The sequence below is a fragment of the Pleurodeles waltl genome, chromosome 5, assembly GCF_031143425.1.
Source record: "Pleurodeles waltl isolate 20211129_DDA chromosome 5, aPleWal1.hap1.20221129, whole genome shotgun sequence".
NCBI classification, from domain to species: Eukaryota; Metazoa; Chordata; class Amphibia; order Caudata; family Salamandridae; genus Pleurodeles; species Pleurodeles waltl.
In genome coordinates this window covers 1,727,479,543-1,727,623,721 of record NC_090444.1, presented here as the reverse complement: position 1 = coordinate 1,727,623,721, position 144,179 = coordinate 1,727,479,543, and the positions used below count along the sequence as shown (strand labels likewise).

General features: G+C 45.3%; 1 protein-coding gene across 1 annotated transcript; it reads left to right on the top strand.

Moving 5' to 3' along the window:
• Positions 1-48,419: 48,419 nt before the first annotated feature.
• LOC138297150 (uncharacterized) lies at positions 48,420-136,418 on the top strand. Its single transcript, XM_069236641.1, has 3 exons — positions 48,420-48,560; positions 125,851-126,303; positions 135,844-136,418. Exons 1-3 carry the CDS (start codon positions 48,521-48,523, stop codon positions 136,416-136,418), a joined length of 1,068 nt encoding a protein of 355 aa, XP_069092742.1. The 5' UTR covers positions 48,420-48,520.
• Positions 136,419-144,179: the final 7,761 nt, after the last annotated feature.

Sequence of the window (144,179 nt, the reverse complement as noted above, 5' to 3'; positions counted from 1 at the left end):
GACCCAATACAGTGTGAATAGGTATTTGGGTATGGTGTTGTCCCTAAAGGTTGGAGGATGTCTAACAGTTGTCCCTTGATATTTGCAGGTGACTCTGGTTACCCCAACCTGTCATGGCTACTGACCCCAGTGAGGAATCCCAGGACAAGGGCAGAGGAAAACTACAATGAGGCACATGGGCGAACTAGGAGGGTGATCGAACGCACCTTTGGCCTCCTGAAGGCCAGATTCTGGTGCCTCCATATGACAGGTGGTTCCCTATACTACTCACCAAAGAAGGTGTGCCAGATCATTGTGGCCTGCTGTATGCTGCACAACCTGGCTTTGCGACAGCAGGTGCCTTTTCTGCATGAGGATGGGCCAGATGGTGGTCTTGTGGCAGCTGTTTTTGCCTGTGGACAGTGAAGAAGAGGAGGCAGAAGAAGAGGATATCGACAACCGAAACAACATAATCATGCAATACTTCCAGTGAGACACAGGTAAGAAGATGTCACTGCCTCTCACATCTCATACTATTGTTGGAGCTAGCAAAAGTCTGTCATTTTCACTCAGTGTATGGACCCTGACTTGTCACTTTGCCTTTCCATTTCACAGATGTGGGTCCCACTTTGTGCCTTCTGCTATGTTTTCTCCTGGCCTACAGCTGTGTTACATTGGCATGTGCACAAGTAAATTGACATTGCTATATTCCATTGTTATTACAATTACACATTTGTGAAAGCACAGACTGACTCCAGATTGTTTTGTGATTGAAGTGTGTTTATTTCTGTGCAAATAAGTGGAGGGGGTTGTAAAATGGGCTGGGGGGATGGTGGAGAAATGTCCATGGCAGAGTCCAGTCTACTTGTTTCACAGGTGCATTGTCCAAAGGGGCATAGGAAGTGGAGCAATGGCAGTTTAAGGATGGACAGGGTAACTGAGTGGGACAGAAGGGTGACATTCAGGGGGGTCTCATTTCCTGGCAGGGGTCTTGGCAATGTTCTCTGTCTTGTTCCTGGATCTCAGGGACCGTTTGCGGGGTGGTTCTCCATCTGCAGGGGTGGGGTGCTGGTGTCGTGTTCCTGTAGCGGTGCCTCCTGTCCACTAGCGTCGGAAGAGGTGGAGGGCTGTTCATCGTCCAGGCTAGTGCCAGGGGCCCCTTGTTGTGCCACTGTGTCCCTCCTGGTGTTGACAAGGTCTTGCAGCACCCCTGCAATGGTGACCAGGGTGTTGTTAATGGACTTCAAGTCCTCCCTGATCCCAAGGTAGTGTTCCTCCTGCAGCCGCTGGGTCTCCTGAAACTTGGCCAGTACCGTTGCCATCGTCTCCTGGGAATGATGGTAAGCTCCCATGATGTTGGAGAGGGCCTCGTGGAGAGTGGGTTCCCTGGGCCTGTCCTCCCCCTGTCACACAGCAGTCCTCCCAGCTTCCCTGTTGTCCTGTGCCTCTGTCCCCGGAACCGTGTGCCCACTGCCACTGCCCCCAGGTCCCTGATCGTCCTGTGTTAGTGGGGTTGCCTGGGTTCCCTGTAGTGGTGGACACACTGCTGATTGACGTGTCCTGGGGACAGAGGGATGGGCCCGCTGGGTGGGTGCTGTGCTGGTGTTTCCTGAGGGAGGTGGCTCTGTGGTGGCTTGTGACAGTGTCAGGGGAACCGACTGTCCCGAGGTCCCTGATGGGCAGGGCTGGTCATCTTGATCCAGTTGTGCAGAGCTGCTGTCATCACTGTGGGTCTCTTCTGTGGGGGGACTGGATATGTCTGGCACCTCCTGTCCGGTGACGTTGGGTAGGGGTCCTGTAGGGGTGTAAAAGCATAATTATTGCATCTGTGTGTGCCATTGTGTGCAATGGGTGAGTGACCCTCTACTCCAGTGCTTGAATTCTTGGCTTGGTCCTTGTGTGATAGTTGGTTTGGGGTCTCTGTGGGTATCTGTAGTGGACATTGGTTTGGTTATGGGTGTCCATGCATTGGTGTTACATGAAGGGCTTGGTTGTGGGATGTGTGGGTTGGGTTGGTGGGGTATCTGCGGGTTGTTGGGGTGATGGGTGTGAGGGTAAGGGTGGGGTATGTGATGCCATGCAGGTAGGGTGGGGGATATAGTAGTAAAGATATGACTTACCAGAGTCCAGTCCTCCTGCTACTCCTGCGAGGCCCTCAAGATGCAGTATTGCCAAGACTTGCTCCTCCCATGTTGTTAGTTGTGGGGGAGGAGGTGGGGGTCCACCGCCAGTCCTCTGTACTGCAATCTGGTGTCTGGAGACCACGGAACCCACCTTCCCCCGTAGGTCGTTCCACCTCTTCCTGATGTCATCCCGTGTTCTTGGATGCTGTCCCACTGCGTTGACCCTGTCGACAATTCTGCGCTATAGCTCCATCTTCCTTGCAATGGAGGTGTGCTGCACCTGTGATCCGAATAGTTATGGCTCTACCTGGACGATTTCCTCCACCATGGCCCTGAGCTCCTCCTCAGAGAACCTGGGGTGTCGTTGAGGTGCCATGATGTGGTGTGGGTGATGTGTGGGTGGTGTGTGGTGTGAAGTGTGAGGGGATGTGTTTGTGTGTGTTGTTTGAGGTGCGTGGATGTTTTGTAAGTTGTGGTGTTGTGTGTCTAAGGTGGTGTATCTCTCTGGCCTGCTTTAAATTTCTGGTAGTAAGGGTTTGTGGGTGATGTGGGTGTGTGTTTTATATTGGATTGGGTGTGTGGGTGTGGTGTGTGTATGTGTATCAGGTGTGTGTATTTCGAATTGTCCAAATGTGGTGGTGTTTTGTATATGTGTGTGTATTTTGAGCACGGCGGTGTGTACCGCCAATGGATTACCATGGTTGAAAGACCGCCGCGTTGATTCGTGGGTCGTGATAGTGTGGGCGTATTCTTGTTGGCGTGACGGTGTCGGTTTTGTTTTCACCAGTTTATCACTAACCTTTGGTGTGGCGGACTTGTGTGGGTGTCTGTATTGTGGCAGATTCCGAGCTGTGGGTTGTAATACCTGTAGCGGATTCCCGCGGGCGCAGCGGTATGTTGGCAGTCTTCTGCACGGCGGTAAGCGGGATTTACCGCCAGGGTTGTAATGAGGGCCACTGTCTACATTTCATTAATAAGGGATAACTGGACCTGGTATAAGGTGTTAGTACCTTAGGTACCCACTACAAACCAGGCCAGCCTCCTACATAAAGTTAAAACACAACACAAGAAAACTTCCAAACCAATTTTAGAAGAAAAAAAGAAAATCTTTTAGCAAATAAAATGGCACCAAAGCAACAAAAAAAAATCAATTGAGTAGAACTGAAGGTATGATTTTTTAAATTAAAAATTATGCAAAAAAGCAACAAGCTGCCAAGCACGGTTATCTGGTCGCACTAGACCAGGTCAAAGCCAAAAGTTAAGGCCGAAGGTGATGGAGCATGGGTCAAAGACAAAGACCAGGTTAGGATCTTCGGACTTAGGTTCTGGAATGGAAGTCAAAAATCCTCAATGGGGCACGGCAGTAGGCAGTGGCTGAAGAGTTCTCCATGTCATTACTGGATGACGTCTCGGTGAAGCAACTGACTTTTGATGGGAAAGCTCCGAGTAGGAGAAAGTTGAATTTAATGACTAGACAAGGTTACTCACCAGTGACGATTTCTACCTTCTGACTTTTTTGGAGGCTGAATTCTTCTGAAGGCGGTGGTGAAAAGTGGGGACACAGGTTGCAGGCTGTAGCCGAAGAGGGCTCCACAAGGCTGGACACCTACTCTGTAAGGCCCTGCGAATTCAGATTTGTTGCTGAACCTGAATCTTTGGGCCAGCAGTGAAGCACCTTCTTTGGATCGGCTTGCAAGGTTGATCCCGATCCCACTAACAGTAGGAAAAACAAAAGTAGGCAAAACATTTCTAACTGATAGGTTTCAGTAAACAACAAGAGGAGTACACTTTAACACCACCCAAGGGACCAGGACCTTGGGGACAGCACTTGTGCGTCAGGACTCACTCCAGTTGAGGCCAGCAGCAGGGTCCTAGGGCAGCTCTAGTTGCCCAGCTGGGAATGTAGGAAAACATTTGTAGAGCTTATTGTGTCCCTATAGGCAAAACAGGAGAGTAGCCAACTGACACAATGAGTCACCTCTGGAGTCTAGGGTTCAAGAAAAGGTGATCCAGTCTTCCTTCGGGTTCTACACACAGCAGGGAAGTCCTTCTTCTGTTTCTTGAAAGATTAGGTCTGTGTAGGAAAAGCTGTTGTTTGTTTTGCTGTTGGAACCTAGGGTAAGTGACCCTGTTGGCATTTGGTTTGTCTTTTAGGTGACGTGCAGGATGGGTGTCCTGGAGATCAGGGTGATGTCCTGAGAGTTGAAGAGGCGGGAAGATTCCCAGGAAGGCAGCGGAGAGCACCCCCAAGGAACTGCGTTGGAGGTAAGTTGGGTTTTCTGAGATGGGTGTGAGGTGCAGGTCTTCTCAGGCAAATGAACTCAAAGCCAAGCATGGCTTTGGGTGAAGGCGCAGTATTTATACAATACCATGCCAAAGGTGGCTGCCAAGTCTTGGGCAATTGCTAATTCTCATGAGATTTCAGCAGTCACATGCAAGACTTAGGGAAACAACCACATCAAAAAGAAGGAGGTTGGAAGTGGGAAGAGAAGGCCAGAATCCAAACTGTGGCTATGAATGGGCATGGCCATGGCTGCTTAAGGACACGGATATAATCCTGAAACTACTGACGGAAGGCCTAGGGGGTCATGTTTACGGAACCTATCATGAATGTGGGAGAGGTGGGTTAAGGCCTGGGGGGGTCAACTTTAAGGAATCAATGAGTCAATCACAATGAACCAATCATGAATTCTGGAACTCACACCCCAAGACATCGGCTGGCCATGAGCCATACAGTGCCCAGTTGGTGTGAGGTGCAACAGGTGCTATAATGTTACATGTCTCAGTCATTAACACATTTTATTTCAGCAGGTTTCTCCCCTGACACTTATCTGCTCACCTCCAGTACCGGGAAGATGTTAACAGACAGTTCCTTAATAGCCACGGGGAGGTTACCTGCCCCTTATTTGACCAATCCAATGGCCTTGCCAGAATAATATGTGGGAAACCCATTAATGTTTTAATAATTTCTTGCATAATGCCAGTTACATTTCCTCTCTTGCCTGTGGCACAGCGAAAGTATCTCTTGTTTTACATTATCTTGCCAAATACAATTTAGTTTAAGCAACACCACTCATTGGCAATAAAAGTCCAGGGCTAAAGGTTATATTGGCATAAGAGAAGATACACAGATGACTCATTACTTACATTAAGTCAGGGTTCAAGGAAAAGCTACCTCCTAGACAAGTCATTTCTAGCAATAGGTGGCTGAAACTGGTTGGGCTAATGAAGCAGCTGCAATAGATTTCTTAAACGTTTTGTGAAGAGTTGTAGGATGTGTTAGCCCTAATATTAATCACTACATGATGAGAGTGCCCTCATAGATCTTTAGTGGCAAACTAAAGGCCAACAGAAAGCATTATGGCCTGTTTCATTGGTACTATTACCCCATTAACCAACTTCTTCCTCAAATGAAGAAACCATGCAGGTAAGAGGGGTGAACAAACATGTAACTAAAGAAAATAAGGAATAATATCTGAAGACAGTTCTTTCTGGCATACCTAGTAACACTATTTAGACTGTGTATCTTTTGAGACCTATTCAACATTTTCCTAGCAGTGTACTTGGGTGACATTTTGCTATTTTCTGACATTCTTCAACAGCATCAAGTTCATATGTGTGAAGTCTTTGCTCACCTCGAACACGATTCTCACCAGACCAAGATGGAAAAGTGTCACTTTGAGGTATGCTAAACAACATTTTCAGTTTTCAGATTTCTGAAGAGAACCTCAGCATGGACACTACCAAGCTTAAAGTAATCATTGAGTTTTGTTGCATAATATTAAAGAAATACAAAGATTCATTGAACTTGCCAACTTTTTAAACCATTTCATCCCAGATTTGTGAAGACTTGCGGTCCCATAACTCAGCTCACCAAGAAAGAACATTCATTTTGAGGAGGTGAGAAAAAGAATCAAGTTTTTCAAACCCTGAAACAGCAATTACTTGAGCACCACACCCTGGAGGTTACCTACCACTTATAGTGAGATTGGATAATTCCTCATACCCCACTAGAGCTGTTCTGTCTAATAGACATGCAGAAAGCAATGCTCTTCACCATGATGCATTTCATTCTGGAACACTGACCAGCAAAGAAATACATTATACTGTGTATGACAATGAAACACCTGGCAATAAAGTGTTCCTTTGCACAGTGGGAGCATCATCACAAGTGGGCCCTTCATGAAATCATTGTATGAACTGATCACAAGAATTTGTTATACGTGACATCTAAGAAGTGTGTCAATGCACAACATGTCCATAATGTTTTCACATTTCATCTGTCAAATCACTATAAACCAGGAAATCATCAGAGAGAGATGGATGTCCTATTCCAACCTGTAGAGAAGGGTTATTTGATCTTGAATCCTTCTGCCATCCTGACCATAGTGGTAAAGCACTCTTTAATACTGGAGGGTTCTATATACAGAAACCTAACAACGATTTTAATGTGCCATAAGAATGCTGTGTGTATACCTGAGAAAAGCCTTAAAGGACAGATTCTTAGTTAGTTCATACCTCTCCAGCTATGGGACAACAAAAAATGAAAGGTATGGTATGTTGTTGCTTTTGGCGACCATTGTCCTCTCATTCTATAAATACTTTTACTTCCAATTGTTCCTTTTTTTCTCATAAGACCAAAGAGATTGTTACAACTCCCCCTTCTCTGTAAGAGCACTAGGCCATGATATCCAAGGACTTCATTTTGGATCTCTCTATTGATTATGGCTGCACCATTTTATAAGTAGTGGTGGATTACTTCACCCAGTTGTGACATTTCATATGTTCGTGAAATTGCCTACAGCAGTGGAGCTGGCGTACATCTTTCTTCAGCAAATGTTTTGACTTCATGGGGTTTCTGTTACCATCATCACAAACTGATGCTCTCAGTTTGAGGCTAGTTTCTGGGAACAATTAATGAAACAAGTTGGTACTGTATATTTTAGATCTACCACTTACCACCCACAGAGGGTCGTACAGAGAGAATAAATCAGACCACAGAACATTATTGTAGGTGTTTTCTAACAAACCATCCTACATAATGGAAAAAGTAGAACCATTTGGGTGAATCTGTCTAGATTAATTCATTACACAAGTCAATGGGCTCCTCCTCTTCTACTGCATCTTCAGTTTCCATCCATGTATGTTATTAGATAGCACCGCCTCTTCCAAAGTACTTTCAGTCTCTCATCTGTTGCAGCACATTTGAGGTATTAGATGCTCAGTGACACATGTAGTGGCAGCCAAACCAGCTTACAAAAAGTCAGCTAATACCCACAGACAACCTGTCCCTCATTACAAGAAGGATGATAGATTTAGGATTTGTCTTCGTTATTGTTAATACAAGGGTCACACCTAAAATAAATCCCCATATTTGTAGGTTCTTTTGAGATCTTAGCAATTGTGTGGCTCTAGGAGGTAGACTTCAGTTGCCTGACAAATGGCATATTTATCCAGCGCCACATCATGCAAAACCCACTGGATTTGCTGGAAATGATATTCCTCCTTCCAAAGTGAAACATGGTTCAAAGGGTATGAGGTAGAATCTCCGCTTGATTCCACAGTACAACTTGGGAAATTAAAATATCTTTTTGCTTGAAAGCATTTAAATATATCTGAGAAATCTCGCCACCTTTGTACATGCCCTATACTTGATCAGAAGAGTTCCACATTTGATATCCAAATAAGCCTAAGCATCCAGCAGCCTCTCAAAGGAGGGGGTTCTAGGGAGGGGTGGTACTGTCATGACTCAGAGACATCAGAATGTCACTATTGGTGCATGCTAGACTTTTCAGCCTTAGGGTGGTCTACCCCAAACATTTTGCCTGTTTCCCTCTATTTTTCGCTCAAATTTTTTATGTTGGCCTTAGAACTCTGTGCACTTCTAACCAGTGCTAAAGAGCTTGTTTTCACTCCCATAAACATTGTACAATTAGCTTACACTTGGTGGCATATTTAATTTACTTATTTGTCCTTGCAGAATGGTATACCATATGCCCAGGGCCTGTAAATTAAATGCTACTACAAGGCCTGCAGTACATATTGTGCAACCCACTGACGTAGCCCTTAAAACATGTTCTAGGACTGCATTGCAGCCAGAATGCAGTTTTAAACTGTTAATTCGACTTGGCAACATAATCCCCTTGCCGAGCCTTAAGCTCCCTTTTTATTGCATATAAGTCACCCTCAAGGTAGGCACTATATAGCTCACAGGGCAGGGTGCATTGCAATTAAAAGATTGGACATGTACTTTTAAGGTTTCCTCCTAAAGTCATTTTTTACTACTGTGAGGGCTACCGGACCAAAAGGATAACATTGGTTGCCTTATTACATTTAATAAGTGCTAACCTTTGATTGGGGACAGATAAACATTTAGGGGGTCATTACAACCTCGGCGGTCTTTTTACAAGACCGCCGAGGGACCGCCGTGCGGAAGACCGCCAGTAGTGGCGGTTTGCCGCTCGGCGTATTATGACCGTTGGCTGCTCTCCATCCTTGTTCTGACGGAGTGCCGCCAACAGCCATACTGGCGGGCGGTGGGGAAGTGGAGGTTGCTCCACCTTCACCGCCACGCCAACAGAACACCGCCCACCGAATCACGTCCTGTGATTCGCCGTAGCGGTGTTCTGTAGGCGGTGTGGTGTCCGCGGAGCTGCCCCCATGGCTCCCGTCCCCTCCCGGAGGATCGTCGGACCAGGTAAGTCGATTGTCCGTGAGGGGAGGGGGTTGGGGGGTGTTGTGTGGGTGCATGGGGGTTTGCATGTGTGAATGTAGAGGGGGTGTGTGAGTGCGTGTATGCCTGCGGGGGTGTTGTGTGTATGGGAATGAGTGCGTGTATGTCTGTGGGTATGTCTGTATGGATGTGTGCGTGTATGTTTGAATGTGGGTGTGCGTGTATGACTGTGTGTGTGGATGTAGGCATGTATGTCGGCATGTGTGCGTGTAAGTATGTAGGTGGTGCCTGCGTGCGTGTCGTGTGGGTATGGGTGAAGAGATGTTGGGGGTCGGGTGGGGAGGGGGGCCCTGCCACCTTTGGGGGGTGGCAGGGGTGGTGGGAGGGGCAGGGGAGGAAGTCAGGGTGGGGGGTGGGGGAGACCCCTATCAGTGCCAGGGAAAGAATTCCCTGGCACTGATAGTGCTTACCGCCATGGATTTCATGGCGGTTCAAACCGCTGGAAATCCACGGCGGTAAGCCGGGTCCAAATACCGCCGGCGGTATAGTGACGGCCGCTGGGCTGGAGACACAGGTCTCCAGGCCGGCGGTCGTCTCCACCCTGGTGAGCGGAACGGAGAACCGGCGGATGACCATGGCAGTAACCGCCATGGTCATAATTCCACAAAGTAAGACCGCCAGCCTGTTGGCGGTCTTACCGCCGGTTCTCCGCCTTCCGCCAGGGTTGTAATGACACCCTTAATGTTTGGTATTTATGAAATTGTAATTAAAAATACTCTTTAATGGCAAAGTAGGATTTTTAATTACAATTTTGAAAATGCCACTGATGGCATTTTCAGTTGGTGCCTGCGGAATGTCCTAGGTCACACAATTGGGTATAGCTGGCAGTTAGAATTTGCAAATTCTTCCCAGAGAGTCACACAATAGAGGGAATGAGTGTGCCTGAATGGGCCATCTGCTGTCAAGATGGAGGGGCAGAGATGGACACAGCCCCACTTGCAAAGGAATAGGCTGTGCTCTGCCTTCACACAAAAGTGTTGTCACCACTGCACTATATCTGCAGCCAGCCTGGAGCCAGGACGTATGTCAGGAAATTCCAAGCTCTTCACAGAGAAACCTCTAGAAACTCTTATTTCAAAGAAGGCACCATGTATAAAAATAGGGCCTTCAGACCCACACTTCAGTTCACTTTCTGGACCTGCGGAACAATTCTCAGAGGACTGCCTGCTGCCGCAGCCTGCTGTGTAGTCCATAAGACTGCGTTGCTGCCTAGAACCTGCCTTGAAGCCTCATAGGCCTGCCAGAGTGACACTAAAGGGTAGTCTACTGTCCTCCGGTTGAGAGCTACAGGGACATACCAGGTTCCCACCATCTTAAACCTGTACCTTGACGCAACCTGGGCGAGTCCTAACACCCAAAGTGGTGCCCTCCAGTCTTGGACCCTTGGTGGTGCTGCTAAATGGGCCCGGAAAGCCAAAATACAAACCTTGAGACAGAGAACATTTTTGGCTTAGAATTGCTCTAAGAATCGAGGGAAGACTGGAACCAACCTGCTCATCGGTCCACCTGATGTGCATCACCTGTCAGCCTGTCTTCACGATGGCGCCCACAACATTCTTCTCTGCAGCAGCAAATCATGTTCAGAGGTCATTCACCAAAGGGGTATCAGGCCTCCTGGAACTCTCCTGCCTCTTCTTGCTGGAGATTCTCGACCTCTAAAAAAGTGACGAAGGTAGAAATCTTCACAACAGCGTTGTCCAGGGGATCCTTGATGACAACGCTCACTCCTTGTACACCGCCTACAGCGTTGCCCCACTGAACTTTACCTTTCTCAGACCTTTTTCACCAGAATTTCTCCTAAGTCCAAAGGTAAGCGCCAACCAGATCCAATCCGTGCTCTAACACGGTCGGCCATATTTTTCAACCTTGACCTGGTCTCTTGCGAATAGATGTCCGTAGCTGGTGCTTTGATCTTCTGGTGCTCGTTTTTAGTTAAAAAATTCAATAATTCATAACTCCGGTTCTATTGATTGGGTTTTTGTTGTTTTGGTGTCAAATAATTTATTAACATTTACTCTATGTTTCTAGATTGTGTGGGATTGTTTTTTGTGTTTTGTTTTCACTTTATTACTGTTTGTGTGCTGCATAAATACTTTACACAGCACCTCTAAGTTAAGCCTGACTGCATTTGTACCAAGCTACACAGGGTTAATGTCATGGTCCCAGCTGTGAGCAGAGCTTGTCATGCCTTATTCTTCCCTTATAAGTGATATCGGAGAAGTTGTTATTTTGTTTTCATCACAGTACCAGTTTGAATCATGTTATGCCTTTGGAACCTTGTGTATTTTGGCAACTCAGTTATTAACATAATGTCAGTGTTTAAAGCAGATATAGACCAATGCTTGTTGTTCAGATAACACAGGTAATCCAGGAAGCAAATGTCAACTGTCTACAATCACCTGGGCCTCCCCCAGGTAATCCAGAAAGCACATGTCAACTATCGACAACTGCTGGTTTTTTAATTGATCCTCCTTATGGAAAAAAGACAGTCGAGAAACGTGCAATTACAATAATGACTAATGGGTTTTTCCCCATGTGTTTTCTTGCACCTGGTTCGGGCCGGCTATAAAAGCCAGCGTTTCAGACTAAATCCTGCTTAGCCTCATATAACTTGGAAGTGACACCTGTCTCTTCTTCCTTCTGCAGCCTTCCCTTCGCAGTGGCAGTCCTCTCCCTGGAGTGGCATCCGTACCTTCACAGTGACAGGCTTCTCCTTGCAGTGACGTGCTTCCTGAGTTCCGATCTAGTATTTCTGATCTTCCCCGCAGTTACCACAGTACCTGTAAAAGACGGGCAGCTTGCAATTAATCTCTCACATCACACTTTCTTCCACTGGCAAAAAGACACGAGTCATCCCAAACAAGGTTACACAGGTTTTTCTGTTTAATTTGGGATCTTGATCCGAGCTGAGTAATCAAACTTATCTAAAGCCAGCAATAATATTTGGATCAATCTTGTGACTGAAAAGACATTAGAGAAAAGTCATATTTCTTGTAATAGCTGCGCCTTCCCAAATACTGTGGTCATAATTTGTTTTAAATCCATGTTTTCTCGATCAGAATCTGATGTTGGTGTTCTAAAGAATTTTGGGGCAATTGAGAACTATTGTCTGATTGCCCCAGCTTATTTGCATATATATCTTGTACTCTTGAGACTCTTGAACTACTGAAGAATTTGAAGTAGCTTTCTTGTGAGTAACACAGTTATTTTGCCTTAGTGGAAATCCTTGTACATGATAATTCCAGTTCATGATAATTCCTGGATAATTCTTGAATCACACTGGGGAATGTTTCTAGTGTGAATTATTGGTATGTTGACTTGACGTTAGTTAATGCCAAAGATCTGTTTAGTTTTTCTTGTTTTAAAGTGTGGTTTCATTACAGGGAAATCAGAGTACAGTCCCTTGTCACTGAATAATCCTGATTGCCAGTATCCTGAATCCAGAGCCAGAATCCAAATATCCTTGAGCCCAGCAGTGCCCTGAGTAGAAAAATCAGAAAATGCAGATGTCCTGGTATTTCTCTCCCTTTGTCTCTCATCCCAAACCTCCTTCCCCATGGAAACTCCTAGGTTTGAAGTGAGTCCTTCATTGCTGCCCTGTCAGTTCTCATTGAAATTCGGGGATTATAACTGCCCCATTTGAACCACCTGGAGTTCAGGTGAGTGGCTTTCAACAGTTATGCATAGGCTAATTTAGTGACTTTTCTGGTTCACCCTGACAGGGACAGTGGCTGTTGCATGGAAAGGGGTCACCCCTCCATTCAACCAACAAACCAATTTCTCACAATATGAATCGTAAAGCTATGAAGATGAAGACGCAGAGAAAATGAGTGAAGAGACACTTACATGTACCAATAGAATTGGCTGTAATTTTCAGTGGAAGCTATGAAAAACAGAGCATGGTAACATTAGCAAATAATTGACTGTTACCCTACTAGTGTCATCTCTCCAAGGGCAAAGATTCATTTCTGGGGCACTTTAGGCAGCTTGAGCATTTGAGTCTGTTACAAACATGCTGAAGCTGCCTGGTAACATTACGTTGAGTTGGATGGCTTTTCACTAAATTTTTAGCACCCAAATACCATTCTTTCACTTTTCACGTTTTCTCCCTATTGGTTCTGAGAAAGCAGAATCATATATTTAAAACTCCAGCACCAGCACTTTATAATGAACACGGCATGGCACATGTATGTTTAACTTTCACTGATATTTTACATGACCAGATTTTGTTTTAAGATGAATCCGAAGCACATATTAACCTTAACCCCTTAGCTGCTGGGCTCCCTGCCTTGCCCCCCCCACCCACCTCCCAGTGCTGAGCCCTTTCTTGGCTATTTGGGGTAGTTCACGCTTAGGCCTTCATAACTTTTTGTCCACATAAGCTATCCACGCACAATTTGCATCCTTTTTTTCCAACATCCTAGGAATTCTAAAGGTACCCAGCGTTTGTGGGTTCCCCTAGAGGTCACCAAGAAATTAGCCAAAATACAGCTAAAGTGTTTTTTTCAGAAAAATGGGAAAAAGGGGCTGCAGAAGAAAGCATGTGTTTTTTCCCCTAAAAATAACATCAACAAAGTGTTTACGGTACTAGAATCACCACCTTCCCAGCTTTCAGGAACAGGCCGACTTGAATCAGAAAACCACATTTTTTTCAACACGATTTTGGCATTTTACTGGGACATATCCCATTTTCATTATTTTTTGTGCTTTTAGCCTCTCTCCAGTTAGTGACAGAAATGGGTGTGAAACCAATGCTGGATCCTGGACAGCTAAACATTTCTGGAAAGTAGACAACATTCTGAATTCAGCAAGGGGTCATTTGTGTAGATCCTTCAAGGTTTTCCTACAGAAAGTAACAGATAAAATAAAACAAAAATGAAATTGAGGTGAAAAAAGGGCCATTTCTGTCCACGTTTTCTTCTATAACGTTTTCCAGCTATGGCATATTTTTGGAAGCAATATACCATTACGTCTGCTGGACTCTGGTTGCAGGGATATATAGGGCTTGTAGGTTCATCAAAAACCCTAAGTACCCAGAGCCAATAAATGAGCTGGACTGTGCAATGGGTTTTCATTGTATACCGGGTATACAGCAATTTAATTGGTAAAATATAAAAAGTCAAAAATAGGTATAAAGTAAACTTTTGAATTTCCAAAACAGGCACAAGTTAAGGTGTTGCGAAGCAGTGGTTATTTGCACATCTCAGAATTCGGGGTCCCTATATTAGCATGTGAATTACAGGGCATTTCTCAAATACACTTCTTTATTACACACTGTCTTACATTTGGAAGGAGAAAGTGTAGAAAAAGACAATGGGTAACATTTGTTCTTCTATTCTGTGTTCCCCCATGTCTCCCGATACAAATGGTACCTCACTTGTGTGGGTAGGCCTAGTGCCCGCGACAGGAAATACCCCAAAAAAACAATGTGGACACATCACATTTTCCTAAAGAAAAATGACCAGTTTTTTTGCAAAGTGCCTAGTTGCAGATTTTGGCCTCTGGCTCGGCGGGCTCTTCGGGAAACCTAGCAACCCCACACATTTTTCAAAACAAGACACCCAGGGGAACCCAAGATGGGGTGACTTGTGGGGCTCTCACCAGATTCTGTTACCCAGAATCCTTTACAAACCTCAATATTTGGAAAAAAAACACTTTTTCCTAATATCTCGGTGATGGAACGTTCTGAAATCTGAGGAGAGCCACAAACTTCCTTCCACCCAGCATTCCCCAAAGTCTCCCAATAGAAATTGTACCTCACTTGTGTGGGTAGGCCTAGTGCTCACAACAGGAAATGCCCCTTAACGCAACATGGACACATCACATTTTTATACTGAAAACTGCTGCGTTTTTTGGAAAGTGCCTAGATGTGGATTTTGGGCTGTAGCTCAGCAGGCACTTAGGGAAACCTACCAAACCCACACATTTTTTAAAACTAGGCACCTAGGGAAACCCAAGATGGGGTGACTTGTGGGGCTCTCACCAGGTTCTGTTACCCAGAATCCTTTGCAAACCTCAACATTTGGCAAAAAAACACTTTTTCCTCATATTTCGGTGATGGAACGTTCTAAAATCTGAGGGGAGCCACAAACTTTCTTCCACCCAGCATTTCCCAAAGTCTCCATTATAGAAATGATACCTCACTTGTGTGGGTAGGACTAGTGCTCACAACAGGAAATGCCCCTAAACGTTACATGGACACATCACATTTTCGCACTGAAAACTGATGCGTTGTTTGGAAAGTGCCTAGTTGTGGATTTTGGGCAGTAGCTCAGCAGGCACTTAGGGAAACCTACCAAACCCACACATTTTTTTAAACTAGACACCTAGGGGAACCCAAGATGGGGTGACTTGTGGGGCTCTCACCAGGTTCTGTTACCCAGAATCATTTGCAAACCTCAAAATATGGCCAAAAGACACTTTTCCCTTACATTTCGGTGATTGAAAGTTCTGGAATTTGAGGAGTGCCACAAACTTCCTTCCACCCAGCATTCCCCCAAGTCTCTATAAAAATGGTACCTCACTTGTGTGGGTAGGCTAGTGCCCGCGACAGGAATGGATAACACAAGGGTCAATGGTAGTCCTTGCATGAGGGCTACTGTTAACACTGTGATCCAGTCCTCACGCAGGTACTGGGCACAGGCACACAAGTTGGGTTGTATTTTTATCAGTGCAAGTGGAGAAATACGGGATGGTAGGAATTTTGTCGATCCCTGCACATTCCTGTAGTTTCTGTGATGAAAAAGCAAGGACAAATAGGGTTTTTAAGCCACGTTTCACTTTTGCAGGGTATTCTGGGTAAGAAAACTTTGTGAAATCCAAACACGCCTCACTTCTGTGGACTACCCCAGGTGTCTAGTTGTCAGAAATGTCTGGGTTTGGAAGGTTTCCCTATATGGCCACTGAGCCTAGGACCAAATACTCAGGTGACTGTCTTACAAAACCAGGCTGTTTTGTGGTAGGTAATTTTGATGTGTCCACAATCCGTTTTGGGTACTTCCCTGTTCCGGTCAGTTGCCCACCCACTAAAGTGAGGCAATGCTTTTCTCTGGAGACTTAGTGGAACGCTGGGTAGTAGAAAATTAGTGGCTGCATGCAGATTCCAGGACTACCCCTCACTGAAATGCAAGGCAAAAGTGTTTTTTATGCAAAGTTTGTGATTTCAAGGTGATTCTGGGCAAAGGAAAATCAGTGAGAGCCACACAAGTCCTGCACCCTTGGGCTCCCCTGGTACTAGTATGTTAAAGTTAATCCACCACTTACACTGGTTGGTTTTAGCACCTCCAGAAATTATGGTTTCAAAGCATGAATACTTATCAAAGTATCTGAATATTGAAACCAAGCCTTCTGAAGGTGGGCCATAAAGCCGCGTCCAGACACCAACCTCTTTATGGTCCATTCACACGCCATTCACGCACAACAAACAACCCTTTCATACCGCCGGCCACAGGTCCAATCCAACCAATCACTTCACTTACATTAACTTAACACTGCCAGACAAAAGCCCATCACATTCTTACGCCACAGGACGGAATAAGTTTGACTACATTTTACCACCTGTCAAGTAACCGCCTCCTTCTTCCTGAACATTACCGAAGGCATGCGTAACAAACCTTTACTAATGATTCCCATGACAGCCACTGAGGCTTAGGAAGAGGTGCTTCATGCGCCTTTTGCGCATTCACTGTGCTAAATCCAACTCCTTCCAGTTTGTGAATGCAAGTTGGGGGTGTCCGAGTATGCTGTACAAAGCGATTCCTCGAAACGAGCAAGCATATCTACCTTTGAAACTAAGGCAGACATGCTTGGGAATTCTCGCAATCTTCCCTAAAGAGAAGGTCATAGGCTATGAAAAAGGGTACTGTTTGGCACACAGGGTAGTCCGTGAGAATGTAGCATAGATCCCAGCCAACATTATGTGCAGTGCTGTGACTGTAATGCACTTATCATACAGAAATTTGAACATCTACTAAGTTCTGATGGAGGATGAACATCAAAAGCAGGTCAAACACTGACTCATCTGTGTCATTGTCCTTCAGTGCTGGGATGGCACCAATGGGTTTGATTCAATAGGTGGAGATGATGTACATCTGTACTACCTTCACTATCTGCCTTCTACTTGTGCAATATACCTGTGAAGGCACACCTACCGTAAGCTTTCCTTACCCATTCATGTCTCTGTCCTTATCAGAGTCCTGACTAATCCTGAATAATTGCCAAGAGAACCTATACTAGTTTGTGGATTCAAGTTGGGGGTGTCCGAGTATGCCTTGGGAGGCCTATTCTTCGAATTTAGCGAGCATATTTACAGTTGAAACTAAGGCAGACATGCTGGTGAAGAAAGTCTAAGGTCTCTAAGGTAAAAAGTCAAACAAATATCCTGTGGGACTCATTCACCAACACTTCTACTTTTGCTTTGAAAGTGAAGCTACAAATTGAGTTTGCACACTTTCAAACAAGTAGAAATGTTGGTGAATACATCCAACAGGACATTTGTTTCATTTATTACACTTACTCTGGTTCTAGTTGGCAATCATGCTGGTCCTTGTGTAGCATACATAAGTTTCCTAACAAGCACTTCAGTCATGTCTTTAACATTTTGCCACACAAGGTACTCCGTGACAATGTGGCATAGGTTCTGTCCACTAGTATTTGCAGTATGGGGACTATAATGCACGTTAATTGAACAGAACAACTACCACGTTCTGCTGGTGGATATAGGTGTCAAGCAGGCCAAAAAGGAAGTCTATGATTTCCTGAAGTAGAGAAAGTAAAATTCTGTGGCTGTTTGCCTAATGAAGCAGTGGCCCATGGACGTTCAGTATCCATGCACAGCCACTGAAAGGATTACCCAATGGCAGCTCCACCTCAGTCGATTTCCCAGAACTTTGCTTTAGTATGATACAATGTAAGGCAAGTAGGGACACATAGGCCTGGTTGAGATGGGCACTGGGGACAGTAATACTGGCTCTCCTGCCGCTTTCCATGCTTTGAGCACACTTTACAGCGATGACATGGACGATCCTATTTGGGTGTTTTAGGAATGCGATCAGCAAAGTGTCACTCCTGCAGCCTTGCCACATCCTCCAGAACATATGAAGTGGAGGCTGTTGCTTCTGTTTCAATAGTGAGTCTTTCAATCACAGACAACTGAAAGTCAAGAAAAGACATGTGTCCTCCTGTCATTGCCCAATGGTAAACAACGTATTCATTGTATGTTGCCATCTGGATCAGGTGGGTAAACAGTTTCTTGTACCAAGTGCGGGTTTTACGACAACCATTGTATGTTTGATTGACCTGGTCGTTCTAGTCCACTCTGCCCATGTACTTATTGTAATCAAGTATACAGATGGGATTGTGCACTGACCATCTGACCCCAAACTGTGATGGGGGCAGTGCTCTCATCATGAATTGTAGTTAGCACATATACATCACGCCTGTCCAAGAACTTGACTGCGAGCAGTTTGTTGGAACGCAACGCAGTACTCTGGAATTTCTGGAGCTTCTTGCAAACAAACTCCTACGGGAATCCTTTGCAGTTACAACAAACTGTACCACAGGCCACAGTGCCAGCTTTGTAGGGCTCAATGAACAGCTCTACTCCTATATAGAAATTGCCCACATAAAGGTTATAACCTTTGAGAAGGAGTGGCTAGACAAGTTCCCATCCAATCCTACCTGTGACCCCCAAAGCGGGAAGGCAACCTACAGGGTTTAGGGTAGAGTCCTTCCCTGTATACACTCTCAAGCAGTACACAGAGCCAGAAGAGCTCTCACACAGCATGTACAGCTTTATGCCATAGCAAGCTCTCTTGCTTGTAATGTACTGTCTGAACAGCAGCCGTCTTTGTACAAGAACAAGGATTCATCAACTGCTATATTCATTCCAGGAGTATAGATCTCTGGAAACCTGGCAGACAAATTTTCCACGACAGGCCACATTTTTAACAACCTGTCAGGGTCTGGATGGGCCTGGGGCAATGCAGCAGAATTGTCACTGAAATGCAGCATGCGCTGCAGTAGCAAAAAACGATCTCTGCTCATGTATGGTGCGAAGAAGGGGGTTACCCAAACCATGCAAGTCGTCCAGTAGGATTGCAAGGTGGGTTTCTGCACTAACCCAATTTTGAACGTAAGGCCCAAAAATATCTGCAACTCCGCCAGCGAAGGGGGAGTTCAGTGGCGTGCCCTAGAACGGGGCCCTAGAGTGCCTATATGCTCTCTCAGAAATTGGTCTGCACGCAAATTTGTTGGCTGCACAATTTCCTGAAGGAAGTCAACATATCAACTTTACATCCAGCACCACCAGTAAAAGGTGGAATTTGGGGCTGAACTAAATCGGGGTGCTGCCAAGAGAGCACTCTCTCTGTGCTTGCCACCGCACGCACCTGCTCTCTGGGTTGGGCTAACCCGTTGTTGTCCCGCTGCAGAGGCTGTGCTTGCGAAGGGACAGCACGACTGTTGCCATTATCTCCCTCAGAATCACTGGAAGAGGTGTCATCGGATGGGACTCCACCGACTGAAAAATCCCTCTTAGATTCGGCCCCATTGTCCTCTCCCACAGATGCTGTCTCAGTCTCTGATCCTGCCTCAGAGCTATCCTCCATAACCTGAGTTAGGGCTTGGGCAGCAGTCATCCAACGAGACGCCATCTCTGCTACTGGCTAAATTGTCCCTCTAAAGTACTAGCCTACGTGGAAGGCAGATAGAGTCACAAAATTGCTTGTGGGTGTGTGTGATGTGTCCAATAGTAAATGTAATCGCCTTACCTTCGCTTCTTCTCTGATTCAGCAAATTCTCTGAAAACACAAAAAAAAAACTAAAAAGACACTATTACTTCACCTTACCACATACCCATCATCACAGCCTTTAGCGCTAGTGGCACCCAGTGCGACAGTCATTTTTGGTGCTCTGCCTCCGATGACCTCCTCTTCTAATTCTCTCAGTACCACCCAGCAAAAGTGCCCCTCATATCTCCATAGCCCCCCTCCACATACATTTCATTTGTTTTTGGTTTAAAGCGCAGGTAACGCCTGGCTTTACTAATCCACTCAGCTAAATACATGTATATCCTTTGCAGCAGGCATATAAACCATCTGTGCTACTTTATGGCATCAAAACTGCCACTAGATGAAAGTCAGATCTATTTCTCTCTCTCTCTATATATATATACAGTATATATATATATATATAGGGAGAGAGAGAGAGAGAAAGAGAGATATATCTATACTTATGGGTCAGTTCAGTGGCTCCAGAGAGTATAGACAAATAAGCCTCACTGAGCTCAGAAAGGCGTAGAACTGGCAAGTGCCCCTGCAGTAGTGGGCCATTGTCCATGTTCTATCGCCTTAAGCAGGGAAGTCCATCACAATGTTGATTAGTCTACCCTGGCTTTAGGCTGGAAGGGGGATATGCTGGAAATGGTCTTTCTGCAGGGTCATCCCCAGACTTTTTGCCTTCCTCCTTCTCTTTTTCTGACCTCATTTTTGCTGGCTTTAGGACTCTGCGCACTTTCCCACTGCTAATCAGTGATAAAGTGCAAATGCTCTCTCCCTTTAAACATGGTAACATTGGATCATACCCAATTGGACTATTTAATTTACTTATAAGTCCCTAGTAAAGTGCACTATATGCCTAGGGCCTGTAGATTAAATGCTACTAGTGGGCCTGCAGCACAGATTGTGTCACCCACTTAAGTAGCACCTTAACCTTGTCTCAGGCCTGCCACTGCAAAGCCTGTGTGTGCAGTTTCACTGCCAACTTGGCATTTAAAAGTACTTGCCAAGCCTAAAACTCCCCCTTTTCTACAAATAAGACAACCCTAAGGTATGCCCTAGGTAACCCATAGGGCAAGGTGCTGTGTAGGCAAAAGGCAGGACATGTACCTGTGTAATTTACATGTACTGGTAGTGTAAAGCTCCTAAATTCGTTTTTACACTGCTGTGAGGCCGGCTCCCTTCATAGGCTAACATTGGGGCTGCCCTCATACACTGTTTGAGGGGTAGCTGCTGATCTGAAAGGAGTAGGAAGGTCAGAATGCTGATACAAAATCCTGATGACTGGTGATGTTGGATTTAGTATTACTATTTTAGAAATGCCACTTCTAGAAAGTGAGAATTTCTCTGCACTTAAATCTTTCTGTGCCTCACAATCCACCTCTGACTGGGTTTAGTTGGCAGCTCTCTTGTGCATTCACTCAGACACACCCCAAACACAGGATACTCAGCCTCACTTGCATACATCTGCATTTGTAATGGGTCTTCCTGGGCTGGGAGGGTGGAGGGCCTGACACTTGCATGTCAAAGGACTGTAGCTTGCCCTCTCACAAAGGACTGCCACACCCCCTACTGGGACCCTGGCAGACAGGATTGAACTGGAAGGGGGCCTGGTGCACTTCTAAGCCACTCTTTGAAGTCTCCCTCACTTCAAAGGCACATTTGGGTATTTAAACAGGGGCTCTGCCCCTACCAGCTCAGACACTTCCTAGAGAAGAAACTGGAACCAGAACCTGCATCCTGCCAAGAAGAACTGCCTGGCTGCCCAAAGGACTCACCTGTCTGCTTTCTGTGAAGGACTGCTGCCTTGCTGTTGCCCTGCTGCCTTGCTGCTCTCTGGCTGTGGTGAAGAAGTGCTCTCCAAGGGCTTGGATAGACCTTGCCTCCTATTCCCTGAAGTCTTAGGACCAAAAAGACTTCGGCCCTCATTACAACCCTGGCGGTCAGCGGAGAAGCGGCGGTCTTACCGCCAACAGGCTGGCGGTAACATTTTTGGAATTATGACCATGGCGGTTACCGCCATGGTCTTCCGCCACTTCTCCGATCCGACCGCTGGGCTGGAGACCTGGGTCTCCAGCCCAGCAGTCATCACAATACCGCCGGCGGTATCATGACCCGGCTGACCGCCACGGATTTCATGGGGTTTGGAACCACCATGAAATCCATGGCAGTGAGCACTATCAGTGGCAGGGAATTCCTTCCCTGGCACTGATAGGGGTCTCCCCCACCCCCCACCCCGAGTCCTTCCCCTACACCCCCCACCTCCCCTGCCACCCCCAAAGGTGGCAGGACCCCCCTCCCCACCCCTACCCCCAACATTACATTACACATTCACACCCGACACGCACGCAGGCACCACCAACACACATACCCGCACACACACCAACATACATGCCAATAGCCACACACTCAGTCATACGCACACACCCACATTCAGACATACATGCACACATCCATACAGACATACAGACAGACAGACACGCACTAATTTCCAAACACACAACACCCCCGCATGCATACACGCACTCACACACCCCCTCTAGATACACACACGCACACCCCATGCACGCACACAACACCCCCCCACCCCCTCCCCTAATGGATGATCAACTTACCTGGTCAGTTGATCCTCCGGGAGGGGACGGGATCCATGGGGGTTGCTCCGCCGCCACCACACCGTCAATAGAACACCGCGACGCCGAATCACAGAACGTGATTCAGTGGGCGGTGTTCTGTTGACGTGGCGGTGGAGGTGGAGCAACCTCCACTTCCCCACCGCCCGCCAATATGGCTGCTGGCGGCTCTCCGTCTGAAAAAGGACAGAGGGCTGCCAGCAGTCATAATACGCTGAGCGGAAAACCGCCACCACTGGCGGTCTTCAACACGGCGGTCCCTCTGCAGTCTTGTCAAAAGACTGCCGAGGTCGAAATGACCCCCTTAATCTTTAGAAGAAGGCCTACTTGTGCGGCAAAATGTGACGCACAGCCTGCCAGAAACAAAGCACAACCTGCACCTCAGTGAAAATATCACTGAACGCCGAACCGGAACGACGCAGCCCGACTTCGCAACGAGAAGACAGACGCAGCGTAGCGACCGGAAATTCGACGCACGGCCCAATGGATCGACGCACAGCTGAGCAGGAACGATGCAGCCCGATTTCCAGAGAGGAATCGACGCAGCACCTGCCGTGTGGTAGAAAATTTGACGCAACGCCTACCGGATCGAAGCAGCTCCTGTGACTTCGTCCTGCCAGCACAGGAAATCCACTCATCATCCTCAGGTGTCTGAAAACCCCGCAACCCGAAGAGGATCCACGACCGAGCACCAGAACTCGACGCACAGCCGTCCCTGCGTGAAAACTAAACGAAGCATCGCCGTGTGCGGCCCGAGAAATCGACGCACACTCCTTTGTTTCCACGCATCTCCTCTTCTGCCGTTCTTTGCAGAGATTTTTTACGCGAACCAAGTACTTGAAAGAGACTTTGTTTGCTTTTAAAAGACTGGCTCTCTACATCAATCTCTTCTTTTTTTATACATGTGTGCTTTCCCTGGGGCCGATCGTGACACAATGACAAAGCACACATGTATACAAAAAAATGCCCCATAGGGGGTCAGCCGAAAGCCTGACCCCAACATTTTCTTTTTTTTGACGTATAGACTGACTCTCTACATCACTTCTTGTTTTTAATACATATATGCTTTCACTGGGGCCAATCGTGACCCCATGGCAAAGCACACATGTATAAAAAAAAATGCCCCTATAGGGGGGCAGCCCGAGGGCTGACCCAAAAATGTTCTGTTTTTAAAAAAATAATATTCCCTGGGCTGGCATGATCGCCCCCCCAGGGAAAACCATTTGCTAAATATTTCCCCCCAGGGTTCGGCCCATGTAGGAAGGGCCGACCCACAATTTTGTTTTTAAGAAATATATATATTTCATCATCTGGGGCTTCTTTTTTTGTTTGTTTGTGCCCCTACGGGGGGCCGGCCCACTTACATGGGGGCTGACCCCCCCAAACAAGATCCCTGGTGCCTAGGGGCATTTCCTGGCCATGGATCGCAGTCGTCCTGCGATCCATGGCCAGGAAATGGTATGAGAAAGACATTGATGGAAAAGAAAGACTCTCCCCTCTCCATCGATGGCTCACTGGCATCCGGGGGGGGGGGGCGTTATGGCCCTTATCCACCACCGGAGTGGGGAGAGGACACTCATCTGCTCCTCGATCCTCCGGCAGGAAACAAGTGTGAGGTCGGCGGATGGGGGAAGATGCGGAAATTCTTCTACGTCTCCCAGGGTAATAAAATAAAATAACAAATCCTCCGGTGCATTGCACCGGAGGATTTCTAAACCCCCTCCCTGGTGTCGGCCACTGGTCGTGACCCGCACAAATGGGGTTAATAAGTCTGCAAAGTTTCATGTATTTCTGAAGCCTAGAAGTGATTTTATCCAGTGTTATGCTTATATTTGGCACTATGTAGTAAGCAAAGCCTCATTATAAAGATTGACCATAAGAAGCATGAAGTTCAAATGATAGCAAACTCAGTTTTTGTTTATGTAGATCCCTCCTTCATAATCTACTTGCATTTCTTCTTGTAACAGGATTCCGTCTCTTGCTCATTAGTTATTTTTGTTGAAGTAAAAGTGTGTGGACAATGAATGATGGATTTTAACATTATGTGCTCAAACTGGATTTTGAGTGGATGCCCTGGCTCATTGAGAAGACAATCGCTGCATAATATTCGGCTTGCATTTTGATTATTTTTGCATTCAATGGATGTTAGGCTTTTGTTTTATTTTACAGTTCCCATGAGTGAGGCATGTAATGAAGTACCATTTTCTACATGTATGTTTGTAATTCCTGGTCAGAAACCCCCCACTAAGAGCTCCTTGGCTTCCTGGGGTTCTGCGCACATTTTCAGGCAACAGCTTAATCCACCAGAAAACACTAGCAAATAGTTATTCTGGTTTATTATTTTACATGTGTTATGTGTTGAAAAATGGATTATTATGTGAGGTGGCTGTGAGACCTCACCATGTAACAATGTCAAAATCCTTATCAAGTCTAGTTAGGTTTCTTTAATACAACCCTAATCTTAGTCCTGGGTATCTGAGGCACAGAGCAGTCAGGCATAATCAAAGGCATGTGTAAAGCATTTGAAAGTACCACAGCAAGTATATTTTGAGCTTTCAATAGACACCAAAACAACAAAAATCTATTGAGGAAAACCGGAAATATGAATAAAAAAAAATAACTTGGTCTTTTAATTGCAATAAATTGTTGCAAGGGGTTGGTAGCCAACGGGCTAAAATGCCTATTAGGACTCCCTTGAATTAACCATGATGGGTTGGGGCACAGTCACGAGGACCACTACGGGCCTGGGGGACTGTTATCTGTAACTTTCAGGGTTTTCAGTGCTCTTTTATCCTTATCCTTTTGCTGCAATCCAGCGAGGAGGTGGGCATGATGCAGGATGCTGAGAAGCTGCAGAGATTGTTGTGAGTGTTCCTGGGGTCACTCTGATATCAACAAGTGCCAGGGGTCACCTCTGGCCTCAGATTGTGGTCTCCAATGGTACAGAGGGGCAGTCCAGTGCAGGTCCAGTTACCACTGGTTTACTCATCTCCCAGTTCCAGTGGTTACTCAGAGGTAGGTTTTTCCTTCTTGTAGGGTGACCAGAGTCCACTTCAATGTTGGCTATCAATACCTCAGGCATGGGGACAACTTGAGCATTCAGGACTGGGTCTCCTAGCAGGCACATCCAGTGGAGGGCATGCATTTCTTTGCAACTTACACTTGTGAGTGCCGGCGTCCTCCAGTTTTTGTGTCCTGGTGCTGGACAGGATGATAACCAACTTTCCCTTGGAGTCACTTCTTCTGTCCTGGCACCAGTGGAGCTCTTTTCCACAGGTGGGCAGAGCAAGCACTGTCCCCTTTGCTTTTTCCTCAGGTTCAGCAGGTCCAATCCTGCCCTCTGGTGCAGGCTCCCTTTGCTGGGTTCCAAGGAGCAGCAGTACTGTCCATTTTCTGTCTTTTTTCCAGTCCAGCAGTGATCTGAGGACGATGGGCCTGGATTGCCACATTTATGTAATCTTCTCGTTTGTGGGAGGGGAAAGCTTACGAGCCAATGGGGCAATAGCTCTCATGAGGCAGCCTCTCCTACATTACATCATTTTCTGGGAGGTTCACCACCTTGATAACCCTCTCTACCCAAATCCAAGAGGTTGGGACCCTTCGTCTCTGAGACAGAGGTCTGGGCACACCCCTGTATAATGGGCCATTCCACTTGGAAAACTGGCTCTGCCTTGGGGTTTCCTCCTCTGGAGGAGATGCCAGTTGTCTGCCCACACAAAGAGCTGGAAGGAAAAGGTGTGATCACCATTTGTTTCACTGGGGCGGTACCCTCTTTCAAACTGGACCATCTGTGGCTACTGACCAATAATAATCCTGCTGGAGGTGGTCACATGTCCTCCCACCAGTAATTCTTGCAGTACCCTGCACTAGGAGCACTTCACACTTCCTAGAAGTGTGGTAGCATATTGTCTCAGGTGGCAACAGCTGCAGACAGAACAAAAGGTTACCAGAGGTTTGGGCAACAAACTGGTGACTCTCTAAAGTCACCTTTCCACTAAAACGTACCTTAAATCCAAGTTCAGCAATGAGTCGGGTTTAATGTATCGATTAATTTGATACCTTGGAGTGATATCTGTGGTGGTCCCAAATGCAAGTTAGCGCTTAGCGGGGTGGCTAATGAAAGAAACTCAATTTTAGCCAATGAGACCACCGGCCTTGCTCTGTGGCTTATTCATATTATAAAGGAAAGTCTGACCTGGTGAAATGGTTTATTTTCCCATGTCGAGTTTTTATGCTGCCTGACTAGGCTACAGTGGGAGGCTTAAAGTCAAGTTTTCTTCTTGTCACTGCAGTGGTGGCACAACTAAGTGCTGCGGTCTACTAATGACATTTAAGTAATAGGTAAGTTAAATAAGCCAATTGCATGAATACTTTGTGGCTCAGAGCACACGTGCTGTGGTCTGGACAGCAGGGCCCAGTGCACAACAGAGTAAAAAAACCACAAGCATCAGTCAGCACTGTCAGGTTTCTCGGTTCCATGTGTGATGTGCTAGACCAGTTATGGTTTTTTGTTTGAGTTCTGGGACTTGTAGTCTTGTTTACAGCATTATAAAACATCACTACAAGTCCCACATTTCAAAGAAAAAAAACGTGTACTGGGGCCGCTTATCAGACATGGACCTCAGAAACTTGCCAGCTATGCATCAGTCCCAAAACTTGGTGGTGGGGGGCGTGATTATACAATATAATATATTAATTTGCACTTACCAAACTTAGTGGCAAGAGTTGAAAGGTAAGCAGTGAGAGGAACTGGTTAAGGAAAGTAGGTGTATTGTCAGACGTTGGACAAAACATTGGGAGAATGACAGTACGCTAGTGAATTATATAAAATTGTGGTCCGTGCAGTCAGAAGAGTGGCCAATATGTTGTTTGTTCTCAACGGATTTAGGAACAGACGCAATATGTTTATTGCACAAAGGTAATGGAGGTATGTCAGCAATAAAAAGAAAAGCTGCACCTGGTTTCTGGTGGGCAAAAATGAATTGAGAAATTGAAGAATTTGTCGCATGGCATTTTCAATGAGTGATAGGTTACGTATTAGAGAGAAACAGATCACACCTCTTGAGTTCCTGCAATAGGAATGGCAGAGGGTTGGAATTGATTTTAGAGGTACATACTTTTAGAGGACAAAAGTTTGACCCATTTTGTATATAATGATATTCTAAGTGGCGGAAGATGAATTTTGGGGCACACGTGCGAAAGGAGGATGTGGTGTGTTTCTAGAAGGAAGTATTTTTAGGGATCACTGTCTGGAAGAGAGAGTGTGAAACATAATAGATCAGAATCGGTTTCTGAAGAGTTAATTTCTTTCCTATAAAGTACAAAGCGTGTGGTAGTATCCTATAGAAAATGGTTTGGTGGAAATTTTCTATCATGTTGTGGGAGAATGCAGTGCAGAATGTATTGATAATGAAGGAGGAGGTTAAAAAAATGTTATTAAGTGACCATACCACGCCACAATTGCCTACAGAAAAGTCATCAAGTTATTTATTATGGTGAAGAATCCCATGCACTATGGTGTGTCCAGCATGGATGGAACTTTATGTGTGAAGAGTGTCCTAAAAAGATGAAATTGCACTTAAGGTGAAAAAGAGTTAAGCAAGATACAAAGACACACATCTGCAGAGAATTAGTGTTGTGAATGATGTTAATAGTGGGGCATGTGCTACAAATCAAATGTTGGGTGAGACATATATCAAGTCAAAGTATTCTGATTCCAGGAAAGTTTGAAACTCCTATGAAAATACTGTAATATGGATAGAGGTGAAGGGTGGAATGTAAAAAGATGATAGATGTCATGAATATTGCATGGTGAAGCAAAAAATACAATAAATTTGACACTTCAAGTTTAAGGATTATGCAAGGTGAATTGACTTTTATTATGTTATTAACTTTATCTTGATTAATTGTGCTTGTATAAAGTTTTGGGCTTCAAATGAGTAATATGGGTGAGTAAAAGGGGCTAGATGAATTCTGTTTATGTCTATTTAGAATGGCCTGTAAGTGGATATGTTATTACATCTGGAAGTGATTACTTCTCCAGGTGCACTCAAGAGACACACTAGCTGCAGGACCTGATATATGTTACGAACAGCTTGCTGAGTTCTGGCAAAGGATCCATTTTCCCAGACCAATAGATCATTGTTTCATCATACACTGGGAATCTTGTTTGGTTATCCAAGTGTTCCTATATACTTTTTTCTATTGTGATAGTTGGCAATTGATCCTCTGGATGCTAGCATTTGCACTTTTAAGTTATGGAATTCCTAAAGACCAACCCAGAGCAGAGGATGTTCTACGGATAATCCTATGGTTAACATTTTAGTAGCACATGAAACTTGGAAGGGTCATGTTGTTATCAGCCTTGAGTACTTGTGTTATGGTGTACCTATGCCCATGCAGTGTGAGGTTGGCCACAGGGCTTGGTCTGCGGCCTGGTCCTGGAACCAAACCCAATGGGCAGCCAAGCCCGTGCTGTGCACGGCCTTTGGCCAAGTGCAGCGTGGAGTTGGCTGCAGGGCCTGGTGTCACTGGTGCAGCCTCCCTCCCCAAGCCAGTTCAGGCTGCAGGGGCCCCATCCGCAGGACCAAAAGATATTTATGCAGGGGTGGGGGAGCATGGCCCCCTTCCATGAGCCACAAGGGGACCCACACTTTAAAAACTTTGAAATGATCCTGCTGGGTGGGAGCAGACATATGTTCCTCTTCCCTTGCTAATGCAGGGAAAATACTGTGTCCCAGGGCTACCTGGGACATAATAATTAAGCTGGCCTGTGGATAGTGTTCCCAGGGCCTATAAAGTCTCAGGGAGTGGGGTTGCGCACCACCCTCCACATTTCAATAGCATTCGGTCCTAGGGGTGGGGTCCCCGAGACCTATAAAGTCCTATTGTGACTATTGAGGATCGAGGAGAAGGAGCTGCACACCCCCTCCCCTTATTTGACAGTATGGCCTTGGGGAATGGGGTCCAGGGCATCCTCAAAGCTCGGGGGGCCTCATGCCCCCTCCACAAAAGGAACATTTTGCTACGCACATCCCCCAGGCCGTGGCCCACCCCAGGGAGGGATAGTGGGGTTTATTGATAGCACGGTCTCCAAGCTTTTTTTTTTAAAACTTAACTGCAATTTTTATTTTTTTAACATTTGACATCATGCGAGGTCTCTCTTAGACCCCACCACCAGGCTTAAGGGGTCAGGTTATTCCTATCCTGCCCCCTTACATCTTTTTTTTATTTTTTTCTTAGGACGCAGGACTGAGACCTGAGACATGAGATGGTTGCTGCCACATCTTTGTTGATGTGGTGGCAGCCAATCACATCTCACCATGTGATCTATCGGCCTGCGGATCCTCTGCACTGGAATATATACAATTTTTTTGGAGTCTTAATTTCTCAAAATCACTAAACAGAGTTACACTAGATCACCAAAAGCAATCTTTCTGAACCAACATCTAGCTTTCTGTCAAATTTGATCCAAATCTGTTCTGGCATTTGGGCTGCAGTTGGGTCTTAAGTTCTTGTGGAAAAATTAATGGTGAAAACTCTTTTTAGGACCCCCCCCCCTTTTCTCACCTATCAGGAGATCATCCTGAAACTTTCCATGCACAATCTAGGCTGAAAAGAGAACAACGCCAAAGTTATTAGCCAACACAATCCTAAACTATAAATATCAAGTGGCAATAGCCACTGGGTAATACATATATATATATATATATATATATATATATATATATATATATATATATATATATATATCGAGAGAGAGCTCCAAACAAGAAGCTGAAGAAATCACCGCACACCAGTCTTTCCAACAAATAGCACAATTTTATTCCACAGTCAGCAAACACCAACGCATTTCAACCCACAAAGGTCTTGTTCACGATCCATGCTAATAACTTGGAAGGGGATGGATGGTTCCACCGAATGCTCTGAGGGTTAATCTCGACCGCATTGTGTGTATATATATATATATAAGTAAACCTGAACTAGCCTATATACTTACCTTCCCAATATTCGTGAAATTGAAATTCTAGCTGCGATATTATTGTGCCACAATATTTGAAACTCAATATTCTGGTAGTATACATCTCTCAAGAGTTTGGTGAGTAGAGCACGAGTCCTTTCATCTTCATGTTCAGACACATTTTGGATGAGCCATTTCTAATAGAGACATCCCGAGCTGAACAGGGATTGAAACCATCTATCGACCAGAAAATTACTGACCTGAATGAATTTACTATGCTGCAAGACAATTTTGACACTGCCAGCGCAGCTAAAAAGATAAAGAATTTGCCAAAGGCTCTACAAAGTCTCCTGTGGGATCCAACTGCCAGTTCCAGGTTGACTTGTACCTGTTCGGCATGCCTGTGCCCAAGCTCCCTAGATGAAATTAGATGCTTCCTTCAAAATGACCTGGTATTTGCCAACACCCACTGAAATTCACCAGGGCATCAATGCTAATAACCATACTGTCACCAAAGGGTGCAGAAGATCTTTTGGGACCCCCCAGAATCTGAAGACATAGAGAGAAAGGGATCGGAGAGCCCTAAGAAAGTTTTCATAGGAAACAGAAGCAATGCTTGAGACGTCCAACTTGGTGTCACCAAAATGAGGTTCACTGCCTGCCTGCACGCTTGCATCACTATCCTTACAATCATTGCAAAAAGTAGGAATATGTACTGCTATTCTCAGTCCACTCACGCAAAAATTTGTCTATCTCCATGACTTCCGGAATCAGCACAAGCTGTGTGTTCAGATGAACTGGAAATAACAAACTTGCCCTGCTCTCATCTGTCCACCTGGAACCTGATCCCTGTGGATCCAGCCTCCAATCCCAGTAACCACACTGCAGCCCTGTAATTTACCAGGTGCCCTGAACTGCGAGAACAAAAATGGAAAGTAAAACTTGTGATTCCAATATGCAGAAAAGACAGGTGAAATAGATAAAGAGAAAAATACTCAGCCGGCTGCTGAGCAGCTAAGGGGCAGAGACAGGAGATAATAGACGTTACACTGATATTATTTTATAAGTTGTTAGTTTACATAGATACATGTATACCGGACTGTGGGAATTCCCATGACAAACTTCACACTGTGCGTCAGCAATCAGTAGACACCTTCTCACGGCCCTCTTGCAAAACACTACAAATAGGATCCCATGATCTGTCTGACTCAGACAAGCATAAATCGTTTCACCCATGGAGTTGCTGCTCCGAGCACACACTGCAGATAATCCAGTTAGGCTTCCATAGACTGGGCTGTGAGCTGAGGAAGGCCCAGCCTTGGCAAACAGATATGTTATGCTGTAGCCCCCTTCTCACCTCTCAGGTGTCCTCCTTGCTTATCAGGCCTTGAAGTGCATTGGCCCCACAGTGCAACACGATTTGGCATTGTCAGACTGGCACCACAGGGCCACAGTGAGCATGCCAGAAGAGCAACTCTCATTTGAAAGAAAAATATTCTTAGCTCCAGTGTAAGTAAATTGGCAAACATGTTTCCTTCTGTGCCAAAATCATGTTGGCATGTAGGTCCACTTCCTTCTCTCAAACATACCAACAATCCTCATACAGGAGGGTGAGTGTACTCAAAAGTTGACATACATGTCATCCTATGTTCAACCACCACATAATTCTCTCCTCAGCCACCAGCCCCTCTGCTAAGCCTGCATGCTTCCCAATCTCACTAATTTAAGCAGAAGGCTACTGCGTTAGCTGATGTCCCACTGCCTATGGATTTAAGCTTCCAATTTAGCTTTTATAAGGTTTGGGTGAGATGTGCCCATATGTAGCAAACAATATAAAAATAGGTTCCTAGTGCAGCCTAACAAGGACCCTGAGACTGATAGCACTGTTGCCGGCCTAGCAAATGGGAGATGGTAACAACGGGTCTGGACGTGTGGCACCGCTTTTCTAGCTCCGGAGCTCTGTGACTTGGTGTTTGGGCCTAGTACGGCCACACAAGCACATAAAAAAGGCGGAACAGGGAACAAGCTGTAGGCAGTGGCTGGATTCAAGAGAGAGAAGAGGAGCACTAGGCCTGTGCGTAGAAGCCGGAGGACACAGCACAGGGGAGAAGGGAAAGGTTGCAAACAGGGGAGAGAGATGCAGAAGGAAGCAAAAAGGAAATGAGCACATCTCTATCACTGGGGCCTTTAGGGTGGGCCTGGTGGGGCCCAGCTCTGTTTATCCTGCCCCCTTCCCTTGTTCCCCACCACCACCACCACCACAGCTACTGAATGCTGCACCTTGACCTTGCCCACATATGAATCTGTCCAAATATCTTTCACAGCAAAGCAGTGTTGTGTGCTTAAAATGTTTAAATCTGACTATGGTGGTCATTACAACCCTGGCGGTCGGTGTTAAAGCGGCGGTAAGACCGCCAACTTGCCGGCGGTAAAAAAATTGCAATTACGACTGTGGCGGAAACCGCCAACAAAGACAGCCACTTTAACACTCCGACCGCCACGGCAGTACAAACAAACAGCTTGGCGGTCACCGCCAACAGACAGGCGGAGGACAATGTACCGCCCACAGTATCACAACCTACCAATCCGCCACCTTTTCCGGGGCGGATTCACCGCGGACAAAAACACAGCGGAAACAGGACTACAAAGGGAAAACGCTCACGTCTTCACACCCCACGAGGAATCTGAACGCCATGAAACTCGAGCTCCAGATCCTGCCAGCCCTCATCTTCTTGCTCCTCTACCAGGAGCACGAACGCCGGCGGCGAAGACAACGGTGAGTACTGCACCTACGACACAGGGGAGGGGGAGGGAAAAAACAGGGACACACACACGCAACACCCCCACCCTCACCCACTACAACACACACACTAATACAGCATGACACATTACAGTTACACCCCCCAAACCCCCCAGAAGAATGCAAAGACAAAAGCAAATGAGTGTAACCATTGAAATCTATTAAAATCCAGGACGCAAAAATATATATATACTATAAACAAATATATACACCAAGAATAGTAGTCCAGGTAGTGCTCCATTGAAGTCCGTGGAACACTGGGCCCACACGGCATGGGCGAGGCCCACACTCAATCCCCGAACATGACGAAGAGAACACTGCAGGGGCATTAGATAGCAATAAAACAGGCACCTCAGGGGGAAGGGAAAGGGGTGGGCACCTCAGCCGGTTGAGTGCACGATGCCAAATCCACGAGGGGGGCCATGCCCACTGTTCAATCATGGGGATTGCAAAGCCACAGTTCCTCAAGTCTCTACAGTGGGTGGTTTGCCCACTGTTCAATCCTGGGGAGTGCAAAGCCACAGTCTCTCAAGTCTCTACAGTGGGTGGTTTGCCCACTTTTCAATCCTGGGGAGTGCAAAGCCACAGTCTCTCCAGTGGGTGGGTTGCCCACTGCTTTGTCCTGGGGAGTGCAAAGCCACAGTCTCTTAAGTCTCTCCAGTGGGTGGGTTGTCCACTGCATTATCCTGGGGAGTGCAAAGCCACAGTCTCTCAAGTCTCTCCAGTGGGTGGTTGCCCACTGCTTTATCCTGGGGAGTGCAAAGCCACAGTCTCACAAGTCTCTCCAGTGGGTGGGTTGCCCACTGTTCAATCCTGGGGAGTGCAAAGCCACAGTCTCTCAAGTCTCTCCAGTGGGTGGGTTGCCCACTGCTTTATCCTGGGGAGTGTAAAGCCACAGTCTCTCAAGTCTCTCCAGTGGGCGGGTTGCCCACTGCTTCATCCTGGGGAGTGCAAAGCCACGGTCTCTCAGGTGGATGCCTTTCTCCACTGGTTCTGGAGGGGGCCTTGTGCCCAGAGTGCTTCATCCTGCCAAGGACAGTGGTAGTGGATGTATCTCTCCACTGGTCCTGGAGGGGGCCTTGTGCCCAGAGTGCTTCATGCTGCCAATGACAGAGGTAGTGGATGTATCTCTCCACTGGTTCTGGAGGGGGCCTTGTGCCCAGAGTGCTTCATCCTGCTCGTGATGGACTCAGGGGCCAGCGCTGCTTGTTGTGGCAGTGTCCTTGGCAGCGGTGCTTGTGGCGGCGGTGCCCTGTTCAGCGGTGCTTGTGGCTGCGGTGTCCTGTTCAGCAGTGCCTGTGGCGGTGGGGTCCTTGGCAGTGACTCAGCTGCTGGCGGTCTTGTCTGGCCCAGCGGGGCTGGTGCTGGCGGACCTGTCTGGCTAAGCGGGGCTGGTGCTGGAGGTCCTGTCTGGCCCAGCGGGGCTGGTGCTGGCGATCCTGTCCTGGGCAGCTGGGCTGGTGCTGGCGGAGGCCTCCTGGGCAGCTGGGCTGGTGCTGGCGGTGGCCTCCTGGGCAGCTGGGCTGGTGCTGGCGGTGGCTTCCTGGGCAGCCCGGGGCAGCAGGACTGGTGCTGGTGGTGGCCTCCTGGGCAGCAGGGCTGGTGGCGGTGGCCTCCTGGGCAGCAGGGCTGGTGGTGGTGGCCTCCTGGGCAGCAGGGCTGGTGGCGGTGGCCTCCTGGGGAGCGGGGATGATGGCGGTGGCCTCCTGGGCAGCGGGGATAATGGCGGTGGCCTCCTGGGCAGCAGGGATGATGGCGGTGGCCTCCTGGGCAGCAGGGCTGGTGCTGGCGGTGGCCTCCTGGGCAGCGGGGATGATTGCGGTGGCCTCCTGGGCAGCGTGGATGATGGCGGTGGCCTCCTGGACAGAATGGCTGGTGCTGGCGGTGGCCTCCTGGGCAGCAGGGCTGGTGCTGGTGGTGGCCTCCTGGGCAGCAGGGATGATGGCGGTGGCCTCCTGGGCAGCGGGGATGATGGCGGTCTTGTCCGCCGTGCTGCTCTTCCCAGACTTGCTGACTTTCTTGTGGCCCTTCCCCACCTTGGAAGGTGTCGCAGCTGACTCCACACTCCCAGCTGTACCCCTGGGAGTGGCTTTGGTGGCTGTAGTCTTCCCCCTCTCCCGCCGGGCACTGGCCAACTTTTGATGCTTGACAGGTGGGGGACTGTCCGTGCTGCGGTTCCGTGCCACACTGGCTGCCCTGGTGGCCGGTGCACTCCAGATTCCGGTGACTACAGGCACCACTGGTCCCGGAGACGTTGTGGCTGAGGTGCTAGGTTGGGACCTGGAGAGTCGGGCCCTAGGAGACTGACGGGGTGGGGGAGGTGAGGGAAAGAGGTCAAGGTTGGACAGGAAAAGTTTCTTGGGAACACTGGGACGGGTAGCTGGAGGGGGTTTGGGAGTGAAGGAAGAGGTTGTAGGAGGTGTTCGTTTGGTGACTTTGGGTGAAGGTGCATGCGCTGGAGGCTGTCGTGAGGTGGATGGCTGTTGGGTGGGTGTGTGCCTGCGTTTGTGTATCTTGGGAGGTGGCGTCACAGACACACTGGGAGAGGACACAGGGGATGTGTGAATGGCCGTGGGGGTGGTGACTGCACGTGAGCGGGGTGTGGTGGTGTGTGTGCTGGTGATGGAAGTAGTGGCTGTAGATGTAGTGCATGCAGGTGTGAGTGTAGACGAGACTGGGAGGGAGGAGGGAGACGAGGAGGAGGGGGACACAGTGGAGGCAGTGGATGTTGGTGTGTCTGCATGTGTGTGATGCTTGCGTGAGTGCCTGTCGGATGTGTGGTGCTTATGTTTGCCTGAGCTTCCCTTGTGTGTTGATGTGTGTGCATGCTGGTCTGAAGGTGTGCTTGGGATTGGCTGAGGTAGAGGGGATTGGGTCTGGGTGGAGGAAGTTGGAGGGGGGAGGCTAGAGACAGGGACAATGTCTGCCATCAGTGCTGAGGCCAGAGTCTGAAAAGCTCACTGAAGGGCCGCCTGACCAGAATGAATGCCCTCCAGGAATGCATTTGTTTGTTGCAACTGCCTTTCTACACCCTGGATGGCATTCAAAATGGTAGACTGCCCAACAGTGAGAGACCTGAGGAGGTCAATGGCCTCCTCACTGAGGGCAGCAGGGGTGACTGGGACAGGAGCTGAGGTGCCTGGGGTGAAGGTGATGCCCACCCTCCTGGGTGAGTGGGCACGAGGCAAAGGCTGAGGGGCTGCTGGGAGGGCGGTGCTGGTAGGGGGGGTGGCGGCTGTACCTGTAGATGCGGGGGCACAGATGTTGCCGCCACCAAAGGGAGCTCCCACCAGAGGACAAGTCCGTATCACTGGTGTCAGCTCCTGTCCCCGTCGTGGAGCTCCCCTCACCCTCCGTCCCACTGGTGTACTCCGACTCCATTGTCTCGCCCTCCAGGGCCATGTGGGATGCAGCTCCCTCCTGCTCCGGTGCCACTGCTCCTCAGCCTGATGATGCTAATGCACACAAGAACAGGGAAACCACAAAAAGGGGGGGAGGGAACGACAGAAGAAAGACATGTTGAGTGCATGCATTACCGCTACAGTTGGCAGACACGACAGACACAGAAGCCCCCTGCACTACGCCGCGCACTTGGGCTCCACTGTTCAATCCCTGGGACATGGCCTACAAGGCTATGGCTGCCATCTGCACACATGGATGACAGAGGAGCCTGACTAGGTGTACTTGGCACTGTACACAGGTGGGGTGGGGTGCCACAGGCTCTGCCAGCAGAAGGGGACCTTGCCTCCTAAACTCGCCCTGGCCTAGGGAAACCCACAGCCCACCTCCCCCACCCAGACACCTCCACTGCGTGCAAAATCAGCAGAATGAGAGTGTACTCACCCCCTTGTGGCTGCTGTGATGCCCTCAAGCGCCCATCCAACTTCGGGTACGCCACCGCCAGGATCCTGATCATCAGGGGGGTCATGGTGCAACAGGCACCCCTCCCACATTGGGAGGCCATCCCCAGCTGGGCCTCCGCAGTCTTCTTGCTCCAGCAGCGAATGTCCTCCCATCTCTTACGGCAGTGGGTGCTCCGTCTGTGGTAGACCCCCAGGGTCTGGACGTCCTTGGCGATGGCATGCCAAATATCCTTTTTCTGGTGGGCGCTGACCTACATGAATTGTACAGGGGGAAAAGAAAAGTTATTACCAACTGCACCGTCACAGTCATTGGCCCCCATCCCTACCCTTGCCACGTGGCAAATGCACTCACCGTCGTTTCATGCACGCCTCAATCTCCCCCCCCCATCTTTCATCCACCCCACTCCACAAAGGCATAGCCCATACAGCATGCTCCCAGTGTACTTACCTGTTTGTCTGGAGGACCGTAGAGTAGCGTGTACTGGGGGAGGACCCCATCCACGAGTTTCTCGAACTCCTCCGATGTGAAGGCAGGGGCCCTTTCCGCAGATGCACGAGCCATTGTCTCTTCCAAACCGAGGTCACAGCAGCACTTGCAGTGTAGGTCCTCTCCTGTCGAAGATCAGGTATCGAGTGATTGAACAGATCGAAAATGGCGGTCACGTCCGCGGCGGTGCGTACCGCCACCGCCGGCGTACATCGTCATTGGCTCCTGGGACCCATAGGGTCCAATGTTAACCAATGCAGAATTGCACCGCGGTCTTTGACCGCCTACCGCGACGGTGTACAACACCAGCGCAGTTACCTCACATCCCATTGTCACACTTTACAGGTCAGGCAGCCGCCATTTCAGGGGCCCACATGGCTTCATTTTTAACTGCATCACACATACCTAGTCCTTGCCTCAACACTCATACAGGCCAAATTTCGGATTATGATCAGTGTTCTGTGTAAGCTGTGGGTACGTACCTCTGAGTTGGTTGACTCTGTGCTCGTTGGTGTCCTTCATAGGCACCGTCCGCTGGGACATGTGAGGAGATGGCAGCATCCTCCGGTGTACAGACCGCTGGTGGACCTGTCGACGATGGAGGCCTACAGGCTTGATCGTGCCACAATCCTGGTACTGTGTGCCCAGCTGGAGCCAGACCTGATGTCAGCTATCAGCCATCCCACAGGAATCCCCCCTCAAGTGCTGGTGCTGTTAGTACTCCATTTCCTTGCAAGTGGGTCATTTCAAACAACAGTGGCCATAGCATCAGGGATGTCCCAGCCTATGTTTTCCAACGAGTTGTCCAGAGTGTTGTCTGCCCTGCTGAAACACATGCGGAGCTAAATCGTTTTCCCTCAGGTGGAGGATTTACCTACAGTGAAAGGTGACTTCTATGCCCTGGGACATATCCCCAACATCATAGGTGCCATTGATGGGACACATGTGGCTTTGGTACCCTCCCGCAGGAGTGAACAGGTGTACAGAAACCGGAAGAGATATCATTCCATGAATGTGCAGATGGTGTGTTTGGCACACAAGTACATCTCCCATGTTAATGCCAAATTCCCTGGCTCAGTGCATGACGCTTACATCCTGCAGAATAGCAGCATCTCTTATGTGATCGGGCAACTCCAGAGGCACCGTGTGTAGCTATTAGGTGAGCACCTGGAAGCAAGTCAGTGGGAAAGATTGTGTGGCTCTGGGGATATCCCTGTAGGTTAGTGTGTGTCTAACAGTTGTCCCTCGCCATTTGCAGGTGACTCTGGTTACCCCAACCGGTCATGGCTACTGAACCCAGTGAGGAATCCCAGGACAAGGGCAGAGGAACGCTACAATGAGGCCCATGGGTGAACTTGGCGGATTATAGAGCGAACCTTAGGCCTCCTGAAGGCCAAGTTCAGGTGCCTCCATATGACAGGTGGATCCCTATTCTACTCACCAAAGAAGGTGTGCCAGATCATCGTGGCCTGCTGTATGCTTCACAACTTAGCTTTGCGACTACAGGTGCCTTTTCTGCAGGAGGATGGTCCAGATGGCGGTGTTGTTGCAGCTGTGGAGCCTGTGGACAGTGAAGACGAGGAAGCAGAAGAAGAGGACAGCGACACCAGGAACTCGGTGATCCTGCAATATTTCCAGTGAGACACAGGTAAGAATACAAACCTGCTTACTACATGTACTTTAACACTACTACCTCTCAACTGTCTGTCGTTTTCACCCAGTGTATGGTCACTGAGTTGTCACTTTCCCATACGATTTCACAGATGTGGGTCCCACTGTGTGACATCTGCTTTGTTTCCTCATGGACTAGAGCTGTGTGACATAGGTATGTTGACATTACATTTGAAAGAGCATTTTGACACTAATTGCTAATACACTATTTCAAAATCACAGACTGACTCCAGATTGTTTTGTGCTTCAAGGGTGTTTATTTAAGTGCTAAATATTGGAGGGGGTTGTAAAATGGTGAGGGGTGATGGTGGAGGAATGTCCATGGCAGAGTCCAGTCTATTAGTCTCACAGATGCATTGCCCAAATGGGCATAGGAAGTGGAGCTGGGGCAGTTTGAGGATGGACAGGGTGACAAAGTGGGGCAGAAGGATGACATTCAGGGTGGTCTCAATTCTTGGCGGGGGTCTTGGCATTGTTCTCTGTCTTTGTCCTGGATCTCAGGGACCATTTGCTGGGTGGTTCACCCTCTGCAGGGGGTGGGGTGCTGGTGTGGTGGTCCTGTGGCAGTGCCTCCTGTCCACTAACGCCGGCGGATGTGGTGGGCAGTTCATCGTCCAGGCTAGTGTCAGGGGCCCCTTGTTGTGCCACTGTGTCCCTCCTGGTGTTGAGGACTTCCTTCAGCACCCCTACGATGGTGCCCAGGGTGGAATTGATGGATCTGAGTTCCTCCCTGAAGCCAAAATACTGTTCCTCCTGCAGGTGCTGGGTCTCCTGAACCTTGGCCAGTACTGTTGCCATTGTCTCCTTGGAATGGTGGTAGGCTCCCAAGATGTTGGAGAGGGCCTCGTGGAGAGTGGGTTCCCTTGGCCTGTCCTCCCCCTGTCGCACAGCAGCCCTCCAGGTTCCCCTGTGTTCCTGGGCCTCTGTCCCCTGGACCGTGTGCCCACTGCCACTGCCCCCAGGTCCCTGTTGTTGTTGGGGTGGTGGGTTAGCCCGGGTTCCCTGTAGTGGTGGACACACTGCTGATTGATGTGTCCTGGGGACAGAGGTATGGGCCCGCTGGGTGGGTGCTGTGCTGGTGTTTCCAGAGGGGGGAAGCTCTGTGGTAGCCTGTGACTGTGTCAGGGGAACGGACTGTCCAGAGGTCCCCGATGGGCCGGGCTGGTCATCTAGATCCAGTTGGATAGAGCTGCTGTCATCACTGTGGGCCTCTTCTGTTGGTGGTGTTGGAGTGATGGGGGTGAGGGTGGAGGTATGTGATAGCATGCAAGTAGGGTGGGGGATGTAATAGTTAAGATTTGACTTACCAGAATCCATTCCTCCATCTACTCCTGCGAAGCCCTCAGGATGCAGAATCGCCAAGACCTGCTCCTCCCATGTTGTTAGTTGTGGGGGAGGAGGTGGGGGTCCGCCGCCAGTCCGCTGAACCGCCTGGTGGTGTCTTGAGACCACAGAACGCACCTTCCTCCGTAGGTCGTTCCACCTCTTCCTGATGTCATCACTATTTCTTGGATGCTGTCCCACTGCGTTGACCCTGTCCACTATTCTTCGCCATAGCTCCATCTTCCTAGCTATGGAGGTGTGCTGCACCTGTGATCCGAATAGCTGTGGCTCTACCCGGATGATTTCCTCCACCATGACCCTGAGCTCCTCCTCAGAGAACCTGGGGTGTCTTTGCCGTGCCATGGGGGGGTGTGGGTGATGTGTGGGGTGGATTGTGTAGTGATAAGTGGGGTGATATGTAGTGGTGTGTTGTGTGAGGTGCCTGGAAGTTATGTGGGTGATGGTATTGTGTGTCTGTGGATGCTTGGTAGTTGTTTGTAGTGTCTCTCTCTGGCCTTCTCTCTGTAATTTTGTCGTAGGGGTTTGTGGGTTTGTGGGTGATGTGGGTGTGTGTTTTATATTGGATTGGGTGTGTGGGAGTGGTGTGTGTGTATGTGTATCAGGTGTGTGTATTTCAAATTGTCCAATGTGGTAGTGTTTTGTAAATGTGTGTGTATTTTGAGCGCAGTTGTGTGTACCGCCAATGGAATACCACAGTTGAAAGACCACCACGTGGATTTGTGTGTTGTGATAGTGTGGGCGTATTTCTGTTGGCGTGCCGGTGGAGGTTTTGTTTTCGCCAGTTTATCACTGACCTTTGGTGTGGCGGACTTCTGTGGGTGTCTGAATTTTTGCGGATTCTGAGCAGTGGGCCCTAATGACAGTGGCGGAATTCCGCTGCCGCAGCGGTGTGTTGGTGGTCTTCTGCACGGCGGTAAGCGGCTTTTACCACCAATGTTGTAATGAGGGCCTATATGTGCATGAGTTTGTATATCTCTGTACACATATTGACATATATGCACACCAAGTCAGTTTCAAACATTTTAAGCAAGCATGTACACACACACACATATATATATTTTACTGAAAAAAACAAGGGTTGAAGTGACGTAATAGGAGTTTAACCAAAATAAGAACTAACATTAAAAAAATGAAAAATAACAGAAATTCGCCATTTATAGAGTAGTAAGGTAACAATAACTTACGCCCTGTCATGCACCACTTCTGACCTCACACATTACATCACTCATGTCACGTTAAATGGCATCAATAGTGATATCACTGATAACTCCATCCAGCCATTGTGACAGTGTTCTATAGGGTTTGTGGACTTGAAATAAGCTATACCTGTGCCCACTTTTGTGGCACAAAAGAAGAGATAATGGACATCAGCTCTGACCAGTCACTCACATTTGGTAGATGGTATCCTCTTTTTACTGGTGTTCATCCACCTAACAAACAAAATGCCTCCATACAACCACAGTGTGCATTAAACCATCTCTATGTGGGTTACCCCTACGTTCTACATTATTCAGCCATCTGCAACGCCTCAAAACTTTCAATGATGTTCTAAAAACAAACATCCACACTGTAGAAATGCCCTTATTAATTGGAATTTGTCAATAGCTCTGTATTACAACTATTAACATGGACACCTCCCCAAGCATGCACTGGGGAATATATTAATATGAACAGACGTTTTAGCTTTTCACCCAGATGTTATGCACTAGGCTTTGACTTTGAGCCACAACCTGCTTTGAAACATGTTTCTGCAATGCACATCAGGTGTGCTCTGCCTTTTCCTTGTTTAACATGTTTTACTGCTGTACCCTAAAACTTTCTGATTTGTAAATGGTGCACCATATAACTTTGAACATGCACAACTACACTTACTTCCAAGGCTTACACTATTTCCATTCTATACACCCTCTCGAGTACACAGGGAGCTTATGCTCTGTAAGACGATAGGACCTTCACTAAAAAAACATAACTTTTTTAGAATGATGTAAGGGCTTACAGAGTAATGAGAATAGCAGCATCAAGGATAAAGCCATTTGAGATTACATCAGTGATGCCATCAATAATGTCAGTTATCACGTCATGAGTGATGTAAAATGCAAAGTCATTAGCAGTGCATGATGGGGTTGCTATTTATGGCTAGTTCACTGATCTATATCTGGAAAATTGCATTGTTTTTCTGGATTTTTAAATGTTAATTATTATCTCATTCCAACACCTAACTATAATGCTAATTTAACCCCTGGTATTTTCATTGAATTTCTGTGGGTTTTTTCTTAATGTAAACATAGATCTTATTATCATACTGAACTATGTCACCTTGACTTATTTTTTTTCAGTAAGTTCCTGTGGTTTATGCATCATATTCAAAGTTGAGCATATGCCCAACCCCCCAGGGCAACACAAGGTCAATCCCCAGCTGCACATGGCCTTGGGCTGTGTGCAGCGGGGTCAGGGTCTGCACCCAAGCCCTCATAGATGGCCAACCCCCAATGGTGCCCAACCTCCAACCAGACCCGGCCCCATACATCAACTGGCATCCAAATCCCCACTGGGCCAAGACCTGTGCCCATCCACTCCACAGGGTCTGACCATGGCTGCACATGGCAGATGGCTGTGTGCAGCGTAAGGTTGGGCGCTGTCTGACAAGAGTACTGCAGGCCCGCAAACATCAGCTGCACAGGCATTCACCACAGGAACCAAACCCCCAATGAGTAGCCAGCCACTACGGCGCACGCCCATTCCTGTGTCCTGCGAGGGGATGACTTCAATTATTTAACTTGTCATGAGTTATGTAATATGTGAGGTTGTAGCAGTGCATGGCAGAGGTGCAAGCTACATTTAGCTCATTGAACTATAAGTGGCAAATGTAACTGTTTTTTTAGTTTTTAACTCATTTCAACAACTTACTATAGCATTACTTTAACCTTTGTTCTTTTCTGTGAATTTCTAGGTTTTTTTTTAACATACACTAAGATCTTAGTATCAAAGCTAACAAGAATATCTCTTTAAACTTCGTTTTTTTCAGTGAGTTCAGCATACACACCCACTTTATTCCTATTCAGGCTACACACCTACTGCGCACAGATGATGGGGTAGGTTCCTTCCCCTCTGCAGGTGGCCAACGCACCACAACTTAAACTTCGTAGTCAGCCTGCTGTCCCTGCAGCTTTCCCTGTCCCATATACCCTCTGTTCTCCTTCTGCATGCCCCTGGCTCCTCCCTTTTGTTTTTTATCTCTTCATATTAGGAGAATTAGTCAAGGGTCTCTTGCCTTGTGGTCGCAGGTGATGAGGAACAAATATTCATCCCTTTCTTGCAAATATGGGACCTAGAGCTGCTGCAGAGAATGTGGGTGAATTATTACCTCCTTGACCTCGTCCTGCTGTGTGTATGACTGCTATCATCTTTAATGGCTCTTGTGTGTTGTCTCTTGGGCTAATTATTTGGTTTTTGTGTGTTCCAAGTTGAGTGTCTTTACAGGCTTTCTCAAAGTGGTTGGCTTTGTCAAATTAGTCATATTCATGTCCCATGACAGGGCATGTGACTTTGTGTAGATGTGTGTGTCCACAGCAAAAGCACTCTCTTCTTGTGTGGGCTGTGATTTTTGTCTTTGCCTTTGTGTCTATGATAGTCTTTTTTATCAGGATCGTCACGTATGGTTCTTTGTTGGTATCCTGTGGGTTTATTTCTGTAACTAGAAGGCTTGTCCTCTTTTCTGGCTGCCCCATTTCTATCTGTTTTGCTTTGACTTCTGCTAGTCGTTGATGCAAGTTAGTTTGTGTCTTCCCGGATGTAACTCTTTCTCAGTCACATTAACAGTGCTTGACTAGGCGGCGCAGTCTTGTGATGAAGTTTCTGATTGACTCTCCCTTTTCTTGAGAGTCTAGGCTGAACGTGTGTTATTTGTAGTGCACATTCTTCTAAGATAAGAATCTGGCATCTAGAGCTTTGCATACTGTATGGTACATTGTGTGTTGGCTCAGCATCATGTCATTGATGATCTAACACACACCTCCCTGCTGATTAGGTTCTTCATTGTTCATAGGATTGCTCTTAACTTTTTCTCCTGATGCCTTAATGACATTTGTAGAAATCATCTGGCCATTCCTGCTATCTTAGCCCCATTCTGCTTGAAGATGTTAAGGTCAGCTAATCCAGCAGCTGGAGGTATGGCACTGATCCACTTCCTATTTTTGTCTATGTTGACTTGTGGGAGGCAAGGATAATTGGCTCAGTGGTGTTTTCTTTCTTTTTTCATAGGGATACTCACTCTTAATGTAGTGTCTGCATTTTCTCTTGTTGTAAGAAGGCCGCCTGTCCTCAAAATGGCAATTTCCTGATTTTTCCTCTGAAGGTGCCTGATTTTAAAATGTCATTCAAGTGGTTTCTTTCGATATTAGTCAATTGTACTTGATCTTAAGATGGCCTGTGCATGCTGGCTCCTTTCCTGTCCTTTGTTTTCTCTCATCTTATGTTCTGCTTTGATTTGGGTATCCGGCAGTGAGCGTTGTACTCTGTTTTGCCACGTTGGTTATTGGGTGGGTGGGGTCTCCTTATGTGTAGAGCGATCATGGCAGTTAAAGGGCTGTAGGTGCTTCTCTCTGATCATCAGGTGGGAGGGGCCTCCATACATTTAACATGGTCACTGAAGGGAAAGACCCCCCCACTCTGCTCTCCCAACTTGTGAGCTGGTGGGTAGAGCCTTGTAGCATGAGACGTGGTCAGCTATGCAGCACCTTATTCCACTTGCCTCTTCAGGCGGATGCTTCTCAAGCTCCACACTCTGTCTAGTTCTGCTGAAGGTGGAGCATCGCAGTGTAGCTGCAGCAGTCTGGGATTGGCAAGGCGGGCCTGTGGCTGAAGCCAGATAATAGGGTGGTTTTTTGATCTATTAAACAGTGCAACCTGCTTTGGTTGTCTCCGACGCCACCAAGTGCACAACATGAAAGGCTGTTATAACAGCTGTTGCATACATATACTGAGCCTGTCCCCATGCAAATGAAGTCAGGCCAGTCGGCTAATTGTCAGAGGCAGAATGACAATGGGCTGCTCCGGCTGTCACAGCAAGCCTCCTCAATCCCCCTGGGTGTGACAGAGCTGCTGATGGGAAGCAGTTACCACTTGCTTTGCAGAAGACTGGGACAGGGGAGAGGACCTGAGATTTGGGTGGTGCTGAGATTGGTGAGAGGCAGAGAAAGAACTCCTCTGTTTTTTTTTGTCCCCCTCCCCTCCATGGGACAGGATGGGATAAATTAGTCTCTTTGCCTGCCCCATATCAGTTCCTGCAGTCAACAGGGAGTGGTTGTGGCCTTAGCGGACTTTGAAACTGGGAAACCAGGATTGAGTCCCAGCGTCAGCTCAACCATCCTGTGATCTTAGGCAAATCACCAAATCCACCAAAGCCTAAAAAGAAATTATTCTGACCTTCTGTAATGTTATCTGGTGCTCTTGTAAAGCGCTCCAACACCTGTGTCAAGTTTGCGCTATTTAAAACTGCATGTATGTGAGGAAAGTGACACTATGTATATTTATTTACACACTAGCATCATTCCATTTGTTTGAACTTACGCATGATACTACCAGCAAGTAAAACTAAAATAACAATGCCCCTGTATCCAGTCTCTGAGCACTGGAGGGCCTCTCTTAAGTACTGTAAAAGTATTTTGCATATCTAAAAAGCTCTGAGTGAGTGTGAAAGGTCTAAGCTTGAAGAGGGCTCTCCAGGGACTGTAGGATGAGAAATATTCCAAGAGCTCCTAAGTAAACAGTGTTTTGCGAAAGGTTACGATCTGCGAATGTGGGTCACTTTTTTTTGGACTGTCCGGACCTAATTGTTGCCCCAATCCAACCCTGAGCTGCAGTGTAGCACTTGTAGTTCATATGGCTCCGGGATGCATGTACCAGGATGTGTGTGCCCTTTTCTTGCTGTTCCCGGTCTGGTTCATGCTTCTTACTTCGCTGCTAGTAGGCTGGTGCTGTTCTCCCACATCTTTCCCCTAGTCCTTGAGGCCTCTCCCCTGGAAAGTTCCCAACCTCTTCTGGGCTGATGCCCTGGAAGCTAGAAGCGCCCGTCTTTTAGACTGTCAGCTGCCCATCAGCTCCCTTTCCTTTGTGTTGCTGTCCCACAACAAGACACACCCCTCCATGGTTGCTTGCTGCCCCTGCCCCCTCCTACCTGTCCTTCTTCATTCTCTGCATGCCACTGCTTCCTTCCACCTGCCCTCCGTGGGTTGGTGTGCTGCCACTGCCCTCCCTTACCAGTTTACTGCATTTGCTCCATCCCTCCTCATTCTACCTATGTTCTCCCCTTTTCCCTTCCTCCCTTGTCCATAGTGCTGCACTGTCCTCCATTGCTACCTCTGCTCCCTCCCCCCACAGTTGTCCACTTAGGTGTTCCTGTCCTCCCTAATTTGTTGTGCTGCCACTGTCCCTCTGCTTCAATGACCTCTGTTCCTGCCCATGCCCCCCCCACACATGTGTGCTTCATGTGCATGCCCCTGAACCCTTCCAGCCTGGTCAACTGTGCTGCCACTGCCCCTGCCACATGCGTTCTGTTGCTACAAATTACTACCCCTTCCCCTCATTCTCTGTGTGAATGCCTGCGCCCCCCCTCCCTGGTCCGTTGCTGCCCCTGCTCCTGTTCTCAGTGTGTGTGCCCCTGCTCCTTCCTGCCCTGTTGTGCTGCCAGTGCCCCTGCGCTGCCACTGCCGTCCTTTGCTGCCCCTGCCCTCCTTCCCCCTGCTCCCTCATTCTCCGTGCGTGTGGCAGTGTCTCCTCACTCCATGGCCTGATGTGATCCCACTGCATTCCTAGGAAAATCTACCTGGGGCCGTGGCACTGCTGGCTAGCAGTCCAGTCGGCAGGCTGGGTCCACCAGCATGGCTGCTGTTGTGTGTGAGCTCTGCCAGACTCAGCATCAGAGACTGGAGTTATGAACAGAGCCCAGCACGCCTCCAACATGCAGGGCCTCGTGTCACATGGCTGAGCACCGGCCCCGATAGCAACATCAACTCTCAAGAGCAAGCATGCTGCTCAGAGCTGTGTGTCTCAGGAGTAACACGTTGATCGTTGTTACCAGCATGTCCCAGAACATATAAATTGTAGCAATATGGGCCTAGAAGATGTTTCCATCACAACAATAGTCACCTCTTTTCTGGACTCAGCTAAAAACTCTGTACAATTTATCGTTGGCGTAGCTGAAAGGAAAGCGCCTCGAGCAATTTTAAATATGTGAGAAATAATTTTAGTGCAGGAATGAGGGGACACACATTAAAACGTGTATTTGGCAGCACTGCCCCTGTTCTTGGAAAAACCAAAATAGGTATTTTGCAACCAGAAGCTGCGCTGTCTCGTAGGCTCGACTTAAAAACAAGACTAGCCTAACTGTTCACCGATGATCTTGAACAATACCTATCAGGGCAGCCCCCAACGCTGCTCCAGTTTAGGAAAGAGCCAAAAATACACATTTTTAAAAGACAGTGCACCATCATACAGCAACGATTCATTATCTAGGTGAGTCCATCCTTCCTATCATTTGTTGACTGTCTCCGTGAGTCTGTAGCGTTCTCTGCTTCCACCAAATCCTCCCCCCCCCTCTATCTGGAAACAATTCGTTAACTTTTTAGTGCTATAAAATGTGAAGACAACTGAGACAGGCTTTTTTACGCCATATGACTCGTATGACATATTTCTGCTTGACAGTATTTTGAAATGTATGTACTCAGTTTAGTTAGGTTAAAATGTACGTCTTTACCGTTTTAATATTTGCAGGTTTATCAGGGAGGTCAAATTATTACATATTAACATCTGACGTCGCCTTCTATTATTTTCTGTCTATTGCAAATTGGAGAGGATACGCACCTAACACGTTTACCCGGGCCCCAAAACTCCTACACTAGGCCCTGTCTCCTAACCTAGGTCCCCAGCTCCCCATTCCTGGGCAATGACCCCGGATGAGTCATGATGCGCGGCCCAGCGCCTCGACGCGGGGCGGAGAGACGCACCTGGACGCCCGGACGTGCCGTCTCGCGGGATCTCCTCCAAGCCCGGGTCTGCAAAGACTATGATAGCGCCTAACTTCGGCTCTTCTCTGGAACCGGGTTGTGGTGGTTCTTCTCGGTGACAAGTGGCTGTACTTTTACAAGATCGCATCATGTCCCACCAAGAGAGCGAAGAGCAGGAGGCGTGTCACGGTGAGCACCCTTACCGGACGGAATACTTTAAATGCACTTCTGCGCCGAGCAACAGCTTCACGGAGCTGGAGCCCCGCGGTCAACTTTGACTATGTATATATGGCTGGCGACTTCATGTTCCTGAGACTTCCCTTGGCGCGAGTTTGGCCCGTGTGCTACCAGTGGGTGGGGACTGGTTGTGGGATAACGTTGTCACCATTTATCCCCTTCGCTGCCAGGCCCTTTCTCCCTCCTGTGCCGAGCCTTTTTTTGGCTATTTGGGGCAGTTCGCGCTTAGGCCCTCATAACGTTTTGTTCACATAAGCTACCCACGCCAAATTTGCGTCCTTTTTTTCCAACATCCTAGGGATTATAGAGGTACCCAGACTTTGTGGGTTCCCCTGAAGGAGACCAAGAAATTAGCCAAAATACAGTGACATTTTTTTTTTTTTAAATGGGAAAAAAGGGCCGCAGAAGGCAGCTCGTGTTTTTTCCCCTGAAAATGGCACCAACAAAGGGTTTGCGGTGGCAAGATCACCATCTTCCCAGCTTTCAGGAACAGGCAGACTTGAATTGGAAAACCCAATTTTTCAATACAATTTTGACATTTTACTGGGACATATCCCATTTTTACGATTTTTTGTGTGCTTTTAGCCTCCTTCCAGTCATTGACGGAAATGGGCGTGAAACCAATGCTGGATCCCAGAAAGCTAAACATTTCTGTAAAGTAGACAAAATTCTGAATTCAGCAAGGGGTCATTTGTGTAGATCCTACAAGTTTTTCCTACAGAAAATAACAGCTGAAATAAAAAAATATTGAAATTGAGGTGAAAAAAACAGCAATTTTTCTCCACGTTTTACTCTGTAACTTTTTCCTGCGATGTCAGATTTTTGAAAGCAATATACCGTTACGTCAGCTGGACTCTTCTGGTTGCGGGGATATATAGGTTCATCAAGAACTCTAGGTACCCAGAGCCAATAAATGAGCTGCACCTTGCAATGGGATTTTATTCTATACCGGGTATACAGCAATTCGTATCAAGAAAACCTTTGTATTTCCAAAATGGCCACAAGATAAGGTGTTGAGAAGCAGTGGTATTTGCACATCTATGAATTCCGGGGTGCCCATACTAGCATGTGAATTACAGGGCATTTCTCAAATAGACGTCTTTTTTTAAACACTGCCTTACATTTGGAAGGAAAAAATGTAGAGAAAGACAAGGGGCAATAACACTTGTTTTGATATTCTGTGTTTCCACAAGTCTCCCAATAAAAATGGTACCTCACTTGTGTGGGTAGGCCTAGCGCCCACAAAAGGAAATGGCTCAAAACACAACGTGGACACATCACATTTTTTCACAGAAAACAGAGGTGTTTTTTGCAAAGTGCCTACCTGTGGATTTTGGCCTCTAGCTCAGCCGGCACCTGGGGAAACCTAGCAAACCAGCGCATTTTTGAAAACTAGACACCTAGGGGGAATCCAAGATGGGGTGACTTGTGGGGCTCTGACCAGGTTCTGTTACCCAGAATCCTTTGCAAACCTCAAAATTTGACCAAAAAAACACTTTGTCCTCTCATTTCGGTGACAGAAAGTTCTGGAATCTGAGAGGAGCCACAAATTTCCTTCCACTCAGCGTTTCCCCAAGTCTCCCAATGAAAATGGTACCTCACTTGTGTGGGTAGGCCTAGCGCCCATGAAGGGAAATGGCCCAAAACACAACGTGGACACATCACATTTTTTCACAGAAAACAGTGCCTACCTGTGGATTTTGGCCTCTAGCTCAGCCGGCACTTGGGGAAATCTAGCAAACCAGCGCATTTTTGAAAACTAGAAACCTAGGGGAATCCAAGATGGAGTGACTTGTGGGGCTCTGGCCAGGTTCTGTTACCCAGAATCCTTTGCAAACCTCAAAATTTGACCAAAAAAAACACGTTTTCCTCTCATTTCGGTGACAGAAAGTTCTGGAATCTGAGAGGAGCCGTCAATTTCCTTCTACCCAGCGTTTCCCCAAGTCTCCCAATAAAAATGGTACCTCACTTGTGGGGGTAGGCCTAGCTCCCACGAAAGGAAATGGCCCAAAACACAACGTGGACACATCACTTTTTTTCACAGAAAACAGGTGTTTTTTGCAAAGTGCCTACCTATGGATTTTGGCCTCTAGCTCAGCTGGCCCTGGGGGGGGGTGGGGGTGGGGGGGGGCAGAAATGGCCTAAAAAAATTTGCCCCCCCACACCCCCTGGGGAGCGACCCTTGCCTACGGGGTCGCTCCCCCTGCGTGACGGCGAAAAAAAAAGATCCCCGGTGCCTAGTGGTTTCTCCCCCCTTTGGGGGCAGATTGACCTGAAATCGGCCGATCTACCCCCGAGGGGGGCAGAAATGGTCTAAATACAATTTGCCACCCAGGGGAGCGACCCTTGCCTAATGGGTCGCTCCCCATCTCTAAAAAAACAAACAAACCAAAAAAAAAACACACAAAGAAAATTTGCCCTGGCGCCTAGAGGTTTCTGCTCCCCTTGGGGGCAGATTAACCTAAAATCGGCCGATCTGCCCCCAAAGCGGGCAGAAATGGCCTAAATATAATTTGCCCCTCCAGGGGGGCAACCCTTGCCTAAGGGGTCGCTCCCCATCTGTAAAACAACAACAACAAAAAAAATCCCTGGTGCCTAGTGGTTTCTGCCCCCCTTGGGGGCAGATCGGCCTAATTAAAATAGGCTGATCTGCCCCCGAAGGGGGCAGAAATGGCCTAAAATAATTTTTCCCCCCAGGGGAACGACCCTTGCCTAAGGGGTTGCTCCCCTTGCGTGAAATTCACGGAAAAAACAACAACTCCCTGGTGTCTAGTGGTTTCTGTCCCCCTTGGGGGCAGATTAGCCTCATAAAAATAAGCCAATCTGCCCCCGGGGGGGCCAGAAAAGCCCTTAAAAAAAAATGCCCCCCCTGGGAGCGACCCTTGCCCAAGGGGTCGCTCCCCTCATGCCAGTTTCATTAAAAAAATAAATCCCTGGTGTCTAGTGGGCGTTTCAAAAGCCGGATTGCTTTACAATCCGGCTTTTGAAACGCAGAGAGAGACTTCAAAGGGAAGGAAATTCCTTTCCTTCCCTTTGAAGCCTCTCTGGCCTCCCCCACGTGATCGGAAGAGAAATGCTTTGCATTTCTCTTCCGATCGCGCTAGAAGCTGTGCTTCCAACGCCATGGGAGGAGGCCTCTGTGACTATCAGCGCGCGATCGTGCGCTGACGTCACGGGGGGGGCGGGGGTGGAAGGGGAAAGTCTTCCCCTTCCATCCCTGCTATGGGGGGAACCCCACAGAGGGAGCTCTAGCACTCCCTATGGGCTCTGTGCACAGGACGTAATGGTTACGTCCTGGGCACTCGACACTGTGCCTCAGGACGTAACCATTACGTCCTGGGCACAGAAGGGGTTAAATTGTGATTACGGTAATCACGAACACATAAGAATAATAACAACACGTCACGTAACTGTTGGCCGTCTCAGGGGGGTGAAATCAGCTGTTGATGACAGTAGCCCGTTGTATGCAATGAAATTGCCCCAACGTGATTGAAGTCGGTGCTGGTGGAGGGCAGGGAGGGGTATAGAGGTATGCTCCTTTTACATTGGCATGGGCAGGTAGGGGGCGATATCATTTATGATTTTACACACATGCCAAGATCGGGAATGCTTAAGTGTAGATTGAGAAACTAACACTGGGATAAATACATGTTCACGTTAACTTGCATTGGAATCTACCAATTTCTAAACAGATTAAATGCCATTTCCGTTGCTGATAAATCGTCTCCCACTTAAATGGCCAGTTTTGGCATGAATGCGTTAACAATTAACAAAGCAGTAGCTAATCTTTTCATTAAACAAAGACTGATACAAGCCTATACATATATATAATAATATAATAATAATGTCAGCGGGGCTGGCTTTTTGCCAACAAGCACAATAGACTGCTGCATTCCAATGCCCCTGCATCTTTCTCTGCTCCCATTCCCACTTTAATATGTGTGAAATAGGACACAAACACTGGTTCAAAGATGTCCATAATCTTCCAGTTGCATACCGGCTGGGATCATGTCCATTGTGTGGAGTTGGTCCAATCTGCTGATGCTCCAAATGACTTGTAGTATGTGTCAATAGTTCAAAAATAGGGTGCATCAGGAACATTGTTGGAATCCATCGCAAAGCTTGTATTGGTGTTGTTGCTTGACTCCCTGAAGACAGTCTTAGCATGCTACAGTCTGTTGAAGTCTCCTCTGCAAAGCCTTGTCAATTCCTTGTGGAGGCCTCATGGATGGTTCCTACGGGACTGCATGTGGTCTGCCCTGGGGCTGCATGTGCACTGCGTCTGGGCTGCTGCAACACCACCAAGGAGCCACTGCCTAGTCTGTTCTGAAACCACAGGGGTATATGGTTCCTGGTCAAGACTCACTCTCACCACTGAGCTCATGATGAGCAGGAAGTCACTGGTTGATTGACTCTTCAGAATGTCACTGGCACTTCTTGCCTGTAGCTATGATGATGGTGTTGGACTCCGCTCTGGTTGTTCCGTGCTCCATGGTTGGTAGTGATGATGCACAAGACAGGGGCTAGCTAACATGATGTGTTTGCCGAGCATATGGTGAACCTGAATGACAGGTGGCGACAACTTGCCTTGATGGTCGCAGGTGTTTTTTTTCTTTTTTTTTCTTTTTTTTTTCTTTGTGAAGGCATCTGCATCCTTTTGCCTGGATGTTTTAGGTTGCTGAGCTGTCAGTGACTGTGTCTGAATAAATATGCTGGGAAGCATATGGCAGACTCTGTTTGTGCGTACTTGCGGCTTTCTCTTGTTTCTCCCTCTGTGCTGTCCGCAGGTCATCCTCGTGTCACCTCAGTGGCTTGCTGCTTGTGTGTCTAGATGCGCTCCGTCAGCAGCTCTCATTTTTCCCTCCTGGGCTTGGTTGATCGTATGTATTCCCAAGGTGAACTCAGCAGGTCACACTTCCTTCTTGGTGCTTCCTCTTGCATCTTCTTTCGACTTATGCTGGCAAGACGTTTAATTGCTCAAGTCTCTCCTTCTGGATGCCACAGTGTGTACCTTCTTTGGGACTGGCCAACAGGGCCTCTGACTGGTTGATTGTCTCTGTATCCCACCCACTGGCCTCCGGTGTTGGGTTCTGGCTTCGTGATGATCAGGGCAGCTGCTGATCCATTTCTCCTCGTCTCCATTGGTGCTATGTGATGTCTTGCTGCTTGTCCCCTCTTCCAGGACCTTCTTGGAACTCCCACTCTCGGGGTAGATGTGTGTGTGGCTGGCCCATTTCCTTGAGAGCCTTCTGCTGCTTCACACTCTTCTTTTTTGGTTCATGGAGTGTCATGCCATGTGTCACACATTCCTTCCTCAAGAACCTTCTTAGAGCTCCTGCCGCATGATGTTCCTTCTTCCGTGGGCAGTAGAGAGCTGTGTTTCTGCCTCCTTTCTCTGGGTGGCAGAGGATTGCACCTTGCGGCATCTCTGCCATCGAGCATGGTTGATTGGGTATGGCACAGTGTGCCTTGAGAGTGCGGGAGGATGTGATCCTAGTGTTTGGACCACCGTCGCAGGGTTGTGTGCTTCTGCCCACCGTGTCTGGCCTAATTTTCCTTGGACCTTCGGCTGCTTGGGGCTCAGTCAGTCTTGCAAACTTTGGACAACCAAGTGGCATCTCTGGAGTTGTAAGTCTCTTTAGTGGATGGTATTGGGCAGGTTGAGCCTTATGATCTGGTTTCCTTCCTCTGATGCTTCCCGTTATCTGTTATGCGGAAGTACAGTCAGAGCGCTCTCCTCCCTTTCACTACTTGGCTCCTCTAATCCCCTCCTCAGCTCGTGAGTAATGGGCTTCGGGCAGGTTTGTGGCAGCAGCGTCATTGTCCCTCTGGTGCTGTGATGCCTCTATGGGAGAGCATCCATGGCAGCAGCAAAACAATGTCTGTGCACACTGTGGCTGTGCCACTGATCGGTATTAGTAGAAGAATTAGATAATGCAGCTGTTCGGCTTGGAGTATCTACTGTAGTCAGTTTGTGGTCTTTAGGCTGTTGACAATCTGACTTTTGCTGGGTGTGACTTTCGCTGCTCTGTTTGGTGCCTAGTGCCCCTTGTGTCCTTTTATGTTCCTGTGAGGTTATCGTAAAGCACACGGGCATTAGGACGAGGGATGCACGGCACTCTCCACTCCCACCATGGCTTTAGTTGCCGTCAATGATACGGAGGACTAGGGGGCTGCTCATGCTATCTCGTGTACTTGGGTTACATTGAGTGGAGTAAGCATGGCTTCTTATTTCCTTAATAGACCATGCCCAAGAGACAGGGGCACTGTAATTCCTTGATTTTGTGGGTTGGTGCTGCCTGTTTGTCATAGGGGTCACACAGTCTTCTCCTCCCTGCTGCTATTCCAGGCTTCCACTTGGATAGATCTAGGGTAGCAGAAATATTTGTATTTAGGGTACTTGTCCCTGCTGTGTTTGATACTATATTTAGAGGAATCTGAGGCTGACATTCACTGTTGTCCTGGTGGTGTTGCTGGCTTTCCCTGATTACATTATAGACCTCTGGGCCTAGTTGTGCTTACACCTCTGTCTGCCTGGGTGTAGGCCTTGGTGTCTCTGTTAAGGTTTTATTTGGCGTGCTGGTTGTTCTCCGAGCATGTATAGCACAGATGTTGTGGTAGTCCCCTTAATTATAAGAATACCTGCTGTAGGCCTGGTGGGTGTGCCAGTATTACCATGCGGCAGAGCCTGACTTTTGTTGTGTGTTTTGCTTTACTTCATTTAATTGTCTAGCACTTCCCTGTATTGGCAGTTTGTGAGCACTTCCGGCTTCTGGGGTTGCAGTTTACTACTTGGTGTCAGAGGGGCGTGGCTCTTTTCTGTTTTATCTTTTTGTTTTTAAATAACTTTTACCACTTTGGCCCTGCTGTGGATGAAGCTCTTGAAGTTTTTATTATTGAGGTAGGTCGCATTTTGCAGTCCACTAGGGATCACAGCGGTAATAGGGATGGTGGCTTGCTGAGGTCAGCAGACCTTCATATCTGTGATTGCTTTTAAATAAAGCATTTTTAAAAATGAAGCCTGTTTTCCCTTAATGGAAAACGAAATGTGTTTAAACAAATAAATAAACATGTTACTAACATTTTTAGATTTCGCCTGCACAGCGCTTGCGTGTCCTTGCGAAATCTCTTGTAAACAAAACAAAAAAATCTTAAACATGTTTAGAGCCCTCTCTTCACTTACCGTTGGTTGGCTCCAACGTCACTTTAATTTCCTTGCTTCTTATTGGTCAGAGTCTGTTCCTCGCCTCTGCTTCTGTCTGGGGCTTAATGAGTGTCCTTGCTGTGGAGCATTTACCACATACAGCTTTTTATCAGCGGCTAGTATCCTTCTAATGGCAGCAGGCTCCTACAGGTGTTTCTCCGGCTACTCTGGAATGAAGACAAGCAAGTCCAATCTTCCTTCACAGACAGCAAAGCAGTCCTTCAAGCAAAAGGGATGTCTTCTGGTAGCAGGACAGTTCTTCCCTAATTTCCACAGGTTCAGGAGTGTTCTGATTTGGGGGTCTGAGTGTGCCCCCTTTTATCCCCAATGCCAGCCTTTGTGTCAGGGGGGCAACCCTTGCCCCACTCCCAAACTTGCTGTGTCTAGTTCCATGTCCTTCCTGGGTATGGCTCCCAAATGTCTGGGGCAGAGTTCTCTAACAAGTAGCTTGTGAGCTTCTTATAGCTCTCCAGCTACCCATAAGTAGCTGTTCTGTGTGCAGCATAGTCAACTCCATTCGGAAGCTTTAGCTTGGTTGAATTGCATTTGTATATTGAGATTAAAAAACATGTATTTAAAACAAAATGAGTATATTTACAGATCAAAGTGGTTGAATTTGCCAAAGTATATTTAAAGCTGATATTGGAGAGAAAAATGTAACCGTGTTGTAGAGACATATTACTAATAATATTAACTGAGTGCCAAGGACATTGCAGCTTGTGGCTGCTTAGTATTACCCATGTAGAGGCATTGACAAAACATTTTTACATCACTGCTAGCGACTGTGCATGATGCTCTGAACTGATCACTGATGGTAATCTTTGCATATGGTGGCCATAGATATAATCTTGTCTGATGTAACTATTAGATCTCTAATAATTTTAGTAGCTTTTTATCAAACATAAGTAGCCCTTATTACAGAAAAGGTTGGAGACCCATAGTCTAGGGCAGTGGGTTTCAGACCTTTTAATGCCATGCCCTGCCAGTGGGGGAAACAAATCATCGCCCTCCTCAGAATTTTTCACAATTATTCTATTAAGTTGGCAATGTTTAAATCTGTCTAGACTTATTAACGTTGCAGTTAAGTTCTGTTACCTTTTTAAAAATGCAATAAATATTGTTTTGCTTAAAACAAAGCACTGTTATCTGCTTAATACTTCTTTTGCTCCCTCCCCTCCAACCAGGATCACTTGAGACCCGCCCCCCCAGTTTGAAGATCCCAGGTCTAGGGTGACAAAAGGCTGATGTCAGGTCCCTATGTGTGAGCTGTAGGCAAAGCCTTTTGAAATGTAATCAGGGCTGGGTACCATTCCTCCCCCACCCATCCTGCTGCATCTAGGCCCCTTTGTCCCCATGTCTGGAAGGAATTAACAGCCTGCTACAGGAGAGATAGACTGTTGTGTAATCCTGGCTACTGCCAGAGAGACACTGTTGATTTGAGCACAGAAATGCCAACTTTTAAAAGTGGCATTTCTATTATTGAGACATAAAATCAAACTTTACTGTTGGACCTGGCTTTTTGACAGGGACATCCCCAAACTTTTTGCCTCCTTCCTCCTATTTTTTCTGACCTGTTGTTGTTGGCTTTTGACCTCTGAGCACTTTACCACTGCTAACCAGTGCTAAAGTGCATATGCTCTCTGTGTAAATTGTACTATTGATTGGTTTATCCATGATTGACTATTTAATTTACCTGTAAGTCCCTATTAGAGTGCACTACATGTGCCTAGGGCATGTAGATTAAATGCTACTAGTGGGCCTGCAGCACTGGTCGTGCCACCCACCTCAGTAGCCCCTTAACCTTGTCTCAGGCCTGCCATTGCCAGGCCTGTGTGTGCAGTTTCACTGCCACTTCGACTTGGCATTTAAAAGTACTTGCCAAGCCTAGAACTCCCCTTTTTCTACATATAAGTCATCCCTAATGTGTGCCCTAGGTAACCCCTGGAGCAGGGTGCTGTGTAGGTAAAAGGCAGGACATGTACCTGTGTAGTTATATGTCCTGGTAGTGTAAAACTCCTAAATTCGTTTTTACACTACTGTGAGGCCTGCTCCCTTCATAGGCTAACATTGGGGCTGCCCTCATACACTGTTGAAGTGGCAGCTGCTGATCTGAAAGGAGCAGGAAGGTCATATTTAGTATGGCCAGAATGGTAATACAAAATCCTGCTGACTGGTGAAGTCGGATTTAATATTACTATTCTAGAAATGCCACTTTTAGAAAGTGAGCATTTCTTTGCACTAAAATCTTGTTGTGCCCTTCAATCCACGTCTGGCTAGGTTTAGTTGACAGCTCCTTGTGCATTCACTCAGACACACCCCAAACACAGGGTACTCAGCCTCACTTGCATACATCTGCATTTTGAATGGGTCTTCCTGGGCTGGGAGGGTGGAGGGCCTGCCCTCACACAAAGGACTGCCACACCCCCTACTGGGACTCTGGCAGACAGGATTGAGCTGAAAGGGAACTTGGTGCATTTCTTAGAGACTCTTTGAAATCACCCCCACTTCAAAGGCACAACTTAGTATAAAACAGGGCCTCTGCCCTACCTCATCAGACACTTGCTGGAGAAGAAACCTGAACCAGAAACTACATCCTGCCAAGAAGAACTGCCTGGCTGCTCAAAGGACTCACCTGTCTGCTTTCTCCAAAGGACTGCTGTCTTGCTGTTGCCCTGCTGCCTTGCTGAACTCTTGTCTGGCTGTGAAAGTGCTCTCCAAGGGCTTGGATAGAGCTTGCCTCCTGTTCCTTGAAGTCTCAGGACCAAAAAGACTTCTTCCTTTCACGTGGACGCTCCGTGCGCCGAAAATTTCGACGCACAGCTTGTTTCGCGGCGAGAAAAACGCCGCACACCGACGCTGATCAACGCGACGCCCTCGGGACGATCGAGACTTCGACGCACAACCTCGCAAGGACAAAGCCGCCCGACTTCCAAGGAGAAATCGACGCGACGCCTACCGTGAGTGCGAAACTTTGACGCACGGCCTCGCAAGGACAACGCCGCCCGACTTCCAAGGAGAAATCGACGCGACGCCTGCCGTGAGACCAAAATTTCGACGCACGGCCTCGCAAGGTCAACGCCGCCCGACTTCCAAGGAGAAATCGACGCGACGCCTACCGTGAGATCGAAACTTCGACGCGCAGCCCCGCAGAACGACGCGCAGCCGGAAAATAAGCAGGAGAATCCACGCACAGACCCGGGACATCTGGTAATCTCCGCGATCCACAAAAAGAGACTGTCTGCGCGCCGGAAAACGACGCCCGACTTCCCCGCGTGGAAAAGAACGACGCAAGTCTGTGTGTGCTGAGCGGAAAACGACGCACACACCCCTTTTTCCACGCATCTCTTCTCCTGTGGCCCTCTGAGGAGATTTCCCACCAGAAACCAGGTACTCTGTGCTTCAAAGACACTTTATTGCTTTTTAAAGACTTAAAGACTCTTAATATCACTTTTCAGTGATATCTTTACAAATTCGTATTGCAACTTTGATCGTTTTGACCTACAATTATCCAGATAAATATTCTATATTTTTCTAAACACTGTGTGGTGTATTTTTGTGGTGTTATACTATGGTGTTGTATGATTTATTGCACAAATGCTTTACACATTGCCTTCTAAGTTAAGCCTGACTGCTCGTGCCAAGCTACCGGAGGGTGAGCACAGGCTGATTTTGGATTGTGTGTGACTTACCCTGACTAGAGTGAGGGTTCTTGCTTGGACAGAGGACAACCTAACTGCCAACCAAAAACCCCATTTCTAACATTGGTGATCAGCGGTGAGGATAGGACTTGTGTTTGTGCAGTGACATACAGTAGCTAAGTATTTCACTACCTACCCACAGTTGAAGGTCAACTTGATTTTTTATCTCTTTTTTGACTTTTGGTCTCTGATGTCCTCCTGGATATACTATTGATATTTTGGACTTTGGATTTTGGTTTTTGCTGGTAAGATCCTATCAGAATGGGATCGCTTACCTACTTATTCTTTTTGCCTACTGACCACCTCACTAAGGCTGACCTAAGGAAGCTTTGCAGAGAATGTGGCCTTCCTGTAGCAAAGAGATCTACTAAAGCAGAGATGCTACGTGCCTACATAGTCTGGGAGGAAGACAGATGGGCAGAGAGAGAGGCAGCAAGAAACCAAATGACTAAGTACCCCTCAGAGGAGGAGGAGGACGACTCAGATGAGGAAAGAGACCCAGTGAAAAAAGAATGGCTCATGGCTCAAGCACGGTGGATGGAAGAGCTAGATGAGTTTATTGAAAGGGCTGAGGCAGCAAGTCTCTTAGCCCTGGAAGAAGAAAAGATTGCAGCTCAAGAGCTGAGCTGTAAAGAGCTGAAACTGGAGGCCGGAAGGGCTGAGTCCAGTTCAGATGGTGGCAGCAAAAATCTGGCATCTAGTACTGCTGAAGAAGGGCACAAGCCCAGAGATGTGGTACCCAACTTGAAGAAGAGAGTTGACACACCCCAGGCGGTTCAAGGGTATGAGGTAGTTCCCGTTATGCACAGGGTCCCTGAGAAGGATTGGGGAACTGGCACAGGGAGTCATATTCCTACTGGGGGGAGGGACACTTTACTGACTCTAGCAGAGAGTGACAGAGAAAAGGGTTCCCCCCTGGTGGACGTCCTGGATATAGAGTGTAGAGACATCCCAGAAGAGTTTGGGTTGAGTGTCAGGGACAGTCAGATACTGTCTCACCAGTCTCAGGAGGGTGAAGTAGAGTGCTTTTCCAAGGTTGAGTTACTAGGTGGTTGGGTGAAGGGTACTGTGGTTAATACATGTGAAGGGCAGAGTGATGTAATTGCTGGAGAGCATATGTCTGGTCCTTATTTTCCAGAGCTACGCCAACACCAGGTGGAGTGTGAGTTCTCTGACCCCAGGGAACTTACAGTGGAGGCAGACTGTTGGGTGAGTCCCAGAGAGTCTGAAGAGGCATTTGGGGGTGCTCCTGAAGGGAGTGGTCTAGGTGATTCCCGACCAAGTGAGGTGGGAGAGGATTGTAGTGTCCCAGGTAGGTCTCAGAGCCTAACCTGTACCGTAGGGCCACCTTTTGAGGGAAGCCCCGCAGTGTCAGAAGAACTTGGGGGGATGACTGTAGACAGCATCCCAACAGTTCTGGTGTCTGGCAGTACCACTCCTAGTGAGGGGGTGCAGAAGTCCAGACATAGGGCTGAGAGGGGGTGGCAGACCCCAGTGGAGGATCTTGAAAGTCAGGGGTCAGCTCTGAGAGCAGCGCCCCCCAGGAATGACCCAGGTGAGACCGTTTCTGGTTTGGGGGAAACCCAGACTCTGCCGGATGGGCAGAGGTCGGGAGACCTGCGCCAACCAGACTCTTGTGTGGCCCTTGGGGACGGCGTGTCCCTTGTGGGGGGTGAGAGTGCCCCCCAGGAAGTCCTGGCATGCCAGGCAAAGATTCAACCTCAGGGTGGTGACTCTGGGTTGGATAACCGGGTTCAGAGGTTAAACTTTGACCTGGTGGGGGGTAGATGTGCCCCCCAGAAAGTCCTGGAATGCCAGGCAATGGCTCAACCTCAGGGTGGTGACTCTGGGTTGGCTTACCGGGTGAAGAGGTCAAACTCTGACCTGGTGGGGGGTAGGTGTGCCCCCCAGAAAGTCCTGGCGTGCCAGGCAGTTGTCCAACCTCAGGGTGTCGACGCTGGGTTGGATGGCCAGGTTCAGAGGTTAAACTCTGACCTGGTGGGAGGTAGGTGTGCCTCCCAGAAAGTCCTGGGGTGCCAGGCAATTGCCCAACCTCAGGGTGGTGACTCTGGGTTGGCTAACCCGGTTCAGAGGTCAAACTCTGACCTGGTGGGGGGTAGGTGTGCCCCCCAGAAAGTCCTGGTATACCAGGCAATGGTTCAACCTCAGGGTGGTGACCCTGGGTTGGAGAACCAGGCTCAGAGGTTAAACTCTGACCTGGTGGGAGGTAGGTGTGCCTCCCTGAAAGTCCTGGCCTGCCAGGCAATGGTTCAACCTCAGGGTGGTGACTCTGGGTTGGATATCCAGGTTCAGAGGTTAACCTCTGACCTGGTGGGGGGTAGGTGTGCCCCCCAGAAAGCCCTGGTGTACCAGGCAGTTGTCCAACCTCAGGATGGTGACCCTAGGTTGGAGAACCAGGTTCAGAGGTTAAACTCTGACCTGGTGGAGGGTCAGTGTGCCCTCCAGGAAGTCCTGGCGTGCCAGGCGATTGTTCTACTTCAGGGTGGTAACTCTGAGTTGAATGGCCCAGTTCAGAGGTTAAACTCTGACCTGGTGGAGGGTCAGTGTGCCCTCCAGAAAGTCCTGGCGTGCCAGGCAATTGTTCAACCTCAGAGTGCTGACTCTGGGTTGGATACCCAGGTTCAGAGGTTAAACTCTGACCTGGTGGGAGGTAGGTGTGCCTCCCAGAAAGTCCTGGCGTGCCAGGCAATTGCCCAACCTCAGGGTGGTGACCCTGGGTTGGGGAACCAGGCTCAGAGGTTAAACTCTGACCTGGTGGGAGGTAGGTGTGCCTCCCAGAAAGTCCTGGTGCGCCAGGCAACTGTTCAACTTCAGGGTGGTGACTCTGAGTTGAATGGTCAGGTGCAGAGGTTAAACTCTGACCTGGTGGAGGGTCAGTGTGCCCTCCAGGAAGTCCTGGTGTGCCAGGCAATTGTTCAACTTCAGGGTGGTGACTCTGAGTTGAATGGTCAGGTGCAGAGGTTAAACTCTGACCTGGTGGAGGGTCAGTGTGCCCTCCAGGAAGTCCTGGCGTGCCAGGCAATTGTTCAACTTCAGGGTGGTGACTCTGAGTTGAATGGGCAGGTGCAGAGGTTAAACTCTGACCTGGTGGGGGGTAGGCGTGCCCCCCAGGAAGTCCTGGTTTGCCAGGCGGTGATCCAGTCTGAGGGTACAGACCCTGGGCTGGAAGAACAGGTTCAGGGTGTCCCCCTGGACCTGGAGGGAGGGGCTACTGATAACAGTGCCCCTACCATGTTGTCTTCTGAGGAGGCCACTCCTAGTTGGAGGGTGCTGGACCCCAGAAGGGAGGGCAGGGGGAGGGAAGCCTCACCCCGGGCCCTAGTCCCACCTGAAGGTACAGACCCCAGGTTGGAGGGCCAGTGGCAGGTTAACAGCCCTGCACTGGTGGAGGAATGGTACAGGGCGACTTCTGTAAGCCCCCTGGCCATGTTGGACTCTGGGGGTACCGCTCCAGGAAGGAGGGTACAAAGCCCCAGAGGGTAGGACCAGGTTCAGGCTGTCATCCCTGACCTGGTGGAAGGGGGAGTGGTTAAAGGGTGCCCAGCACCTGGGGCTACCGCCCCCCACTCTCCACAGCCACAGTGGTTGGAGAGCTTTGAGAGGCCTGGGGCCTGGCTCTCATCCCTGGCAGCTGTCAGTAATCCCTGTGGCTTGCTGTCCGGGTGGACAGAGTTATCCCTGGGGAGGGGACAAGTGTCACACCCCAGGGGTAGAGTGGGCAACACCACTATGTTGGTCATGGGGGTACTATCCTGCTCCTGGGATACATCTGTGAGCAAAGTAAGGTTAGGTGCTGCACAGATGGGATCCGCAGGAAAGGAGAAAGGTTCCCCATGGATGGGCTTAGTGGGCCCTGAGAGTATGGACAGAGGGATCCAATTGGAGTCAGGAAGGCGAAGAACTGGAGCATGCCCCTGCTGTTGTGGGCCTGGGTCCTTGTTCTGTCGCCTCAAACAGGGAAGTACATCAGGATAGTGATTGTTCTCCCCTGGCTTTAGGCTGGTGGGGGGTCATGTTGGACCTGGCTTTTTGACAGGGACATCCCCAAACTTTTTGCCTCCTTCCTCCTATTTTTTCTGACCTGTTGTTGTTGGCTTTTGACCTCTGAGCACTTTACCACTGCTAACCAGTGCTAAAGTGCATATGCTCTCTGTGTAAATTGTACTATTGATTGGTTTATCCATGATTGACTATTTAATTTACCTGTAAGTCCCTATTAGAGTGCACTACATGTGCCTAGGGCATGTAGATTAAATGCTACTAGTGGGCCTGCAGCACTGGTCGTGCCACCCACCTCAGTAGCCCCTTAACCTTGTCTCAGGCCTGCCATTGCCAGGCCTGTGTGTGCAGTTTCACTGCCACTTCGACTTGGCATTTAAAAGTACTTGCCAAGCCTAGAACTCCCCTTTTTCTACATATAAGTCATCCCTAATGTGTGCCCTAGGTAACCCCTGGAGCAGGGTGCTGTGTAGGTAAAAGGCAGGACATGTACCTGTGTAGTTATATGTCCTGGTAGTGTAAAACTCCTAAATTCGTTTTTACACTACTGTGAGGCCTGCTCCCTTCATAGGCTAACATTGGGGCTGCCCTCATACATTGTTGAAGTGGCAGCTGCTGATCTGAAAGGAGCAGGAAGGTCATATTTAGTATGGCCAGAATGGTAATACAAAATCCTGCTGACTGGTGAAGTCGGATTTAATATTACTATTCTAGAAATGCCACTTTTAGAAAGTGAGCATTTCTTTGCACTAAAATCTTGTTGTGCCCTTCAATCCACGTCTGGCTAGGTTTAGTTGACAGCTCCTTGTGCATTCACTCAGACACACCCCAAACACAGGGTACTCAGCCTCACTTGCATACATCTGCATTTTGAATGGGTCTTCCTGGGCTGGGAGGGTGGAGGGCCTGCCCTCACACAAAGGACTGCCACACCCCCTACTGGGACTCTGGCAGACAGGATTGAGCTGAAAGGGAACTTGGTGCATTTCTTAGAGACTCTTTGAAATCACCCCCACTTCAAAGGCACAACTTAGTATAAAACAGGGCCTCTGCCCTACCTCATCAGACACTTGCTGGAGAAGAAACCTGAACCAGAAACTACATCCTGCCAAGAAGAACTGCCTGGCTGCTCAAAGGACTCACCTGTCTGCTTTCTCCAAAGGACTGCTGTCTTGCTGTTGCCCTGCTGCCTTGCTGAACTCTTGTCTGGCTGTGAAAGTGCTCTCCAAGGGCTTGGATAGAGCTTGCCTCCTGTTCCTTGAAGTCTCAGGACCAAAAAGACTTCTTCCTTTCACGTGGACGCTCCGTGCGCCGAAAATTTCGACGCACAGCTTGTTTCGCGGCGAGAAAAACGCCGCACACCGACGCTGATCAACGCGACGCCCTCGGGACGATCGAGACTTCGACGCACAACCTCGCAAGGACAAAGCCGCCCGACTTCCAAGGAGAAATCGACGCGACGCCTACCGTGAGTGCGAAACTTTGACGCACGGCCTCGCAAGGACAACGCCGCCCGACTTCCAAGGAGAAATCGACGCGACGCCTGCCGTGAGACCAAAATTTCGACGCACGGCCTCGCAAGGTCAACGCCGCCCGACTTCCAAGGAGAAATCGACGCGACGCCTACCGTGAGATCGAAACTTCGACGCGCAGCCCCGCAGAACGACGCGCAGCCGGAAAATAAGCAGGAGAATCCACGCACAGACCCGGGACATCTGGTAATCTCCGCGATCCACAAAAAGAGACTGTCTGCGCGCCGGAAAACGACACCCGACTTCCCCGCGTGGAAAAGAACGACGCAAGTCTGTGTGTGCTGAGCGGAAAACGACGCACACACCCCTTTTTCCACGCATCTCTTCTCCTGTGGCCCTCTGAGGAGATTTCCCACCAGAAACCAGGTACTCTGTGCTTGAAAGACACTTTATTGCTTTTTAAAGACTTAAAGACTCTTAATATCACTTTTCAGTGATATCTTTACAAATTCGTATTGCAACTTTGATCGTTTTGACCTACAATTATCCAGATAAATATTCTATATTTTTCTAAACACTGTGTGGTGTATTTTTGTGGTGTTATACTATGGTGTTGTATGATTTATTGCACAAATGCTTTACACATTGCCTTCTAAGTTAAGCCTGACTGCTCGTGCCAAGCTACCGGAGGGTGAGCACAGGCTGATTTTGGATTGTGTGTGACTTACCCTGACTAGAGTGAGGGTTCTTGCTTGGACAGAGGACAACCTAACTGCCAACCAAAAACCCCATTTCTAACATTTACCATTAAAGAGGATTTTCAATTACAGTTCATGAGTGTAAACATTATTTCTCTATCTGCTCCCATTCTAAAGTTAGCACATATTAACTGTAATAAGGTAACAGTAGTCTATGGGAGAGAGAGACTTACAACAGAGAAAAACAACTTCAGCAGTTTAAAGCTGACAGGACATGCAACACACTGCCCTTGGAGCATTAAGGGCATACCAAAGGGTGCCCCATAAATATTAAAAATGAAGGTTTAGGCCTTGCAAAAGGTTTATTTTGCCAAATCGAAATTACAGTTTAACACTGCACTACTATGCTGAAATGGCAGGTCTGGGACATGTTTTAAAGTGTTATGTTAGTGGGTGGCACATTTAGTGCTGCAGGCCCACTAGTAACACTTAATTTACATGCCCTGGGTACATGTAGTGCCATTTACCAGGGCCGTACAAGTAAATTAGGTGTGCCAGTTAGGTGTAGGCCAGTTTTACCATGTTTGAAAGAGAGAGCCCAATAACTTTAGCACTGATTAGCAGTGGGAAAATGCACATTCTCAAAGCCAGGAAAAACAAATTAATCAAACAGGAGGGGTGAAGGCAAAACGTTTTGGGATGACCCTGCAGCGCGGGCGAGGTCCAACACCACTCTTAAAAAATATTTGTTTCAACATTTACAAAGGGGAAGGGTTCCTTTACAGACCCTTTTACCTTTTGTGAATGCTCTACCACTACCTGCCAGTAGTTGGTAAATTATCAATTGTTTTGCGACTGGATTTTGGGAACAAAATATTAATACATACCTATCCGATTCAGTATTTGGAAGGGAAACCCTAAACATGCCCCTTCGGTATTTGGTTGCAAACCCAAATGCGTTTTAGTAGCATGTTACTAAACTGCAATTTGGGTATCACACATAACACACCTTTTTGCTGTTACAAATGGCCTGGTTCTGCAAATCAGCCTGTTTGCGAATGCATAAGGGCGTCATACATCTGAACCTTAGTGCCTGAGGGTTTCCAAGTATGAAACATGCCGCTGTTTCTGCAAGACCACCCTCTTTCTACATGGCCGTGTTCCGCTGCTACAGTCCCTCTACTACTCCTTTCCCAGTATTCATTTCTTATCTCATCTGATGCTAGTTCTGCGCAACACCTCATGAGGCGTGACAGTTGTATTGACACAGCCAGTACATTTATTTCAAAGCCAATAAAAAAACCTAAGAAAATCAGCAAAGGTTGGTATCTTTGCCCCTTTGAAAAAAACATAAACTTAAAAAAGCATTTACAAGAAAACATCACCTAAAACGTTTTTTGGAGATGCCTAAACAAATCAAAGCAGAGGCTCATCTGGTATGTTTAAAAAGAAAATTATTGTTTTTGCTTCAGTTTTATTTAAATGCTCTGTTCACAGCTTTGAGAATCATAAAATATTAACTGTTTGCATAGCCCTTTATCCGAGAAAGGCGACAGTCTTACCTTTACTGCCTAATGGTAGCAACCCTGTGCACTCTAATGCTGTACGTTCTATAATCTCACTGTCTTTCTTGTTTCAACCATGTCTGCCACTCTTTCTATTGTCCCCGCAGTGTCCATCCACTGTTGTTTCGGCAGAAAGAAGCACCATGCCATGCTTTCAGCAGCTCTGGCTCTAATGTGACTGCAATCATATATTTTAAAATATACTCCTTTTCACAAATGTGCCATGGATAGCACATCTGTGGGCCAAATCTTTTCTGCAATTAATTTATCATAGCTGTTCCAATATTTGATTTGTAGCATTTCTATAGGGTTTCATACAACTCTCATGACACTCAGTAGTCCTGGTGGGTCGGATGAGTGGCTGACCGTGGTGATATAATTCACACACGCAGCAGGTTTAAAGGGTTGAAGACTTCTTAATTAGCATACAGAACTAACAACAGTGCCCCCCGACAGGCAGTCACCCCATAACCACAGTGGAATGCTGGCTGTGGGTTGAACTGCAACAGCATGGAAAATGGGAAGCATAGAGCACTGGAGACTGGCCCATGACTCGGTGGACTTGTAGAAGGCATAATATTAATCAATTTGTTGTGTATGGTTAGGAGAGTGCATATTTGTGGTGTAAACAATGAGGGGATATTTGAGTGTACAGTTTCGGGGTTGGAAGTGTTCTTCAAGTCTGTTGCAGATTTATAGCAGCGCCTCGCTACAACAGTATGCTGTGAAATTGAGAGGGGATGATTTGTTGCTACCTATCTCCCTATCCTAAACACATGACTAATCACTATAGTCTTTGGGGGGAACCTTTTCTGTGATTGGCTTTTGAGGATAGCCATATCTTTACAGCTCTTTGGTAATTCAAAGTGGTTGTGAAGGTTTCCTGTTCTTGCAGCTATATATTTATAGAACCAGAGCTTGGCTGTCTCTACTGTGATGATTGTACCAATGCCGCAGGGCTCTCTGAACCTAGGTATGCTCAGATGGAAGGCCAGATTTGACCCAAGTGACCGTTGATGGTATGTGTTAAGTGTTTGGTGGCAATCATTGCAGATTGACTATATAGTGTGCCCTGAAATCAATATGTCTGCCACAGGCAGCCATTGCAGACATTGAAGGGCCTAGTTAATGTGATCATAGTTGCGGAGATGATGGCTATCATGTTCTGGATCCACTAGGGACTGCAGGGATTGGCATAGTTGGTGTAGTCTTTAAAAAACTAAAAACAGAGCCAAGCTAATGGCTGCCCGTTTTGTGCACATGAGCATAAAATACTGAACAATGCAATGCATGATCCACATGGTAGAAAGGAAGGATATGGTCATTTTATTTAACTGTGGAAGAATGGAGAGGTTGGCATATATGATTACTCCCAGGTTCCTTAATGTTTGGGTGGTGTTCAGTAATTCTTAAAGTTCCCATGGATGTGGAATGGCGCTGGGTTCGTTTTTTCACATAAGATGTTGTCAGTTTTTGTTTTGAGGTGTTAAGATTAAGGTATTTGAAAAACATCCACTGCTATGAGGCAGGGGCCCTCTGCAGAGTAGTACAGATTTGAAGAATATTCCAGTTTAAGGAAGGTCTAGGTGTCGTTGACATAATTGTTGCTGAAGAATTATTATTATTTAAAAAAAAATTCTATTAATTGTTCACACTAACCATAAATCAGAGCCTTCTTAACATTTGGAACTATGGCAAGTACTCATGGTATGAGGTCATCCCAGCCATAATTGTTTTTGAGTGATTTTGATAATGTATGTCAGTGTTTGCACTATTACCAGTTTGTCAAGGCCGTACCTCCTGGCAGACACAGCCTGCTTTGCCACATGAAGTCTCTTTTTGGATACTCATCTAGTTTACACTATTTCAGTAGCCATCCAATCCTTATTTACAAGGTTAGAGAAGGCTTGCGGGGGATGGACGGCAATAGATCTCTGGAGTGCAAGAAGGCCTAGATTGGAAAATATTAATCTGCTAGATCAAAATACAGTTTTTCATTCCTCCTTATTAGTTGAGGAATGATTCCTCTGTATGAGTCCATTCCTCAGCATCTTTCAGCCAGCTCTGAATGTTTGGTACACCTGGGCTATGTATTATTATGGCAAGCTGATGCTTGGCTAAGATGCGGGCAAGCAACACCACACTTTTAGGTCAAGCCTAAGGTGCAAGATATGCTGTATTCAGCCTGTGAGCTTTAACCACACCCACACTTTCCATTCGTTCTTTTTTGTGCTTTTCTTAAATGCTTCCCATTTATTGGTGCATATTTCTAAATATACCTCCTTTGTGTGCTTAGTTCCCTTCCAGGCGATTTCACAAAGAGAACATTTTTGTTGGCCATCACAGTACACTCACGCTTCCTCCTGTTACAGCATGTGATGGCCCCCTCCTCTCGTCTAGTTTCGGTTTTGCCTTTAATCCCAGCCACAATCCTTTCTGCACACGGCTCGGCGCAATGCTTCTATCATGTTACATATTATGCTACTTTTTAAATTAACTGCTCCTTGGATTGAAACTTTAGTTCAGTGAATTGCATTGGTGACAAGCTAGCTTAATACGTGTTGTCATTACACAGTATGTGTTGGAGGCTGGCCTGGTTTGTAGTGGGTACCTATAGTACTTACACCATATACATGGTCTATTTATCCCTTATTAGTGAAACGTAGGCAGTGTCTAGAAGCCAGGCTCTCTAGGGGTAGCTGTGGCTGAGCAGCCAAGGCTTATATAGGAGACATGCAGAGCTCATGCAATACGACTGTAGTCAAATAGTGCTCACATACATGAAAGAAAATACTCTGTGTTACAAAAATAAAGGTACTTTATTTTGGTGACACAAATGCCAAAAATACCATAGAGACTATACTCCCTTAGGAGGTAAGTAATACACAAATTATATACACTAGTATGCAGAAACCGGTGTAAAAACAGTTAGAAAACAGTGCAAATAGTGAAAATCACAATAGTTAGAAATGGGCCTAGGGTGAACACAAACCATATACTAAGAAAGTGAAATGCAAATGTCAGTTTCCCACCTAAGCAAGTGTAGTGTGTAGAGGGGCGCTGGGAGTATTATAAAACACCAAAGGTAAGTAATAGAACCCACCCCAGAGCCCAGGAAAGCAGGAGTAAATCACAGTAACTTTCCTAGAGCACACTAGAACAGAAGAAGGAAGATAATGCAAGAACCAGAAGAGACTGCAAGACACCAACAGTGGATTCCTGACCCTGAAGACCTGTGGCAGAAGGGGACCAAGTCCAAGAAGCACTGAAGAGTCCAGGGAAAACAGGAGCCCCTGCTAACCCGAATGAAGGTGCAAAAGAAGAACCACTGGTGAAGAACAATAGTCAGTACTGCACCCAAGAAGACAGATGCGGGTTCCTGGTTGGTGCAGATGATGTCCCACACCAGATTGGTGATTGCAGTCTGGTTTGCGTCGCTGGATTCCTCCAACAAGCCTAGGCACACGCAACGCTTGCGGTTAGCAAAAAATGGTGCTGCCGGGACCAGGAGGGACCGGGTGGACTCTACCCATGAGGAGGAGTCAGAGGTGGCTCTCAGCAACTCAGAGAGCCCACAGAAGACCAGGCAGCATGCACAGGAGTCCCACAGCACGGGGACAAGGAAGGTGCATAAGGAGGCCCACGCAGCACTACAGCAAAGGATCCCACGCCACCAGAGAACCACTCAGGAAGCTGTGCGTTGCAGGATAGAGTGCTGGGGACCGGAGCTGCACGGTGCACAAAGAACGTCATGGAAGGAGGCCAACAAGCCTTGGCAACTGCAAAAAAACACGGTGCACGGGGGTACTGTCTTGCGTGGGGAGGCAAGCTCTTACCTCCACCAAAGTTGGACTTCAGGACTACTTGAGTCCCACCGCCCGTGATGCAGGATCCACGCAACTCATCAGGAGAAGGGACCCACGCAGCCGGTCGTCATTGCAGAGAGGTGCCTGCTGAAGCAGGGAGTAACTCCTTCACTCCAAGGGAGATTCCTCCGTTCTACTGGTGCAGGCTGAAGAAGGGCGGTCCTCTGAGGATGCACAGCCGGGAAACAGTTGCAGTTGCTGGTAGGAGCTGAAGATATAATGTTGCAGAAGTCGTCTTTGCTTCTTTGTTGCAGATGTAGAGTTCTTGGAGGGTCCGGATGCAGTTTCTTTGGTGAGAAGGTGAAGTAAAGGATGCAGAGGATTCCTGATGGAGTCTTGCAATCCGAATCTGAAGAACCATTCAGTTGAATGCATTGGTGACAAGCTAGCTTAATACGTATTGTCATTACACGGTGTGCTAGCCCCCTCATGTGGCAGTGAAAGAAATGACTGTCTGTGAAAGACAAACACTGGCAAAATAGTCAAAAAACAACATACAATGCATTGATTAGACATGGTGAAGATACATTCTTTACGCAAACTATAGCAAGATGAACATTTTTATTTTACTTTCTGAAAAGAAGGTACTTGTCCTTTCTACTACCCTAATACCCCACTCATTAAAAATAAACAGCCCAGTTGTGTTCATATTGAATTTCCAGCATCTGTGAAAATTCACAGAACCTTGTTTAGAGGAGTGAGGCATCCAGACTTTGACAAAAGTTGACAGAATTAACACCTGCCATCTTGTTTGTTCCCTAGATTCATTTAGAGATTGGGGGACACATGTTGTCACTAACTACACTGTGGTGAAAGCCTTTGTGCAAATCCAGTGTCAAAAGGTATGGCATAAGTGACGTTTTAAGCCGTGGACAAAGGAGCAAATGCACGTGGCCCACACCTTTCCAAGGACCCCCTGAAAAATTGTCTCTGATTTACTCTATCTTTGTGGATTTCTCTGTCATTACTTCTCTCTGTCTACCTGTATCTCTGACTCTCTCTTTCTGCGCCAGGTGTGATTTTAAGGATTTGTGAGGCCCGATATGGATGTAATTCAATATTGTTTTGCAGCTTGCAGTCTTGAACTAGTAGAAAATATCCAAAATTCAGAGTTGTTCCAAAATTGAGTCTGAAAACATGCCAGGGTTGCAAAAATCCTTAAAAGGACCCTGAATTACATAGAATGGGTGCCCTAAATAGACAATTCAAGGAAAGAAGGAATGCACAAACAGGGCTTGAAAAAATCATAAAAATGTTACCAGACCTGCAGAACGAGTAACTTAAATAACCTACTCAACCTAACTGTAATGTACTTGACCCATAAACGGGTCTCAAATTGTGTGATCCTAGGCAAATAGTTTACAGAGTCGCCTTTATCTTAATTCTCACATATGATTGCACCTTTAAATATGTGAGCTCAGCATTTCCGCAGTACAAAAAAACCTCTTTTGTTTTATTAAGTAGACTAAAGTTTGCTGCACGCACCACAAGAATCTAACCTACATACCCATGAGGTCTAGCCCACATAACCTAGGACTTCTTTTAGTTTATAAACAACATTGCCATCAGGGCAGGAGTGTTTCTCAGTTTTTTTAAACACTCAGGGGCATATTTATACTCCATTTGTGCCGAATTTGCGTCATTTTTTTAAATGCAAATTTGGCACAAAACTAAATCCATATTTATATTTTGATGTTAGGCGCATCTAACATCAATATATTGGACTTTGCACCATTTTTTTAGATGCATGAACCTACCATCAATGAGATGCAAGGTAGGCGTTCCCATCTAAAAACATGGTGCTAACCCCATAGCCCCATATTTATCCCCCTGTGCTAAAATGACGCACAGGTGGGAGGAGGGGCTAAATAATGGTGCAAATGTTTTGCACCATTATTTAACGCCTGGGCCAGACCTGGCGTTGGGAGACCTGTGGACCCATTTCCATGGTTAAGCACCATAGACTGGGTCCACAGGAGCCCTCCTCAAGCCCCAGGGACTCCCCCCCCACCCCCCCCCCCCCACCCACACCAGAGGGACACCAGAGGATGGGCGTGGTAAGTATAAGTAATTCTTAATTTTTTTTTTTTTTTTAATTGAAGTGCCATTGTGGGCCCAACTTGGGCCTCCCTGTATGGCAAAGGGTGCAGTGGCCATGCCCAAGGGGACACTGGTCCCCGGTGCTGGCCATTGGGGTGGTCGGCATGATTCCTGCCTTTCATAAGACAGGAGTCATGTGGTATCAATGGTTTTGCGTCAGAAAATGACGCTAGGCTGGTTAGAGGCATGTTTTTTTTGCCTCTAACCAGCCTGATGTCATTTTTTTGGTGAAAAACCTCCTTCTCCCATACTGCCACCCCCACCTGGCTAACGTCATTTTTTTTAATTTTTATTTTTTATTTTTTTTAACGCTAGCCTACCCTTTACACTGGCTTGCGCTATTCCATAAATATGGCTCCCGGCTGGCGCTCAGGAATGGCGTAAGCCGGTGCTAAACTTTTTGATGCAAAACTGTGTCAGTGCAGTTTTGCATCAAAAGGTATAAATATGGCCCTTAATTTTAATATATTACTAAACCATGATGTGTTAACATATTGTCATCTACACACAGTAACTTTCCAAGAAATGTCCAAAAACCTCTCCGCTAACTTGCGGCTTTACTGATAAAACTATATAGTGTATTAACAATCTGTGGAATTTAGGTTTCAGAAAACATTTCCTTTGCACATCAACATGTAAAGTATTCTGATTTGTTTTCATCCTATTAAGTAATTTTTTCATCACACAGAAATATAAACAAGTATTTGCAATGCAAGGGTCTCGCATTTGCTCGAGTTAGAGCTACAAGCGTTGTAAACTCCTAACGGGACGTTTCTTGCACACAAATTGAAAGAAACAAATGATGCATGATCGCGCTATATAAAATGCAGCGTGATAGCGCTGAAATATAGAGCGCGATCGCGCTATGTAAGCCCCAGCGCTATCGCTCTGTGTGGAAAAATAAAAGGATAAAGTAGTACGGAAAACATGGAACCTCGTATGATTTCAGTAGTTTACCGGTGCTGTGTAGGTGGGCTACAAACCGGAAAAGGCATGACATATGCATGCCTTTCACGAATGAAAGCAAGCGGATTTTAAAAACGCAAGCCTACGAACCAATGAAAGTGACTGACGTGACTTGGGCGTGGTTAGAAGCCCAAAGAAAGAATACTGCAGGGGACGGAACGCTTTCTGCTCGCCCCTAAAGAACAGACGATGGACGGATGAATTCACCCCCAGTCACAGAGCTGGGTTTGATCCATCTTTTTTTTGTGGGGCCTCCAATGGTTTTATGGCGACACACAGTGGCAGCCTTGCTACTTGCCTTATCAAAAATATATCACAAGAGCAGGCCAAGCTGTTCTTTTGATATATATACGCACTTATCAGTGCCCAATGCGTACAATGAGAAGACTGCACAAAGCATCAGGCGTGGGGAATAGTTAACAACTAACTCACAACAAAAACTGCTACTGTATTAATGCATTTTACGGATTATGATGAGATTAAAAATATACATTTTTCCTTATGAGTGTTGTCTTGAGGAAAGATGGATTAATTGCTTATTTTAGCTCTATCAAATGTGACAGCATGAGAAACGTTTAAAGTAATTGCGCGCACGTCTCCTGAGGCAAGAATGGCAATATTGAAAGGCATGTTTTCTGCAAGGCAAAGGCAAGCACTCTGCACACACTGTTTAACACACAATAACAATGATCTCAAAGCCAGGATGCACGGGACCGACACGGAACACTCTGGGGGTCATTCTAACTCTGGCGGGCGGCGGAGGCCGCCCGCCAGAGTTCCCCCCTCTGAAATACCGCACTGCGGTCAGTAGACCGCGGAGGGTATTCTAAGTTTTTCCCTGGGCTGGCGGGCGGTCGCCAAAAGACCGCCCGCCAGCCCAGGGAAAAACTCCCTTCCCACGAGGATGCCGGCTCGTAATCGAGCCGGCGGAGTGGGAAGGTGCGACGGGTGCCGTTGCACCCGTCGCGTATTTCACTGTCTGCCAAGCAGACAGTGAAATACTTGTAGGGGCCCTCTTACGGGGGCCCCGCGACCCCCCCTACCGCCAACCGGTTCCCGGCGGGCGGACCGCCGGGAACTGGATGGCGGTAGGGGGGGTCGGAATCCCCTCGGCGGCGCAGCTAGCTGCGCCGCCTTGGAGGATTCCAAAGGGCGGCGGTACACTGACGGGAGACCGCCAGTGTTGCCGGTCCGACCGCGGCTTTACCGCCGTGGTCAGAATGCCCTGCGGGGCACCGCCGGCCTGTCGGCGGTGCTCCCGCCGACCCTGGACCCCCTCTGTCTTTTTGTAACCATTTTTATTAGTTTTCAACAAGATACAGTCCGTTCATGAAATATCAGGGCAATTAATACCATTTACATACAGATACACAACAGTATTGCAAGGTTAAACTTTGGTTACTAGGAGCAGGTGGTTCAGAAACAAAATACAGTAACGTTTTCTAACTACAGACCAAAATAAAAGGGCCTCATTACAAATATTAACGTTATTCACACTTTAAGCTCCGTTCTCTTTCGATGCCCAATGGCTCTTTGGGTTTTCCAGTGAGCATTGACGGGCAATTAAGGTACACAGAAAAAGGGTTGGGCATCTCCTGTGCGAGTGACTGTAGTGAGGAAGCAGCAAATTCACACGGAGAGGAGGAGTCTGCCGCACCACCATCTTTTTAAGAAAAAGGTGATAAATGGTCAACTCGTATTCAATGCAACGAGTCTCGCATTAGCTCGAGTTACAGCTATTAGCGTGGTAAAGAAAAAGAAACGCAGCACAATCGCGCTGTGTGGAAAATAAACAGGTAAAGTAGTCTGGACACCATGCTGAAAACATCAAGCCTTGTATGTTTTTAGTAGTGTAGGATGCTGTGTAGGTGGGCTAAACACCGGAAAAGGCATGCCTTTCACAAATGAAAGCATGCAGATTTTAAAAGGCAAGCCCATGAACCAATATAAGTGACTGACATGACATGGCCGTGGTTTGAAGCCCAAAGAGAGATTGCAGATGGGACGGAGCGCTTTGTGCTCGCCCATAAAAAGGGCATTCACAACTACTGAAATATATTTTGAATTGTTTGCACAGATGATTTAACCATTTAAATGTTGTGTGTTAGGAAAAACCTGACACCCTATACCCTTTTATTTTACATTCTAAGCAGCAGGTCACTCAGTTCACATTACAAAGTCCTGGAACTCTGCAGTCAGAAGGAAGGGAAATTAATTGTAAGAAAAACTGACTTTTGACCTCTGTCTGTGAACACAGATCAAACATAAGAACACGATTTAAAGGCATCTTTTATTGCCCCTCCACTTTTCAGCTGAACAGAACACCTGTTCAGTGTCCACTGCCAGAAGGGTCAAGTAAGTAGAGTAAGTATTAACAAACACACAGTTTTTTGACAAACACACAGTTTTTTCTGATAAAGGTTTTTATTGGGTTAACATAATGATTATATATGTTTTATTGATCTCTCCATATTGAGGTTATGACCATGATTCATGCCAATTTACCATCCTTCTTACACTGTGACTGTTTGAACACTCTTGATATGTTTAGGTGACTCTTCTAGGATGTCACCAGCGGTTGCACAATGTCAGCTATGGTATGTCCCATCTACCAATTGAATGTACTGCATGGCTTAATACTTATAAGGTCCTTAAGACGAGACCTGTTGGCTATGCCAATGCTTGTTGTTATTGTGTTCTTCATGCAGAAAAGTGAGATTCCCGATAGACATTAATTGAGGGTCTTCCATCCCTGGGGTCCGGTACTCGCAGCACTCTGGCAAATTATTTGTTTCCAAAAAGTGTGTATCTGTGAGCAGTCCTGCTGCAGTTGTAAAAATGTGACCAGAAGGCCATTACATTTAGGAGAACTAATTTATTTAGGGCTATTTTGTGTGTGGTGACAGGAGTCGGATGAGAGCTATATAATAAGTTAACTTGTCACTTAACCCATTGTTACTGGATACCTTTGCATTGTACTCCCTTTCCAGGACCACTTTGTCAATTCCATTCCTCACCCCATCTCCTCTTTTCTCCGCTTTTCAAAGGTCTCCTAGTAATTTAATTTCTCATGCCTAAGAAACTAGTTCAGTTGCTCCCGACCACCTGCTGTTTGTAATACCTACTACAGTACGCATGTGTCTGAAGTCATTGGACAGTTAAACAATTTCTGTGTGTCCCTAGCCACCTTAAGTAACCTGCAGTATTGCACAAAACATTCCTGTGAGATGCCAAAAGTCAGTAGTCCTTTGATGAAGTCAAATACATTTAGTATTTATGTAGAGGTCACCCATGGACTCGCATTTACCCTTTCTCCAGCACATTAAAGTTGTCAGTGGCTGCTTCCCAGAAATTGGAGAGTCCTCATAAAGATGTTTTCATCAAAGAATGTGTTCTTATTCTTGGCAGCTTTGTAAGTTACTTCCAATGGTGTGAGATACCAGCAGCACAGGGAGTTGTGGGAGGGTGGGGGCAGAGTAGCATGTCGGCACAAATAGGAGACTTACATGGGCAGCACCTGAAGGTAGCTGTCTCCTCATATAGAGGACCAAAATGAGGTACACTGTGCAAAGAGGCCAGACAAACCCCAGAGGTATTACAGAGGCACAAATGGCACCCCAAATGCTCTCTTTTGTGGTAGTGTGGTCAAGCAGTTAAGCATATCAAGGAGTAGTGCTAAGCAAGTAAGGCACACACTCATGCAGTAAGTGAGACATACACTCAATATAGAAATCCAACACCAATTTATAAAAAAAATACATACTTTTATTGAAACTTTGATACCAAGATCACCGGAATCAGATGAGTAGTTTTCGAGTTAAAGATTTTTAGAGTTTTTAAAAGTTGACTGCAAATTTGGGTGTGGTAATGTCATCCTATGGGGGGAAAACATGTACTGCATTCAGACACTTCACAGGGACTTATGGAACAGTTCTCCGAGACTTAAGGTGAGTAGGGGGCAAGGTCCAAGGCCACTCCAGCAGATCACCTTTGGAGGCCCTGGGGCGTCCGGGTGCATAGGTGTGTTACAGCATTACGTGTCCCATTCCCTTCAATTGGGAATGGTCCGGTCACAAAGTTGCTGCAGGGATGGACTGGAAGATCAGTCCATTGAAATCCACAGGAGGGCTTGACCCTTGTCTTTGACCATGTGGGGACACTTTCGGTCCACTCCTCCGGCTGTAGGGTGCAGGTGCAGTGGTGTCTTCTGGTGTCGGGTCCGGTGCTGAAGTTCCCCACGGTTGTAGGGGACCCCAGAAACAGTCTGCAGGTGTGGGTTGGGGGTCCAGTCCGACCAAGCCAACAAGTGGGCTCAGGTCTCACGAGGCTGGTAGACGTGGGGACATCCTTTGTTCTCTTCTCCTTGGTCCGGGGCAGATGGGTGCAGAGATGTCCTGAGGCGTTGGGTCTCTGTCTCCTCTGTCACTCGCAGTTGGAGGGGGGGTTCTGCAGGAACAGGCTACAGATGCGGTTAGGAAGTCCACAGTGGGTGCACTCGAGGTGGGCTTCATCTCTGGAGAGCCTGGGGACCACGCTGACACCATTGGACCACTTCAACATGGGCTGCGCGGTTCGGGTGCAGTGGTGATATCTGGTGTTGGGTTTCTGGCGGTCCTGGTCCTCTCAGCTATGTCTTGTGTGCCTGCAGGGGAGCAGTTCCTCTACTCCAAGGGCCCCTAAGAGCTGCAGTACCTCCTGTGCCACCCATCATCAAACTTGTGCATAATGCCATTGTGGGCTGCATGACAAAGTGCTCCCAAAAGTGAAATCACGACATGGCACACACTTCTGTGCCGTGTCTTGGCGATTTGCAAAGCACTGGCAGCTCTCCCAGTTTCTTGGTTGCTGCAGCAGCAGGACAGGTCAGCTCCTTCTTGAGGGTCATGTGCAGCAGGCAGGCCGGCAAGGTTGGCGCCAAGTCAGTCTTGCTCCTTGGTTCTTGGGTTCAGCAGGCTACTTGTCCAATCCTTCTTTTGCGTCCATCGAAGATCTGGTTTCTTTGTATCGGGGGGGGGGGTACCCTAAATACTCAATCTAGGGGGTTCTAAGGGGAGTGAATGTTAGTAGCCAAAGAGTTACTTTTACTTGGGGTCACTACACCCCCTAGAGGACGACTTCCTGTGGGGAGTGGGCAGCACCCTATCCAGAGTTCCTAAATTCCACCACACACAAGATGGCAGAATTTCCTAAGCCACTTCAGGCTGGTCACCCGAGGGGTGTGTCCAGCCTGAAAGGGCGACATGCCTCCTGCATAGCTATTTTCCTGCCTGTCCAACTGCCAGATGGGCCACGGTGCAGAGGGAGTCGGCATTCTACTCTGAAGCCAGTTCTGCATATCAAAGGGACCAGGCTTCTTTGAAGCTCCCTGCCTTATAAATCAGATTTGCGGATCATCCTGTTGAGAGGAGTGTGTTAACACCCCAACCAGAGCAGGGTTTGTTTCTGGCCTTAGAGAGCGGAGGCTCTCATTCTGGGAGGTCAGATACTCGTCTGTCGGTGGCAGACTGGCTAGAACTGGTCAGTGAGCTCACCAGCAGTTGGTAGGTTTTTCAGGAGGCACTTCTGAGGTGCCCTCTGGGTGCATGTATTAATAAATCTACCATTGGAATCAGTGAGGGTTTATTAATACAAGATGTTTGATACTAAACATCCCTATTTTCAGAAATGCCATCATGCAGGTGGGGGACTCGTATTGACCAGTGTCCTGCACATGTATTTAAAATGGCTTCCCTGCACACTTACTATGTCTAAGAATCAACAAAGCTACAGTAGGGGAATATTTGCTCATGCATATATGCCCACACTTGTAATATAATGCACCTTGCCTTAGGGGTGAAAGGCCTGTTGTAAGGGTGACTTACAGATATTACATGCAGTGTTTTAGGGGACATGGCACAGAAGTGTGTACCATGTCGTGATTTCACTTTTGGGAGCACTTTGTCATGCAGCCCACAATGGCATTTTGCACAAGTTTGATGATGGGTGGCACAGGTGGTACTGCAGTTCTTAGGGGCCCTCTTCAGTACCCATGTCCTAGGTACCAGGGGTGCCATTTACTAGGAACATATAGGGGGCTGACGGGCCTGATCACTGGGGGATCAAGTGACCAAATGTCGTGTTTTGGGGAAGGATCACTGGCACTGGGGACCTGGTTAGTAGGAACCCAGTGCACATCAGTCAAAGTTGCATCAAAAACCAGGCAAAAAGTGGGGAGGTACTGCAACCAGAACCCAGCTTCCTACAGAACCATGACAATATTCTCATTATAATTCCACGGAAAAACAGCATAGCATGAATTGTAGCAGCACTGAAATTGATAGTGTTGCATGTCTGTCAAGTGCAACCTCTTTATGCCTAAAACGTAGGATATCTTATTCCCCTCTCCTTAATTCCCTATCTCTTTCAAAACAGATCCAAAGCAAAGGAACATGCGTCTCTGGGAGATGGGTAGGCGGTGAGGTACAGCAAAAAATTTCAAGGTAGCTTCCTGGCCCATCAGTGTCAGCAATATTCAAAGTTCCACCTGATATTTCCTGTTGATTACTACTCTGTGTTGCGTTAGTCTCCAGTGACACTCCCTGAGTTACCAATCACAAGGCCCAAATATCGACATGCTCGTACCTCCCAGTGCTAGGCAGCAGAGGCAGTGTAACCACTGCTTCATAAAGCTACAATAGGAAGTTGAACCAATTTATTCCGTCATCCCGAGGCCAGAAATGTAGCCAAATAAATTGACTTTCCCCAGTACCATGTCCTCAATACATATATGGTCCTTTAAATATACTAGCAAGCCATTATCTCAAAATTACTGTGTATGTTCTACTGCAACTATTTTGATCCCAGAGTCTCCTAGAGAAAAGCACAGCATGATAACTAGCGGCTGGAGTAGCAAGTGATATTGAATGGTTTTGTTACGTCTGTGATTTGAGGTGTAATGACGGTGCAGCCTTGAAGGAGGAATGTGTTGAAAGAGAACTGGAAAGATCTATTATGGGACTGCAAGGTTATGTGAGAGCTTCTAAATAGATAACCAGCTAATCAGTTAAGGACAGTATCGTGAAATTCAAGATTGCACAGACTTTGAAGAAAGGTTAGTGCTGCATTGTATCAAAGGTGGAAGGGAGATCAAGTAGAGAGGCAGTAACTCTGTTTACCTGTTGGGCTTCAGTACCTATTTGGTGGCAGTCTAGGTAGAGTCCCTGTTCTGGCCAGGTCAAAATTATGCTTGACAGTCTGAAATAAAGTTATTTTCCTGAGAGAGGTGAACATGAAGACTTATTGTATTATGGGTTTGCCCTGGAAAAGTCCATTGGAGATTAGTCTGAAGCTTAAGTGTTAAGCTGATTTGAGGTATCTTTTCTTAAAATTGAATTAATGTATGAGGTCCCTGTGGGTCTAACCAGCGAACAGTGAGGGTTTGTTGATTGCCTTGGCTGGGTTTGCTTTTGAGGTATATAGGGACATCATCATCATCACTTTACTTTATTTCGGTAAAAAAACATACCATAAAAGTACAATACATAACAATCCGAAAAGGAGATTATAAAAGGAATTGCAATAAAATAGATAACAAACACTAAGAAGAGAGATGTTAAAACAGACATATGAAAAAGATTTCTTTCTCCAATGATGATATACTTAAAAAACATCCAGTCTCGGAAAATATCAAACTAATAACATACACCTAGATACAATAAATATGCACTATAATACCTAAATTTAGGGACAACTACCTAGTCTTATTCTTTAAGATCGCTAATCTAAAACGCCATATTGATTAAAAAAAAATTTGCCACAGGATAGACTATTTTTACAGATGAATCAGATTTAAAAATTCTCTCGGCGTATAAACAATTCCTAAAACCCATTTGTTTGCATAGGGGACTGATCCAAAAGGCCCTCTGTTTGTCATATGCACGACATTGAAAAAGGACATGTAGATCAGACTCTTTGTTCTTACATCCCATCGGGCATAACTTAGACTTATTGGTGGAATTAGACCATTTGTAAGTTAAAGAACACAGAGGGAGGGACCCTAGTTTAAATCTAATGAAAAGAGCACGCGCAGATGGAGAGAGTGCTGCATCCATAAAGGGCTCAAACTCATAATAACATTTGAATTGCAGGAAGCTATCAGACATAGAGAAGGGCACAACTTCAGCCAATTGAACAGTTTGAACTTTGAGCCAAAAAGCATCCTTGAATGTCTGAACAGCATTTTTAGGAATAGGAGAGGGATCCTTCCAGTAGGACCCCAGACCGAGATGCAATAAGGACCGTTCAACATAGGCACACCAATTAATTTTAGTGTTAAGGTTAGGGCCCACCAGATTGGGCAGCCCACATCTAAATGGAATGAGGGCGTCTGATGACCATAGCCGAATCCAAAACAAAAGTGGCCTTAAAGCAGCAATTTGGTTAATTGGGAAAAGATTTAAATCCATTCGGATAGGCAAAGATGGGGTGCTAGAAGGAACTTTTAACAACATCTTCAAAAACGGATTTTCAACCCTAACCAGACTCTCTAAATTGCAGTGACCCCATAACTCAGCACCATACAACCCTCCCCCCCACCCCCCCCAGCTTGTGATTTGTATATTTCAAGAGCAGGGGTCATGGCAAAACTGGGGGATCTGGTTGCAAATCTCACAATACCACCCGCCCTTTGCTTCAGGCACATTAATGATTTCTGGAGATGGGCATGCCAATGGTGTGAATCTTCTAATTTTACACCTAAATAATCAAAAGTGCCCAGTCTTTCCAAAAAAACACCTTCTAAAAAAAACAGGTCTCTGCATTTTCTGCTTTTTGTCCCCAAACACCATGTATTTTGTTTTTGATGAATTGATTTCCAAGCCATGGTCTTTGCAGGACTCCATGAACCTTGCAAGCAAGCTTGAAAGGCCCATGGCTGTGTTCGAGAGAGTAGCAAAGTGTCATCAGCAAATAAGACATGGGAACTTCTGCCATCCCATACTAGGGGCATCACCAGGACAATCCAAAAGGTAGGGAATACAAGCATTGATAAATAGGAGAAACAGGGTGGGCTCAAGGACACAACCCTGTCTCACACCACGAACAGTGGGAAATGCTAGAGTCAGATCACCTGCCGGGCCCCATCGTACTTTGGCACAATTGCCAGAGTAAAGATCTTTAATTATATTAAGCATGGAGCCGGGGACTCCAGCTTTACTCATAACATCCCACAGCTTGGGACGTGGGACAAGGTCAAAAGCGGATTTCAAGTCAACAAATGCCACAAAAAGGTGGCCTGAATCCACATCTACGGTCTTCCACTTGATAGTAGTAAAGCGGAAGACCTGATCGATAGTACTGACCTTGTCTCTGAACCCTGCCTGAAGATGACTTAATACCTGATTTTTCCACTATCCAATGCTTCAGCCTGCTTAACAACTGATAGCAGAATATTTTTTGCAGATTGTCTAGTAGACTGATAGGTCTGTAGTTCCCAGGGAGAATATTCTCACCTATCTTGTGAATAGGTACAATTATTGCCTCCTTCCAGGAATCCGGGTAAGACCTGGTGGACAAGGCAATATTCGATATCCTGTTGTATATATCTGGTCCATTTGGGCAAATTTGATTTATACAAATCTGAAGGAATACCATCTGGCCCAGGAGCCCTCCCTGATTTTTGGGCAAGAATTGCCAGCTCAGTTTCTTTTAAAGTAAAGGGAGGCAGAGAGATCACTGCTGGGCAGCATGGCAATATCTCTCTGGGGCTGATGGCAATGGATTCCAGAGTGGAGCCATACAACTCCCTGAAGTGAGTAAACCAGATATCAGCAGCAATATGACATTCTGGGACTGTTGAAAGATTTGGGTCTCTACATGAAGCCAGAAAAGTTTGACATCATGGGTCCTAGCCGCCTCGGCCAGATCACCCCATAATCTTTCCTCATGCTTGAGTTTGCACATCTTACATGTGGAGACGTAAGTTCTTCTTGCTCTCACAATGGCTTCCCGATCCTTTGACTTTAACGCTTTAGTCAAGAGACTTTTGGTATCACGTGACATCTTATCAAACCACTTGCTGCTAGATGGAAAGGAGGCATTCCTTCGATTCGTAGCAGTTTTAGTAAAGAGCTCCTTAAGGGCCACAAAAAGGACCACGTGAGAAGACATAACTTCCAATGAGGTTAATGCAAAATGATCATCAAAAAGCTGGTGTCTAGAGACTAGGGCACGCAGTTTATCCCTTAACATGTTAGACTTCTGAAACGAAACCCATCTCACAACGCGCCTATTACTAGACAACTTCAAGGCTCCATGAGCATTAGAAACAAAGAGAGACGGAGCTCCTGCAAAAAGAGTTCTGTCATATACAATTTGTAAAGGCGCATGATCACTAGTATGCCGTGGGCCCACTTTCACATCTATTATGGAATGCCAAGCCCTTAGATCAAAAATAACATAATCCAGTGTACTACTATATAGACCCCTAAAAAAAGTTGGTCTGGCGGGAGTGTCAGCTGGAAACCGACCATTACCAAAGCGAAGACCATGTATTACTGTAAGGTCTATTATCTGCGACGCCCTACAACTGGCAGTGGATAACACTGGTTGGGTTAAAAGAGGGGGAATATTCCAAACTTCATCTTCAGCCTGCGTAGCCTTGGCAAAAGCCGAGTGGAATTCAGTTTGCGCATTAAGGTCACCTGCTATGATAATACGATATTTAGAACGAAAATCTAATGTAAGATTATACAGGAGATCTATAGTAGCAGACCGATGATTGGGAGGACGTGGTCTATTTTAGATATTAATACATAAGACTGGAGTGCCTGAGTTTGGTAGTATTGCTAATGCCAAAATATCAAGGGAATCTACGAAGATCTCCTTTACTTTGCCCACCTCAGTCGTCTTAACCCAGGTGCATAGTCCCCCTATTGCCCTACCCATGGGAGACTGCATAGCATTTTTTGTAAAGGAACAAAACCCTTGCCTGTACACACTTTCTGTAGCCCACGTTTCCTGAAACATACAAATGCAAAAGGGTTCAACATAAGCCCCCCATTCGGAGTCAACTAGTTTACTTTTAATGCCTGCCACATTCCAGGACAAGAACTTCCCTGTAACATATGCAGTACGACAGGTAGATTCACAAAAATCGACATACGGTGCGGGATTAAAGTTCGCAGTAGAAACAATTAGAGGATCCCGTAAAATATGAACACCTGGACTTGGCAAGGTTCTTGAATGTGATAAAGTCCGTGAGTCAAATCCAATACTGGAATTGCAAAGACTAGGAGGACATAGTCAATCAACGTCTGAGGTACCCCACCTGAAGCGCAGAATCACATGCACTAATACATTTAGAAGCACAGCCCGTATCAGGCTCAACAACTGGACTACATGTCAGGCCAGAGATACCAACATGGCCTGTTGCATTGGATGGTACCGGCTTAGTCATACTTGATCGAGTGGACAAACTCATGCTTCCCAGAGCGAAACTGCTGTCACTGAAAAATATATCTAGTTCCTTCCTTGTGTGGTTACGTGCTTCCATCTGCAATAGGCCCGTGACTAGAAAAGGACTTGCAAGGTTGAGTTTAATGATATCCCGCCCACCGGAACGGCCACTCAACCGTATCGGCATGGATAATTGAGCCACAGCCTCTGACATGACGGATCCAATGCGAAACCTTGTTGATTAAGGAAAATGTATCTTCCCTCGATTGTACTGTAAGCGGAGGAAAATTGCGCACATAAATGCAATTTCCGTTGGACATATGAGTGGACTGGCCAGATGCTGGTGTAATGTCCAGATTCCGATCACAGTTAAAAGAAGAAGGTATAGGTTTTGCCAAAGGTGGTACAGCATTTCCACTATAATGAGACCTGTGAATGGGGCCCTGAACAACCTCCGAGTTCGACGACAGATCTGCTGGCAAAGAAGCAGGAACCGAGGGATAGTTGCATAGCAAAGGCACTGGCTTCAAAACACAAGGAGGAGGTGGTTCAGGTTTCTTAAGAAGCGTGAGAACTTCAAGCATTAAGCACTTCAACTCTCCTACTTCACGCTTTAAACTAGAGACTAGTGCTGAAAGATCTTCTCTAGGAGAATCGCGATTGAAAAGCACAGGGATCAAGGGGGTCTGTTGAGCACTAACCGAATCTAGATGATCCAAAACAGAGAAACGGTTTGAACAGGAAATCCCATGAAGAATAGAATCAGTGGCTATAACTTCCAAATTAGACTTGGGTGCTGGAAATGATGGAGAATTAGCAATACGGGACGGCAAGAGCTTGGGGTGGGACTCTCGGGGGCTGGGCATCAGTAGAAGAATTAGTTCCAGTTGTTAGAAACGGCAACAAGGTTCCTGATTTCAGCCTCTTCCGAACGCTGCTCTATTTTTTTTGTAAAGAATTAGATCCACTTCTTCGATTAGATTATCGATTTCTCTAGACACGCAATTGGTATGGGGTTGTGTGACTGTTGGGTTTAGAAATTTTTGATTTAACAGGGCCTGAATCAGGACTATGTCTCGCCTTGCATATTCCCATTCTGGACATATAAAGAAACTCAGCACCAATATGGGGGCAATTTATAAAGGAAGGTAAGCACAAATGTATCAAAAAAAGCCCCAAACCGTACCTTTGGGCCCAGAGGAGAGCCCAGCCCGGCCTCAAATGGTCGCTGTCAGTCGCAAAACAAGTCACTCAGCGTTCGGAAAGCACAGCAGATAAGTCTGGACTCCTCGGGCCTCACTAGTCACCAGTCCCCAGCGAAAAATAAAGAAGTGTGGCCCAGCCCAGTCTCTTGCGGGCACTGACTGGCGCAGGATTGTCCCGCCCTTGGCCCGGGCATCACCCGGGCGTTGAAAGTTAAAGGGGCCTGGAGGTCCCGCCCCATGATCAGACATATTATTGAAGATTTTCAGAGGGTAGTGGTCTGCTGGCAATCCAACTTTCTTTGATGTATCTGTGAGGCCATTGGTGGTGGGTGGGTTTGAGGAGAGCACTTTTGGTGAGCTATTATGGAGTGAAGAATATTTGGTGGTGGAGCCCGCAGTAGTGGAACATTTTGTCTGAGGGTAGTTTTTCAGAGCTTTGACTCTGGAATTAGGGTAGGCTGCCAATGTGATGCAGAGTAATTGTGATTAAATGATGCCGGTGGAGATACATTCTGTATTCTAGAATTCATTGATGGTTTTGTGCAGATCTCTAAGTGGGAAGGTTTCTTCAGAGATGCATGTCATATTGATAGCTCTTCATTTTCTTGATGGCAGCTTTTTATAATCTGCAGTGACTTTGAAAATAACGCTAGTAGGTTTTTTATAAATTTTCTTCCATTTACTTTTGAGGGATTGGTTTTCAGATTTTACTGTCTTCCAGTCTTTGAAGAAGTATCCAGTTTTCCAGAGGTTTTCAGGGAAAATGAAGTTCTTGAGTGATACCTTTGGATCAAAGCATTAGCCGGTATTATAGCTGTTGAACTATCATCATAGGTTAATTTGTGGAGAATCTGAGAGTAGTAATTGAAGAGTGTTGTGACGGAGTTTCTTCCACTTTCTGCCAGGAGTCTTAAGGAGTGAAGCGAATAGCATAGTCAGTGCAATGGAAAGGTTAAGGTTAAAGCTGGTGGAATGTTGGTCACTAAAGGTGAGTAAGTGTTTTTATGTCACATTTATGGAATCTGGAGAACCGAAAATTATTTCTAGGTTGTTCTTTATTGAGTGGGTGGGGCTGGAGACCACTTTTTGGAAGTTCAAAGCTTCTAGTTTAGATTGTAGAATAGGGGTTACGGTAGTCAGGTGTGTTTAACAGGTGCTGTTCACAGTAGCTGCATAGGTTAATGTGATAGAGGGCAAGGCCTGCAATGCAGTCCCGGATTGCTTCACCAAAAGCTGAATTTTGGGAAGCGAGTCAGAAGATCAGCAGGAAGATAAGCATCTGCCGTTTATAGATTCACACTCTGCAAGTAAGCAGTTCTGAAAGCAGGTGCTGAATAATGCACACATACAGTTTCTGATAGATCAAGGGTGAACTCATGGGGCATGTGTCTCCGTCTTCTCCTCTCCCGGTTTCTCTCATGAAGAAGCCTGGAATCCGTGATTAGGTTGTGGCCATTTAGATAGTTTTTGGTCATGAATCTGACACTGATACGGATGGTAGATTGGGTTGTGATTAGATAAAGAGAGTTCTTTGTAGATAATGGTGAATGTTGACATTGAAGTTGGAAGACGACTAAGAGAGACAGACGTGAGACTCGCAGAATAATTGGATGGGATTTGGATGGTAAGGTGAAGAAGTAGGGGGAATTTCTTTGGTAGGTAATTTAGTCGATGGAGCGGAGGAGGAGAATGGAAGATTGAGTTGCACTGGGAATTGAGTGGTGAGGAGGAGAAGATGAGATAGGAAGAGTTTAGGGATTATCAAAGGGTGAGGAAAGGTCATTTCCTAAACCACTAGTGTTGATAATAAATGTGTTCCACCTTTGAGGTGCAACCTAATGGAGTGCACAGCTTACAGAACTATCATCAATCGTTAGAAGGCTACAGGTTCCATTGAGAGCTATGGGGGTACTACCCAGCAGAAGGTGCTGCTTATAAACAAACACCAGATATTAACACTGCTTGGGTTTGCTCAGTAGTAGAAGAGGTGCTGTCCATATATAAGTGTAGCACACTAAAAACCATCACTATTAGGAGTACATTGGATTAGTCGATAATTGATTGGTTGTAAAAGTTTTTTGTAGTGATGAAGATAGAGCTCTATTTAAGAGGAAGCTTCAGAAAGTCCCAGTGTTCTGTGGGATCCACCTGAGACCAGGAAAGCTGCAACTTTTTGGAAGACACGCCTCTCTCGAAATCACCAGCTATAGTGAGTCTTGTCGGTCCACTGAGGAGCTGGTGATGTGCAGCCCTGTGGAAGACAAAGCTTTCTAAAATCCACCTGATGTTGTGAACCTTTGGGGTCCATCCATTGCAACATGGTGAAAGTTCCGCACAGATAAACCACCAGATATTTAAGAGTGTATTCACCCAGGAGTAGCAGAAGTGCAGTTTTATGGAAAGTGTGTGGGATCTACCAAACAACAGTGAAAGTGCAATCATGTGAAAGGTAGAGGTGTTTTTTTTTTTTTTTTAAACACCTGTTATTAATATTCTGCGGGGTCCACCGGAAGCAGCATTAGTCCAACTTGTGGAAGGAACAGCATGCTAAAATCCTGAAGGAAATACGGGTTAAGAGTCTGTGAAATACCATGCCATAGAGCTAAACAACTTTGCAATGTAAGTACCTATATATTGTGTACCTTATCACAATTGCATTTTTTGTGAGGATTTACACTTATTACACTTTGTGGTGCTAGAAGCATGGTTGCTTTTAATTTTTTCCTCATAAAATCGTGTATGACCTAACAACGATGATATCTTTTTTACAGCCTTGATAAAGCCGAATTAAAGTTTTTTTTTTTTTTTTTTTTTTTTTTTTTTTTTTTCCCCATGGGAGAAACATGTCACTGATTTATAATTGATTGCAAAAATGGAACAAGTATGAGAGAAGTGCAAAACAAAAGCAACTATGAAAGCAAATAGGGATTGAAAAGGATAGTCTTACTTTATGGTTGGAATGAAAATCAGTAAACAAAGTGGAATAATTCTTACTTTAGGGTCTTAAATTAGCCAAACCTATGTCTAGCTTCCCTTGAGCATTTGTCATGGGATATAAAAACACCTTCTATATGTGTTTTGAGATGTACAGTTCCACTTCAGTTTGCAGTGGCTGTAGTAAATGTGGCATATGCATGCAACACCAGTGTAACCCCTCTGAATTATCCCAAGCCTCTTTTTGTATATCATGTTCACACTAAGGGTGATTTTCCACTTGGCAAGACTTTCAGTGGTTTATATAAGTAGACTTTCAGTTGAACATATTTCATATCTGGATTCCACGCTAAATCTGTTATTTAGTTATCGTTTAATACATTTCAGACTGTGTGTATGTAGATAAAGATGCAGTTCGGCCATAATATTTCTTTTTTGCCATGTGTAATTTTTTTTTCAAAAATTTGGAGGTAGAGACCACTTGTTGCCAGAGAGCTTCTCTTATTCAGTGAGCCATAGATATTTAGTCATATATTTCAGGAACCAGCAGGACAGTTAGCGAATGGCTATGCTCTATAATACATGTTCACACATGGCGGTCTGATTCTGCCAGGTGAGATTTCTCCATGTGCTTTGGAACTTGGACATATATAGTTGCCAAGGCAGATGTCTGTGTTGGCCAGTATCTTCCTTAGTACAGGTACCTGCAATATCTCCAACTTGTAATTAAACCTGGATGACACAGTCATGGGACTTGATTTACTCTGCCCAATAATAGGTGCTGTAGCTTTGACAAGTAGTCCAGTTTGATGGTGGCCTTGTTGATTAGGAGTTTGATAGTACCTGTGTTCATGCGTCTGAGGTCTCTGGTGATTGTCACACCTAAAAAGCTGAGACTCTCTGATTCCCTAATATCATTCTACTGGTGGATGAAATCATTGGTATTACAATGTTTCTGGTCTCCAGATAGCGAGATCCTTGATGAACAGCCAGGTGATTTTACAATATGTTTTTCACTTTTCCAGCTACTCTACTGTACATCGTCCCTTTTTATTTTCATCAGATGGCAGCTCTTAGGGCTCATGCTTGAATGACGAGGATTGGCTAGAGGGAACATCCCTTCTTGGTGCCTTTTTAATATATCAAAAGTACCAGATAGAAAAGTGATGCAATTGATTTTTTTGGTCAGTTGTCGCACTAGAAACCTGATCTTGTTGATACATAATGAGCCTAAATCCACTCTTTCAGGAGTTATGAACATATACCACCACTTGGCATGACTTAATGTTTTTCAACATCCTGTGAAAAAATCACTTTTTCATCTGGATAAAATTTACTTTGCCATTGCTTTTGGAACAGTGTTCTCAAGTTGTTTGTTTAAGAGCCACCTGAAACAAATTCAACTGAGGTTCATGCACCAAACCCAACTGGCCACTCTGTGCAGACTTATAAAGTGTCATTCTTTCTCAGACCCACATAAGGTTATTATACCATGAAGGTTCACCTTCAGTCAGTCTTTCACCACATCATTGTGCACCCAGAGATCTCCTGCTTCAGGTCAACATCAACAAACAAACTAAGTAGTGTGTACTGTATAAGCAGTATGAAGGCACTACTTGGTCACCAATGTTGGGGCTGTGTTGGTCCCAGTTGGTTGTTCTCACCACCTGCTTCTGACCCTTGGCTTGTCATTTAATATGTAAAACCATGCCACACAAATCGTAACGTAAATGATCAGCTAAAAGGTAAAAAAATAAAAAGGTTGTATGTTAGAAAAAGTTGTGAAATAACTGCGAAATAACATTAGCAAAACAAATAGATTATTTGTTCGAAAAAAGTCACTACAAAACAGCTGCTGTCTTAGAAGAAGAAGGTGGTGCTTGTTTCGGAGAGTTGATGGTGGCTGATGCCGAAAATGAGGGACACAGAGCTGGAGAAAAAAAGCAGCAAGATAACTAGAACAGGCAAGCATCTGAAAGTAAGGAAAAGAAAGGTAGGGAGGAGGTGGGAAGCACACAAGAAGGAAGTACTAGTGGCTACATGATACTGCAGGCTACGCCTCCCAAATTGGATTAAAAGAGAGAAAGTAGTTCCCCCATGAAACAGGTCATGGATTTGGAACGTTTGGAGGAAAAGAACAGAGGATAATCCAAAAGAAAATGAAAGAGACATTACTGTAAAATGCATAGAACACCATGCATTCCAAATGATTACCACAACCATTAGGACTCAGCATTTGTGCACTTTATTTTGTAAACACAGGACAATTGCATGTAGTACTCAGTTCATGAGTTGCATTGATATCACAAGATGAAGTGCAGATTGAACCTAGCTAAACGTCTCTATTTGGATTTGAATTTTGACTTTCTGAAGAGATTCAGTGCCACGTCCCACTGTCACCAAATAGCTGCCCACCATGACTTCCCAGAGGTCCTTCCAATGAAAAGTGAATTTGAAGGGTATACATTACAAATCTCCAAATTTTGTATCTTAATCCTGCTGCAGCCAAACTCTATCTTTGTTTTTAATTGTCCGGGTGCTCCTAAAGTCTTTTTGGACGCCTGCCCACCAATCCCTGTATACAATGTTATACAACAATCCCTTGTATTGTAACGTAGCTCCTCGTCTTTCTTTTGGGGTCAGTCTTTTCCAAACAATTGATCATCAGCAGCCTAAAACTTACTCTATACCATGGGATACTTACAATGGAAAAATATACTCTTCTTCTATCCCATCACACTGGCCAGATTTGAAAATGCATTATTACTGTCATGGCTAGTCAATAAGAAACTTTAAAATCTCCTTTTGTTATTTTGAAACACTCAAAACCACGTTCCAACTACCCCAGTCACAGCTCTGGTGTTACTGGCAACTGAGACACTGCCTTAGGGGACTTTTTGGGTGGGACCCTATCCACCTTTACGTCTCTCAGAGAGTAGACTACCTCAGGCTATAAGGACTATAAAGGGGAATTGTTTCTAATCTGTATCAAATCCTCATTGACAGTGTATATTCCCAAGACACATGCACCGCGTCTCTGGATTGCCGGCAGGAATGACTGGGTGTGGAATTTATGGACCATGACTGGAAATAGGTCTTAAACCACCATGACCATTCCCTCAGGGAGTCACGCCTGAAATTGTCCTATTTCTAGGTTCCTCATAACTAGTACTGGACAACATAGAAACTGTGCAGAGCCCGACTACTCTGGATGGATACCTGTTGGCATTGCTCCACTGCTGCATGGCAGGGGTAGGCCGCACATGATGGTTTTCTGAATTGGTTCTGTTGGGAGGCACTCACTCATGCTGTTGGCCCTGCCTGATGAAGTAGTGAGGTAAGTCCATGGTCAATGGGAGGGATTGCTGTAGGTTTTGGGATCTGTGGCAGAGCAATAGACGTTGGGTTGGATGTTACTTTGGCTGTAGGTCTGTGGTACTTCACTGGTTTTATTGTTAGTCCTCCTTAACAGCTGTAGTGGGCGTGCTGCTTAGGGAGGCGCCCGATTTGTTTTTAAGTTTCACCTGCACATGCGTTTGCGTGCATGCTTGTGGAATCTTTGTTGCTAAAAAAACAACTTAAAAGGGGCTTGGAACCAGCCCCTTACTTACCATTGGCTTACTCCAAAATCACTCGGATTTACCTGCTTTGCATTGGCCAGCACACCGTGCTCACGTAACTTCTTGTCTTCTTCTTCGCCGATCTTGCCGTCAAGTTGCCTGGGACCTAGTACTCCTTCCTGTCACTTCCTATTGGACACTGGCTAGTGTCCTTCCTCTAGCTGCGATGCTGAATGTACTTCTGTTTTCTTCTTGCATTTCGTCTTCTTTCGTCGCTGCTGTCTTCTCTGTCTTCTTCCTTCGTTCCTCTCTTCTTTTTTCTTCCAGCGTGCCGTCTTTTTACTTTGCTGACGTCTTCTTTCTTCGATACCTTCTTCTCTGCCTTTTTTCTTCTTTGCCACCCATCTTCTTTTTTCTTTCTGCATATCGTCTTTTGTCTTCGCTGTCTTCTTTACCGCATGCTGTCTCCTGTCTTCCCATGTCTGCACTCTTCTCTCTTCTTCCAACTTCCGTCTTCCTCAGTCTTGTCTTCTCACGCCCTCTCTCTTCTTCTCTTTTCTCCCGTCTTCTCTTTTCTCCAGTCTTCTTTTCTCCCGTCTTCTCTCTTCTTCTCACATCTTCTCTCTTCTTCGATCTTCTCTCTTCTTCAGTCTTCCCCCCCTTTTTCCATTTTCCATCTTCTGTTTTCTCTCTTCTCTTCTCTCTTCTTGTCTTCTCACCCCTTCTCTCGTCTCCTGTCTTCTCTCTCTTCTCCCGTCTTCTCTCTCTTCTCCAGTCTTCTTTAGTCTTCTCTCTTCTTTCGTCTTCTCTCTTCTTTCGTCTTCTCTCTTCTTTCGTCTTCTCTCTTCTTTCGTCTTCTCTCTTCTTTCCTCTTCTTTCTTCCTCTGGGTTCTGCCGTCTTCTCTCTTCTTTCCCGCATGCCAATACATTTCGCCTTTCCTTTTTTTTATATGTGACTGGCTTACAAATATTACAAAAACGTTATCATAATGTTTGTTTTTAATTTAATAAAACAAACATTATTATAACATTTTTCCAATATTTGTGAGCCAATTACATAAGGCAAAAGCGAAACCTATTGGCTTTGCCAATGTTTGTTTAATATGTGTGTGTGGGTGTTTACAAGCGTGAATAGGAATCAGACAAATGATCAGAAAAGCAAAATATTTAGAAAGCTTGCCACACTGTTGAAAAACTCCTTATGTCAATTAAATTAATAGTTTATATCAGTACCACCCCATGTGTGCACTGATATGACATACTGATATAGTGGTATAAAATATTAATTTAATTGATATAAAATATTAATTCAATACTGGTACTAATATAAAATACCTGTACTTGGATACCACAGTATAAAATATTCAATGAGCAAGCACAGAATAACTGCTGACTTGTTGAGTTGTTTTACGCCATGTTTCTTCTCTGACATAGTCGAGACACTCAAGTTTGTTAAAAAATATATTTGTTAAATAATTATTAACATCCTATGAGCTTGATCATACTGTAACAAAAAAGTAACACAGTAGTATATTCCACAAAACATTGTTTATAAACAAGAGTACACAGCGCATTCAGAAAAGTCACTTCTATATTGGAATCACATTTAGAAAACAACTTGAAACAAGAAAATTATTCTAAAAAGGATCATAGTTTCTCATCCCTTAATTTAAGATACAACATATGCAGAATCATCATCTCTGTATTGGAATCACAATTAGTAAACAGCTTGAAATGAGGAAACAATTAAAACAAACATTTGCAATGCAATGGGTCTTGCGTTTGCTCGAGTTAGAGCTATCAGCATTGTAAACTCCTAACCGGGCTTTTCTTGCCACATAAATAGAAAATGAAAAGTAGAACTGTTTCACATAACTAACCGGACTTTTCTTGTCACATAAACTGAAAAGTAAAAAGAGTACTACATAAGTGAGCCGACAGCCGCCATCAGTGCAAAGCAGACACACAGAAGGAAAAGAAGTTCTCTCGCAGTGAAATATATCGGCAAAAGTGCAATTATCCATGTAACCGGCAAAAGTACAAATATCCATGTAACAGGGCCGATGTCATGCAAAGTGCTCGACTACTGCCCAGCGAGATCGCGCTGCGAAAAAAAGAGAAAAAGTAGTTCAGAAACCAAACCGAAAACATGGATCCTCTGATGTTTTCAGTGGTCGATGCACTCGAGGAGGGCTAAACACCTGAAAAGGCATGAAATATGTATGCCTTTCACTAATGAAATAAAGCCAATTTTAAAAGGCAAGCCCACAAACCAACCAAACTAATGGGAGTGGCGTGGGTGTGGTTACAAGCCCATAGAGAGATTACACGAGGGACAGAGGGCTTTGCTCTCGACCCTAAAAAGGACCCAATAATGAAGTAATGCTATTACAGAATGTCGCATTATGGTACATATTTTGCCTTTCCTTGCTGCTTAATTTACTTAACCCTGCCACTTAATTTCAGTGGCCCTGACTACACTTTTGCATGAAATGCTATTTGTGATTGTATACATTGGTCGTATCTCAATCTGTTCACGGTTTGAGCAAGAACACATTCCCATGTAAAAGCTATACTTCAGATGTTGTGTGAGTATTGATTAACTTGCTAAGTTAGAAAAATTCACTTTTCAGCAGAAATCCTCTAGAGTTCCTTGTTTTTTTTTTTTTTTTTAATCTCACCTAAAGGAATTTGAATGGATAAACGCAAGGCAGATGCAGCCCTGAATTGGCCAGACCCAATTAATTAAAAAGAAATCGATTTTCTGTGGTTTGCCAGTTATTGTAGTCCTTGCATCACTCATTTTTCTGATAATGTAGTCCCAGACATCCGTCTGATTCAAAAAGAAGTGCCATTCATTTGGACTTCAGACTGAGGCAGTACTTTCCATCTCTCAGAAAAGCCTCAGAATTTGCTATGGGGTGGGAAAACGTTCTCAAAGAGATCCGTATGCAGGAAGGACAGATGCACCAAATAACATTTTTCTTAAGAAAAAGTGGTGCTGGCAGCAAGGGACTGCTTTCCAAGAAAGGAGGCACTTTTTTTTCATAAGAACTTGGAAGTCCTCAGCTCAGCAAAAGACCTAACACCAAGATCAATGCGTTGGATGCAATTTTGAGTACATGTGATTTTGTAATCACTGTCTAACGTGCAAGGAAAAATAGTGAAGTGGATGCTCTACCCTAAATTGGGCCACTCAAAGATGAACATAATGAAACAAAGAGTTGAAATTTCCCTGAAGGATTATATTCCAATATTATTCTGAGGCACTTGAAGAGAGGATTAAGCTAGCCACGACATCTTTGAATCTTCTAGAATGGATAAAAGACAAAGACCATTCCATTAAATACTGGTACTTACTTAAAGGTCAGTTGTTATTTATCCCTACTCCTAAACTTCAGACTGAGGTCCTGAACTGGTGCCATTCTACACCAGTCGCTGTTCACCCAGTTATATACGAAGTGGTAACGTTTAGGGGCAATGGGTGCAGCATTCTGAGGCTGTGCATGAGCAGATAAAGAAGGTGAGCACTGCAGATCCAGTCAACTGCCTCCAGTCGAGGGCCCCAGCCTAGGGCATGATGCAGGTCTGGAAGCAAGCAACGGTGGCGAGTAGTCTCAGGGAGGTGCTGCTTGCTTACATTAGGAAGAGTGGATCCACGTTGCCAGACCACAACACTTGACAGCTGTAATACTGATGAGCAGGATCTAGTAGGGGTCAGTTGAGATTGCATGGAGTTCTTCCTTTTGTGGATGATTCATATGAAGACCCACTGCCCAGGCAGGAGAGAATGGCAGGGTTTAGTTAGCAACTCAGGTACGACTGCTTGAATTTGAGAACAGAAACTGTCAGGGACAGTGTATAAACTATTGTAACATTGTATCATTGAGCTGTAAGTCTAATTTAGTAGCAGAGATGGGATAGTTTGAGGGCAACATAATGGGGCATCCCATAACTATCTCATATAGGCTCAGCTTTTTGTTGTTGTTTCAGCGTTAATAGACCACCAAGCTAAGGCAGTGCATCAGGCCATTTCAGTTTGATCTAGGCTATCTTATTTGAGAGGGTTTCATTATTCTGCCCAGTTTGCCTGCTTATTCTAGACGATGAGCGCAGTGGAGGTGGTGATCCATGCCTTCAATGTTGCACTACAGTGAAAGTGTTTTCCTCAGGATTACAATATGTGGAATAACATCCCTAAGTAAGCACTTTGCAACTGTGATGGCATCTGCTCTTGTGCAGGAGTAAGCTTCCACCCACAAAAAATTACAATTACAAGTACATTGGAGAATGAAGCGTACCTTGGCATGTGGATCTTGAGCCCCAAGAGGTAGGTGAGCAGTGAGCTTGGTTTTGATCCCTTTCTGAGTATTCTGGGGCTGTCAGGTGACACAGGTGTGGCGACGATTTGAGGCCGTAGAAGAAAAGATGGGTGCATTACCAGTTGGTTGCACTGGAATGTAACATGCCCGTCCTACCAGGATGGTCGTTGGCACAGCCAAGCAAGGTTGGGGAGTAGAAAGTTTGGTGTGACCACCCTACTGAAGCGCTCTCTCAACACTGCTTTGGGCTCCATTGTGCATTTCTGCTTCATCTAGTGCTATTTCTCAATTTCTGAAGCTCGTTCCTGTTACAGAGACATGTCTTTTAAGGAAGACATAGGAAGCAAATCAGTTTGTACAATCTACATTGCAGCATTTCTGGCAGCTGAATCAGTGTAGGCATGTCCTCGAGACACTTCATCATAAGTATACTGGTAGGCAGCAGTGCTTAATTTGTGCTGGTGTTTACCATGTGTGTCTTTTTTTTATTTTTTTATTTATTTTTTTAGTAGAATTTCTCAGTGGTGCTTTAATATACATGTAAAGTTACACATGGGTTCTACTGGCATTGACATTTGGCATTAGCGGCAGAACCAGAGGCAGTGCCAGCTGCAGTGGGCTCCCGAAAAAATACTTTGGGCCCTTGCCCTCAATTGTATTTACAAGTTGAGCTCTGAAGGGGAAGCAAACCCAAATACTATAATTTGTTGAGGTAACATCAGTGCATTCATCAAGTTCTGTACATATTGACAATTTTTTATGGGGGGCACAAATAAGTTCAATGAGTTCAACAACTTGAGCAAACGTAACATTGGCTAATGGAGCTTTTAACCATTTGATACGCAGTGCATACAATGTAACCTGGAACCAGGACACCTTCATTTGTGAGACATGAGCCACCACAGAAAAATATCAGCTCACAGTTTTGTATGGGAACATCAGTTAGACCAGTACAGGATTTGGTGGCATGCTCAGTTATAATCAGACAATTGTTTGGTTCTCCTGCCTCAAGGGTGGGCATGATTTATGCAGAATCTACAGTGGAGCAGCAGACATGAGTTGTATGAGAGACAGACAATAACAGTATCTCCTGCCTACACAGTCTAGCAGTAGAGAAATGTTGCATTTTGTTATTTGGGAGAGGAGCAACAATATTGCTGGCCACAACAACAGTTAAAGGGATCCACAGTACACTGTCTTCTGAGTCTTCAACAATCTGGGCAGAAATAGCTCCAAAGTGGAGGCATAGAGGCAGCCATGACTGGGTTTAAAATAGAGGAATATTATTCATAGGCTTTTTTCTGGCCCTGTGATCGTGGACCAGTACACTAAGGGCAAAGCCACTGCATTCATGAAAATACAGAATACAAGGTTTGGCATGATTAGAGAGATTAAGAGTGTTTTATTTGTACAAATGCACGTTTGGTCTCTTTATACCACTGTGAGGGTTCAGGGGTGTGATTACTACATAATCTTGCAGGGCCTTTGCCATAGCAGCATAACCCATGATCTGTTGTGTACAATACACAGCCAGACCCAAGAAAGTTAGTACCTGGGAGACTGTCACTGGACGGGGCAACTTTTGAACGGCTTCAATGCACTCAGGTGGCTCACACAAGTTGAGATTTCATGACCAAGCTGTCGCACTTGCGGGAGGCAGACGTATAGTTTCTCCTTTAAAGCCTTATGCCTATTTTTGGCCAATTCATTGAGGAGGTAGAGTAAATCTACCTTGCAGTGATCTAAAGTAAGATCTGTCAAAAGTAGGTTCTCAATGTATTGAGCCAAAATAGACAGCCTAACCCTCCCCCTCTGCCGAGGGGTGAGGGGGGGTGATAATATCAAGATCTTTCTTTAAGGATTTGGGAAAGAGTGCTGGAGACTCCATAAATCCTGCCATACCCCTGAATGAGAATCTGAAGGGGAACTGATTTTCTTCATGTGTGGGAATGGAGCAGGAGGCAAAACAAAGGCCTACTACTGTAAAGCATTTACAGGGATCTAAGAAAGGCTGGTTGCAAAATTGAGTACAACGGGTAAGCTTGGGGAAAACACTTTATTAAAGGCAGACAGGCCCTTTAAAAATCTGTACATGCTGGTCTTTCCCACTTTCTTGATAGGCAAAACTTGAGGTATTGTATCAACTGACAATTTATACCAACCATGGTTTGAGGGAATGCTGAGGGATTCGAGGCAGCTTCTTATGAATGCTGTTCCTGATATTCACAGGTTAATTGAGGCTCTAAATCTCATATTTTTGTGGAACAAAATATGTAAGACACACAAGGAAAGTAAATCTGTTAAGTCAGGAGATGGCTTTACTCTTCAAGAAGAACAATGAGCTAGCACCTTGTTTTTGTGAAGCTGGGGTATATTGAAGTAAATACCATCATGGGAACACAGCAAAGTACACTTAAGTTTGTTCAAGGTATCCTGCTGCAACAGATTAGCTGGTAAGGAAGAACTGAACAACAATGAATGTTTATCAGTAATGAGTCGGAGGGATATAGAACCTGGGTTAGAAATGTGATGGCGGACACATTGGCTAAGAATACTGACTGCATCAGTGGACAAGCCTGCAAGAGTTCATGTAGGAAACTCCCTGATTTCAGGTCAGAGTGGCTAGCAATAGTGATAAGGTAGTTGGTGCATTTACCATTAATCAAGCAATCAACATGGGGACCTTTCTCATCTACTGGAATTAGGGTTTTCAGCACACAGTCTGCTCCTCTCGGGCTGTCCAAAACTCAGGATAGAAATTCTGCCTAACTCGGTTAAATTCAGACAGTCAAGAAAATGTGGTACATTTATAATACTATCAGGACAGTCTCTTTTCAAAGACATTAATTTGGATCCAAGATTGTGTTTCTTTCTCTCCTGCAAAGAAACATAATAATGTGCAATGGTCCCCGATTCTGTTAGTTTTATGTGTTTGTCAGCCAATATATATTGTCATAAGCTGACCTCTCATATTTTGTAATAATACCTGCCCAAAACCAGCACCTACAACTTCCTGAGCCATCTAACATCAGATGGGAAATGCCGAGTATCTCTCAACCATATCCTTAACCCTGTCTAGGTAATCTGCAGGTGACCCGTCCCTATTCTGCTTGCAACTCAACATGTTTGTCCAGTCCGTTTCCGCAATCCATTTTCACTGGGCACACATCCACAACTCCAATCAACAATGGACCCTTTGGCTTGTTCGGCACCCAGTTGTTTGCAGGGTCCTGCCAAGGCCATGGAGACTTTTCTACCAATTGATCTCTTGCACTAGTTAGTACCACCAACTTAACAATGAATTCACATCCACCCAATTTGATTTGTACACAGTGAACTTACTCTACAATTCTTCACTGAAGTGGGCTAGGTATGCTCCAGTGTTTGGAAATTGTTTCTTAATGCTCATCAAGCCAGAGGGGGGTGGGGGTTCCAGGAACGTGGACACTAATTCTTTCCCTGCCGGCGGGGTGGTCTATCAATGGGAGAATGATATCGGGAGTAGAATGAGTGAGGGCCTTGTTGTCACTAGAACTAGGGGAGTGGTAGCAGCTCTTGGCCAGGTGGCCTGTTTTTTAAACCTAAGTTTTCTACAGTGATTATGGGTCTGCACTCTCGGGTCTCTCTACACCCAGCTGGGATACAATACACTTCTGTTTCAAAACAATTTGCAGTTGTGGAGTCTACATCAGGTATGGTCTCTCACGTACCTCTTCAGAGTGGTTTTCTGTCAGTCAGTTACATTGTAGTGATGGTTTGCATGTTACATCTTTGTTTGCCATCTGCTGGCAGTCCTGCAGGGGCTGTTCCATTTCCAGGTCCACTAGTGACTGCACCATTGCCTTGTCAGCTGGGGTGGGGAAAATGTTCAGCACATCTCCCCGCCCCCTCGGTATTCCCTGTACTTCTCTTTCTCTTGTGGTTATAGATAGGGAGGAGGCAGATCAGTATATGGACAAATCCTGACTCAGTCTCTAAGGTGACTAATCTGGTATTTCAGTTTTTCCTGGGTATTTTTCATACCCTGGAGTTAGGATTCATGCTTATGCTTCTGGGCCTCTTCATGCCTTTGCAAAAAGAGTGGCCAGTGTTCAGTGTCTAACTAATAAGGATCCTTTAACTTTGTTTGCAAATTCCCAAACTTTTCTGTGTTGGTACCATGTTCAGAAAAGGGTTACTTCCCATCCTCATTAGTAAGACCCACCCAGTGTTTCAGATACTTGCATGTAGGTTTATCGTACTGATAGTATATTGTGTGGGAAAGAGCCCCTGTCAGCGGGGGCTTGCTATGTTAAGATTTTTCATCTCCATCTCTGTTTCTTAGCTCATGCCACAAGGACATCAGGAAAAGGGGTCTGCTAGTCTTGTGGCTGCAGCGACTCCTCTAGAGGGGGGTGGAGAAAAAATGGAAAATAAAGTAGGGTTCCCTCATTTATTTTTCTTATTGATCTCATGAAGGATGGAAGTGAAGGTATCGAACACTCACATTAAAACCTTTGGCTACCATTCAGTTGCATGCCTGAAAGGGCTAGAAAAGGAGCCGGGCAGCTGGATCAGAGGCCCTCTTTCTCACACATGCTCATCGTTCAAGGATCTCTCCTTTGGATCCTGGCACTCCTCTCTATCTTCCCTGTATTTGCACAATCCCTAGAGCCTGCTTGTTCTAAGCCATGGGTTTGCACACGTACAGACTTTGGGCCTGATTCTAACTTTGGAGGACGGTGTTAAACCGTCCCAAAAGTGGCGGATATACCACCTACCGTATTACGAGTCCATTATATCCTGTGGAACTCGTAATACGATAGGTGGTATATCCGCCACTTTTGGGACGGTTTAACACCGTCCTCCAAAGTTAGAATCAGGCCCTTTGTCTCATGACATCTTCAGTTACTGCCTGCCAAGCAGTCTATTATGCTTTTGTCTTTTATGCAGAAGACAATTTGCACTTTTAACACTTTACAAACAAATGCAACACAATACATGCAGTGCAGGCAAGTTAGTGAAATACAATAAGTGCAGTTAGATTTCACCCAAATTTTGGTTCAACATGTTTACTCTGTCAGGCCAAATTCCCAGGTTCAGCACTGGCCGTGCTCCACCCTATTCCCCCAGGAGCAATCTCTCACTTACATCTGGCACCTGATCTTGTCTTGTGGTGTCCTGTCCACTGCACCTCCCGCTTGCCAAAAAAAGACATTTACCAATACACAATGCACCAGGTTTGGTAGAAGAAAACACAACACTCAGTACACTGCACAAAAGTCTAATACGACTTCAATGTAAAAGTAGCCAGCAGGCATTCAAAATAAGGAAGGCTATTGGCGTTCAGTATCCCAGAGCTTCACCCTCGATCAGTTGGGGAACATGAAGCTAACATCCGTACATTGTGCAGTTACATTAGTTCAGCTTTTCTTAATACAAATGAATGGAAGCAAGAACATGTGTTGTAAGTGAAATTTGCTCATAGTGGCTTAAGAGCATGTGCCAAGCCTTATGTGGGAAGGAATGTGAAAAGACCTTGTAAAAGAGATACAGTTAACATTAACATGAGAAGATTCTACTATTTTGTAAAATCCTTGCTTCGTTGTGCCAACTTCAGAACAAGGCTATGCGTTGCTAGCATGGTTCAACAGAAATGTGCAGTGCAGCACATGGAATAACAAAACTATACATTCATTTAAAATGTTTTGCAGTTGTTGCAAAGTGTGCAGTGATACTAAAGCTTTAGTGGTCTTTAAACTGGTATAAAAACTAAATTCCAATTGAAGAATTAAATACAAAAGCATGGAAATTTGCATTGGCATAGTAAATGTGATAGCATTTATGGCACATATGCAGATGAATTCACTTTCTCAGTAAGTTACAGGTTTTTATGACTTATCACTCCACACTCAAGCTGTGCAATGTCTCACCTTGTTTTCTGCTTCCTTGTCTAACCCAGACCACCAGGTGTTAGCTCTGGCTCTCCTCTTGCTGTCATACCTATGTCCCTCTCATATGCCATATCTTGAATTATCTTCCTCAGCCCTTTGGAAACTACCAATTTGACTTTCCTCCTCCAATCTCTATCTTGCCAAGACAATCATGCCCTGATACCAGAGGAAATACCAGATGGATGCACACATGATATCCATGAGTTAATTAGTTGACTGTAAAAGTACTTTTAATGTGAAAACAAGACTTGTTATGTATTACGCTTCTAAGACTTATACTCCAGAAGGGAACGAAACTCATTGGCTGTGTTAATGTATGTACGCAATGGAATGTTTGAATCTTGGAGAAATAAGAAGAATAAAGAAACTTTTTTAAAAATCCAAATGACATCTCAACTGGGTACTTGTGTTTAGACATAATGATGTTATGACTCTAATAAACTTAAACCATTATAAATTGGACTAACTGAGTGGACTTTAAATTGGAATTAGTGTCAAAAGTGGTCTCATGTTGACCTAAGTGAGGTCTTTGGAGCAGCATCCTCCTTAATGATAGCAACATTATTGGACTTTAAAGAATGTATTTGGGAAAGAACTTTGAATGCGGTTTTATGGGAGAATCAGTTGCTACTGTACATTGTTTGGTGGAAGACAATTAAATGAGAACATTTTGCAGCACATTTGTGTTTGCTGCCATGTTAGAACATACATGCCCACTCCGTAACTCTTCATCATGTTGAATTTCCTACTCACTGTTCTTTTGTCACACTCATTTAAAGTTACTTCTTCACTTCTGCCACCACACACTCTTCTTCATTCTCTTCTTTCTCAGTGACTTCCGAAAGCAAATTGGACAAGCAGTCATCTGTGAAAGTTCTCATCCTAGAAACCTCTTCAACATTAAATATGTTGTCCTGCAGTCTGTAAAGCTATTTGGTAATACCTGCTATGGCTTTACCAGCCACTTTCATTGTAAACAGTTCAGCCACTGGCTTACGGTCTCTTCTAAAGGTTATTTAGTACTCCATATATTGTCTAAAGTGGCCTGTGCCTCATCAAGAGTCTGAGACTCCTCCACAACCGAGTAATTGGTTTACACCTGTCTTAACGTGCTGGAGGCATAAGTCACTTAGACCTTCTTACAGGCTCTTATTTGCATTAAAACAGCATCATGACCACAGGTTTTGGCATCTGGGACCAATATTCAATCAATCAGGATTTATAAAGCGTGGGTAATCACCTTATAGGGTATCCAGGTGCTTTCAGTTCCCGAAGACTTATTCAAACAGCCAGGCCTTGAGGGCCCTTCGGAATTCCGGAAGTGAGGTGATGGTCCGGAGGTGTGTGGGAGGCTTTTCCAGGTTTTTGCTGCAACGTGAGGGAAGAAGCATCCTCCACTACTGCTTTAGTAGATGTGAGGAGTCTGGGCAAGTGAAAGGGAGGCAGAGCGTAATCTTCTTGATGGATGGTGGAAGTTCAGGTGGTAGTTAATGTACACAAGTCCTTGGTTGTGTAGAGCCTTGTGTGCGTAGGTCAGCAGCTTGAATTGGCATCTCTTTTGTATGGAGAGCCAGTGGAGTTGCCTGAGGTACGGTGTGATGTGGGTTCATCGGGGAAGGCCGAGGATGAGTCTGGCTGCGGCATTCTGTATGCTCTTGAAGTCTCTAGGAGGTGCGCGGCGATGCTTGTGTAAAGAGCGTTGCCTGATGGGGGCCTGTGTCACTTTGCGCCTCTTGTGTAGAGGTAGCCACTTGAAGATCTTGCGTAGCATGGGCAAAGTGAAGAAGCAGGCAGAGGAAATGGCGTTGATCTGTGATTTCATGGTGAGCTTGTCAGTGATGATTCTGAGGTTTTTGGCATGGTTGGAGGGAGTGGTTGTGGGTCCTAGGTCTGATGGCCACTAGGAGTCGTTCCATGTTTTGCTGCTGTTGCCTCCGTCTTGCCTGTGTTCAGCTGCAGTTCTTCATCTAATCAGCGACACTTGTCATGCATCTGTGGAAGCTGGTTCTGGTGGTGGAGGGGTCATCGGTAAGTGAGATGATGAGTTTGGTGTCATCTGTGAAGGAAATTATGTTGAGATCGTGGGATCTTATGATGTTGGCCAGCGGGGTCATATATGCGTTGAAGATTGTGGGGCTGAGGAATGAGCCCTGGTGGAGACCACAGGTGATCTCCTTGGGTTCGGAGATGAAAGGTGGGAGGTAGATCTTCTGGGTTCTTCTGGTGAGGAAGGAGGTAATCCAACTGAGCACGCCCCCTTGGATGCCGTGTGGTTGAGCCTTTCAATCAGCATGCGGTGGGATATGGGGTCCAAGGCTGACGAGAGGTCGAGGAGGATCAAAGCTGCTGTTTGTCCTTGGTCAAGGAGGGTTCAGATGTCATCGGTGGCTGCGATCAGGGCAGTTTCGGTGCTGTGATTGCTGCGAAAGCCGGATTGGAAGGCATTGAGTAGTTGGTTCTGCTCCAGGTATGTCATGAGTTGCTTGTTGATGATCTTTTTCAGTACCTTCACTGGGAATGGGAGCTGGGAAATAGTAGTTTTTGGGTTCGCTGGTGTCGGCTGTGGGTTTTTTGACATGTTTCCAGGTGCCAGGAAATGTGTTGAACACAGTGGTAAATATTAAATGAAACTTTGTGGTGGGTTGCTTCAAGTATGGTCCATTACATATTCCTCCCTTTGCCCTAACAGTCTCCTTCTTGGCACCAAACATACTTTATAGAACTTCTTGTATTGCTAGATCATCATCTTCTCAATTCCTTCCATAAATTAGGAACCCATTGTGAAAATACTGATTGGTTTTTCCTCTGAAATGACACTAATTTGGATGTCAGTCCAAACGGAAAACCTGTAAGCTCCCTCTAGGATGATAAGTGACGTTATTAGATTGGATTGTTTCGTAAGTGTAATCTAATGATACATCAAAAAGGGGTCTTATTTTAAGAATACTGTTTCTCCCATCAAACATTCCCAGCATTTCAACAATGCCGAGAAAGGGTGCCAGTCCACCCAGATGTTTTGATTTAAGTCCAACAAATCCACACACAAACATTCTGATTTTCCCCATGTTTCTGCGCTAAAACAAATTGAAGCTAAGCTTTCTGAGGTCTCAATTGTTTAGTTATTCCTTCCTTGCACAACAGATCCAAACCTTATTTCAACACTACCCTAATGCCCATCACACCGGTCTGACCCTGTGTACCTTCGGGGTCACTCCATAACATCCTTGTGCTTTAATCCTTTTCAGAAATCTAATTTATCACAAAACACCATTGGGTACATACATTTCCTCTCATGTCATACTCTTTGTCATACTGTTTGCTACTAGTTTCTGAATGCATGGTACTCAGCCGGGATGGTTCAGGTCTCAAATTGTACTAAACCTGCATTGTTGAGGCCACCCTACAAAACACCCTCCATACACGTTGGAAATGGTCTGTCCCTCCCTTAAATTCAGTCTCTGCTTTAAAGTAACCTACAACTTCTGTTCTTTTCCTACCAAAAGCCTTTATATGATGGCTGACTCTTTCAAGCTTTCCCCTTGAGATATGTGTACCATCTGTTTCCCAAATAAATGATACCTTGCACCAGAATAAACCAACTTGCCACTCACCTTATTCCCACACAAATAAGCCTCTTTCTCATCTCCAGTTCAACAGATTTGAAGTATCCTTGCCACTCTCACTTCTGCACCCTCTACTAAATTTATGTTTCTCTTTGAACTAGAACCTTTTCCACTTCTGTGCATGCAAATACATGTGTAATGCTCTTTGCTTACCTCTTCTGCACACTTGGTTAAATGCAGGACAAGATTTATCTGCGAGAAAAAGTCCCTTGGTACAACATCTAAAACCTACACTACCCGAATTTATTTTTCCTTTTCTTTACTACTACCCACTTCCTTGTGTGTGCCTCCTCTAAAACCCCTGGGTACTTTGCATCTCTTCCCTACCATTCATTACAAGCAATCTGATATCCTGAGGCACAGAGCCCTTCCCTCTTCATCAGGTAGGCAGGAGAAAGAGCTAAGAAGGGATAGACTGAAGTTCAAATGGAAGATTGTCACGTAGCTGGGGAGCCATGATAGAAAATGATTTGCCATTAGCGGTTGGTTTATAGGAACATGGAAAACAACAACTCAGAAGACGCTAAATGGACTACCCAGATGGATGTATTTGATTACTTTAGCATTAAGAAAGTCAGGAGTAGATCCATAAAAACATTTACGTACCAAATAGAATTTAGATTTGGATCCTTTTATGAATCGGTACCCACTGAACTATGAGAATGAGGAGTGGTTAGGGTTACTGGTCTTGCAGCTTGACTATGTATGGCTTGAAGTCTGTTGATGTTTGGGGGTGCTTAATTAGAGCTAATTATAGTAGTCAAGTCTCGATCCAATGATATCGGCTACTGTGGTTTATTTACTGTGTACGGTATAAAGAGAAAGAATAGGTTTCTTTTTGTGCATGATTGAGGGACAAACAGAGACCTTGGTGTCCCTTTAAATTTTGGAGTCTTGATTTGACACCAGGCTATGTGGTCCTTTCAAACATCAAGATCTCTGTTTCGTATATGTTGAACGTAAGCCAGCTAGGTCCTTGCATTTTTTTAAAAATTTTTTTAAAATTACATAGGCAGTTTGCTTGCGTATTATGATGGTCTATTTAATCAGAATATAAGTTGTGTGTCACCAGCCATATGTTTAGAATTTACAACCAGAGTTTATAATTAACCGTAATGAAGGTTTGTAATATACATATCACACAGATTAGGAGAATGTGCGGATCCTCAGGAAGAAACCCTGGTGTTTGTGATGGAGACGGGAATACGACCGCCAGGGGTAATGTGGCGTCCGTACCGCCAACAGGCTGGCGGTACGGAGACCCATATTACGACTGCGGCGGTAGCGCTGCGGTTTCCCGCCGTTTTAGCCCTAGCGGTGATAATCCGCCAGGGCAGCGCTGCAAGCAGCGCTGCCCTGGGGATTATGACTCCCCTACCGCCAGCCTGTTTCTGGCGGTTTGCACCGCCAGGAAGAGGCTGGCGGTAAGGGGAGTCCTGGGGCCCCTGGGGGCCCCTGCACTGCCCATGCCACTGGCATGGGCAGTGCAGGGGCCCCCTAACAGGGCCCCGTGCAGCTTTTCACTGTCTGCATAGCAGACAGTGAAAAGCGCGACGGGTGCTACTGCGTCGCACGGCCGCAACACCGCCGGCTCCTATGTTGCGGACGCATCCCCGCTGGGCCGGCAGGCGTAAACTAGGTTTGCGCCTGCCGGGCCAGCGGGGATGTTGTAATGGGGTCCGCGGGAGTGCGGCCGCACGGCGGTTACCGCCGCCCGCCAATGTTGTAATGACCCCCGTAGTGATTAAGTCCTACTCTCTGGGACCTGTCGTTCAAAAAAGTAATGAACCAAGATGAGGCAGTTCCTTTAATTCCACAATGGACAGGTCTAATGATCTAAATATTAAACTGCAAAAGTTGCTTACAGATCAAACAAAATCTGAGCACTCGTATTGTTAAGCTCAGTATCAATTCGAAGATAGTTTAAAACTGTGATTAAGAGGGTCATTCTGACCCTGGCGGCCGGTGGCCGCCAGGGCCACCGACCACGGGAGCACCGCCAACAGGCTGGCGGTGCTCCAATGAGCATTCTGACCGCGGCGGTTCAGCTGCGGTCAGAAGCGGAAAGTCAGCGGTCTCCCGCTGACTTTCCGCTGCTCTTAGGAATCCTCCATGGCTGCGGAGCGCGCTCCGCAGCCATGAGGATTCTGACCCCCCCTACCGCCATCCAGTTCATGGCGGGAAAGCCGCCATGAACAGGATGGCGGTAGGGGGGGTCGCGGGGCCCCTGGGGGCCCCTGCCGTGCCCATGCCAATGGCATGGGCACGGCAGGGGCCCCCGTAAGAGGGCCCCGAAAAGTATTTCAGTGTCTGCCTTGCAGACACTGAAATACGCGACGGGTGCCACTGCACCCGTCGCACCTTCCCACTCCGCCGGCTCGATTACGAGCCGGCATCCTCGTGGGAAGGTCGTTTTGACCTGGGCTGGCGGGCGGTTTTACTGGAACCGCCCGCCAGCCCAGGGGAAAACTCGTAATACCCGCCGCGGTCTTTTGACCGCGGCGCGATAATTTGGAGGGCGGGATCCTGGCGGGCGGCCTCCGCCGCCCGCCAGGGTCATAATGAGGCCCTAAATCTGAATATGTGCTCCTGTTCAGACAAGAAGCTGAGTTGAGCATCATCCAAGAGTTTGCGTTCTTACAGAAAGAAAAACAGCTATTTTGCTACAAGGTTTTTCCAGTGTTGTGGCTACACCTGTAAGGAGTGTAATTCGATAATTAGCCTTGTCATCATGATCCACAATCGTTTCTTTTCAATAAAGATTTAACAACTCCATGTTTTAAGTTTAGAAGGGACAAGACCAAAACTTAGAGAGAAATGAACAATTTGGTGAATAGCTTGCGGAAATTCATGAATTTCCGTATGTAGTGTTTCAGTAGAGATGGGATTTAGGGAAAACCTGATTTGCATCCTTCTATTAATTTTTTATTGAATCAGGTGGTAGGTTGTGAAACTGATCAAGAGTGTTAGAAGGGGTTCATCCATAGTTAACACCATGATTATGACCATCGGCGTTATGTCCTTGTATTGTTTCACAGATGTGAGTAGTGTTAATTACAATGAATTTACTTATTCAAAGGATTAAGTGCACACCTATTTAGGAAAAAAATATGAGCTATTAGAAAGTTCTTTTAAAGGTTTCTTTTTATCAACAGCAGCAAACAGGCAAGTGGGGTGTGGGTGTGTTTGTGCCACTGTTCATAAGCACACGTTTTCCTTTGGTGTCAGTGTACAGAGATCCCTTCTTGTTATCCCTTCCTTGTGGCCGTTCTTCTAATGTGACATCACAGGGCTGTCATTACAGCGCTGTCATCGCAGCCGTCGGGGTCCATCTGCTTTTTGGATTCTTGCAGTCAGCAAGTCTGTCAACTGCAGCTTGGTGCATGTGTTCGTGTGGCGTGGCATCGTTCCGCAAATGTTTGCCTGCTTGGTGGTTGCGCACTTTGAAGGTGCAATTTTGCTTGGCTATTGTTCATGTATTTGCTCTTGTCTGTTCTCCTTGTGGTAGGGCACTGTGCCCAGCCCCAAAGGCAGTGCAAGCCTCCAACAGTGCACATCTCACACAGTGCTTGCACTAGTAAGTTTGTAATGCCTATAAATAATAGAATTTCCCTCCTCATATCTTTTTCAGTTGAATATCCTTTTTGTTCCGGTCATCACATATTGTTCAACCATCATTCCTTTTCTCGGGTCCTAGATCTAATCTGTGGTCTTTCCACCAGCTTTATGACAGGTCATCTTTTCCTGAGATTACACCTTTTGCAATTGTAAAAACACAATTTGGAAGCATAAATTATGGGAAAGGATTAATTTATTTACAAAGATAACATTGCATACTGTTTTAGGTGGATCAGTCTAGCAACAGTCAATCTGGAATTTCCAGCTTATTATTTAGGCAAAACTCTTCAACTCCTAGACTGCTGACCATGAACATTAATGGTTCAAGATATCACAATGTGTCAACAATTTTCAGGGTGCTATGGGAACACTTTTGAACCATTAAAGACTAGAAAAACAATATAACTGGTTCTAGAGTCAGGTCAACCAGCTTCAACCAATTGAAAATTATCCCAAGGCCTGAGGTAAAGGCAAAATCTCTTTGTATGTTGTTGGTTGGAAAATGTGTGCAGAGACCATTGAACTTTGTAAATAGGCCATGCTAATCACCTTTGTGGGATTTGTCAGTGCCTCCCCATAGATGTAAAGTCAATTATGGCTTTACCATTCCGCTCCTTAGGAAATCTATTGCTGTACAGGACTTGACCAATTACAGAAGGACCTCTGACTTCCGTTTTTTCATAAAAAATCCTGAAATCAGTATTTGCTGTTCTAGGTTTCTTATAATCTGCTCAGTGACTTTTAGTCTGGCCTCAGACCATGGAGAGGTACTGAAACCACTTTAATGAACATCAGGGAAGAATTAGTTTCTTAGGGACGAATGTGCAGTTATGTGTTGATTTTTGTAAGACCTGACTGCGATCTTCTGTATGGGAGACTATTTTTCATTTTTAGGTCAGACACTTTGTTTAGTTTATTTGGCATTGTGCTTAATTGGTTCTGGTTGTGCCTTTTAAACTCCATGATGTTGCAGGAATGTCCTGTGTCCCTCTGCCCTGAGTGCCTGACTGTGTGAATCTGGTATCTTGTTTTTTTTTTTATTTTGGCCCTAGCCTCGGACTAATCTAAAGCATGTGGCCTGTCCTTTGACATGAATGAGGTCTTTGAGCTATATTGTGTCCACAAGGCCACAACAAGTATGTCCCTAATTTCACCAACAGCGGACTAATAGCCCTGTTATGGGTTTGCAACCTAGGCAGTGGTGGGTGCATATCATGTTCTGTAAATCTATAGTTCTGACCAGCCTTTATCATCGTGTCACTGGATTGGAGGCCAACTGGCCCATTCACAGTTTCCATGCACTAACCCAGATCCTATCACTAACATCACAAGTTCATGGTATACGTGTCTGTGGCCTGCATAGTACATGCTTGACAAGTATAAATTAATGGTAAGTATACATTAAGCAGAGTAATGAAGGCCTTTGGCACGTGTTTTGGATACCAAATGTGGCCTTGTTCCCAAGCTGGTTGTGAAATTCTTTTCCCAGACAACAGAAGTGTATTTGCTAGGATTCCTGAATTTAGAGGGGGGGAGACCTAGACACTGTAATGGGGAAGGAGGCAACAAGGGTCCTTTTGAAATTCATTAGGCCTTTTGCCGACCGTTGCTGCTGATTAGTCTTCCAGAACCACTACCGTTTGGTACATCGTGGGGGTGGAAGGTGTGACTGCAGTCTGTTGTTCAAGGTGAAAAGGACCTTTTAAGTGAGGCTAGCCTTTTGTTTTTCCGCCATCACTCTTCAGTGTGGCTGGTGATGGCCAGGTGGAGGGCGCTCATAAATTTGTGCCCCTGTTGTGGGTGCTCCAGGCTGTTGTAAGTAGCATCACTCTATACAAAGTTTGTCTCTGTAAAGCATCCTGAAAAAGCACATGAAAGAAGAACCCCCCTTAACCAGGTCTGAAAGTGCATTCATTGGCTCCACATCTCCTAACTGTATACAAGTGGAACCTACTGACACACTTGTTATTCCAGTTCCCAATTCTCTGTGACAAAGAAAGGTAGTGCTCCGCGGAGTGCCAAGAGGGCTGCTGTGCACCCAGAGCTTGTCTCATCCTGACAGCCAGCTTCCCAGATGGGAGGGTCTATCACATGAGTCCACCACCCGCTGCAAGAGCTGATTACCTGTCTTGAAGCACTAAGACGCCAGCCTTCCTGCTGAGCAAGAAAAGAACCCTGTCAACCTCGAAGGAGGATTATCTATCCAGGAGCAGCAAGATGCAGCATGACTCTGGTGCCAGTGGGTCTGCAGAATCGTGTGGAAAGTGAGTTGCGTGCCCTGGTGTTAGCACGCCTCAGACTTGCCAAAGCGATTCTTGCCCAGAATCCTTAAGTTGCAGCATGATCCCAATCTGTGAATTTGAGATGTGACCTTGGGAGCTGTGGCCTAATTGAGCAACTGCAGCATTAATCCAGACTGAGCGGTGCTACACTGAGCCATGAGAAAATCCATCTCTTTTCTAAGCCGGTGTCTTTGCTGGCAGTCGAATCACCAACATGCAACTGCTGAGAAGCTGAGAGAAACTGCAGTCTCGTGCTCAACCCACAAGAGAGTGAGCAAGCTAGCATCAGAGGAGCCAGTCAGTCGCCTGAGAAGGACTGAAAGAAACTTGTTTGGTGAGAACCTTTGAACTAAGTTAAAAATACTGAGCTAAAACACAAAAATATGGTGGTATTGTGCACCTAAGCCAAATTGCACTAAAGCAGACCAATGGAGGGCACCACCTGGACCAGAAAGAAGGTACCTGGAGTCAGTAGTTTGGAGATGCACTGACCCACCCCAGTGTGCCCTATCTTTACTATTTAGCTCTAATATGTACTGAAGTATCCTTCATCATGAGAATCAAGCACTGTTTTGGACAATCATTTATTGTACTAATTTGTGTTTGTTTAGTGCTGTGTTTAAGCATGCCTCCTTGAGAAGCTTGTGATTGCTCACCATCACTACCACTGGGTGTCTGTTGATGCAGGGTTTTTAGGTCGAGCATAGCAGCGTGCAAGTGCTGCTTTTCCGACATGTTGGTATGTATCTGTGCTTTTAACCACGCCTATTACTATCACTTGTTCATGGGCTTGCCCTTCAAAAATCATTTATTTTTGTTGGTAAATGCTTTGTTTGTCCCTCCTTGGGGCAGTTTAGTTGCTGCTTTGGACATCGCCCCTGATACATGGCTAATTGCACTTTTGCCGATACGTTTGACTGCGAGTGAACTTCTTTTTCCTTTTATGTGCTGCTTCACGCTGATGCCATAGCTCTTTGAATCAGCTCGCTTATGTGAAACTGTTTTACTTTTCTTTTTCAATTTATATGGCAAGAAAAGTCCGGTTAGGAGTTTACAACACAAATAACTCTAATGCGAGACCCATTGCATTGCAAATGCTTGTTTTTTGTAGTTTGCATAGCGATATTTGGAAAGCTGCATAGACATCAGAGGCAAACAACCTCAAACTCTGTCCAGCAGCCCCTGCGCACCTCGTGCCCACCTGCACTAATTAGATACAGCTTCCTTTCAAGGTGTTCATTTGTGTTTCGCACTTATCACATTCAAATTCATTTGGGAATCTTGCAGTCTTCAAACTCATTCAAGAATCTTCAGCGTTGTCTGTCTGTCACCAAAAAAGTGGACAATAACATATTTATCATATTTTTGTCTCCCGATAAAATGGATTTTAAGTCGATGTCTTTTTTAAATAACCACAAATAAACTTCACTGCTCAACTCATCAACCTGAATTTTCTGTCATGTCTCTGCTGTTTTAAAGCCACAATAAATATTTGAATGGAAAAATGTGTCTGACACACTAAGCTTTACATGGCATAGTTCTGAATTTCCTTTCTAAATGACGTACAGTTAGTAGGGAGGGGTAGCTTAACGGCTTAAACTTTTTGCTGCTGGAATAAATCATTAATTATCAGGTCACTAATTTGGTTCCCAGCAAGGTCAACTCCACCTTCAGTTCTCCCAAAGGTTAGTAATTTTAATACCAGAAAATGAATAAACCATAGCATCAGTTATCAGTTGTCCCTAGAAACTGTAGAACTGTGATATATGACAATCAAGTTGTTGTTATTTCCAGATGCCGAAGGTTCGCCTCCCAATATCTTCACACAATATTTCTACGTAGATATAAATTATATTGGGACTGGTCCTCTGCAACATCAAAGCTGCTCCTTCTGAAACTCTTCCATTCCGTCTTTGTCATGAGACTGACAGTGGACCATTTCACAAACAACTGAAGACCCACCTATGCAACCAAGCTGTGACTTCCTCTTTGAGATTTTGTCTGGTCTGAGGCCTGCTGTTTTTGCTCCTTACTGTTCTGGGGACTGCTCCTCACCCAAGGCAGTAAAAGTTCCTTTTCTTCCAAGGCAGGTCACAGCACCAGATCTTCTCTAGAAGGCCAGGTCAATTTCCAAACTTCAGAAAATGAACAACCAAGTAACGTTCTGGTTCTAGTCATCATCTCTCTCCCCACTTGGTTTGTTGCTTTTTTTCACAGAAATTATTAGATAGTCAACGCAGGAGATATTTTTGGGAAGTTAGCATATTATAAAACAACTTTTGAGGGTGGACTTACTACCCACGTACAAAAGCTTGTTGATGTTTAGCAGTGTTGGTTTGTGTGTCACAAGGGGGAATCACCTAGTAGATGAGTATGGACTAGGATAAGGGGGACTGAAGTTATGGGATTAGCAGTAAATAAAGACACATTAGCTTTGTTTAGTTAATAAACAAGCTACACTGTATTGGTGTAAATGCATTTCCACTGCTTCTTGGTAGTCTTGTCTGACCTAAAGCTGAAAATAGATCAAAAGCACATTTATGAAGTTGAATTGAGAAAATGTGTCTTAATGAAACCGTGTTCCAAAATTGCAAAAGGTAGCTGTTGCATGGGATTGTGGATAACAGCATTGTTCATTTGTGGACCATATGTTCACTTTGTACATCAGCAAAGTATGGTAAGAAATGTTTTGATGGACAGGATTAACATTGACATCAGTCCCACTGACTGTTTTAAAGGCTTAGGTTTACCCTAATTGTATACTCCAAGAAGGGTACTGTACTGCTCTCTATTTTGCTGACGCTAAATATTTTTGAAGCAAGACATATTTTCGTTTACAGATGCTGACCTATTTGAAACTGTTCTTCCTATGACTACTCTCCTGTTGAGTGATGAAGAGCTTTACCCTCCTGATGAAGACGAGGGCGGTGGACATCAATTATCAACATTGCAGAGGAGAGTAGACCATTTCAAATAGCTTTTTCCCTTCAAACATCTATTCCTAAAAGGAACCCCCACATCAGACTCCACCATTGGGAAACTGATCCTCATTCAAAAGTTAATTTGCAAATCCATGAGAAACTAGTCATTTCATCAGCGTGCTTTGTTTCTCTAATTAGTTTGTCTGGAAATGAAAACAGTTTGAATGACTTGATTCAACAAAAAATGACATCTTCTGAAAAGCGTATATTGAAAAGAATTGAGAGCACCTCTAATGATACCAGAGGTATACCAGTTGTGTCTACAAAACACTTTTGCAGTGGCATCCAAGTCAGTGGTTATGTTGAAGGCATTGTGTTTGTGTAGTATCTCAGGGTAATTAATAGGCTAGGGCAAAATGTAAAATGACGCAGACTTAATTCGGGTGATTTTGTATTACGCTTGTATAAGAAATTGGGTTGTTGATTAACTGTGTTATGAGCCGTGGTCAAGCAGCAGCCACAATACCTGTCAGGGTGAACCACAAAAAAGTCACTAAATTAACCTGTTCTTAACCCATGATAGCTTGGCACAGAAAGCAGTCAGGCTTAACTTAGAATCAATTTGTAGTGCGTATGCAGCGCACAAACTGTAATAAAGTGAAAGCACAACAAAAGAAGAATCCCACACCAAGTTAGAAAAATTGAGTACAATTTAATTGACACAAAAATGACAAAAATCTAATCAGTTCAACCAGAGTTATGTGTTTTTGAAACGTTTTATTAAAAACTAGCACCTAAACAATCATAGCACCAACTCCTGGTATGTAGTCGCACAAGACCATGTCAAAGTCGAAGAATATGACCAACCACGAAGGAGCACGGGTCAGATACAAGAAGTGTATTTACCCCACTCAGTGCTTATCTTCAGACTTAGAAGAAATATTCAGAAAAATGTCCTGAGAAGGTAAAGTTCAGTGGGTCAAGGCTGCAAGCAGTGTCCAAGAAGGGAACGTCGTCAGGGAGCCTCGGGTCAAAGCCATGGTGAAGTTTTCTACTTTCAGACTTAGTATTTTTTATGGAAGCCAAAAATCTCCAGCGGGACGAGACAGAAGGCAGGAGCCGAAGACAGTCCCAGGGGCTCAGATATGTGTTTGACTATAAGCAGCTGCAAAATCAGGCTGCCAGCAGTGCAGCTTGGGCAGATAGACAAGCAGGTTGGTCCCAGTCTCCCCTCCGGTCTCAGAGCAGTTTTTAACCAGACTTCAATTTTGAAATTTGGCTATCTGGGCACTTTCAGCACTATAATAGTTAAGGCATGGAAGGGCCCCACTTGGGGGATAAGGACTCACTGAGGCTAGGTTGCGGTTCGGTCTGGTGGGAGTTTATGACCCTGTGGCTCTGAACAAGAGGCCAGTAAACTAGCCCTGGCAGTCACTCTGGTAGGCCTGGGTTCAGGCGAAGATTCAGGGTTCAAACAGCAGGCCTGGTCTGTGAGGGTTCAAGGCAGGCTTAAGACAGCAAATCAGTCTTTCCAGGTACAGAAAAGTAGTCTTTCAGAGTGCACAGCAGCAGGCAGTCCTCTGAGAGTCCTTAGGCAGGTCCAGAAAGTGAAATGAAATGTGGGTTTGAGGCTCTATTTTTATACTCAGTGTCTCCTTTGAAGTTGGGGAGAAGTTTCTAGGTTTTTTTTCTTTGAAGTGCTTGGAATTTCCTGACTCCTCTACCCTGGCTCCAAGCTGGCTGCATTGATAATGTGGAGGTGACAAGCCCTTTGTGTGACAGAAGAGCACTGCTTGATCAGTTGCAAGTGGGGCTGTGCCCAGCTCTGCCCCCACTCCTTCCATGATGTGGCCCACTCAGACACACCTAATCCCTTTGTTGTGTGGAAGTGTGACTGTCTGGGAGAAATGCACAGGTCAGTCAGTTACACCCATTTATGTGACTTAAGACAGACTGCAGGCACCAAAAGGCTAAGGGCAGGAAAATGCCCACTTTCCAAAAGTGGCATTTTAGAAATTGGAATGCAAAATCCAACTTTACCATTAAATAAAATGTCATTGTAATTTCATACATACCAACCATAATGTGCTTAACTGGTCCCTATCAAAAGCTAGCTTTTTATTACTTGTAATAAGGCAACACAATGTTATCCTATGGGACAGGTAAGCCTCACATTAATCAGAAAAATTAATGTAAAAGTTTTTCACTACCAGGACATGTAAAACTTGAAAGTACATCGCAGTTGTGTGTTTGTGGGTCTACCAGCCCAGTGCTTTCTGCTACTAGTGATGTAAGGAGGCAATAGTGGTCACCCCAATGGAAGCAACTTGTTACTTTTCAAAGGAGTTAGAGTGGTGAGAAAGTATGAAAATAGAAGGTGGACAGGCATGTGCTTGGGCATCACCTGTAATAGGTTGAAATCTGAAAAACACCCTTGGAAGATGCCATTAATCACACCCCACCCTTTACCCGGACTCCTGGCCTTTTTGCCAGCGCTGAGGTTACATAGGAGTTGAAATAGTGGTTCAGATAATTCCTTTTAATCTGCACTAGCTGATAAAACTTGGTCCTTTCCTTCCAGAAACCCTCAAGGCTCCTCTTTCTTGCCTGCCAGTGGTCACTAGCACCTGGTTATCCCTCTTGCATCAATCAACAGCTCACCGTCTGCTATCTTTATGCTGATAATACTGTCACCTCTCATGGTCCCTAAGGAAAAAAAAAAAAAGCTGGACCACAGAGAGCTTTCCCTATCTACAAGATGGTATCATCTTAGAAATTGAACTCTATCGTGACACGAGTGACAAAGAATGTATTTTCTAACCTTCACCTCCTTCCAAGGATAGTCCTTCTACGAACTTAAGGCTGAATCACCTTCATCCAAGCCATGACCCTCTCAGAAATCAGTTACTAAAATAGAGATTATGTATGCCACTTGGAGAAAGTCACAGCAATACCACAAAGAGCAGAACTAGTTTGAATTGTGAGTTGGAAGGGGACAGCTCATTACCTAAAACAAATCTCTTAAGTATGCCTCAAACTCCCTCCAGGGGCAAAACACTTTTGCCATCCTGAAGTTGACTAAATATGGATGCACAGTGGGATAGTTTGCAGTGAGGCAAACAGGATGTGGTGTAAACATTTGACGTTTTTTCCATTAGGACTTTTTGCCCATTGGTCAGGGAAGGTACAGGAGTAACCCCGCCCACTGGCTAGTGAATTGAACAAAAGTAGCACCATAACCTCCGTTCCTCAGAACACTTTCTGGATCTGTGGCAGAACAAAAGATGACTATACGTGCTGTCTGTAAACTGTGTGGGGACATGTAGAGCTGGACTTGCTCTTATGTGGAGCTAGAACTAAGAAATGTAATCAAAGGGTTGTTTGGATCGCCTCGTATGTGTCTACAAGGACATACCAGGCTGCAAGATTACTTTTTCTTGGAGTGCTGAGTGGACTAGTTACAACTGGAACTGATCTTGACCTTGCTGGTGGCTTCTGATGGTGTTTGTCCTGTCCCCTTATTACGGTACCTGAGGTATTGGGAGCCTGAGAAATGTCTGAGGAACTGGCCCAGAAAGTGTACAAATTTGGTACTTAGACACATTTATGACTTCCAAGACCTCCAGAGCCTCACCTGGATCTTGCAGCAAAGGTTTCAAGATTTCAGTCTTTCCCCTCTGGAAAATTTTGAGTTAAAAAAAAGAGAAGCGGTCTGAAGGTAGAAATCTTGACAGGCAAAGGTGTGCAAAGTATCTGCCTGACAAGAGGTCTTTGGTGGCCACGGAAGTTAAATGTTACTGCTAGGAGCTTTTTCTGCCAAAACCAGTGGTCTTAGCAAGACTTTGTCCAGCAGTTACTTGGATTTGAAGGGACTTCCTCAGATAGAGCCTTCAACCTTGGCCCATTGGAGGATGTCACCTTCCAAAAAAAAAAGACTTGTGGCCTGATTTAGAGTTTGGCGGATGTGGTTACTCTGTTACAAATATGACGGATATCTCATCCTCCGTGGGAATTGTAATGTGGCAGATGGTATATCCATCACGTTTGTGACTGAGTAACCTGTCTGCCAAACTCTAAATCAGGCCCTAGTCAGATGGTAGCTCCTTTGACCGGGGTGACTCTGTTGTATTCTGCTTCGTGAGGGTTTCCTTACAGGACGCTTTATGCAGTGTTCCACCTCGTGTGGAACACTGCAAAGATTTGGTGGAAAAAAGTTGTGTGAAGAAGGGAACAATTGAAGCACCAGCTGGCTGCTTCCTCCTGATATTGCCTTTACTTATTACTTTAAAAAACAAACCTTACTCATAACAGTCCAGAGTTTTTTTCACTGGCAACGAGGGGAGAACCTTCAGGAGGAGAGCACCTGGGTGCCAGCTGCGATATAATTAGGTGTACCTTTGCTTGCTGTGTTGTAGAAAGATGAAGGCAAGACTGTAAGGGCAGAAGAAATGTCCCTGAGGCAGAGCGGTGAGAGTGTCTTGTTTGGGGTTATTTCTGATTCATGCATCCACATTTCCTTCTGTTTCAGCCCCACCTCCCGAGAAAATATTGACTTCAAAATAACTACCAGCACTTACCATAGAAACAAGGCAGATAGTTCTTTCAGGCAGTAGGGCATGTATTAAACAAACGTTTATGTTCTGGGCAGCCGTCTTAATAGTCTCGGTTGTGGAAGTACTTTAAGGAATAAGGACAACACACATGGCTGTTATGAGTTGCGTGCTTTGGGCAATTAATTGAAAAATATAATTCTACAGTTGACTCTAGGGAAATAAATTGCACATTTGAAAAATGTTGTGTACAAAAAGTGAATATTTGCTGGACATAAGCATTTACGTTGAACTTCATTTGGCGCACATGGTTATTTAACTGTGATGCACACACATATAAACTATATATAGAATTGATAGGGCAAGTGATATTCTCTTTATACAAATATCTTTCACTATTTTATTGTGTTTGGTGTCATTTTATTTATATTCAAATTTAGAATATTATTTTTCAAGTATCATTTACTGTGGAAGGATTAATGGCACCAGCACCTTTTTTATTTACCTGGAGAGACAAATGTTCGGTGGGACGATTGGAAGGAAGGATTCCAACCCTATGTAGAAGCTGTGGGAGGTGATGCATTCACGGTGTCTCGGAAACTAGTCATGCTAAAAAACAATCTGGGAGCGGAAGGAAGGATGATTTTAAAACATTTACCCTCCATACCAGAGGAAGAAGATGGGGTTGCTTGTGAAATAGCATTGATGAAGTTGGGTCAGAATTTTGGGGAGAAAAAAAATGAAGTTGTAGAGTTGTATAAGTTTTTAAAAAGAACGCAGCTTCCTGGAGAATCAGATTCTGGGGCGTATTACAAATTAGTGGGAGAACAATATGTTGGAAAGTTTCCAGAAAAATATTTATGTGCTCCAGACATAAGATTAGTGGCTTATGGGAACAACCCCATTGAATTGGCAAATTGGCGGGCTGTTCGATGGGGACACTTGAATTTCAAGGGGTAAAAGCACAATCCAAAGTGTATATTGCCAGATGTGGTTCCAATTTACTAGGTTGGCCACATCAAAGAGAATTAAAGATTAGGTTGGCTTCCAATCATCCTGATCAAGTATTGGGAGAACAAACCAAGATAAATGTGATTGATGAGACAATGTGGGAAAATACATTTCCTAAAGTTTTGAGGAAAACCTAGGGCAACTAAAGGGGTTTACACACAAATATTTTGAAAGATAATGCGCGTCCCAAGGCACATAAGCCTCGAGGAGTACCATGGTTGTTGAGGGAGCCTTTGAGGAAGGAGTTGCAAAGGTAATGTGAAGAAGATATTGAGGAAATTCAAGCCTCTGAGTGGTTAGCTCTAGTGGTTTTGGCAAAGAAAAGTAATGGAGACTAATGCATGTGTGTAGATTTACGTGATCTCAATAGTTACACCTGGGTAGATAGACACCCTGTGTCCAACATTGGTGATATGCTCATGACAATCAACAGGGCTAAATGTTTCTCTACTCTACATTTGTCATCAGCGTATGATTAAATTTCCCTGCATCCAGATTCAAGACTACTCATTTCGTTTATCACTACAGAGGGGGACTACCGGTTCAAGCATGTGCCTTTTGGCCTGGTGTTAAAAATGTTAAAAGATTGTGGTTTAGCCATCAAATGTGATAAGTGTGAAATTGGGTTTAAGGGAGTAGAATATACAGGAGAAGCACCTTTACTACAAAACAAAGACCAACTGAATTCGTTCCTAGGGCGTGCACAGTATTACTCTCCTTTTGTCCATATGTTTGCAGACAAAACTGAATGCATAAGAAAATGTTTGGCAAAGAATGCTAAATTTGAATGGAATGAGGATTCCCAAAAGAATTTGTTTGTGACAAAATATGTATTGCATTGGCCCAGCTTGACACCTTCTGACACTAAAAATAAATGCATAATTTGCACAGATGCAAGTACTGTGCGTTTGGGAGAGGTGTTAGTGCAATATATAGAGGATAAAGATGCGGTGATGGCTTATGCTTCATGAGCTTTGAGAGTCGCAGAGTTTTCTTATTCCACTACAGAAAGAGAAGGGTTGGCATGGTCCAGTGTGTGCATTTCCAGAACTTTATATGGGAAATGGATTTTGTGATCCTTACAGATCACTGACCGTTGATAGATGTTTTTGCTAGAAAAGGTACAGGTCATGTTTCATCAGGAATTACATAGTGGGTGTTAAGGTTACTGGAGTACACTGTCAGAATGGAATATGTACCAGATAAAAAAAATGTAATTGATTATTTTTTTATCGAGGTTACCAGTGGAGAGTGGGGACGAAGTATGGGAAGAGGATGTGAAAGAGTGGCTGGTGGCGAATGTTAACTGAGGGTCTTATATCTCATGAGGATTGAGTCCAAGCTGTTAGGGAGGATGTTACATTACAGGAAGTCAAGGAATATTTGACAGAAGGTTGGCCAACCAAAGATAAGGTTTCACAGAAAGCGGAGACGTTCAGGAATGTTAGCACAGAGTTATCCATCTGTGGTGGTGTTTTTCAGGGGTGAGTTATTGGTTGTACCAGAGATATTCAAAAGCAGTATTGTGCAATTAGCACATGGAGGATTTGCTGGAGTGAATGCTACCAAGTGCAGAATAAAGTTGGAATATTGGTAGCCTGGATTGGACAAGGATGGTGGAGGAAGCAGTGAGAGAATGTATGCCATGTGGTTGGAGTGACAAGTTGCAGAAAACAGTGGAGTATCCACCAGTGGAGGTGGATAAAATTGATGTGCCTTGGAAGAAATTAGTGATGGATATTTCGGATCCTTACAGAGTCCTGGGTTCATGTCTTAGGTATGCGCTAGTAGCCATAGATTTATTTTTTCTAGATGACCAGAAGTAAAATTTACCAATCATGTGACTCCTCAGGATGTAATAAAATTTTTAGAAGAAGTGTGGCATAGAGAATGAATACCAGAGCAATTGGTGACGGATAATTGTGTGCAGTTGGCACAAGAGATAAAAGAATTTCTGGAAATGTATGGGGTAGAACACATCAGGTTTTTAGTTTATTTTCTTCAGAGCAATAGACTGGTAGAGAGATGGAACTAAATAAGTGTTGCAACTAGCATTGAGTCAATGCTACAGTGGAAGCATGCAGTGAAAAAATTGGCCTAGGCTTATTGCACTACACCCAAGAGTGCCACAGGAAATGTGCAATTTGAGGTACTGTGTGGAAGGAAAGCGACAGGATTGGTATCCAAAGCAGTAAAACAAAAAATATTGGACCAAAAAAGGGGAAGGATGGAAGAATGGGTTTAATGTTGGTGAGTGGGTGCATGTGAGAAAAGGGCGTAAAGAAGACAAGGGTTTAGCTAAATGTTCTGATCCCTTGCAGATCAAAAAAGTGTATTCTTGCATGGAATTATTGAGTGATGGAAATGTGTGGAACTACACACAAGTGGTGAACATTTTAGACTGTGAGAGAAGAAATATGAGATGATATTGGAAATGACAAACAGTGGGTACAAAATGAGAAAATACCAAAGAAACAAAGAGAAGAAATGTCTGGTAGATGTGTTCCACTTCATCAAAGGAGTGAATCTGTTAAGAGTTGTTTTATTCCATTTTACAGTTGCACTTATTTTTTTTTTGTAACTGTGGAATATAATTTGTTGTGAGACATGTTAATTCTATATTTTTGATTTTTGTATATTACCCTGTTGTTAACTTCTTATATTTAGCTGTTTTGTTAAATATTACAAGGCAGGAGATGTGTTGTATTCTGCCCAGTGAGAGTTTCCTCACAAGACGCCTATGCAGTGTTCTGCCTCGCGTGAAACACTGCCAAGCTTTGGTGGAAAACGTTGTGCGACGGAGGGAACAGTTGAAGTGCCAACTGGTGACTCCCTCCTGATATTGCCTTTACTTATTACTTTAATAAACAAACTTCCCAAACTCCGAAGTTTGTTTCAGCCTCCTTGTTGTATCTGATCACCTCTACATCGTGGTCGACCTTACATTACGCCTATGTCCCAGTCACCCACGAAAGGTCGTTTCAGGATGGTGCTTTACTTTTTCTTGGCACTTTATGCCTTAAAGCTTTAAGAAATTCCTTTCTCCTGCCACCCCACGCCCCAGTTGGATTTTAATTGTTTTAGTGTCATTTTTTCGATTCAATTCTTCTTAATTTTGTGAGATTTTTATTCTTTTGTGTTGTGACTTTTTCACTGCTTTATTGTTGCTAAATACTTTGCACAGTGTTAAAAGTCAAGCCTGTCTGAACTGTGCCATAGCTAGAAGGGTTTGAACACATGGTTTAAATTACTGAAATTATCATTGAAACTGTCATTGTTCTTACAAGAGTTTGGAACTTAATACTTGTGTGGGACTCGCACCTTCCCCAACAAATAACCCATTTTCTTACATTAATCCTTTGCCTGGTATATACGTCTTTACTCTGCTCAGCCACTGATTGCCTTTCTAAGAGAGTCACACCTTTCTGCTTGATTAGACATCCTTGGCTGACCTCTCAGTACCATTTCACAGTGTTCGGACTGAGATATAAATGATACAGGGGCTGGTGTCTATGCCTTGAAGACTGCTCCCTCTTTTACTGTCGGTCTCCCATTGCATTTTTGCCACAAGGATAATGTCAGAGCATTTTGGAAACAGAGAGGAACGACTTTTCCAGCACGTTGTGCTAATAATAATGAACTAGGCTGCCTTCTTTGTCCTTGTCCAGTGCCTGCTTCTCTTCTCAGAACGGAAAGCATAGGTCCCTATTCTTCCAAAGCAGGTCACAGCAGTTGGCTTTCTCCAGAAGAGCATGCGTTTTCCTTCCCTCCTCTTTCATCTTTCATTCAGTGTCTGCTACTTCACTTGTCAGAAATGTGGGTAGTTCTCACAGGCATTGTGGAGAAGTAGCTTTTTATGTGCAACCCTTCAGGGGACAATAGGTCAGTTTGTTGACTTTTGGTAATGTGGTGCCTGTGCTACCTGTTGGCTTCACCTGGTTAATGAGTATTGACTGGAACAGGGCACATTCAAACATATGCTGTGTTTAGTTAATGGCTGACATTGTTTTGTGTATACATTTATTAAATCAAAACCAAGATTTAATGAATGCCTGAAGTAATTTTCTGAATCTCAATTGTCTCAATATGTCATGGTGAAACGATGTTTTAAAATTGTAAGGTGTTTGTTACATGGTCACTGTTGAAACCTAGTATTGTACATTTGTGAACCTTACTTTCTTTTTGCATATCTGCTTTATACAAATAGTTTTAGTTAAATCAACCACATTCTTTGAAACAAGATATATGTTTTTGGTTCCAGATGCAGACTTCTTTGAAGCTGTTCTCCCTGTCACTATTTTCGAGTTGAGTGATGAAGAGTTTCTTGCTACGGATGAAGAGGGTGAGGTCCACCAAAATGCCAACACGTTGAGGGAGAGTGGACCAATCCAAACTGCTTGTTCACACAAGAGCTGTGCTGCTGACACCATGTTGGAGAGGAACACCTGCAGCCAAGACACTCCCCACCAGGGATCAACTGACCCTAATTTAAAACGTCATTTGGAATCCCAAGAGAAATTGGGAATTGTGTCACTAACTTCTTTTTCTGGAAATGAGGGGAACAGTTTATATGGCGTAACATATAGAAAAGGCAAATTGGGTGAAAAACGAAAACGGAACACAATTGCTAGCAAGTCCAGCAAAACCAGAGGCACTCCAGTTAGGCGATACAAGCGCACTTGTAAAGGTACCCAAGGAAGTGTTAACCTTCAAGGTATTCCATTTACAGTCTACAGCAGGCTTCTACAGCGAGTAGCTTGTGAGCTACTGGTAGCTCTCCAGTTACATATAAGTATCTCGCCTGTGTGCAACCAAGCCTGCTAAATCATAAATGGTTGCTTGGTTGAATTAAATACCAAAATTGAAAAGTGTGTATTCCAAATGAATGTGTATATTTTCGCAACTCCTAAGTTGATGTTTAGAGAAAAATGCCTAAATTTCCAAATATATATTTAAAGTTCATTTTTTGAGTGATGTATCGTGTGGCATTGGGGAGACATTACTAATATGATTACCTTGATGTCATGGGGTATTGCAACAATGGCCGTTGTGTATTACCCACATAGAGGCAACTCCACATTGACAATGACTTTCTTTATCTTACTTGTTGGCAGCTGTGCCTGATGCATTGAGATGCCTACATCTGGAAACCTTGCTTGGGGTGGCCACAACTGTAATCTTGTCTGTTGTGGTTACTTTTAAAACATCAATAATATTAGTAGCTCAGAATGATTGTCCTTCAACATAAGTAGCTTTTATTACACAATAATTTAGTGACCCCTGGGATAGCAACAATCTTGTCTTATCCCTGGCTGCTGCAGCTACATACAGCAGTTAAGTGTCCCGTTTATAGCGGTACCCACTATTATCCCACTTATGACTTAACCTGTTGCTCTCACACACATTGTGCTGCTAGTTGTTTGTGGAGACTGTGGATCCCCTAGAAATGAAAACATACATTGGCAAAGCCAAATGTTCTGTCTTTTTTTTATGTGGAAGCAGTGCTGAAATGAAGGGGGAAAAAGCCTGGCCCCAGTGATGTACACTAAATTTGCTCTGGTGTAATTAACCAACACCAGGTCTCAGTTCAGCAACTCCTGCACATTGTCTGCTTTTTGTTTAGAGCAGCAATGCACAGGCGACGAGGGAGTTTCTTATTTTAGATTTATGCTGGGCCCAAACCGAAGATCAAATATGAGATCAACGCTCCTTTTGCGAGTATAATAATCCTGGCTGAGAGCCATCTGGAGCATAAGACCCAGACACCAATGCAGTGGAGGGAAACGAAGGCACACAGCCTATCATCACTTCACAGGTTCTTAAGAGAAACTACGATTTTTGAAGTAGGTTTCTGACTTTGTTGAACGCCACCCATGTAAGAGATATGCTTGTACCGTAAGAATATACGCAAAACAATGGTTCAACTGGAATTCATTCATACGAGCCATGTAAATAAGCAAAGAAATATATTCATGAGTTTATACAGGTGTTATATTAAAACTACTTTTATACCTATTTAAACTGTAGTTGTGAGCTGGTGACTAGATGAGGGAACCAGGGATTGTGCTTTCAGCTGAGTGGTATTACTGTGGGCAATTAATGTCTGCTTAGACCCCATGGTTTAGTTAGTATGGGACAAATGTTTTATTAGTAATGAATATTTGTTGTGTCACTGAACTCTTATACATCCTGGTTCCTTCATCCTTTATTTAGGTGTCCTTTTAATCTTTGTCCTCAAGAGAACTCAACATTTCTAAAGAGTTTGAAACGCTGTTGACATCAAAGCGCACTAGCTATCACTGTTTGGAAAGAATTTGCCATGTTCAGTGATCTGCATATGTGTGCAGTTATAAACTAAATAATGATAATTGACTGTACATAAAATTGTCACCTGTGTTACTTCACCTTGTGACACAACACACTTTTGTTATTTTTGGTCTGCTTATTTCACTTTGTCTGTGATAGTTGTACAATTTATGTTATCTACACATCAATACACTACAGCTGTAGTTACTTTATTTTTCTGGTTTAACTAAAAATACCCATAAGGCTAGAGTGTATTAGTGCTTTTACTACATTCATTGTATGCTCAAAATATATTTATTTGCCAGTCTTCAACGTTTGTATAAATGAATTCTAGGTGAACCATTGTTTTGAGTATATACTGAATGTCCAGGTTGTACTGGCATAAGCAGTGCATGTGATATATGCTGTATGAATGCCAGCTGTATCTGTGTATGGGTTATTACAAATGTACGAATTAAGTGGCACTTACCAATGTATTTAATTTAATTATTTTATAGTGCTACTCATCCCAGTGTAGGGTGTCTGACTGCTTTACATTACACGTGCACGATGTACACTGACAATAACTCATGCAAGTGTGTAAATCAGTCTACAAGACGTTACATAAGACAATGAGGGTTTGAAGGTGTAGGAGTCACAGTGTCGTTACTGGTAGGAACTATTTCTTAAGAGTGCATGGCCAGGAGAGAAACTCAAGCTCGGTATTTAAAATGTAATACAGTGCTTGGGGTTGTCTGTACTGATAAGAATTTATTACTCTCCAAAAAACATTTTTACCAGCCTTATAATGACAACTGATTGAGGAAAACACAAAAAGGGCCTTAATCCACGCTTTGAAATTTGCATGCAGGTTTTTTATGCCAGTTCATAGTTGACTGTGCTATATTAGAAGACAGCAATTTATGAACTGCAAGAAATAAAAGGATCTCTGTGTCAGAAGCAGTAACTCACATACCGGTCTACATAAAATAAACATTTGTCAGCTGCATGTTAAATGATGTGATTTGCATGAAACGCAACAGATCTTTCGAGCAAGTGCATTAACCACCAGAGGTACCTTACTATTATTATTATTTTTAGCTTAGATTTACTGGGCACAAAAACCCCTCTGCAGTAGGGGATTTACACCAATAAAATATTTCAAAATGCAGCTTTTGCAAACATTTAAGTCAGAACGTATTTACTGTCATTGTCTGCTTGTTGCCCATTTCTTTGTGGCAGAGGTTTTAAAAAACATAAATGTATACGTTGACTGTCAGACTGCTTTACATGTCTCCGCCCCTCATGACTCCACTCCCTTTTTAGTTTTTTTTGCAAAACAATGGCCACCATTTCATCGGTTCTTGTAAAGTTTTTCCAATTTCAGGTTTTTCCAATTTCAGGTCTATGTGGAAGCGCTTATCATTGATTGCCAGGTTTGTGAGTGGTTTTGTTTTTTTAGATGAATTATTGGTGATTTTGTTAATCACGAACAATCGTAGGTTGGATGAGTGAATGTATGGATGGATACCAGAGTGAATAACTGTAGAGACAATTATTGTGCAAAGTTGGTGGCTTGACGAAAGGTTGAATAAATAACTGCATGCATGAATGTGTGGCTAAGTGAGTTTGTGTGGAACAGTTTTACAGGACGAGGCCCCGGCAACAGCAGCTAACCAGTATTATGTCTACGCAAGTGAACATCGTTCTGCCTAGAACTGCCACAGTATAGAAATAATTACTACCAGTGTGCTAATGCAAGCCAATCACAAGAGGTGGACACTGTTCTGCCAAGATTGCCTGTCAGTTCGTAACTCCGGGTGCTCAGTGTAGATCATGCAGAATAGTAGTGAATCAAATTGTGTGAAAAATACATAGAACCATAAGAATGTCTTGTTGAGTAGCGGTACAATTTCCAGTTACAAACAGATATTGGGTCATTTGTTCATGGTATATACAGGGTAATGTTGATGTCATTTCAACCCATAGTGATAGGCGGATCATCATCCAACAACAAATAGTGAAGCTGGAGGTTAAAATTAGTTGCTGGGCCACCTTTCCCAATTCAGATCAGGAGACAGCACTGAGTAGCATTGGGAACCAGGTAGTAAGCCCAAGCTGGAGGCCCTAAGAAGTTTCACCTCAACAGATGGTCTGCACTGGGTGGTGTCATGGACTGCCATGTAGAAAAGCTTGCAGGGCCAAATGTTGTGGACAATTACTGAAAGGGCCTGAGGAATCCAGTAGATTACAGGCATGGCAAGCGTGTGAGAGGAACTATCTGAATGTGGTGCGAAATTGGGAGAGCAATGCACTATTTGTTCTACCAGCACTTATCCTAGAGTGCCTGGCAAAAATGCCCATCTAGAATAATACAGGAGGCGAGATAGCAGAGCTGTTGTCTCTAGTAATCCAGAGAATGAGCATTTCATAGCTAGCCTAACCCCTTTTGCTGAAAAAAAGACCTTACACCCAAGACGCTTTCACAGTTACCATCCTATCACTGATTTTCCATTCACTTTAAAAAAGATTAAGAAGTCAACAACCTCCCCCAATCGCAGGACCGGATACGCATGTATACCCTTACACAGTAGTCAGACTCCAGCTTGATGCAGCATGTGCTCAGCTACACTAAACAAGTTGATGCATGCTCAGCAACAGAAACAACTCTTGCCTCCTGATCCTTCTTGTCATCTCTACAGGCTTCAACTCAGATAAACTTTCAAATACTAATCTGCACCCTAGAAACATGCATAGTTTTCTCTTCCCTGACAGTCCTGCAGTGATATATCCTTAGCTCATCAGCACCATTAGATCGTGCAGATGAGAGCAACAAGATCCCAAAGATTCTCTGCTCCCAACAGAGTTGCTGAAGCATGCATTTTTCCCCATATTATGTTCATACTCTGTATGGAACAATTGGATCCATGTTCACTGCCAACAATCAGTGCTTAATTTGAGCTGGGGCTGCAGTTGGGGCTTACCAGGGCTCATTTTTGAGGACCGGCACTCTATTTCCTAAACAGAGTTTGTTCCAGGGCAAGAGAGAAAGAAACAGAAGGGAGAAAAAGGAGGAAGTGAAAAAGAACTTGTGAGAATGAAACAGATTGACAGAGAGGTGGTGGATTAAAAATGCACGAGGTAGAATCGGGTGAAAGAACCCTTGGTACTCCACGCCCAGGCCGTTGATATTGGCAGCCATGGATTTCTAAGCAAACTTTTGGACCCCAGCTCTTATTCTTTTACAAATTAAGCTCTGCCACCAACATGAGGGTTCCATCATTGACAACACCCAATGTTAACTAAAATCTTCACGGTCTGACATTCAGCAAGTTAAAATCTGCCTTCGAAACAGGATGTGAAGCACCTACCTAAAGCTGAATCCTATAATCAGAATAACCCCCTCTGCACCAATGACAGATTCAAACTCCGCTATAAGACAGTAAAATGGTAAATGGTTTCAAACCAAAAGCCAAATGAATTGCATTGCCCCATTTGAAAACGTCAAAATGAAAAGCACATGAGCATGGTGCCAGCACTTTTATTGAAAAAAAGGGAAACCCATCGTAGCTGAATTCAGAGCAAAAGTTCAAGCTATGGTCCTCCTGCACCTGGATGGAGGCGACGCTTTGCTCATCAGCCTCCCAGCCATCTCACTAGCTCACTGGGATGGTATACTGGATGTTGCTGCATGTGTCATAAATGGCTTGAAGACAATCTGCCAGATCACCTCACTGCTAAAAACAAAACTACACTGGCCCCACCTCCAAGTATCATGTTCAGGATTAGCTGTGCCACCTAAAAAGTCTTAGGTAACAACATCTTATCAGACCTGACTAAGAAAAGAATTGCCTCTGCTTGCACAGCACCTTTCCAGGAGCCAGGACAGCCCGAAGTTTGAGATAAAAAAAAAACATATTTATATATATATATATTCATAAATACACACCATCCCACATTTTAGTAACTTACTTGATACCGGTGTCTTTTAACATTTACATTTTTGTCCTAAAGCACTAACCTTGTACTGTGGATCCTGTGCAATCAAATTGCACTACTCGCCACAAGGACTACAGATGACGGATGGAATAATATATTAAACAAATAGTAGAAATGGGGCAATAGGGAATGGAATACAAGAGAAAAGAGAGACACTGGATACCACTCTTCTGCCTCATTACTTTGCTGGGTCCTGAGGTCTCCAGGTTGTCTAAAGGCAAATAGCGTTCTGTTACTTGACAAGAAAACTAATTCAAAAAGTCGGAAAGCACAAGTCCCAAAGTCTGTGACCAAAGAGTTCGTCTTTAAAAAAAAAAAAAAAAAAAAAAAAATCAGCTTAATTTATCACTCAATTTGATTTCCCGAATAGTGTTCTGAATCTAGAATTGATCCCAAGTAAGATGATTGTTTCCTCAGCATAAATCCATAGTTGAAGGGTCCAGCTGCTGCAACATTTTAGCTCGACTGCCTCACAAAGATGCTGTGAAAGATGAGGACATTGTATATTATCCAGAGGCCATCTTGGAATCTTGGATTGTTGTCTCCAATTTGAAAGATGTTTTAGAGGCCTATGGGAAACAGTTCTTTCCATCACTCTGTTGCATTGTGGAGACTTCACAAACACAAAACCTTCTGCCAGGCAGACTGATGAATACGGCCAGCCTTTCCACCTGCGACATGTTGAGGTGGTGAGTTTGAAGTATGGTATGTTAGCACTCATTTAATGGCCAGCCATGCCTCCTCACAATTTTGACTCCTACCTCTGGGCTTCCGCCCTCTGTGCAGCACTCTGTTCCTTTCCAGATAGGTATGTGCTACAGATATGTTACTACTTACTACTTGAATGAAAATGTAGTCGGTTGTGTGCTAGTAACCATTGGTGTAGTGGTTCATATTGTAGATAACTAAATGTATAGTTGTTTGCCATTATAAGCCCAGGCAGCCTTTTGAACCATATGCTTTATTCGTAGTTTTGGCCAGAGTTGTTTCTCAAAAAGAGCTTGCTTCTAAATGCTGATTTTTATTTTACCTGAATTCAGTCAGTAAAAGAGGCTAGACAATATATATTGTAAGCTGGCGGGATGGTTCAGAGAGTTATATGCTCACATGTTGCATATGCTTTGATCTGAAGGTCAAAGGTTTTAATCAAGATAAGTCACTGTCCATTTTGCCCAGATTAGCAAATCAAGTTCCATTAAGCTAGGTAGTAAGAACACTTTCATTACAGTGTGTAGAATTTGCAGAAATGTAATATAAATTATGTAAGAAATTGGGTTTTTGATTGGGGAAGGGGGTGTAAAGACTCTTCTCAAGCAATATCCACAGTCCTTGTTAGGGTGAACCTCAAAAGTCACTAAATTAACCTGTGCTTAACCCTCTGGTAGCTTGGCACAAAAGCAATCAAACTTACCTTAGAGGTGCTATGTTAAGTATTTGTGCAGCACACAAACAGCAATGAAGTGACAACACAGCAAAAGAAAAATCCTGCACTAGTTTACAAAAATAGAGAAGATTTTAGTGAATAATTTGACACCAAAATAAATCAAATCAGTATAACGACAGTTGCAATTTTTTCAGTTTAAAATATCACCTAGAAGACCTAAATGGCAACCACGGGCATCTAGTGCAAGACCGGGGCAAAGTCGAAAGTTATGGCTGACTGCAATGGAGCACGATACGGACACGCGACGTGGACTGGTCTCAGCTTACCTTTTGGACTTAAAAGGATTTGCAAGAAAAAAGTTCTGAGAGGATAAAGTTCAGCAGGTTAAGGCAGCCGGTGGTGTCCAAGATGGAGGTTTTGTTGTCAGGGAGCTGCTAGACGAAGTTGTGAAGATTTCAATGTTCAGTCATTGTCACTTTTTTGGAAGACGAAAATCTTCAGCGGGACAAAGCTGCAGGCCAAGTAGGGCTCCACAAGTCTTGATGCCCTTCCTGACAGATTGTGCTTAAGAGGATATACTGCTGTGGAGAAGAATTTACCAGGAAATACTGCAAAGTCAAGGCACCCAGTGATGAACCTTGGGCAGATTGTCGAGCAGGTAGGTCCCAGTCTCATGTCTGTTATTAGGTCACTTTTTACTGGAAAATCTTCTGAGTCCAGGTTTCAAGTTTTGGTCGTTTATCTACCTTTAGCACCATTTCAAAGGGTCCAAGACTGTTTAGGCACCAATTGGACACCGGGACTCACTTCAGGCAGAGTCCAGGCACAGGTTTCTACGTTGTTGGAGCTTGTTCTGTCTCTGTATGTCAGAGCCGGAGACCATCCAAGTGCCCTTGAAATACATCTGATAGTACTGTAGTCCTGGGTTGAAGCAGCAATGCAGGCCTCATGCAGCAGGCAAGTCCTCTGAGGGTGCAGTGCAGGAGTCATGCAGCAAAGCAGTCCTCTAGAATACAAGACAGTCCTGTGTGTCCTTCACAGGTCCAAGAGTGAAGTGAAGAGTTGGTCTGAGAGTCCAATATTACACCAGGTGCCAGCTTTTGAAGTGTGGAAACTTCTAGGTCCTCCACCCATCGGGCTCAGGAAATTCCCTTCTCTCCCCTGTCCAAATTCACAGGTGGTCTAGGGCAGCAATGGCTGGTGTTAGATTATTTTGTAAGTGTGTTAGAGGAAGCCCTTTGAAATGTAAATGGGGAAGGAAACAGCTTTGCCCCACCCATCTTGGCATGATGGCCCATCCTGCCACAGGCTGCCGGCACCAAATGTTTAGGACAAGAAAATGCCAACTTTCTCAAAATGGCACTTTCGGAATTGTAACTTAAAATACAATGTTGCTATTAATGAGGATTTTAAATTAAAACTTTTGAGACACCTAAATTTATCTTACAGGAAAGGTAGGCCTCACAATAGTGAAAAACTGCCAGTGAATTTAGGAGTTTTTCACTACCTGGACATGTAACACTTACAAACATGTCCTACATTTTAAATACAATGCACACTGCACTATGGGCTGGTTTGGGCCTACCACAGGGGCAACTAAGCCTGGCAAAAGGTTTATTTTGCAAGGTGGAATTAGCTGTTTAAAAATGCACACAGGCTGCAGTGGCAGACCTGGGACATGTTTAAGGGACTAATTAAGTGGGTGGCACAATAAGTGATGTAGGTCCACTAGTAGTATTTAATTTACAGGACTTTGGTACATGTAGTACCACTTTACTAGGGATGTATAATTAAATTAAATGTGATAGTTGGTTGTAAGACACTTGTACCATGTTTTAGGTACAGAGTACAAGCACTTTAGCACTGGTAAAGGGCACAGAGTCCTAAAACCAACACAAACTAATTTCGGTAAACGGGAGGGTGTAAGGCAAAATGTTTGGGGGAGGACCACACCAAAGGCTGTCAGGACTAAGAAAGTGTTATATAAAAGACTAGTTATTTTAGTTTTTATTAAGCGGGGGAATAAAAACCACAATGGAAAATGATTTTTTTTCCTTTATGCTGTTCAACAAGCAGTCCTTTCAAGGAATTTAAGGTCTGTTTTTGCTGGCCTTGAGGAATAGAAATCAGTTTCACAAAAAGTATGTTAATGTCCTTCTGAGTCACCATATTTAATTGTGACTCCTTCTGTGCTATTCGTCATCTGTACTATTGGTCATCTGTACTGCAGGTTTTCATGCTGACTTTGCCACTGCCTGTGATTTGAACCTGTGTGCCGTAGCTTCATCACAATAGAAGTCTAGTTTTGAAGCCTAAGCCTCCAGAGAGCTGTGTAGAAGGTGCATTTCCCACACTCACAGCCTTAAGACAACACCCTAAAGAAGCCCTGTGGGGATCATACCACCAAGGGATTTCGTTCCCTAAAGGCTTCCCTGGAGTTTGCCTTAAAAAACGATATAAATATGCAAGTGCAGTGTTTAGCAGAAAAAGTATACTTTTTATTTTCTTTCCTGTCCTTTTCTAAATCCTATTGGTACTATTAACAAATATACAGCAACACCTTGTCCTTTTGTTTTATATCCCTAGGTACTGACCCTGCGAAGTCCGTAAATCATACTGGTTGCAAAATAAGAGATGGTAAAGTATGTGAGAAACCCTATTATCTGAGATCTTGCAGCAAGCCTGAAGAACATCACCCCATGAAGGAAGTGAATCAGCATTTCCAAGACATTGTTAATCTATTTCCTAATGGTTCTTGTTTAGAAATTGAAGATCTTCAAAAAAATACAGCTCCTGGGCTACAACAACAGACTGAAGAGTCTCCACTTCCAACTACAAAGACAACCGGCCACCAACTGGAGTCTGGAGACTGTAGTCCATCCGTGGAGAAAGTCAAGGAGCCTGACGAGAAGTGCCGGTTAACTAGCAAGATTGTCACAGGCAGTTCTATAGATTCCTCTGTACTGATGACCAAAAAGAAAAAGTGTCAGAACTGTAGCTTAACCTTCCGAAGTGCTCGTCTACTGAGCATGCATATTAAATCGGATCACAGGCATGGAAATAGTGAAAAGCGTAATTTTAGTCCCAAACGAAATGCATATTTAGCCCTTTTTAAACATAAACTAAGGGTCAATCAAAGAGCATCCAGTATAAAGAAGTGAAGAGATCTCAGCCATTGAGGTTTGGATAATAGGCACCAGAGGAAGAGCATAGGTTAAACTAGCATCTGAGAAAAGGAGGTTGATTAATTTCCATCAAGTGATCGCTTTTATTCTGGAAAAATGTCTCAATTTCCATAAGATCTGAAAGGTTTTTTGGCTGGCTTGAAGTGGCCACATATCTGTAGTCTGTGCCATGTGCCTTATTGTGGTGATTCAGCCTCAAAATATTCTGAGGTATGCAGCATTTGCATAGCTATATGAATGGCACCACAAATGTGCTGCATTGTTTTAGAAACCTCTGGTTCACTCAGACCTATGTCATGACAAACTATACTCGGCAAAGAATGATCATGACACTGAAATAAAAAAAGAAGAAAGTTTAATCTCTATTCTAGACAAGGACCGACGCATATTATTGGTATACAGTGCTGACTTTAAAAAGATTCTGAAAGTCAGGGTTGTATATTAGCCAGAATCTATACAGATGTGAATATTGTGATATATATATATATATTCTTTACTAATTATCTAAATAGTTGGTGCTTCAAAATAAAGGGACTGTTGATATAGCCTAGTATCAATCCACATTTGAGTTATTGAGGACGACAACATGTTGAATATTTGTGTGCTGCTTTCAATTTCAACTTGGGTGATAATTCCCCCACATAAAAATCAAACATTCTTTAGTCTCATGCCTATTTAGCTCTGTACCCATGTCTTGCAAACCTTGCTTTACATTGGTTGCAGGACTCTAGTATTCTCCACAGTTTATTTGCCATTTGTTGTGGTATTGCTTTACTAGTATTTTCACACATTTTATAACATTTGTATTGCTAGAAGGAATGCATTATCTTACATGAAGATATACTTTAGGAGGATTCGACCTTCAAGTCCCCTTTCTCCCTCTTGCTGAAGCTAAATTAGGATGCCAAGTTGGCCTATAATCATATATACATATATGTTTTTTGACTGGACTGTGTGGTTGTGGTTTCTTCACTGTTATTTGTTAGGGAAATCAGCTGGCTTTAGAGGTCTCACTTGAGAACACCATGCTTTGAAATAGTATGCCAAGTGTACCAAATAACTCTCTTGATCCTTGATGCACTCCTGTGTTTTCAGAATGTAATCAGTTATAGGAAAATACTGTTTGTTCCCTCGCTGTAATCTCTGTTTCTTTAGGGCACATCATCATTTATAATAAAAGAGTAGCCAAACCAATTACGCATGAATGCTAAAACGGATCTTGGCATTTCATGCAAATTGGTCGTTCTAGTGAGAAACTCATTTCCTCAATTAACGGCTGCATTATAGGCAAGGTACCACTCCATTATTACAATTTTTATTTTATTTTTTGTACAAAATACTCCTTATTTTTAGTTTTCACCTTTTACGTTATGCCTCAGTGAGTCTTCTATGGTGTATAAAAGTGGCCACCTGAAGGGGATTTAACACGTAGGGTAATAGGCGGTTGCAGAGAAGGTTGAAAGCTACCAGAGGCAAAGATTAATGGAAACAACATTAAAGACCACCCTTCTAAGGTCAGTAGATGAGTTGTAGTAATTACAAAAGCACACAAAACCAGACACTTGTGTGGTTTACACTATGGTAATACTCAGAATTAGTTTACAGGTACAGCCCTCAAACTTAGGTATACATTTTCTTTATTCAGTTTGTTTTTTGCCATTGTAGTCCAGCATGTGTCCAGTGATACTCTCCTGGGATTAACGTGACCTTTATCCCAGCAAAGAGTGCCAAGTTTCATTTAGTGGACTTTTGAAATCAAAACGGTCTAGACTCTGGTATCTAGATTCCCAAGTGTCTGAGAATCTGGTGTATGAATGGGTCTGGTACAAAGCATCAGTGACCTAATTGGTAGACAGTCACCTAATAAAAAGTCCCACATATTGTGACAGTAGCCTGTGCCGTAAGTAGTATTTTGGTTTTACATAGTTTTTAAGATGTGCAGGTTTGTCTGCTGCGTTTACATAGCTGTTTAAAGTCATATTTTGATAGCCCAACTTTCCTGGGGTTATAGATTTAAGAATACTTTACATTTATTGTTGTGTTACAGATCTGAAATTTGTGAATTGTCATAAAATTGGTGTAAAGGTTTATGTTGTTAAATTGCTGTCTAAGCGTATTCTAGTCCAGTTGAGGGAGTGCGTTCTACATGCACCTGTGAATGATTCAGAAAGAGTTTCAGAGATACCAGACTGATTTACCGAAAATAAATAATCTTGGTGTACCCTAATTGTCTTCAGAAGTGGAATTGAAGCGACATTTGAAGACACCTAAATAGAACTTCTTTTTACTGAGTATATTCTTGGTGTACCCTTATTGTCTTCAGAAGGGAAGTTGATGCAACAGTTGAAGACATCATAATATAACCTCTTTAAGTGAGAATAAAAATATATGATTGCACAATTTGGGCAAGTCTTTCTTTATTCTTACTTTGTGTTTTAGTTATGTACAATTATTTGGTTCTTTCCTTGATTGTCTTGGTTTGAATTGTTCCCATTTGTTAAGTCTCAAAACCTGAAAAGAGTCATACACATCAATATTAAGAGATAAAAGCTTAGAGAAGTATTATGTATTACTATAGGAGATCACATTATTGAGCTATGGTGAAAGAGCCCACAATCTCTGTTAGTTGTGTTGAAGCCCAAAAATAAACTGGTTGCTGTGAAGAATCTTTGCCATTGGTAGCTTGACTCAAGTAGTGAAGCTTTCTTCTGATAAATGCATGTGGTACATTATCAGCAACTAACCACAGTGATACTGTAGAGCAAGGATGCAGCAGTTCGTTTGTTCTTGGCAATTAACAGAAGCAGAAGGCCAACAGGAGCACATTTGGGTGAGAAACATGCTCTGTGCTTATATAAAAAAAAAAAAAAAAAACTCAAAGTATACCTTGTGTGCAGATTTTCTACCCAACCTCAAAGTAAATGCCTCCAGATAAAATAAACACCCAATTGGAAGTCTTGAAATCTCTAGGACTGCTAATTCACAATTCACTGTCATGTCTTGGATTCCTAGAACTTTAGGGATCAGCAAGGGGCCACCGCTAGTAGCCCTGCCGATAGGTTGTGGTCCGAGAAATTTGAGCCTCTACACAGTACCCTTTCAAGAAAGCGGTGATTGTCAGTGCAGCAGTAAGTGAATTCTTTTTTATTGTCATCTTCCTGGCGTGGGACAGAGAGGGTATTTTATAAGTTATAAAAATGCATCTGTTGTAATAAACCCTCACTTAGACTAAAATTCTAGATCTTCTCCAGCTATGATTTCGCTTGCGATGGAGCCACTTTCACTCTAGAGATAACTTTTGCCCAAAAGCATATCTCACTCTTCCTTTCAACCTACAGGTCAACATGGCAAGTCCTTTATTCAGTTGTACTAGACTCTTCCAGTTTTCTAACTCCATCCCTGCCTTCCTGTCTTGCCCAGTTACACCAATTAGGCTTCAGAGGAAATCTCTAGCCATAAGTCTCCAACCGCTCCAGGCCTCATGGTGAGCCTTGTTCTAGTGTTCTGTCCCTGCTCTGTCACCTGACAGGACGGGGGTACTGCAGAAGATAATCGAGGTCACATGTGACCTTATGGCATAAGAGTAAGTCTTCCCTTCCTCACTCTGATCTTTTAAGTAGCTTTCTTTTTTCTTCTATGTGCTAGTTTAAACAGCAGATGTGCAAAGTGACATGGCTTACAGCCAAAAGTGAAGATTCCTGGTTTAGGTTCTCAGTTAAGCTTAGGAAAATATATTTTATGTTTTCAAATTATTGGGAAAATACTTGCTTCACTCTTGCACCAGTTGATGCATTATGTTCAACTGTTCAGGGACTGTATACAAATAGATTTATCAGAGTTAAGTTTTTAGTGTTCAAATTCTTTATTTATAATTAAGACTGAGAAAGGAACAGGAATAGGGATGAAGATACAAAAGGGCGACACAGCACCCAACAATTCCCAACTAGAACCTGGCAACATGCCGGCTCCCCCTCTACCCTTACACCCCACCCCCATAGGAGCGCTAGCATGAAGTCGTAGCCATCAGATAGGAGTTGGAGTCGCAAGGTACCCATCCACTGTGCACGTGTCAAATGTCAGTTCTCGAAACTCACCAGAAAGCAACGTCAGAAATGGATGCCATAGCGCTCTAAAGGAGTCCCCCTGCGATGAAATGGATAAGGAAATCCTCTCCATCCCCAGGCTCAGCCAAAGTCTCTGTAACCACCCCATCTGTGTAGGAATCCGAGATGTCCCCCAGTGTGTCAGAATGTTTTGGAGGGCCGCCCCCAGCGCCAGGCCTATCTGTGTACCCGGTATGGACTTGAGTGGGAATGTCAGGGAGTTAGGAAGTCCCAATAGGATATAGGCTGGAAAACGTGGAAGTTGGGTGTTCATGTGAGTGTCGATGTCCTGTAGGACCACCTCCCAGTACCCAACCAGCCTCGGACACTCCCACAGTAAGTGGGTCACGGTGCCCATGGCGTCACACCCCCTCCAGCAAAGAGGTGACCGTGTGCCGTCGATTTGGTGCAGTCTCCCTGCTCGTGGCACAGCGAGCTGTGTGGTGTGCCCTGTCGTGAATTGCCTCCCACTCCTTCGGTGTCAAGGATCTCCCTAGCTCAGCCTCCCAACGAATCCGGCCTAGGATGCTAGAAAGTGAAACCGCGCATTGCAATAGATCGTACAGATCTGATATAGGCCTTCTCCCTAATCAAAGGGTGCATTACCTAGTGCGTGATCTGGAGGTAACGCATTCTCTCCATTTCCGGGAGGGACTGGGACCTTCGAAGATCTTCTAATGAAAGGATGCCCCGCACATCGAACAGATGCCCGACCAAGCGACGGCTGTCCAAGCCCGGGGAAAAGTCTGGGTCCCCACTATGGGCGTCAAGGGGGATGGGAAGGAGGTCAAGTCACCTGAACGATTTGCCTGGTCCCACGCCTTCACTGTGGCCCTGGTGACAGATATAAACCCCCGGTCTATGACAGCGGTGGAGGAACGGGATCCCCCACAGAGGAGTGGCCTCCAACGCCCGATCCATGTATAACCAGCACTTGTCCGGCTCCGATCTGGACCACTCCACCAGGTACCGAAGTTGTGCGGCCCTATTATACTGTTGCATGTCTGGAAGTTTCAGGCCCCCCCTCACTGGGGCCTGTGTCGCAAGAGCACCGGCCAGTCTAGGCCTCTTACCCCCCCCCCCCCCCCCCCCCCCAATGTAAAGCGGTTAATTTCTCTCTGCAGTGTCTGAAGGGAGCTGGATGGGGGATCCACCAACAGTGTCTGAAAAAGGAAGAGGGCCCTGGGAACAATCGACATTTTAATGGTATTCCACAAAATGGGGTAGCGTCACCACTCCGCAAGGTCGGCCCTGACCCCCCGCAGGAGGATCCAGTAGTTGATGGAGGCAGTCTCCGTCACCGTTGGGGCCACCCGGAGACCTAGGTAAGAGATAGAGCTCTCCTCCCAGTGAAAGGGGTAGCGCTGTGCCAGTTCGTCCCGCGTCTCCCCCGGTAGTACCAGGTCAAGCGCCCTGGACGTCGAGAGGTTCACCCGGAAGCCAGATACCGCACCGAAAGCCTCCACCTCCTCTAGAAAGACCGGGAGGGACCTACTGGGTCGTCAACTGTCACCATAATGTAATCAGCGTAAGGCACGATCATGTATGCTTCCCCTTCGAATTTGACCCCAGTTATCTCCCGTCTGGCCCACACTCTCTGCGGAAAAGGTTCCATGTATAGAGCGAAGAGCAGGGGGCACAGCAGGCACCCCTGTCGGGTCCCGCGTCCCAACAGGAAAGGAGCAGATGACACCCCTTTGACCCTAACTGAGGCCCTCAGCTTGCTGTATGCCCCCTCTATCCAGGCCCTGAATCGGGGCCCTAGGCTGAAGTGTCCGAGCGTTGCGTGGAGGTGTGAACACTGAACACGGTCGAATGCTTTTTTGGCATCTTTGCTAAGCAACATTGCGTGCTGCCCCACGCGCTGCGCCTTGTCCACGGTGTGCAGAAGGTGCTTTGTGTTGTCTCCACACTGTCGGCCAGGAATAAAGCCCGCCTTTTCAGATCCGCCAGGCATCAGTGGGTTCAAACGGGTCACAAGGATACCCATCAGGAGTTTAAAATCGACATTTAGTAGTGAGATAGGCCTGTAGGAGCTACACTCCTCTGGGTCCTTTCCAGGTTTCGGGAGGACCACTATGGCCGCGTCCAGCATAGATGACGGCAGATCCTCTGGCCCCCTGATGTTGTTGAAGAGTCTGGTCAAGATGGGAGCCAAGCTATAACAAAACATCTTGTAAAAGGCTCCTGAAATTCCATCCGGTCCAGGGGACCTCAAGGCCCCAAGACGGGCAATGGCTTAGATAACCTCCTGCGGGTGGATGGGAGTCTCAAGAGGGGAGGCCTCTTCCGGCATCAGTTTACAGATAGTGGAGTGAGGGCCCATGGTCAGCCCGCTGTGCCAAGTACAGGTCCCAGTAAAAGTCACTGAAGGCCGAGGCGATCTGTGCGTCGCTCGTGACCACCGGTCCCCAGGGAGTCTGAAGGCACCGCCGCCTTCTGGTGCTTATCCCCAAGTCTGTTGGCCAAGAGGCGACCATATCTGTTGCTGCCCACATAATAGAAGTGTCGCAAGCGCAGGGCCATGTATGCTGCCCTGTTCAAGTTGATCCCTGCCAGTTGCAGCCGAGCTGTGTTAAGTTGTCTCCAGACCCTCGGGCCCCTGTCCTCTTGTGTATTTTGAGCTCCATCACCTGCTACTGCAGTTGAGCCCTCTTCTCACATCTGAGTTTATCTACTGCAGAAATCCCTATAAACTCTCCCCTATTCACCGCCTTTGGTGCATCCCACAAAAGGGGTAGTGGGTTGTCGGCCGTGTCGTTAAATTCCAGATAAGTGGAGATAGCTTTGGAGATCTGGGAGACCACCACCGGCCTCATCAGGAGTGTGGGTCGCAGGCGCCACGGGTGGGACCCGGCATGCCCAAGGGGGGCTCCAACCGTGAGGGCAACCGATGCGTGGTCTGATAATGCACAGTAAACTATGTCTATATCTCCCATCCTCTGTTCAATGTCTTTAGTGCCCAAGAAAAAAATCTATACGTGTGAGTAAAAGGTGTAGTCCCTACTGTAGGGGTGTCTTTCCCTCCACAGGTCTCTAAGCCCTGACCCCTCCAAATCCTCCAGGCCCCGTGCGTGCATGTCTCCCATCCCCCCATAGCATGAGGCGGATCTGTCCCGGTCCTGATTTAGCACTATATTGAAGTCTCCCCCAATAAGCACCTGTCTACCTTGGGTAGCCATTAGCTCTGCGAGGGCCCAGAGGATAAACCTCTCCTGACCCTTATTGGGGGTGTAAATAGACGCCACCAACATCTGGGTCCCCCCTAATGTGATTTCTATAGGCCAAGAGACGACCCCGTAATTCTGCTACCTTGTCACCCACCCTCCCCTTGAAAGAACGCGACACCAGGATCGCGACCCCTGCTGCTTTTCTCCCACCGGAGGAAAAGTGTTGCTTGGGAAAGGCTCTAGACCGCATCCTGTGTTGGTCTGGGGGAACTACTCGGCTCTCATCAAAGGAGACATATGTCTGTGACCGAGTGCTTGAGGTATGAGATGATTGCTCTGCGCTTGATCGGATTATTCACACCCTTGACATTAAGTGTGATTAGTTTCAGGGACATGGGGAACGTGATAGGAAAGCAAAGCTGAGCAAGATGTCTTTGGGGCGAGTCCCGCTGCGTCCAATCTGC

What these genes read in the sequence shown, in the direction of transcription:
- LOC138297150 (XM_069236641.1), top strand. Translation starts at nt 48,521, where the DNA reads ATGTCCCACCAAGAGAGCGAAGAGCAGGAGGCGTGTCACG. An exon ending in AGAGCAGGAGGCGTGTCACG is followed by an intron (nt 48,561 to 125,850) that starts GTGAGCACCCTT and finishes TTTTGGTTCCAG; the next exon opens with ATGCAGACTTCTTTGAAGCT. An exon ending in AGGAAGTGTTAACCTTCAAG is followed by an intron (nt 126,304 to 135,843) that starts GTATTCCATTTA and finishes TTATATCCCTAG; the next exon opens with GTACTGACCCTGCGAAGTCC.